Genomic DNA, 144,179 nt, shown 5'->3' on the forward strand with positions numbered 1-144,179 from the left:
TGCTGACTTTTAAAATAATGACACTTACCCGCCCAGCGTGCCCGCGATGTCGGCACCCAAAGCCGATCTCTCGATCGTCTCTCGGGTGCTGCCGCCGCCATCTTGGGTATGGGAATCAGGAAGTGGAGCCTTTCGGCTTAATTTCCCGGTTCCCTACTGCGCATGCGCGAGTCAAGCTGCACAATAAGGATGGTCCCCGCTGTCTCTGGGATCCGTGTGTTTCCCAGCAGGCAGCGGGGGACCTTCGGAAAGGGACGTAGATTCTGCGGAAAGGGGCGTACCTTCTGCAGAATCTACGCCGGAAGTGGGTGCAGATACCTGTACTGTACAGGTACCTGCACCCCCTTCTCCCCTGAAAAGTGCCAATTGTGGCGCCGGAGGGGGGGAGGGTTCCAATGAGCGGAAGGTCCACTTTAGGGTGGACCTCCGCTTTAACAATCATTCAAATACATAAAGTGCTTGCTGCAGAAAAGAGAGCACCAATTCATCAGTTCTGGGATTCAGCAAAATGGTTCTAATTTGGTTAAGGCAAAGATTTAGGAATAATGGCAGTCCATGAGGTTCAGCAAATATTCCAAGCCCAAAGCCCTTATGAGATGTTGTTAAAATGCTGAGAGATCCAATGCACATTGTGAGAAGCTCACTGTGTATGATACAATCAGAGTATGCACTTCAGTACAGGAGAGGAGCCTGTACAGCTGTGCAAAACTGAAAGTAAGGCCAAAGTTCAGCTGTAAAATGAGCAAGTATAGACTGGATATAAAGTGCCTTGAAACCATTCCATTGTAGCTCTGGCTGTATATTTAGGGTCATTGTTCTGCTGGAAGGTAAACCCTCTACACCAGTCAGTCTCAAGTATTTTGCAGACTCTAAAGGGTTTTCTTCTTAGATTGCATTGGCTGAAATACTCTGACTCTCTGTCTCCTAATTGGCCTTCCATTAATTAAGATGAGATTGTCTGTCTGAAATATGTACAATATTTTTATGATATCTCCACAACTATATGGTCTGATTTAATAACTCAAAGTTAAATCCGGCCACTTTGTCCCTCAAAATTAATGACCTCTCCAAAATGGGTATAAAAGCTTTGTTGGCAAGAACGTTCCTTTTTCTCAACTGAAAATAAATAAATATAAAGTGCAATCTACTTGCTCCTTTTAACAAACAAAATACAGTCTGAAAAGGTTTAAAAAGATGTGCATCAAGTATTTTAAAACTGTCCTTCATCACACTATTAAAAAGAAAGGCCCTTTTCTGTGCAAACTTCAGTCTGGTTACTCTCTCCCTCATAAATTACTAGATTCAAAGCTTCAAAGTTGTGTTGCAAAGAGATATGCTGTTCCAATTTTCAGTGTCCAAAATAAGGATATGCAATTTCCTTGTGTATACCTTACTGCTATGTGCTTCCAAAATTGGAGACTGTCCATACCAGCTTGTTAGTTTTGTTGACAAGCTTTTTCATTTTTCCCTACTTAATGTGCAAAAACATATATTAAATTGTTTATACCTAATTCTAAATGCCTGCTCAATTTCTCAGAAATTACAGCCTGTCCAAATGGGCTCTCTAGTTGTGATGTTAACCTGTATGCTATTTCCATCTTCAGTGTAAAAAAAATATGCTAAATGCCTATGCATTTTCTCATAAAGTGTCATATTAGCTCTAAAATTAAATTTCTTATATTTCAGTTTGTCTTTAACGAGAAGTTACAATACAAACAATGGTCAGTTGTCATGGTCAATTATAAGGCACATATGAAGGATAAAAATAGACATGGGTACCATTAATGTATGGATCATAAACATGCAGGGGGTTATTTACTAAAGGAAAATCCACTTTGCACTGAAAGTGCACTTGGAAGTAAAGTCACTGTAGATCCGAGGGGGACATGCAAGGAAAATAAAAAACAGCATTTTAGTTTGCACATGATTGGATGATAAAATCAGCAGAGCTTCCACTCATTTCAGATCTCGATTTTAGAGCGACTGCACTTCCAATTGCACTTTCAGTGCAAAGTGGATTTTCCTTTCGTAAATAACCCCAATAATCTGATGATACATAACTGAGTTTCATAATGTGCCAAACAAAATACTATATCTGCTTGGAGAATAACACATAAAAACAGCTCATGCACTGAGCACAAACAAAAGTAAACAGGAAAGTATGCATTAAAGTTGTGGAGTATCAGCTATCTGGTGGTGTAAGAGGTGAAGATATCACACTTTCCGACAAGCCCCCCAGGGGATGTGCGTTCTCAGGAGGATGTTCATGGACACCCTTCCAGAAGAGCCACGCTGTAACCATCTTTCAGTTATGTTTTAACAAATTGCTACAATTTTCTATAACATCAAAATGTTAGGGCCGGTTCACACTGCAGGCGAGGCGAGGCGACTCCGACTTGCCTCGCCGCGACCTGCAGCGGCCTCGGCGGCGACTTGCAAATGACTTCTGTATAGAAGTCAATGCAAGTCGCCCCGAGGTCGCCCGAAAGTAGTACAGGAACCTTTTTTCTGAGTCGGAGCGACTCGAGTCGCTCCTCTCAGAACGGTTCCATTGTACAGAACGGGGGCGACTTGCGGGAGCGAGGCGAGGCGAGTCGTGTCGCCTCGCATCGCCCGCTGTGAACCGGCCCTTACTATAAAAGCCCATGCTACAAATATTTTTGATTTCCAATTGATCTCTATGCTGAAATTAGGGTTAAGAAACTAGATATGGTAAATTGTCTGGGGAGTGGATTTTGAGATCCAAAAGACAAATTCATTATTTATATTGCCGTAAAGTATTATTTTCTTTCACCATTTTTCAAATTGTGTTCTAAAATTGGTGCCACTTACAAGGTGAGACAAATATATTAGCCATAGCTACAGAATTGCAAGAAGGGGCATATATATATTATATATACAGGTAAAAAAAAAAATGAAGTCAAAAGTTTCAAAAGAGTATCCTGTTTATGTAGCAAAATCCTGGAGAGCTTTTCATTAATCATTATCCAATTCAATTTCCTCTTAACAAGAGACATATTGATAGAGGGACTGCACAAGAAATGAGCAATAGCTGTTTTAGAGGCTTGTGAAATAAAAGAAGTCAGCAAATGCTAGTGATTTGAGAGATTAAGAAATTTCTTGTTCTGTAAGTCTTCCCATAGTGATCTGATAAATCTGACCTGGAGCTCCAAATCCATTACATAATACTTTCAGCTCAAAAATAGTCAAACTTCGGAGTAATGCTATCAAACATGCATTATGGTATTCAATTGATCCTGGAACATTTCCTCCAATTTATGTGGATGGCGATATAACATACATCCCCATTTTTCTCATCAGTGATCAGTGTCTATAAATCATGTAAAAATAAAAAAATATGCCACCAAAAAAAATACCCTGAACTGGAGGCATTGATGTGTGCGTTTAGGTGCTATCAACCATTTGAACATTGAAACTGCAGCAGTCTTCTATAGGACTGGGAACCAGCCTTTTGGGGTCCCTCGTTTTGAACCCACTTTTTTGAGTGAGTTTTTTGTCTTTCTCTTTTTTTACCTCTTGTTACTATTTAAATCTAGTTATTATGTTTTACATGTCCCCATGGTGACCTATATATACGCTGATGCCCTCCCCCTGGTTTTGACAGTGTGATCCCTATTCCTGTTATTAATCTGCAATACATCATATGTTGACTTATGTTGTTTAGTTCCTATTCTGTTAGGGATATGATGTTGTATAATCTAATATTTTTGTATGATTAATAATAATTTTTTGGTTTCTTTGTTAGTTTACTAGTCACACAAACCTCTCGCTCCAGAAGAAGTGTGTTAAAACACGCGAAACATGTAGAGCTTTCTCCTTCTCAAGCAGTACACTTAATACCGCGAGTAGAATAATCATATTTCTGAAGATTATGTATTAAATGTTTACTATCTATTTTTCAAAAGTGAAAATGTGAAATGGCGGTACAGTCTGTATATTATGGAGGATATGAGTCCTGTTGTGATTAGATGCTCTTTTAGCAATCTCTGTTGTCTAGTACAATGAAAAAATATGTTCTTAATAAAATGTTGATTTTTATCTTTATTCTATGATTGTTATTGTATACATGGTGCCTAAAAAGTCCAGAAGCCCCACCTTTTGTCTTTTTTGTAAAATATTAATTGGGACGTGGCACTTGTTGTACTTCTGTGTATCCACAGCACCACTCTGTGTGAGATGCATTTTTTTGATTAGCAAAAAAAATACCAGGTAAATATGGAAGCTAATAGTAATTAAATACAAAAATCTGCAAAATTCCTAACAAATATATAAAGAATCAATAAAACCACATAACAAAATATACTGTCATACTGCATTCAAAAAAGCAAGAACTGAAAAAGACAGACACAAATGTACCTTATACAAAAGATTAGCAAGGTCTCATATTGAATTTGTATGTCAGGAAGGGCATGCCATTATTTGTATGAACATCTATACTCAAGCATAGCTTGTGCATCACCGTGTAGTCAAAAACATTGTGTAACCATATGCTCAAACATGTTCTGCTTGCTTCTCTCACTTCGATGTTCTGCCTCTTCTTCCTGGAACCAGAGCTTAGGTCCTGCATCTCTTCTGCTCCCCTGCCTGCAGCTTTACCTACTATTCATCTGCTTACTCACCCGTCAGCTGATACTGTATTTAACTATTGCATCTGCTGCTCCAGTGACTGTTTTTCTCTCTGTCATCTTCCAGAGAGAGTCCACACATCACAGACCCAACCAGTGGCTCCCATCCACCTGTACCAGCAGACCAACAAGGAACTCATGTCAGTCCTTACCCTTGTGCTACCTGTCCATCCTATCAGGTCCCTCGCCCATCGGGTTCCCCTGCCAAAAGTGTTCTTAGCACCAGGTCACAAAAGGATTTGAATAAACTGGAGGGAGAACAAAGATGGTCACTTAAATTATTAGAGGCATAGAGGACTTTACAAGGAAGACTGACTCAATATGATTCATTCACTCTGGAGAAGAAGCAATTGTAATTAAAAGATAAACTGCATGGTGCGCTCACTACTAAAACCAACCATCCTCAGCTGACCACTGCCAAAGTACTGTAAATATTTAAAATCCTCTAGACAACTCTTGCAGCCTGTAACAGAATCCAGGAATACACAATACTAAAATCAACAACCAGAACAAAAGCACACTGAATTGCACAGATCATACAATTTATTATGTGAATAATTCTTACATTGCATCTACAAACAATCTGGACACACTGTCTCAAATATTGCAAGTGTAGCCTGTTTTTTCAAAGGTATGTATTCCTTTCGGAATGATCAGGTGACCCAAATAGGTTAAGATGGAGGCCACCTTGCTATCCTGGCAGCAACACATTCCTTGGTAAGGGCTATGCATGCAATATTTGAACATGTGTGTGCTAAGGATTTTATTGAAGTGCAAAGGAAGCATCATTTTAAATAAATAAATTCTATAATCTGTGCAATTTGGTGCACCTGTGTTCTGCTTGTTATTTTTAAATATATAAATGGCTCTTATAAAATTTGAAGTTTAAAGTGATTCTAAAGGCTTGTTTATTCAAACAACAAACATGTCATACTTACAGTACCTGCTCCGTGAAGTGGTTTTGCACAGAGCAGCCCCAATCTCCTGCTTTTCAGCCCCCCCCCGGTGCCCTCCCTGGCCAGTGCCCCCAATAGCAAGCTGCTTGCTATGGGGGCACTTGCATATGCTTGCTTCCGAGCACCCATAAGACACATAGAGCCAAGGCTTGGGCCTGCTACTGCTCTCTCCTCATTGGCTCACTTGCTGTGATTGACAGCAGTTGGAGCTAATGGCACCTGCAATGCTAGGGGACCCCAGGTCACCAGAACTAGAGTCTCCGTCTGAAGATTTCCCCTCTATTACTTTTATAGGGACAACACAAAATTTGGGATTTTCTTTTACTTTCACTTTCAATGATGATGGTAAACAATAAAAATAGAGAGGGTGAATCTCCTTAATGGGAGTACAGACAGAAATAAAAACTGACAACCTTTCTAATCTCTCTGCAGTCTATCCAACACTAAAAAAGTATTGCTTTTAGTTACACTTTAAAGATACTCACTTTAAAGAAAATCTGTGCTTTGTTTGTGAATGCCACATTCTTGCCTTCCTTTTGTTTCTCCTCTGCTCCATTTGGCTACTGGGAGCAAAGATATACATTCAGGTATAGGAGGGTGTCACATACCTGACTGTGAAGCCTGAGATGACGAGGGTGGTTTCTTGCACAATTCTTGTCCAAGCACCCCTGGTAGTGGAGATAGGGACTGATAGGGCAGTGGCAGGGCGAAGGTGCCAGAAAGCTGTAGTAGTGATCTGTAACATGGAGACACCGGAGTCCTTCCAGTGATGGTATGGATTCTGGTCACAAGGCTTGTTCAGCGGCAAACAGGCAGACAGGTGCAGGGTCAGGATCAGGTTCAAGGTCAGGAAAAGGCAAAAGTTTCATAATGTGTTGGTAGTGGGGTACAAAATCAGGAAGCAGGGATGTAGTCAGACATCCAAGCCGAACAGCAGACATACCAGGCAGGGGTGATCCAAGAGAGGTGTCAGACGTAGCTGGGTCAGGAACAGGGTTATCAGACTTTCTATAATCAGGAGCACAAGAACCAGAGCTGAAGACAATCCAGGACTGAGGCCAGGCAGCCTTTTAGTTTAATTAGATTGCTGGGTGCCAGAAACTGCAGATTTTGCGCACCCCTACGTCTACTTGCATGTGCTCGTATGTATGCGCCAAGTCTTTGCTCATCTTGGGCTATGCTCACGACTCTACACATGCATATATGAATAAGCACCTACAGCACAAGAATGAGCACCTGCTGCATGAGAACCCTGACAGGGGACCTGTAAATAACTCCCTTTCCTCCTACACGAGGACACCAAGCACTGTTAGATTGCTTTGGGATCAGAGGCGTATCTAGTGAAAATGGCGCCCATGGTAAGAACTAAAACTGTGCCCCGTCAAAACATTTGAAACCCATCTTTCAGATAACCTTAAAAAAAAACAGTTAACAAAATTACAATTCATGTTACGCCATAAATGTGGTAACATCAGCACCCATAAATGCAGTAACATCAGTACCCATAAATACGGTAACATCAGCCCCTATAAATGCGGTAACATCAGCACCCATAAATGCGGTAACATCAGCGCCCATAAATGCGGTAACATCAGCACCCATAAATGCGGTAACATCAGCGCCCATAAATGCGGTAACATCAGCACCCATAAATACAGTAACATTAGCATCCATAAATGCGGTAACATCAGCACCCATAAATACAGTAACATTAGCATCCATAAATGCGGTAACATCAGCGCCCATAAATGCGGTAACATCAGCACCCATAAATACAGTAACATCAGCATCCATAAATGCGGTAACATCAGCCCCCATAAATGCAGTAACATCAGCACCCATAAATGCAGTAACATTAGCCCCCATAAATGCAGTAACATCAGCACCCATAAATGCGGTAACATCAGCACACATAAACATGGTAACATCAGCCCCATAAATGTCGTAACATCAGCACCCGTAAATACAGTAACGGCCTTACCAGCCCCGATAAATACAGTAACATCAGCCCCCATAAATGCTGCCTTACCAGCCCCCATAAATACAGTGACATCAGCACCCATAAATACAGTAACATCAGCCCCCATAAATGCGGCCTTACCAGCCCTCATAAATACAGTAACATCAGCCCCCATAAATACGGCCTTACCAGCCCCCATAAATACAGTGACATCAGCACCCATAAATACAGTAACATCGGGGGGGGGGGGGGTTCCAATGCTTTCTCTTCTCCCTACTGATGCATGGTCTCCAGCCTCCATGTTTTCCTTCCCTCCAGGTCACAGCACCGGCGTCAGCATGTCACACATACCTGGAGGACCCCCAGAGAAGCTGAAGCAGCTACGCAGAGGAGGGTAGGTGGAGCATTAGGCTCCGCCTCCTCCAGTCACTCTAGGGGAACGTGAGAGGACTGTGGGGGTTGGTCAGTCAGACTAAATTTTTTGTGGGGGCCAGCTTTTTTGCCACCCCCCCATGGCACCCATGGCACCTGCCATGGCTGCCATACCCTAGGTACACCACTGTTTGGGATAATCCCTAGCATTGTGAAATGTTTACATAAGGCTTCTTCACTTCTGTGGGTAAATAGAGTGGTGAAGAAAAAGGTATGTAGCAGCTGGGGTCAGCATTAACATGGACTGGTTCTAGTAAATCTGGTAGATTGTTTCAAAAGCAAAAAAAAAAAGCCTCACTGACTATAAAAAGCAATGTACGTCCCCTGTATAGTGGTTTTGCACTTCAAAAATCTGTGTTGCTTGGTTATAATCGGTAAGTATTGATCACTTCCTTGTTCACTGATGCTGGTACCACTTTAAAGAGATTTCACACAGGTTTGCTTTAAAATTTCAAAGTAGCTGAAACTTATTCTTTAAGCACATCACACCATGGGGAGCTAACAGTGAAATTATGAGTGAAGCATTCCCCGCATCAGCTTGACTGGTTTCTGTTAAATGAAATCACTCCTGCAATGGAACAGAATAGTTTTTTTGCAGTTTTTCTTTGTTCTATTAGTGTACAGAAAATATATATCAGCTTTCAGTGAGAAATGGAAGTGAAGATATGATGTTTTCACTGTCAGATTCGGTCTAGCTTTTTGTAATGTCTTTTTCTTAACCCGTTTGTTAACCCCCCCCCCCAAAAATTTTTTATCCTTCTTCTTTAAAGCATGGTATACAGGCCAGTGCTTGTGCTGTGTCATTTGGCCCCCTGTATCACCTGTAATACATGGCTGATCCTGCCAGTTTCTGCCCTCCCCTTTGTAAACTGACCACGGTGTATAATGTCTGCTGAGCCCTGACACCGTGGTCAGTTTACCTGCCTCTGTTAGCCGCAGCTCTCCTCTCCTCCTATGTGGTCTTGTGTCCACCCCCCCCTCCCTGCCTGTCTGCCCGTGTGTCAGTGTCTACCCCCGCAACTCCTCATGCTCTCATAACAGTTTAAAGTTTATATAATCCTGCTGGTTCCCTAAGACCGCTGCTCCTGTCTCTGTGCTTTATTAAAAATGCCTCATTTACCAGGTTTCAGAGCGTCTCCCCGTGATCACGTGATCAGCCGGCTCTCTCTTTTCAATCCTCCTCGTGTCCTGGCTGACGTCAGCAGGGGAATCTCAGCCCCACCCACTGCATCTGTCAGCCAGGCAGAGAGGAGACACAGCCGGTGATGTGAGTGCAAGGAGCTGCTCTGAAATACGGTAAAGGAGTCATTTTAAAAAAAAAACACACTCACAGGAGCAGCTGTCATTAAATAACCAGCAGGATTATGTAAATTGGTATAAGTGGGTTAACAACCACTTTATCTTTTTTGAGTATATGCAGGATAAGTTACCTAAAGCTGTGAACATGTAACCTAATCACCTACACACATATCTCCACAGTAAAAGTCAGGATTGAAGGTTGCAAGATTCTCAGCATAACATTTGTTGTACAAATGTCTACTTCATTACTTAAGAGTGGAAAATCTAAAATAACCTGATTGCCAAACCAGATAAATTATAGTAAAAACGTGTACATTTCACGTATTGTTGACTAATTTAATTTGAACAAGGAGTTGTAATGGTGACACTGAACATATTTGATGGTCCCTGTGACATTAGGCAGGTGGGAGATCAGTTTCTGAAAGATGATAAAAGTAATGGCAGGGATAGATTTTTAAAACCTTTGGCTTGTACAGAACTTCTCTTGAAGAAACATCAGTCTGCCATTTCTTGTGGGATACAGTCTTGTACTCTCATCTATAACATAATAACCCTCCTGAATGTACTCTCATAAAGGATGCAGGAGGACAGTCAAGGTCCTCCTGTTAAACTTGGTTACAGATTCATTTTTCTTTACCCAACATTACAGGTTGACTAAATTTCTGGTGGCATGGGGCATCTTAGATAAATCATCACCATCACCAACTGTCCAGCAAATCAGACAGTTTATGTTAGCTGCTGATGGGGCAGTCCTTGGTTATATGGAAAGTGCTAAAACAAAGTGGTCATGCAGTAACATATTAGGAGTGGATATGGACCTAATCCTCTGAAAGAGGGATGGAGCCATTTGCTCTGTGAAATCTGTTGGAAGCTGAATGTAAAGTTCAGCTGATAATGCCAACATTTTGTTTCCCTTTCAGAAGTTTCTACATGCTTAGCTATGAAGTGTGTTGTCAGTTTGCAAGAAAGAAAACATGCAGCCTATAATGCTAACAAAAGCATTTGAGACCATAACCATAGTTTCCAATTTGGAATCTCTTTAATGTTGTCATTGTCCTGCTTCATCATCAGCAAAGCAGATGAGCCTGTGTGTATCTCCCTTGACATAGGCCAATAACATAGCTTCAGCATTGTCCTTATTGTCCTGTCAACTTACAGATGTTGAGAGGAAAAGCAGTGGCATGTTTTGAAGGTGGAAAGAAAACAACATCTCCATTACCATGTGGATTATTTGATTGGATCTATCAGTAGTAATAAATCATGGTGCACATAGTAAAGAAAGGACTATGATCAGCATAAAAAAAAAATAAAGTCTATGATCAGCAATTGACAGTGTTGCTGTAAAGGATGGGAAGATTTTTGCAGCAGGTTTTTGATGCAAGAAGGAAATAGAAAATTTAGACACTATTATGTAAATTCTGTATTGCCTAAAGATCCAGATAACTAACAGAATACAGGCTGAGCTGTAACTCTTGACCGGTTGTGCTTAATACAATGCGACTTTATGTAATATAAAGTGATTATTTGTTTTTATTGCCCAAAATCTTTCAGCTACAAAAAAAGTTTCCAGAACTTTTTTGCGCTTCAAGCGATTGGCTTGGAGTGGAGATGTGAACCAACTCCATAGAGAATAATTGAATTTTTTCTCCTCCAGCATTTTGGAGCTTGGAGCTTCAAGCTACAAAATGCTGAGGTGTGAATGGGGTCTCAGGGCTGACCATACAGCCACGGAGGTACTGCTAAACAAGTGGAAGTATTATAGTTCACAGCAACATGTAATGTAAACAAGAGTTAGAAGAAATCTTTCCAAAAATCCTCCTACATAAATAAAACACCTTATACTTCCCTGACCTAAACTTTCTTAATCTATCAAGCACTATACATTATAACACAATAAAAACAGAAATGATAGCTGCCAGAAATAAAATCAGACTTCTGCTGATTCCTGTAGTGCATGGACAGCAGCAGAATCCAGCCTTTCGCAGCTCTGATGGCCACTGGCCAGAAAAGCATTTTTCATCCTAATGATGCATTTCAGCATCAGTTAATTATGAAGTCCAACTGTGTGACTCTGTCTAAAGAGGTAATTGTAAATGTAAGCGCAGATACACAAGTGCATACAATACTTAAAGTGTTAGGTAGCTAGGCAATTAGTCCATAGCATTGAATATAGCAGTTCAAGGGTTAAGCAAGTATCTGGAAGTTCAGGGGTTAAACAGGTAAGTATTGTGGCTGGTTAAAAAGGCAGCTGCTGTCCTCAGAGAGCTGGCTCTGTAGTAAGCAATAGATAGTAGTACCATCGGACCTTGAACTGAGGACCACACCATGGACCACCTTGTTAATGCAGATGAGCCCCTTTAAACCTTTGTTTCCTGTAAGTGTGACCTTTTATTGTGTAAATAAAGTACCCTCTAATACTGTTCTTAGGTGGCGCTTCCTTTCTCTACCTTCCCTGGCCTTGTCTAAAAATGGTGGTCATTGTAGTCCCTTGGTTTTATATGGGTCATATGCCTAATAACATCACTTTATTGGAAGAAATTATGCAAGCATGGAACACATACATGACATTATGAAAATGTCTACTTACCCCAAGTACACAAAGCACATAGAAGAAAATTAGTTTGAATAATTTCATCTCTCTGAACCAAAATCCATAAAAATCTGTCTCTTAATAATGGAGACATGATTTATTGGATAGTTTAGTTCATCACTATACAGTATAGCAGCTTAATGTTTGATTTACCAGAAAATGATATGCAAGGTAAGGCCTCAACCTAACAACCTAACATTTTCAGGTAAATAAATCCATCTCAGACCACTTTTCATTGACCATGGTACTGAGATTAGCTAGAAATTTTCTACATGGAAGAAATGTTTAAAAAAAAAGTGTGAATTATTTTATATATTATATATAGCACATATATTTTCTACACCACTTTACAAAGAAAGATGAAATAGTCACATAGCTCCCCATACTAAAGCAATTATAGCACCTACAAATATGTTTTAACATAGTAGAAATGAACCAAAGGAACTCCAAGTAAATGTGGAGGGTTCATACACACTATATACCAGGGGTAAGGAACCTATGGCTCGTGAGCCAGATGTGGCTCTTTTGATGGCTGCATCTGGCTCTCACCTCTCAATCTGCGGATTGCGTGGTGTGCCAATCCATGGATTGAGCCCATAGGAAAAGGCCGCAGCTTCAGCCTAGCTCCGGAGCTGCAGCCATCTTGGTACACCCGGCGGCGGCCTAGCTGAGCGGCGCGCTGACGTCATCATCACCCGCCTCAACTGCTCGTGGATCTGCCTGCCTGTGTAGAGGTAAGCAAGCAGACAATCATAGGATAGATGTGGATATTACAGTTATAATTGAAGTTAGTTGATTAATCGATTAAAAAAAAAATAGTTTTAAACATATTGTATGGCTCTCGTGGAATTACATTTTAAAATATGTGGTGTTCATGGCTCTCTCAGCCAAAAAGGTTCCCTACCCCTGCTATATACAGATGGTGTCCTATTATTAACTGAATCCAAAACCATATTGTTGCTAGGGCTTTCTGCTAACAGCTAAGCCTCCATGTTTATTGAAAAGTCCATCCGACTTTGCCTGTACACCCAAGTAAGACATACAGTATCTTGTTTGAATTATTGTTCATCACGCCAATTTGAAAATGTGTTTAAATGATGTGAAAAATACGTGCACATGTCTGAGGAAACAAGCTATCTGGTGTGACGAATGCAGCATTTTTTATGAAGGTAAACATACTGTAATAAATGTAAGGCCTGTATTCATTTATAGGAACTACGGCACTAAAAAAAAAAAATGTGTCTGTAAGCCAATCTCACTGTCTGTGTTGAATTGACTCAAAATGTTATGGCCACAGGAAAAAGGTGATGTATATTTACTTGTGTATTTATGGCATGAATTAATGTACATCCAGTGTGTGTTCATGTGCCATATTTGTAAAGCTGTCAGCATAAGTATAATATATGAAGTGCAGAATTACAAGTAAACACACACCCTCATATTTCTCTGCCTACTCCCTGCTGTCTCTCTTATTTAATATCGTGCCGGCACAGAGAAGGTTGATGTAGTTTAAGGAATAATAACTGTGAAGTGATTACAGCTTCCTGCTGTGCCACATTGCAGAGAAAGAGTTCTGTGCTGTGCGTCTGAACGTCAGCCTTGTGGGACAGGAAAACTTGCTATAATGTGCCTGATCTCTGTACAACCTATGGAACAAGAGGGAATGACAGATCACACAAAGTTGACTGTTATATATGGTGACTTGTACAAGATGTGTACGATAGACAGATCAATGCTTATTTCAGTATCATCTACCTGACTGTTAAGTGCTTGTCTGTTGTGTGTTCTCTTTTATTTTAGGATACAACTGAGGGATCTCTCCATGGTATTGACAACAGAAACACGATCGCTTGACATGGATTTAAAGTTCCAGGATGTCAAGGCAAAAAAAACAAACAAACTTATTTTGCACATATCTACATTTAAACATGCTTAAACTATATAAAAACACCAAGCATAGTGACTTAGTGGTTAGCATTGCATTGCTAGGCTCGTTGGTTCAAATCACTGCCAAAACACTAGAAGCATGATGTTTGCATGTTCTTCTTGTGCTTGAGTTGGTTTCCTCCCACACTTCAAGCACATACTGGTAGGTTTATTGGCTCCTGTCTTCAATTGGCCCTAGCAGGTACATGTACTATAGGCAGATGACATGGGGGCCTTAGATTGTAAGCTCCTTGAGGGCAAGGGCTGATATGAATGTACAGAATGTAAAGTGCTGTTTAAAACATAGGCACTATGAATACCTGTAGAAATTTTTTTTATTTTTTGAGGTTTAAAATTCTAAGCATGATGACATAAAAAAAATGGATGGGAAGAAAACATTTTTATGTGAGATGTGCTCTACTTCGGGGGCGTCTATTGATGTATATTGCAATCAGTATTCCTAGTTTGTTTGTTTTTTCTTCTTTTGCTAATAAATGCGTTTATGAATGATTATTATAGAGTAATGTCTGCTATTTTGTAAAGTGACATGTATTGAACATTTACAGTTACATATCTGTTGTATGTTTTTTTATGCTATTTATTTAGTTGACTATAAAGCAGTAATTATTTATGTTCATTCTTTAACCACTTCAGCCCCAAGCCTCATTTTGAGATTTGTTGTTTACAAGTTAAAATGATTTTTTTTTGCTACAAAATGACTTAGAACCCCCAAACATATATTTTTTTTCAAATACCCTAGAGAATAAAATAACAGTCAATTGCAATAATTCATGTCACACCGTATCTGCGCAGTGGTCTTACAAACACATTTTTTGGGGGGAAAAAAATGTTTTGAGTTAAAAAAATAAAAATAAGACAATAGTAAATTAGCCCATTTTTTCTATATTGTGAATGATAATGTTATGCTGGGTAAAGTGATACCCAACATGTCGTGCTTCAAAATTGCTCCCCCTCGTGGCAACAACAACAAACTTTGGCAATTAAAGATCTTGATTGGCAACTTAAAAAAATTTCTACAGGTTACCAGTTTTGAGTTACAGAGGATGTCTAGAGCTAGAATTATTGCTCTCCTTTTAATGATCGCAGCGATATTTCACATGTGTGGTTTGAATATCATATGCTGGTGTGACTTATGTATGCATTCTCTTTTGCGAGCAAGCTTGGCAGGATGAGGCGCTTTAAAAAAAAAGTTTTCTTATTTATTTTACCTTTTTATCTTTAGGCTGTCCTTTTTAAAAAAATGCTATGGAGCCAAGTGGGGGCTATCTTCACCTCAGTCGGCATCCAAGCAGTGAGGGGAGAGGATGCGATCGCCTTCGCTGCTACCAGCGGCTTCGGTGAGCTGAGGAGATGACCAGAGCGCAGCAGGAGGGGGGCCCCTCTCCCGCCACCGATTAAAGTGATCTTGTGGTGAATCTGCCGCAGAGACCACTTTTATCTGAAAGAGAACGCCTGCTGTTCCTGAAAATACCAGGGTTATGGCAGCTAGCTGATGCTATAATCCTGGTATTTAACGTCAAAGTACCGACGTACAGGTATGTTAATTTACGTGGAGTGGTTAATTATATTACACTATCATGCAGGTCTCAGGGTACTTAGCACAATGGCTTGGTGGTATGCTCAGATGTCTCCAAAGTACTCAAGTTATTAGTTCAAATCCTACCTTAGCCTACTAGCCATCCTCCCACCCACCAGATGTGTTTGTTTATTTTAATTAAAATTTTTATTTTAATTTGCTTGTGCACTGGAAAAAATAAACAAAAAAATGTAAGCTGCCCATTAGCTTGTGTGTGATGTTTGGAATTCCACACCATAATATTATTGAATACTTACATACCATTGCATGGATTTGAAAAGTTAATATAATAGAATCAACTAAACTAAAGTACATTAGCTAATAGGCATTTGCCTATTTTCAGCATATGCTGCTGAGTCCAATGCAATTCAAGGTAGAAGCGCTTACCGCTAGCCTATTGGGCTGAGCATAGAAAGTACATTTACTAGTTTTTGATGTTTTTGATTCTATACAATAATGTTTTACAAATGAGCCATTAATATTATGGAAACAACCATGCTCATATTGATGTGACATTGGCTATTAGGAAAAACTGGCATGAGGTCCCATGCTCCAGTCCATACCAGGCCCTTTGGGTCTGGTATGGATTTTAAGGGGAACTCAGTCCCAAAATGTAAAAAAAAGGGCATGGGATCCTCCCAAAAATCCATACCAGGCCCTTATGGTCGGACATAGATTTTAAGGGGAACTCTACGCCAAAACCCATTTCAGATCCTTATCTGAGCATTCAGCCTGAAGGTCAGGATAAGGGGGGACGAGCGAGTGCCCCTCCTCCTGAACCATACCAGGTCGCATGCCCTCCAAAGCACCTTGTCCCCATGTTGATGGGGACAAGGGCCTCTTCCTGACAACCCTGGCCAGTGGTTGTTAGGGTCTGTCGGTGGGTGCCTTATCGGAATTTGAAAGCCCACTTTAACAAGGGGGCTCCCAAATCCCCCCCTGTGGGAATGGGTATCGGGTACATTGTACCCCTACTCATTCACCAAAAAAGTGTAAAAACCACTAGAGACAGTTTTTGACAAATCCTTTTTTAAAAAAAAGTATCCTGTGATGTACATCTATCATCAATCTCGGCACCCGACAGACCCAAAAAATAGAAAAAATTCAAAACGTTATGCCTCCATGGGAGGGCTCCCGCTGTATGCACACTGACAGTTCTTTTATAGGCAAGGACAGGACCATCCGGGTACACCATACGTGGCCCCACCCCCTCTGACATCACATGGCATCAGAAGGGAAGTGGTCATCTGGTTACATCACTGGGTGGCACCGCCCTTGCCAATATAACTCCTGTCAAAGAGACAGCAGTTGGCAGGAGCCCTCCCATCGAGGCAGAGCAGGATTTTTTTGCTATTTTTCAGGTCCGTCGGGCACCATGATTGACGATGGATGTAAATTAAGGGCCCCTTTTTTATTTTTACTTTTTTTTTAAAAGATTTGAAATTGTCGCTTGTGGTTTTTATTTTTTGACATATTTTGGGTGAATGAGTAGAGGTACAATGTACCAATTCACATAAGGGGGGTGGGATCTGGGGGCCCCCTTGCTAAAGGGACTTACAGATCCTGAAAAGTCCCCGCCCTCAGACCCTGAAACCACGGGCCAGGGTTGTTGGGAAGAGGCCCTTGTCCCCATCAACTTGGGGACAAGGTGCTTTGAGGGGAACCCCAATGCACCTTGTACCCATGTTGAGAGCATGTGGCCTGGTATGGTTCAGGAGGGGGGGGGCGCTCGCTCATCCCCTCCTATCCTAACCTCCAGGCTGGATCCTCAGATAAGGGTTTGGTATATATTTTGGGTGGACCCCACGCCAATTTTTGGCATGGAGTTCCCCTTAAAATCTTCGCCAGACCCAAATGGCCTGATATTGATTTGGGGGGACCCCCACGCATTTTTTTTTCAATCACTTTCAATGACTGTTCTCTGTATTACCGGGAGCCGACAATTCATTATAGCCGCGAGTGCTTTTAAATGAGTTTTTTTTCTTCAGCATTTTGTGCGGGGACAGTTCTAAGCACGGGAAACAAGCGCTACTTCACAGGCACACCCCCTAGGTATGAAATTTAAAGGAATATTTCACTTTTATTGTTTCACTTTAAACATTATTAAAATCACTGCTCCTGAAAAAACATCAGTTTTTAAAACTTTTTTTGCATTGATACATGTCCCCTGGGGCAGGACCCAGGTCCACAAACACTTTTTATGACAATAACTTGCATATAAGCCTTTAAAATTAGCACTTTAGATTTTTCATGTTCGAGTCCCATAGACGTTAACGATGTTCGGATGTTGGAACAAATTTATTGCCTGTTCGCATTTTCTAATGCAAACCGAACTGGGGGGTGTTCAGCTCATCCCTATTGGTGATCAGCGTAAATACTCCTGTTACATTGGTTGTCAGTGTGAATTCCCCCATACATTTGTCATAGGTGTAAATCTCCCCCTACATTGGTGGTCACTGTAAATTCCCTATTAACCTGGTGGTCAATGTAGAAATCAATCCTTACATAGATGGTCAGTGCAAAATCCCTCCTTACATTGGTGGTTAGTAGGGATGGGCGAACGGTTTGGCCTGAGCATAAGTTCAGGCCGAACTTTGGTTGTTCAGGGTTTCTGCAGAACACCAAACAATATGGGGCGTTAGGGGCATATTCGAAAGCAGCCGGGTCACCATTAAAGTCTATAGCACATTAACACGAAAAATCAAAAGTACTAATTTTAAGGGTTAATATGCAAGTTATTGTCATAAAAAGTGTTTGGGGACCCGGGCCCTGCCCCAGGGGACACATATCAATGCAAAAAAAAAGTTTTAAAAATGGCTGTTTTTTCGGGATCAGTGATTTTAATAATGCTCAAAGTGAAACATTTAAATTTCATACCTGGGGGGTGTCTATAGTATGCCTGTAAAGTGGCAATTTTTTCCCGTGTTTAGAACAGTCTCTGCACAAAATGACATTTCTAAAGGAAAAAAGTAATTTAAAAGTACTGGTGGCTATAATGAATTGTCGGTCCCGGCAATACAGATAAAAGTCATTGAAAAAATGGCATGGGATTCCCCCAGTCCATTACCAGGCCCTTCGGGTCTGGTATAAATATTAAGGGAAACTTCAAACCAAAATTAAAAAAAAAATTTAGTGGGGTTCCCCCCGAATTCCATACCAGGCCCTTCAGGTCTGGTATGGATATTAAGGAGAACCCCGTGCCAAAATAAAAAAAAAATGGTGTGGGGGTCCCCCTTTAAAATTCATATCAGACCCTTCAGGAAAATCCTTAAAAAATAAAAACCATATGACTAGGAGAGGAAAATAAAGACTAGAAACTAGACAGATGTGTAATTTAATTACTTTCTTTTATGCAACTTAAGGTGGCTATAGATTGATAGATGCCTCACTGAGGCTTACAGACAGTAATATATTTACTTGTCCCCATGTGTGTGACATCGGGGCCCACAGCAATGTTCTTTCTTTCTTTACCTGATAGCAACAGATTGTGCATACACCATGACAGTTTAACTTCCTTCTCTTCATTGTGGTGACCAACGAATAGTTCACTTTTCAAACACATTTTTTTATGTGTTAAGCCGCGTACACACGGGCGGACTGTCTGGCCAACTTAGTCCGTCAGACAATCCGACGGTCAGTCCGTCATACTTTCGAATGAACGGACTTGACCACACACACCACTTTTTGATCGGACTAATACGGCGTACTAAGTCCGCCATACTATCTGCCCTACTTTTGAAATGAACGGACTCGCCCACACACGCGGAGGAAAGTCCGCTCATTTTGAGCGCGTCTCCAGGTAGGCGGGGCCCGCGAAGGAGACGTCGCTGACCCCGTCGCCTGGTATGGACTTAAAGGGGAACCCCAACGCCGAAAAAAAACGGCGTGGGGGTCCCCCCCAAGTCCACAACAGACCCTTGTCCGAGCACGCTACCCGGCCGGCCAGGAAAGGGGGGCGAGCGAGCGCCCCCCCCCCCTCCTGAGCCGTACCAGGCCGCGTGCCCTCAACATGGGGGGGTGCCTTGGGGAAGGGGGGGCCGCGCGGCCCCCCCACCCCAAAGCACCTTGTCCCCATGTTGATGAGGACAAGGGCCTCTTCCGGACAACCCTGGCCGTTGGTTGTCGGGGTCTGCGGGTGGGGGGCTTATCGGAATCCGGGAGCCCCCTTTAATAAGGGGGCCCCTGGATACCGGCCCCCCACCCTATGTGAATGAGTATGGGGTACAATGTACCCCTACCCATTCACCTGTAAAATAAAAGTACCAAAAAAAACACAACACACGAAATAAAATACTTTATTGCACAGCTCCGGGGGTCTTCCGTCTTCGGGGGTCTTCTCGCCGGACTCCTCCGCTATCTTCTTGTAGCTCTTTTGCTAGCGGAGGAGTCCGGCTTTCTTCCTCGCCGCCGGCCTCTTCTCCCGACTTCGGGGGTCTTGTCCCCCTCTTCGGTTCTTCTGCTGGGCCACCGCGCCTTCTTATAGCTCTTTTACAGGCGGTGGCCCGGTCTTCTGTCGCCGCCGCCGCCGCCTTCCGTTCTTCTTCTTCTTCTTCTTCTTCTCCAGGAGATGTTGCCTCGACGATCTCTCCGGCCGGAATGCCAGGGACGCACTGCGCGGCCACTTATATAGGGACAAGGGGCGGTGTCACATGGCTTTATGTCACATGGGTTGGTCACATGGGTTGATGTCACATGGGGACTATGACATCGTAAGGGGGCGGGGTCACCATGTGACACCAACCCATGTGACATAAAGCCATGTGACACCGCCCCTTGTCCCTATATAAGTGGCCGCGCAGTGCGTCCCTGGCATTCCAGCCGGAGAGATCGTCGAGGCAACATCTCCTGGAGAAGAAGAAGAAGAAGAAGAAGAAGAACGGAAGGCGGCGGCGGCGACAGAAGACCGAGCCACCGCCTGTAAAAGAGCTATAAGAAGGCGCGGTGGCCCGGCAGAAGAACCGAAGAGGGGGACAAGACCCCCGAAGTCGGGAGAAGAGGCCGGCGGCGAGGAAGAAAGCCGGACTCCTCCGCTAGCAAAAGAGCTACAAGAAGATAGCGGAGGAGTCCGGCGAGAAGACCCCCGAAGACGGAAGACCCCCGGAGCTGTGCAATAAAGTATTTTATCTCGTGTGTTGTGTTTTTTTTTGGTACTTTTATTTTACAGGTGAATGGGTAGGGGTACATTGTACCCCATACTCATTCACATAGGGTGGGGGGCCGGTATCCGGGGGCCCCCTTATTAAAGGGGGCTCCCGGATTCCGATAAGCCCCCCGCCCGCAGACCCCGACAACCAACGGCCAGGGTTGTCGGGAAGAGGCCCTTGTCCTCATCAACATGGGGACAAGGTGCTTTGGGGTGGGGGGGCCGCGCGGCCCCCCCTTCCCCAAGGCACCCCCCCATGTTGAGGGCACGCGGCCTGGTACGGCTCAGGAGGGGGGGCGCTCGCTCGCCCCCCTTTCCTGGCCGGCCGGGTAGCGTGCTCGGACAAGGGTCTGTTGTGGACTTGGGGGGGACCCCACGCCAATTTTTTTCGGCGTTGGGGTTCCCCTTTAAGTCCATACCAGGCGGCGGGGCCAGCGACGTCTCCTTCGCGGGCCCCGCCTACCTGGATACCCGCTCGAAATGAGCGGACTTTTCTCCGGGCAGGAAAAGTCCGCTCATTTCAAAAGTACGGCGGACTGGCATACACACGGGCGGATTGTCCGCCGAAATGCGAGTCCGACGGACAGTATTACGGAAATTCCGAAATACTTAGTCCGCCAGACTGCACGCTGAAAAAGTCCGCTGAAGCCCACACACGAGCGGACTGTCCGCTGAAATGTGTTTCGGCGGACTAAGTTGGCCAGACAGTCTGCCCGTGTGTACGCGGCTTTAGAAAACCTCCTCATGTGATAACTATTGCCTCTTGAATACTTACATCACTTTCCTTTATCTGGCTATGTGTGGTATCCTTAAACTCACAAGTAATAGGCTAGCAAATAAGTCAGGAAAAGGTCAGGGGGACATCTGAGACAGTGGGAAAATGTAGGCAACTGACACCCAATGTTGAATGCTGAAGATTCCAGGGGTGTCTATAGCTCTCCAAGAAAGTAATCAATGGAGGCACTGTTCGTGAGTATTATAAATGTATTCTAACGTGCTGTATTACAACTGTGTTAATGACTGTGACTCTAATTCTAGTCAACTCTTTTAATTTCTTGTGGCTTTATTTTCCTTTGCAACTTACTGTAATTCTGTACTTATTTCTCAAGAACACAGCTGTTACAGACTAATGTTATTTAGGGGACAGCTTGTGTTCTTTTACTAAAGACAACCATGAACAGAGTTATTTAAGGCCAGAGTCACAGTTTGATTTGTGAAAATGTGTTGTTTCCTACACTTATAACCTGCATCTATAATTTTTTTATTGGTTTTCAAAAGAGGAGATAAAACAGTTACCCACACAGGGGCTACATAACACCAGTAGCCATCTTCATATGCCAGAAGCAAGTGAAAGAGCCGCCCTGGGAGGGCAGTGCAAAGGAAAACAGAAATCTATACAGTGTGATCCTTCTGTCCAGAGAAGGGTATACTCCTACAACAATATTCGGAGATGTAGGCACTCAATTGTTAGTGCTAGCTTTGGGATAATGAAGAACAAAAGGCTCCAAGGAAGGCAAACAGGAGAAGATAACTGAAAACAGGGACAGAGTTGGGGAGCAAAACGGGGAGGTAGTTTATGAAGGAAAGGGCTTGTTTACAAATAGTTGAGGGTAGATAGGTCAAGAATTGGGAGTGCATAACTAAACCAAAGTTCCCAAACTCTAAGAAATTTCAGCTGCAAGTTGGTGAAAGTTGCTTGGGAGTTTTTTCATTATCAAGTAACACTTTTATGAGTTTCTTAAATTCTGCACAGACAACTCTGATTTTGTTTCATGCTTTTGCTATCATTTGTTTTACTGAAATAAAAGCAAAGTTGGTGAGCTAATGTTGAGCAGCCATTCGACTCAGGACTGGGTATTGCAAAAGCACCCTTCTAGGGTTCTCTGGAACAGATATGTAAAACAGAGTGTGAACAAGGCCAAAATCCACCAAAATGTGAATGCCATTCCATTTCTAGCCATAGCCTATGAAGCATCTGACATCTTAGGCCGCGTACAGACGCGGGGACTGTTCGCCCAACTTTGTCCGCTGAACAGTGTTTCGGCGGACAGTCCGCCCGTGTGTGGGCTTTCAGCGGACAGTTTCAGCGAACAGTCTGCTGAACAAAGTTTTTCGGAAATTCCGAAAAACTGTCCGCTGAAACTTGGTTTCAGCGAACAGTCCCCTCGTGTGTAGGCTTGTTCGTCAAACTAAGTTCCGCGCATGCTCAGAAAGGATTTACACGCCGAAAGTTGTAATGCAGTGTATAGGACGTCGTATTTTCCGTCCCGTCGTACGTGCCGTTCACGTCATCGTGCACGGTTTCAGCAAACTGTTCGTTCGTCGTGTGTGGGCAAGTCCGTCCATGCTAATTTTGAGCGGACTGTTCGCTGAAACTGTTTGACGGACAAAGTTGAGCGAACAGTCCCCGCGTGTGTACGCGGCCTTAGTTATTCATAATGATATTCAGTACTATCAAATTATAAGTTTGTTAGCAGAATCAATAACATTACTACATAATCTACATTATTTTATTATTTATTGTTATTAAAATTACCTTTTAATTTCAATCTGCAGCTGTTGTCATTTTCAAATAGTGTAAAACAAAAACATTGAATGCAATATGGCAACCTTGAAGCATTTTGTAAAATATATATCTAGATAAAGCTCCCTACACTAAATTTGTGATACCATATGTAGGAACTGTTAAACAATTTAGTGTAGCGCTAAATAGCTTCCAGACAGACATAAAATCAAACAATTGCAAATTGTGAAATGAATATCAAATGATAAATCATACTTAAAGTATCAATAGTGCAGTTAAAAAATCATAAAAATAAGATAGTAAACCCTACTTAAAGTGCAAATAGTGCAATCAAAAATGCATACATACAGTATAACAAAAGTGTGCAGCAATATCCAAAAGCAGTCCAAAAATACCAATAAAATATGTGATTCTTCTACTCCATAAAGGCTGAAACACATTTAACTACCGTAAAAAGCAGGCTGAGGGTCACATAAGTTACCCTAAAGTGACAGAGCCCTTGAACATATGTATAGGTCGAAATCACACATTTGTGGCACACTAACATGTAAGGGAGCCCATTCATTTTGAATGGGCAACCAACACACCATAACAAAATACCTGAATCTTTAGGTTGTGGTGGGCTAAAATGTAGGGTCGTTGTGGCACCCTGAGGATGTGTGTTGAGATGACATTCAAAATTTTGCCTCCAGTTTGCCTCCAGTGTGCAAATTTGAATAAAATCTTTTTGACAGATCATTCCTGTAAAAAATATGAAATGAGCTTGCTAAAATAAAACAAAAAATGAAGGTGTGGTATTTTAAAGCCAGATGAGTGAAGATGTTTGATATTTCAATGGAAATGTTTATCATTTAGTAAAGATGTGTGGAGTCGTACTAAAGATAAGAGACTCATAAAATACTATTTACGAATATAAATTATAGTAAGTGTGTTCCTTTTTAGAAGTTATGCCTTTGAGTTTGAAACTAAGAAAGATTGATTGTATGATATGTTGAAAAATTCTAAAAATCTATTGTTATCACTTCAAAATACATATTTGCTGCAAGCGTAAACACTGCATTCAGCTGTGAAAGAAAAATGAACTGTAGTAAAAATACCCAAGTTTGGTCTAGGGCTTGTCCTACCTCTTCATTCTAGAGTAAGAATTAATTCCAGTTTCAGAGAGGTACTGAACTCAGTAAGGTGTGCCCAAAAAGGCAGTCAGAAGGCAAAGGACCAGTTAATAATATTGCTTGCAGTCTGCCGTCACTAATATTACTGACCTCATATGTCTTGTTCTGCAGTGAGTCTATATGTGGAAGAGATTATCTTGGTTCTTCATGTTAAAGCACCTAGCAAGAACAACAGTGAGCAGCATAGTAGCATTACCAAATATCACCCCAGATCTCTTACGACTAGTAGTCAGAGGCAGTATAGTCTTAAAGTGATATTACCTCTTGCCCCCTGGGCAACCACAGAAATATTCAGCTTTCAGCGCTCTCATACTTTTAATAACAAATACTTAGACATCTAACACTACCCATATGAAATTTATGGCCTTTATTCACACAAATAGAGCTTTCTTTTGGTGGTATTTTTTTTTGTTTATGTTATAAAATTTAGCAAATTATTATTTTTTCTTCATAAATTTTGACCAAAATGTATACTGCTACATTTCTTTGGAAAAATAATACAAGTCAGTGTATATTATTTTGTCTTTGTGAAGGTTATAGAGTCCACGACAGGACACTATACGTACCCCTCAAATGACCCCTTTTTGCAAAGTAGAAATTCCAAGGTATTTAGTAAGAGGTATTGTGACATTTTTGAAGTTGTCATTGTTTCCCAAAATGTTTTGCAAAATAAAGATTTTTTTCCCACAAAGTTGTCATATTAACAGGTCATTTCTTTCACATGGCATATACATACTTGCATACAAAACACATTCTGCTACTCCTCCCAAGTATGGTGATACCATATGTGTGAGACTTTTCACAGCCTAGTCACAAGCAGAGGCCTAACATGCAGGGAAAACTGTCAGGTGTTCTAGGTACATAAAGTACACATCTAATTTCCCGACAAGACAATGGAAACGCCCACAAAATGATCCAATTTTGGAAAGTAAACACCCAACATATATTCTATATATATATATATTTATATATATATATATATATTTTCCACAAGGTTTTGGAAAACGTGGAAAGAAAATTAAAACACATTTTATTTAATGCATTTTTTTACACATTCTTACCTCACTGACAGGCACTAATGGGGAACCACTGATAGGGTGGCACTGATGAACAATCACTGATGGGCACTGATGTGCAATATAGGCACTGATGAGCATGATGAGCACTATAGTGGCATTGATGAGCACTTACTGATGGCACTGTAGGTAACTAATGAGCACTGATAAGCACTCACTGATGTGCAATGTAGGGCACTGATGGCACTAATAAGCACTCACTGATGGGCGCTGATGTGCACTGTAGTGGCACTGATGAGCACTGTAGTGACACTGTAGGGCACTGACGAGCACTGTTATGGCACTGATGAGCAGGGTAGTGGCACCGATGAGCACTGTAGTGGTAACATAGGGCAATGATGAGCACTGTAATGGCACCGTAGGGCATTGATGAGCACTGTGGTGGCACTGTAGTGGCACTGATGGCACTGTAGGTACATTGATGGCACTGTAGTGACACTGATGGCACTGTAGGAGCACTAATGGCACTGTGATGCCACTAGGGATCATCGAACTCACGCTGCTGCTGTGTTTTTCTGTCCTGTCCTCTCCTTACACCGATACAGTGTGTGAGGAGAGGAGAGAGAGAAACACTGCAGCAGCGTGAGCTGAACTGGGCATGATCCTGGTTTGTTGACAAAGTGATCACTCCATTGGACAGATTGATTACATGGGTCCTGAGGACCCAGCCATCATGGACACTTCCAAATGCATGCCCCAGGGAGCATGCGAGAAACATGGGCACAGGAGGTCATCAAAAGATGGCCTCCCAGAACTAGCTGGCTTCGCTGTAGCCATCATTCGGTTATGGCGAGGTCTGCAAGTAGTTAAAGGCTTGTTTTTTTGTTTTGATTTAAATACCAAACATGTCCTAATTACCTGCTATGTGCAATGGTTTTTCTACCCAGATTCCCCTTTTCTCAGGTTCCCCTCAGATGCTCCTGGCCCCTCCTTCTTGCTGAGTGCCCCACTTGCTGTGGAGTCACCCAAGCAGGCTCACCCTTAAGTCACTGCTCTGTGTGTTTATTCACACACGGAGAAATGGCTCAGCCCCCCTCTCTCTCCTCATAGGCTCACTGGCTCGGATTGCCAATGGCCCCCGCTGCTGCCTCAGCAAATTAGGAATGAGAGCCCCCAGAGAGCCAATCCTCTCATCCATAGCAATGGGGCTCAGGTAAGCATTAGTAGGAGCTGCTACACAGAAAAGTTTTTTTTTTTTACCTTCACGCATAGAATGCATAAAGGTAAAAAACCTTGAGCCTTAAGAAACCACTTTAAAGGCTAAGTTCACCTTTCTGAACATTACATATTACACCTGTATCATGTTCAACATTCTCCCCTTGTGCACCTGACCCCCCCCTTTAAAAACAGTGCGTCCATGCAGGGATCCACCCACATGGTTGCATCTTTCTTCTTTTTTTATTGTATTTTTATTGAACGATATCATATTACAATATGAAAAGAAAATATCAAACATTTATCATAATGTGATACACACAACCAATTTTATGAAGTATATAACATAGGTCTGAGTCTTAAGGGTAAGGTTACCTCACATTTATAAAAATGAATGAGGCATGGATCTCGGAGGAATTCAACACATGTGACCAGTAGACCATGTATATGCATAACTCTATAAACAATTTATTTAATCGAGCACACAGACCTTTTTTCTACCTTTGGCCCACTTCCTTGTACAAAAAAAGCACACTGTACTATATGCCCATACCCTACTGTTTGAAGAGGTTGAGTGGTGTCATATTTTTGGGTCCCGCAGCGAGTTTCTGGTATAAGTGCGGCTGGTGTCAGTGCTCTCTCTCTATCTCGGTGCTGGTGTCAGTGCTCTCTATCATGGTGCTGGTGTCAGTGCTCTCTCTCTATCTCGGTGCTAGTGTCAGTGCTCTATTTCGGTGCTAGTGTGGTGTCAGTGCTTTCTATCTCGGTGCTGGTGTCAGTGCTCTCTATCTCGGTGCTGGTTTTAGTGCTCTCTATCTTGGTGCTGGTGTCAGTGCTCTCTCTCTATCTCCGTGCTGGTGTGGTGTCAGTGCTCTCTATCTCGGTGCTGGTGTCAGTGCTCTCTATCTCGGTGCTGGTGTCAGTGCTCTCTATCATGGTGCTGGTGTCAGTGCTCTCTATCTCGGTGCTGGTGTCAGTGCTCTCTATCACTGTGCTGGTGTCAGTGCTCTCTCTCTCTCTATCTCGGTGCTGGTGTGGTGTCAGTGTTCTCTATCATGGTGCTGGTGTGGTGTCAGGGCTCTCTATCTCGGTGGTGGTGTCAGTGCTCTCTATCATGGTGCTGGTGTCAGTGCTCTCTCTCTATCTCGGTGCTGGTGTGGTGTCAGTGCTCTTTATCATGGTGCTGGTGTGGTGTCAGTGCTCTCTATCTTGGTGCTGGTGTCAGTGCTCTCTATCGCGGTTCTGGTGTCAGTGCTCTCTCTCTATCTTGGTGCTGGTGTGGTGCCAGTGCTCTCTATCACGGTGCTGGTGTCAGTGCTCTCTATCACGGTGCTGGTGTCAATGCTCTCTATAATGGTGCTGGTGTGGTGTCAGTGCTCTCTATCTCGGTGCTGGTGTCAGTGCTCTCTATCTCGGTGCTGGTGTGGTCTCAGTGCTCTCTATCACGGTGCTGTTGTCAGTGCTCTCTATCTCAGTGCTGGTGTCAGTGCACATTCTCTATCACGGTGCTGGTGTCAGTGTTCTATCTCAGTGCTGGTGTCAGTGAGGGAGATAGCAGCGGAGAAGCCAATCAGCAGGCAGTGTCAGCACCATGGCTGAGGATGAGCACTGGACTGGCACCTCTGGACCACCGCAGTGGAGCCCTGCATAGGTGGGGGTAAGGGCCGGACAGAGGGAGGGGCTCAAACACAGGTTGGCACACTGGGACACTGGCACAGGACTGCGCTGCCCTGACTGTGTCACTGATCATCTCCTGCGCCCAATTTATAGCCTGCCCTGACCTTGCCTCTCCTCCATGGCCTTCATGCGCTCCTGAATTGTCAAAATTTCACACATAAAAAAAGAATGCTTGTCTTTGTCGATCCCAGATTCACTTAATACTTTTGTTATGTCAGTGTCCATGTTGTGGGACTATGTGTGCACAGCTAGTAAGTATTTTGTGGCTGAAAATATGACCTGGAGGTTTTTAAGGTTCGCCTGCCATTAAAGTCAATGGGGTCCACCACGAACTTTGCGGTTCGCAAACTTTTGGCCGCATTCGCGGTTCGCGTTTGCAAAACGTCCAGTCGGAAGTTTGTCTATCACTAACCAGGATTAAGCACTGAGTGGTCCTACAAATCCCAGACTTTTGAAAAATGAGGAAGTATGTTGTGGATATTTTCTGTAAGGTATTCCATTCTGCAGATCTGTTCCAATATTTGTAATGCCTGTGGAAGGGTGGGGAGGGAGACAACCATTTTAGAGGTATACCCCGTTTTGCAACCAGAAGAATAAAACTAGCTAGTTTTTTGAGTATGCTTGGAGATGGCGGGGAATGGGAGTTCCAATAAGATTTGTAAGAAAGTATGGATAGAGGATCAAAAAGGTTGCATAATGGGACATTCCCAAAATATATGAAAATGGGATCCAATGTCCTTTCGGCATCTCCAGCACACCTGGAGAACCTTGGGATCATATATGTGCAAAATCTCTTGGGTTATGTACCAAAACAGCGGTATTTTAAAGGTTTTCTCCCTTTGCTCCAAGCACTTTGAAGATTTGGAGGTAGTTTCCCATATCTTTTGCCATTGAGGGATAGATATAGATCTCTTGACGATTTTTCCATGTAGAAGTTTTATATGTCAGTGAGTGAGAAGGCTTCATGTAAGTAACAGTAGATGTCAGAAATAAGGTGGGTCTTAAACGGGCCTTGAGAGCAAAGGAGTTCAAAGGGTGTGGGCTTATATAGGGTGAGAGTGAGAGATTTGGAGTGGAAATAGTGTTTGATTTGAAGATAAGAGTAAAATATTTGTTTAGGAATCTGGTGCTTCCGCTGAAGCTCGTCAAAAGGCAGGAGTGTATGAGTAAGTGGATGTACAAGGTTTCGGAACCCGAAGATTCCAGCTTGTGTCCAGGGCAGCATTTGGGTATAGGATAAGCTATCCGGTATATCAGGATTGAATAGCACATTTAACAGAGGTGGACATGGGAATGAAAGGGAAAATCGTTGAGAGCATTTCCTCCATATTGAGAGAGTGAATAAAATAGAGTGTAAGCATAAGTTCCTAAGTTGGGTTGTAGAGGTCTTTAGATCTATCCATATCATAGAACATGGGTGAACCAGCCTAGAAATGCTCATTTCGATTTCCAACCAGATGCTGGATGTCATTCTGGACGACCAAACAATGATTGGTTTTAGATGGTTAGCGAAATAATATTTAATGAGGTCTGGGGCTCCCAATCCACCTCTGGACCTAGGGGACAAAATGACTGAGCTAGCTATATGAGGTGCCTTGTAGTGCCAAATAAAGTTAAGGAAAGACCTTTGGGTAGCTTTGCGCTGTGACATAGGGATGAGGATTGGTAAGGTTTTGAATAGATAAAGAAGTTTTGGCAGAATAGACATCTTCAGGACACTGATGCAGCCCAAAAGAGAGATGGGATATGTGTCCCACTGTTGCAAGAGTCAGTCAATGCCATGGAAAAGAGGGGGGAAGTTGGCTTGGTAAAGAGTTGAATATGAGGAGGTTAAATTGATTCCTAAATATTTAAGGGAATTTGGGCACCAGTGATAAGAGAAGTTCTGTTGAAGAACGGTAAGATCTGAGGGTGGAATGAGTATTGGTAGGGCTTCTGTTTTGCTTGTGTTGGTTTTATATCCTGAGAGGAGGCTAAATTCCTTAAGCAATGCGTGTAGGTTTGGGAGGGAAATGTTAGGCCTAGTTAAGGTTAGTAGTATATCTCCTGCGAACATATACTTTTTTTTGTCATAGGGAGACTCCACGGATATCAGGGTGGATGCAAATGGCCAGGGGTTCAAGACAGAGAATGAAAAGGAGAGGGGATAACGGACATCCCTGTCTTGTACCGTTGCTTAAGGGAAAGGATGGAGAAAGGTAAGAGGATAGTTGGACTTGGGAAGAGGGTCGAGAGTATAAGGAGTGCAATGCAGCTATGAAAGGGCCTTTAAAACCATAATAGGAGAGTTTGCAAACATAAAGGGCCAACTGTGCCTATCAAAGGCTTTTTGTGCATCAAGGCTTAATATCAAGGCTGGGCAGGATGTTTTAATTAACAGGTCTATGGTCCATCTGGTGTTATCGCCTGCATGTCTAGAGGTCACGAAGCCTACAGTACTTGGTCCTTGTGTATTAAGTGGGATAATCGGTTAGCTAGGATCTTTGTGCATATCTTATAGTCGGAGTTAAGAAGAGCAACAGGCCTATAGTTGTCTGGGATGGAGGGGTCCTTACCGGGTGCGGAGATCACGGATATATGGGCCTGGAGGATCTTAGGTTAGAGTTTATTACCTATAAATAGGAAGGCGTAAAGGGAGATCAGGTGTGAGCTCAAGATTGGTAGAAAGGTTTTATAGTAGGAATAGGGCAGGCCGTCTGGTCCAGGGGATTTTTGAGTTGGAAGGTTTTTAATCACGTCAGCTAGTTCTTCAGGAGAGACTTTAGCATTCAGGGATAGAAGATGGTCAGATGAGAGTTTGGGTAGATGTAGGGCTTCAATGAAGGAGTTAAATTTATCCTGTAAAAAGTTGTAGTTGGGATCTGTTTGTAGGCAATTACACAGTTTGTGATAGAATTCTCTGAAAACTTTAGACATAGTGGAAGGATAGTAAGTAGGAGCACTGTCAGGTTGTCTCAAAAAGTCTGGGGAGGAATGAAAGGGGCTGAGTTTCAGTTTATTTACCAACAATCTGTGGGGTTTGTTTGAGTATTCATAAAATGTCTGTTTGGACCAGAGAAGGGATTTATCAATTTTTTTTCATATCCAGTGATCTAATTTGATTTTGCAAAGAGATAACGGCCCAGAGACCAGCCACAGTGGGAGAGGAAGGTGAAAGCCTCCAAGCTTTAATGAGTTTGGACAGGATAGAAGAACATTGAAAAGCCATGCCCTTCTTCAAACGGGAACTAGTAGCTATACAATGTCCTCAAAAGACGGCCTTATGTGCCTCCCACGCGGTAAAGGGCTCCGAGACCGTGTTTATGTTAAGCTAAAAATATTCAGCAAGACTATTGGATAGGTGATCTCTGGTTTCAGGGATTCAGAGAAAGGTTTCATTAAGTCGCCAGTGGCAAGTCCTAGGGGAAGCGGGGGACAGAGCAAGATCTAGATGTACAGGAGAGTGGTCAGACCAGGTTATAGGATTGATTTCAGAAGAGACTGCAGCTGTCAGAAGGGGTAGGGTGATAAAGAAGTGATCTGGTCTGGAGTAAAGTTTGTGAGGGTGTAAATAGAATGTGTATTGTTTGTGTGTAGGGTGTTTGATTCTCCAAATATCTAAAAGGTTTTTAGCTCTGATGATTTTACGAAATGGTTTGGAGAGACAGTCAGACTTGGATAGTGTCGAGGACAGGAATAATACATGTTTGTCTTTACTGGGAGACATAATCATATTGAAGTCTCCGCCCATCACTATGAAGGGTTGGGAGAATTTGTCTAGGATGTCAAACATGGTGGTAAGGATGTGGATATGTCCAAAACTGGAAGCATACACATTAACTATTGTGAGAGATTGAGAAACAGGCAGTCCAGAATAATAAATCGGCCCTGGGGGTCCAAATGTGAGGATTCAACTCGCAGGGGTCAGGAGCAGTTGATTAAGACCGCTACACCTGCTTTCCCAGATGGGTCAGAAGCCAGGAAAGATGTTGGGAAATGTTTGCTAGCAAATTTAAGGGAGCCCCCAGGACTGAAGAGAGTCTCCTGGACCAGAATTAAATCAGCTCTGGAAGCTTTAAACTCCTTCAGAGCCAACCATCTCTTTTGAATAGAGTTTAAACCCAATCATGTTACAAGTAAAAAAACTTTTGCGCCATAACAACTGAATCTGGTGAGCAAGCTTATAAACATTAGAATAACATATATTAGTTGAGGGATTCCATGATGCAAGGGTTTCAAATCAGAGAATAAACAATATATCAACATGTAAAACAGTATTAGCATTGTGGTATGAACATAACCAGTCCATAAGGTGTAGCAACCTCAGGTCAAGAAAAAAGGCCAGAGAAAAAATGGTGAAAAAATAAAAATTTAATTGCAAATGGGATTGAGAACAGGAGCAAGAATAAAAATAAAAATAAAAAACAGCAAAAAGAAAAAGGTAAAAATAAATGAGAGTCCAACAGTCATCCATAGAGAAACCTGGAAGGCTGTATGCCTCCAGGAAGACTAGATCTAAGCCTCTGGCTAAGAAGGGGGGCAAGAGGGTCACCGGACATAGGGGGAGGCGACGGGGGTCTCCTACCGCCTTCGGGAGTGGAAGGCCTGAGTCACAAAGTTTGGAAACCATACTAAGAACATAACCAGTGAATCAGGGTACTTCAAAGAACAAGGGGTGCTGCACCCCATAGGAAAGTGGTAGATCGCTGAAAATCTCAATCCTGGCCCCTTTGAAGTCGAGCCTATATTGATTGTGGGTAGCAAAAGTTAAACCTTCTTTGCTGTTGTAGTAGTGAAATCTGACGTGACAATCACATCTCTCAGGTTGGCTCTGGCTGGTGGTTTGGGGGCTAAGGATCTGTGAGCCCTGTCCAACCGCCAGTCAATATCACAGATTTTAAGTTAAACAGGCTCAGGAGGTATGTGTGGAGGTCTCTGTCTTCTATTGCCTCAGGGATACCTCTAATTCACAGGTTCTGCCTGCATTCTATGTTTTCAAGATCTTGTTGTTGTGCCTGGGGCTGAGTGACAGAATGTTTAATGGCGTCATTGTCTTCCTCTAGGACTTGGACATATTGTACCAGTTCATCAAACTTAGATTCTAAGGTGTTAGTGCAGTCTCCTAATTGGCCTACCTCCGCTCACATCTCCTTAGCAAGTTTGCCCGCTTCCAAAGCAATGTTATGTGTGATGGCCTGGAGTAGGGAATGCAATTTAGTGTCCAAAATGTCTCCTGTTAGTGGGGGGAGGGGGGGAGTCCTCTGTACTGGAGTTTGAGTAAGGCCAGTGAGCATACCTGTTTCATGCTCAGAGCGCTCTGGAGGGTCCTGCGCACTGTCCTTCTCACTCGAGACCACGGATAAGGCCCTGGTAGGAAGCGATACCTGGCGGAGGAGGCCAGGGGGTTAAAATCTGCTGCGTAGTTCTTCTTCTGGTCTCCAATCTAACCCATGGGTTGCACGACAGTCTCAGGGATTGGTGGAGGTAACTCCTGTGGCTGGCATAGCTGTGGATCGGTCAGTGGGAGTCCCGAAGAGGTGGCAGGGGATGGAGCCCCAAGCCTACACGTCCGCCATGCACAGAAGCCACGCATGCGCCCCCCATGGTTGCATCTTTCAATTGCAGTTTCCTCTGAATGAATAGACCACAAGTGTCTTCAGACTGATGGCTTGTAGTACTCAATGAACTGTGAGGGCACTGGTGAGAGCCCTCGAAGTTAAATAATCTTCCTGATCCCAAGTAACTGCCTGCCTGTATCAGAGATATGGGCAGACAGCCATCATGAGAATCTTTTTTTTTAAGTGAACTCATCCTTTAAATCCTTTAAATTAGACAGTAAGCAGAGTGCCTAGGTACACTCACACACTGCTCCTTTTATTGAAGAATTCCAGGCAAAAAATACATATTTCTCAGTTAAAGTTAAAATTTCTAGATTTTCATTATAGTATAGCAAATCTTCACTTTTTGAGTTCAGGTCCACTTTAAATAATCTGAATAAAAGATTTTTAAAGTTTTATTTTTTATTTGCTAAAAAATCTGTCAAAATTCCAGCTTGTTTGGGGGAGTCATAACATGCTCTCTTCTTGAGGGATTATAGCTTTGACAACCTGCTCAGAACTACTCAACAGGCTGTACATTTTCCAGCAGAACATTTCCTTCTGGATTGGAGTTGATGGCTCACTATTTACCCTTTAATGTTTAGCAATAAAAAGTTGATAGGTGTCCACTCCCCCCGATTGTGTTAGCATAGACAGTTAAATCGTTTTTACTGCTGTCTGTGCTCTGCTTGCAGATTTCTCCTAATTTCCTATCCTATTAATTGTGACAGGAAGTGAGGTATAAATGTGTGCCAGATGTGTCCACAAAGAGTAACAAAGGGGGAGTCAACCCTTCTCCACTCTATCTGGTTGGAGATACATGTTTAACATTAACATATGATTCATGCTAAGATGTGGCTGAAATGTCTTTTAGGTGTCTAGTATTTTAGTTTTTATTTCACTTAATCCTTTGTTAATGTAATCCTATTATGCTTTAGAAATTTCTACTGGAAGGTCCCTACAATAGAAAATCTCTCATATTCATCACTTTAGAAGCCCATATCTTCTACCTTCCTTCCATTCCAGTACTGCAGTCTCAGTCAGATTTGTAAGCATCTGACATTTACAGAAGTGTCTAAAGTTTGCAGTGCCTGTTTCCTCCACTACGCTTATCCTTGATCACAGCACACAGAGCACACAGCAGGGGACACATTTTTCTGACACTCCAGGAAGTGTCAAGTGCTAAATTGTCTTAAAGTGTTCCACCATTGCAAAAGGTATATTAACTTGCCCCCCAATATGTTTTAGCTTTAGTCCCAACACTGGACAACCAAGCTTACAGTTTGTTGGACAGTCACAAGCACAGCTGCATCAGTGGTGTGCTTACCTTTTTTTTTTAAGAATGGCAAAACATTTTTAGCAGTTCATTGTGCCTTTTTGCTGGGAAAACAATAATGATTTCACCATAAAAATATGGATTGCATGTCAAAATGTATTTTTAATTGCTACTACTCTATTCTGAAGTAGGAAGAATTTATTTGGAACATCTTTGCAGATAAATCATTCATCCCTCTTCAAAACCTGATTAAATGTAATTATACTGATTTTTTTAAATGTATAATTTACCCTAGTAGTTAAGGATCAAGCAATAGAGAATGTATTTCTTACATGATCTATTACTTTTAATGCTATCATAAATAAAACAGCAATAAATGAAAACAATAAAACAATCATCTGTAACAGTACTCCCTCACACAATAGACACTATGGGTTTTTTTTTTTTTTTTTATACTCTTAACAGCATATCCACCACTAATACAGGCTGTTACAGTAATACAAATATTAAAATATTAGGTGATTTTTGCAGTCTGGTTCTTTACCAGATGCTAATCATTAATCCAAACACTTGCAATTTACGTGTGTGTGTATATATATATATATATATATATATATATATATATATATATTGTAATGTTCGGGGGACCAGGTAGACCGCAGGACACAGGCTTTTCATACAACAAAGGGTTTATTAACTTAAATAGCTTTACAGCAGCCAAAAACAAAAGGAAAAAGATTTGTAGTCTCACCGACTTGCAAAGTCCAGAACAGCTGTCCTTATCAGAAACAGAGCTTGGTCTTGATGGCAGGTAGCTTCTCCTACCAGGAGCCTTCCAAACAGGACACTGCTGTCCACTTCATTTGCTGCAACCCAAAACAAACGCCAAACACCATCCACCATGTGTTCTCCACTCCTCCACACCACTCTACAACTTCCTGTCTTGCCTTTTAAAGACACTTCCTCTAACAGGTGGGTTAATCAATTTTCATTCCCTAAAGAGAGCACAACCCAAACAGAGGGAAAATATAGCGTCCTTCCAGGACCCAGCCACGGCGTCCATTACATATCCCCCCCCTGTGCCCCAACGCCAAGGAGGTGGAGGCAACAGTGGAGCTCAAACAATGGACTCGGGAGAGGGCATCTGCGTTTTGATGCAGTCTCCCGGGCCTATGCTCCACTACAAACTTAAATTCCTGGAGTGCCAGGAACCACCGGGTAACCCTGGCATTAGTCCCTTTTCCCTGTCTCAGCCATGTTAAAGGGGCATGGTCAGAAATCAACCTAAACTTCCTCCCCAAAAGGTAATATCTGAGGGATTCCAGAGCCCACTTAATGGCCAGACACTCTCGTTCAATTATGGCATAGTTTTTCTCCGCTGGTGTTAACTTCCTGCTGAGGAAGACTATCGGGTGTTCCTCGCCATGAATAACCTGTGACAACACCGCTCCCAATCCTACATCGGAAGCATCAGTCTGGACAATAAATTCTTTTGAAAAATTGGGTGCTACAAGGACAGGGTGTTGGCACAGCGCCGACTTGAGCTCCAAAAAAGCCTTCTCAGCGTCTGCATTCCACTCCACCATGACCGATTTCCGACCCTTAGTCAGATCGGTCAACGGAGCCGCCAACGTGGCAAAGTTGGGTACAAACCTCCTGTAGTATCCCACCATGCCCAGGAATGCACGTACCTGCTTTTTTGTGAGGGGGCGGGGCCAATTCTGTATAGCCTCTATCTTGTTGACCTGAGGTTTCACTACCCCTCTACCCACGATATAACCCAGGTATTTCACCTCCTCCATTCCCAAAGCACATTTTTCAGGGTTTATTGTAAACCCCTCCTTCCAAAGAGAGTCCAGCACTGTCTGCACTTTGGGCAAATGTGATTCCCAGTCTTTGCTAAAAATGACTATATCGTCCAAGTATACTGAGGCATACTTCCGGTGAGGTCGTAAAATCCTATCCATTGCTCTCTGGAACGTGGCTGGAGCAGTTTGCAATCCAAAAGGCATCCTTTTGTACTGAAAACTCCCCTCTGGGGTAGAAAAAGCAGTTTTCTCTCTAGCAGCCTTAGTCAACGGTATTTGCCATTACCCCTTGGTAAGGTCTAACGTAGTGATATACCTGGCTGGACCTAGTCTCTCGATAAGCTCATCTACCCGGGGCATAGGGTAGGCATCAAACCGGGAAACTTCATTAAGTTTCCGGAAATCATTGCAGAATCGCAGAGTCCCGTTGGGCTTCGGTACCAACACAATCGGGCTCGACCACTCACTCTGCGATTCCTCAATAATCCCTAGGTCTAACATCTTTTTTACTTCCTCTGAAACGGCCTTCCTTTGAGCCTCTGGGATGCGGTAGGGCGGGACAAAAACTTTGACTCCTGTTTCTGTGACAATATCATGCTCTACGACACTAGTGAGCCTGGGCAAGTCTGAAAATTTTTCTTTATTTCTCTGCAAGAACTCCTTTGCCTGCTGACTTTGGGTTTTAGACAGGGTATTTGCTATTTGGACACTCTCCACCCCAACCCGAGGCTCAAGTTTTGTACTAGCCAGGGAGGTCGCTGGTTCCCTGTCTGTCCAGGGCTTTAACAAGTTTACATGATATATCTGGAAGGGTTTCCTCTTGCCTGGTTGGTGGACTCTATAATTTACCTCTCCTATTTTTTCCACAACCTCGAAAGGGCCTTGCCATCTGGCCAAGAATTTACTTTCCACAGTGGGAATCAACACTGCTACTCGATCCCCCACTTGAAAGTTCCTAATTTTGGCTGCCCTATTATAGACCTGTCGTTGAGCCTCCTGGGCTTTTTGTAAGTGTTCCTTAACTAGCGGCATCACAGTTCGGATCCTCTCCTGCATTTGAGAGACATATTCAAGAACACTTTTATGCTGGATTGGTTCACTTTCCCATTCTTCTTTAACAAAGTCCAGTAGTCCGCGAGGTCTCCGCCCATATACCAATTCAAAGGGCGAAAACCCAGTGGAGGCCTGGGGCACTTCTCGGATAGCGAACAGGAGAGCTGGTAACAAGCAGTCCCAGTCTTTCCCATCCCTTTGTACCACTCTCTTGAGCATAGACTTAAGGGTCTTATTAAAACGTTCTACCAATCCATCTGTTTGGGGATGGTAGACCGATGTGCGCAGCTGTTTAATCCGGAACAGTTTGCATACATCAGCCATAACCTTCGACATAAACGGGGTGCCCTGGTCTGTGAGTATTTCCTTGGGAAAACCTGTCCGTGTAAACAACTGGAATAACTCCCGTGCAATAGCCTTAGAGGAGGTATTCCGCAGGGGTAGCGCCTCAGGATATCGAGTGGCATAGTCAAGGATCACTAGTATGTAAGAATGACCTCGAGCCGACTTTACCAAGGGACCCACTATATCCATGGCTATCCTCTCGAATGGGACCTCAATTATGGGTAGAGGGACCAACGGGCTCCGGAAATGGGTTGCCGGAGCGGTCAACTGACAGGTGGGACAAGAGGTACAGTATCTCCTTACCTCTGCTTTCAAGCCTGGCCAGTAAAACCGGTCGGCGATCCGTGCCTCCGTCTTTTTAACTCCCAGGTGTCCCCCTAACACATCATCATGGGCCAGGTCCAGGACCTTGCGTCTATATTGTTGGGGTACCAATAATTGTTCTACCACATTTTCTCTCACTTTAGTAACCCGATAAAGCAATTCATTACGTATTGAAAAATGTGGCCACCGCTCATTAGCACCTGGCTCTTGGGGCTCCCCATTTATTACTACAACCTGTTCCCGTGCCCTGGCCAAAGTGGGGTCCTGCATCTGGGCAGTACCAAATGCCCCCTGGGGAACACCCAAATCTGGCAAGTCAGGGGTAGAGGCCATTTCCTCATCGTCTTCCCCCAGCATTACCTGAAGCGGGGAAGGTTCCCCCCCCTCAGTGTTCAGGTAGGTCTGAGTACCCCACATATTGACATCTTTAACAGTATCAGCACTATTTTCATCATTATTAACCAAAGTCTTGGCGTTTTTATCAACTGGGTCCATATTATGAACATGTGGCATCTCAGGGTTATTACCCTCTACAACAGGAACAGAGGGACTAGTTTCTTCCCAGTCTCTGGACCTTTCAGATAGTTCTCCTTGTCTCCAAAGTTTTGCAAATAATGGACAGTCTCGTCCTATGATAACGTCATGTACCAAGTTCTTTACCACCCCCACCTCTTGAGTACCAGTGCCACATGCTGTGGAGATGGACACCGAGATGAGAGGGTACTCTCTAGTGTCCCCATGAATGCACACAACCCGCAAAATTTTGCTTACCGGACCGATCTTCCCAATTACTCTAGGGTGAACCAGGGTTACCATGCTTCCAGAGTCCAGCAAGGCCCATGCAGGGTGGTGGTTCACTTGGACTTCACACTCAAAATTCCTCTCTCCAAGGTCAAGATGTGTTGTACACGATTTATGGGCATAAAAAGACCCCCTCCGAAGAACCCCGCATTCCATGGGTTCTTCCTGCAATGGGCAGTGGGCCCGGGTATGGCCTCAGGCATGACATCGCCAACATTGTACATCCCCTCCTCTCCGATCAGGAACAGGTCGCTGAGGGGGTAACGGGTGTGACTCTTGGCCTTCCGGGGTGTTGGTTCCAGGGCTCCTGGGGACATCCGTTCGAAGGGCGGCAGTTGGTCGGAAGGGCCGTGGCCGACTGGGCCCTTGACGCTTGGTGGGGCCAAGCAGATCCTCCACCACCGTATATCGTTCAACCATCTCAACAAGGCCGTTCGCGGTTTTGGGGTCTCCATGACTGACCCACCGTTGAAGGTCATCTGGCAGTGACCTTAAGTACCGGTCCAGCACGATCCGCTCCACAATTTGGGGGCCAGACAACACTTCGGGCTGCAGCCATTTTTTTACTAGTTGCACCAGGTCATGCATTTGAGATCGCGGTGGCCGGTTTGAATGATACTTCCATTGGTGCACTCGTTGGGCCCGAACGGCCGTAGTCACCCCCAACCGAGCCAGTATTTCTGCCTTTAGTTTTTGATAATTTTTAGCATCTTCTGGTGGTAGGTCAAAATAGGCTTTTTGAGAATCTCCGGTGAGGAAGGGAGCAATTAAGCCGGCCCACTGGTCCTGGGGCCACCCTTCTCTCTCTGCCGTCCTCTCAAATGTTGCCAGAAACGCCTCTACGTCATCACTCGGGGACAACTTCTGCAAGAAATGGCTTGCCCTTATGGTCACCTGGTTGCCAGGGGCAACGGCCACTTGTTCACGGACCTGAGAAAGCTGCTGCACTGCTTCTTTTAAGGCTGCCATCTGATCCTGCATAACCCCTTGTTGGGTCGCTTGCTGGGCTGCTAACTGGGCCACCAACAGGCGAGTATTTTCTTGCTGCAAAGCCAGTGCCTCGTTGTGCTGCGTTGCTAAGCGCTGATTAGCTTCCTCATGGCGGGTCTGCGCTTGTATATTTGCCAAGGACAGCTGTTTAATTAGCTCATCCATGGTTTCAGCTTTCCGCAGTTGTGCAGCTTTAACCCAGGACATAAATTCACTGTACTGTCCCTTTAAATGTCAGTTCAAATTCACAAAAAAAAAAAATAGCAAGAAAAAAATGCCTGTTACTTTGTCCTGCCCGCATTCGAGCACCACTTGTAATGTTCGGGGGACCAGGTAGACCGCAGGACACAGGCTTTTCATACAACAAAGGGTTTATTAACTTAAATAGCTTTACAGCAGCCAAAAACAAAAGGAAAAAGATTTGTAGTCTCACCGACTTGCAAAGTCCAGAACAGCTGTCCTTATCAGAAACAGAGCTTGGTCTTGATGGCAGGTAGCTTCTCCTACCAGGAGCCTTCCAAACAGGACACTGCTGTCCACTTCATTTGCTGCAACCCAAAACAAACGCCAAACACCATCCACCATGTGTTCTCCACTCCTCCACACCACTCTACAACTTCCTGTCTTGCCTTTTAAAGACACTTCCTCTAACAGGTGGGTTAATCAATTTTCATTCCCTAAAGAGAGCACAACCCAAACAGAGGGGAAATATAGCGTCCTTCCAGGACCCAGCCACGGCGTCCATTACAATATATATATATATATATATATATATTAGGGATGCACCGATACTGATACCGGTATCGGTACCGATACTTGCCGTTTTTGGTGGTATCGGTACTCGTGAAAATGCACCGCTACCAGAAACCGATACCGTAAGTGATGTCAGCTTGGGCGGAGCTCGGAAACCGGATAAGGTTGCGGCCTCTCCACACGGCGGTGAGTGCTGTTTACCTCATGACATGTGTTTTGCTGCTGCTGCTGCGTCTGCTACATGGCTGCCCCACAGCGTCCTCATTACACCATGTCCCCTCATGGCAGCCGGTGAGTGCCCTTCTCTATTTCTAACTGTTGATTGCTTACTTATGTGTCCCGCGGCCGGTGATTGCTGTACAGTACTACTAGCTTACATCACTTGCCTAACATGGCGGCCGGCCTGTGTTATACTTAAGTTAGTTTTGTCCCACATTGTTTCTCTCTTGCCTAACATGGTGGCCGGCCTGTGTTATACTTTAGTTTGGTCCCACATTGTCTCTCTCTCTCTCTCTCTCTCTCTTGCCTAACATGGTGGATGAGCTGTACTTAGTTAGTTTTGTCCCAAATTGTCTCTCTCTCTGTTGCCTAACATGGCAGCCGGCCTGTGTTATACTTTAGTTTTGTCCCACATTGCCTCTCTCTCTTGCCTAACATGGAGTCCGGCCTATGGTACACTTAGTTTGTCCCACATTGTCTCTCTCTCTTGCCTAACATAATGTCCACTGTCCAGCATGGCGGCCGGCCTGTGTTTGTGTGTGTTACATAACTTATTGTCCCACATTGTCTCTGTTGCCTAACATGTCCATCATGGCGGCAAATGACGGCTGCCGTTACATAAATCATCATTGTCTCTTGCCTAACATTTTCCTGCATGTGCCTTTCTGAGACCATCCTCTGCTTTTTGTATTATAGAGATACCGACTGTGACCGTTGTACCCAACAGATGGATTTCATCATCCCCACTTCAGCCTTGTACACACGATCGGAGAATCCGTCGGAATGTGTCCTATCGGACCGTGTTGTCGGATAATCCGACTGTGTGTGGTAAGCATCGGACTGATTCCGTCCGAATCTCTGTCTGACCCAATTTTCCAACATGTTGGAAATATTTCCCGACCAACTGGGCCGATCAGACAAACTCCGATCATGTGTAGAGAATTTTGATCGGACCAAGTGCCACGCATGCTCAGATCAAATTCCTACATCAAAGCTATTGGCTACTAGCCTGAACGTTGTCCCATCGTAACGAAATTACGTCATCACGTTCTGAAAGATCGGATTTTTCGCCAACTTTGTCCGACCGTGTGTAAGCAACAGTTTCGGACAAGATCCGACGGACAAAATCCAACGGGCAAAATCCGACGGATTTGGTTGTGGAAATCTCTGACCGTGTGTACAGGGGCTTCCACTGGTTTACTTGGCCATACCAAGATGTTGGATGCAGCAGGAACAAACAACAGGCACTGGTGAGAGCAGCTTCATTATTCTAAAAAATAGTAGGTGTCATCATGTGTGAAAAAAATCAGAAAACAAATCATTTGGGCTCAAAATTTGTTTCCTAATTTTTTTCCCCCCTTAAGATGGAGAGACTTAGTTATTTCTGGCTTTAAGTGCAATGCAAATGGATGCCACTGCCAGCAAAATGTCAGCTGTCTGGAAGTTTTTTTAAATTGATGAAACCAACAAACGCATTGCAGACTGCAAACTCTGTTCTGCCAAAATATCCAGAGGAGGTTCAAAAGTTAGTTCTTATAATACCAGTAATCTCATAAAACACCTCAAAATGAAACACAAGACTGAGCATGGTGAATTTACAGCTGTCACTAGCTCTTGCACTCAGCAGCTGACACTGCAGCAAACCCTTGCCAGATGTGAAAAATTTTCCTTGAGTAACCCAAGGGCTAAAAAAAATTCTGAAGTAGTTACCCAATTCATCGTTCTTGATGATCAGCCACTATCAATAGTTGACAATGTGCGACTTAGGAATCTTTTGGAGTCAGAGTACGAAATTCCCAACCGCCGTCATGTCACAGATGTTATTTTGCCACAACTACCCAACACAGTGAAAAAACACATTACCAACATGCTAAAGGAGGACATAAAGGCTATCGGTTTCACCGCAAACATTTGGAGCAGTACTGTGAGTCCCGTGTCTGTAATTAGCTTAACTGCACAGTGGATGATGCCAATTTCACTCTGCATCAAGTCATGCTGCACGCAAAGAAATTGCAAGGCTCTCAAACAGGCCAAGCTATAAGAAGCATACCAGAAGAAATGCTTGACACTTGGGCAATTCCCAAAAGCTTTGTCCATGTGGTAGTCCGTGATAATGGCAGAAATATGATAAACGTGTAGAAGATGCTGGTCTTCAGAGTCTTTCATGTGTGGCACATACACTGCAGCTGGCTGTCTTAGAGAGGCTTTTATCACAGCACAGCATTACGGAGGCTGTGGGAGTTGGGCGCAAAATAGTAGCACTTTAAACATTCAAACCTGGCATCTTCTCAGCTGCAAGATATTCAGAGCCAGCTTGGTCAACCCATTAAAAAACTTCAACAAGATGTTCCGGCTCGCTGAAACAGCACTTTTTACATGCTGCAGTCTCTGATGGAGCAAAAACGGGCCATTGGAGTATATGTGTAAGAACATGAGCTGCCTGCAACGATCATTGCAAATCAGTGGAATCTCATGGAGAAGATGATCAACATCTTGGCTCCCTTTGAAGAGTTGACTCTGCATGTGAGTTGTTCAGATTATTTTTTCTCAGATGTAATTCCTGCAGTGACTGTGCTACGGTGATTATTACCTAAAGAAGTGGATGAGGACCACGGTGTGAAAACGATGAAGAACACATTGCTTGGTGCTTTGCAGAAACGGTTCTCTGACATGGAGCAAAATCCATTTTACTGCATCGCTACCTTACTCGATCCAAGGTAATGAGTTATTTATTGCTGGCTGCTATTTTGACTTGTTTTTATGTGAATATTGATGCTATGATTTTGTTTTTTGTTTTTTAGATAAGGGTGATATTTTACAGTGTTATCAGTTGCTTCCATTTGTAATGCAAGTGATAACACTGTGTAAATCTCACCTTCATAAAATAAAACACAAAACAAAATTCATAATGACAAACACACTTACCTGCTCTGCCTCTGTGTAATGGTTGTGTACAGAGCAGGGCAGACAACTGTTTTTGCTGTGTCCCCCGCCATCACCTTTCCTTCTACAAGTGCCCCCACAGCAAGCTTCCACAGTTGTTGCTTTGCTTGCATGACGTTGTCTAATCTCTTGTATTTTTCTTCTTCTAGGTATAAAAATCAGTTCTTCTCAAAGGCAGATGCAGGCCAAAGAGATGTCCGTGCTTGAAATGCAACAAATATTCTGTACAGGTACTACAGGTACAGGCAGCTACACCTGAGGTGCTTGAGAAACCAGCTACCAAAAGGCCTCACACTGAGCAACAGCCAGGTACCAGTGTGACTGTGGACAGTGTTTTTCAAGAAATTGTTTATTCATCTACATTTGAGAACAGTGCTCCCACAGCTGTTACCATACAACTAGAAGCATATCTTTGAGAGGTCACTGTGCCTCCTTTGGACAAACCTCTTGAGTATTGGGCAGTCAATAAACTGCAATTTACCAGTCTAGCCCAAATTGCACAAAAATATCTTTCAGCTCCTTGCAGTAGTGTGGAAAGTGAAAGATTGTTCAGTGCAGCATCACACATTCTGACTGACACCAGAAACCGACTTCTAACTGAACATGCAGAGATTATTCTGTGTCTTAAAAAAAAATTGCCACTTGTGTTTGAATTGGGAAAGTAATCTACCGCCTGTTACTGTCCAACTGTAAGACATCATGCACAGTTGCACGCTTCAGATCAAAGCAACTGCTCCACCTAGCATTTGAGAATTTTTTACGTTTCTTCTGCCTGTTAACTCCCCTCCATGTTGGCCTTTAAAAAAAAAAAATTGCCTTTTTAACGCCATGCCACAAACTTTTTCCTGAAGTGAAAAAGTGAATCACCTATGGTGTGCACATTTCACACTATAGGTGATTCAACCTGCAATGTATGGGGGACACATAGCCTAATATGGAGCGGCATAGAGTTAACACTACAGGCAAACGAAAGGCTCAAAAACAGGGAGCTGAAATGCCTGTAGGAGCAACTACTTTGAGCTTTATTGTGCATGTGGCCTTACTGCTGCTAAGTCCTTGGCTCCTTGGGCTTGCCATCCTGGAATGAACCTAATTTTGGTCTGTGAAAAATGTTTTTTCACAAGTTTCATAAGAAGTTGAACTAGAAGCTAGCACTTTTTTTTTTATTTAAAAAAATGTTTACAAAATAATGTTAGATTTGAGGTACTGTTCAGTAGGGATGAGCCGAATACCCCCCGGTTCGGTTCGCACCAGAACTTTCGAACGGACCCCAAATTCGAACGAACTTTAGAACCCCATTGAAGTCTATGGGACTCGAACGTTCGAAATGAAAAGTGCTAATTTTAACGGCTAATATGCAAGATACTGTCCTAAAAAGGGTTTGGGGACCTGGCTCAATGGGTCAATGCCTAAAATGTTTTTAAAAATGGCTGTTTTGGCGGGAGCACTGATTTTAATGACGATTAAAGTGAAAAAAAAAGTGAAATATTCCTTTCAATATGGTGCCTGGGGGGTGTCTGTAGTATGCCTGTGAAGTGCCACGTGTTTCCCGTGTTTAGAACAGTCCCTGCAAAAAATGACATTAACCACTTTCAGACCGGACCATTTTGCTGGTAAATGACCAGAGGTCTTTTTACACTTTGGCACTGCGCTGCTTTAACTGGTAATTGCGCGGTCATGCAATGTTGTACCCAAACAAAATTTGCGTCCTTTTCTTCCCACAAATAGAGCTTTCTTTTGATGGTATTTGATTGCCTCTGCGATTTTTATTTTTTGCGATATAAACGTAAAAAGACCGCATATTTTGAAAAAAAATGATATTTTCTACTTTTTGTTATTAGAAAAATCCAATAAACTAAATTTTAGTCATACATTTAGGCCAAAATGTATTCAGCCACATGTCTTTGGTAAAAAAAAAGTCAATAATTGTATATTTATTGGTTTGCGCAAAAGTTGTCACATCTACAAACTAAGGTACGTTTTCTGGAATTTACGCAGCTTTTAGTTTACGACTGCCTATCTCATTTCTTGAGGTGCTAAAATGGCAGGGCAGTACAAAACCCCCCCAAATGACCCCATTTTGGAAAGTAGACCCCCTAAGGAAATTGATAAGAGGCATGTTGAGCCCATTGAATATTTTATTTTTTTGCCTCAAGCGATTGAATAATGACAAAAAAAAAATTTTTTTTTTTTTTTTACACAAAGTTGTCACTAAATGATATATTGCTCACACATGCTATGGGCGTATGTGAAATGACACCCCAAAATAAATTCTGCTGCTTCTCCTGAGTATGGGGATACCACATATGTGGGACTTTTTGGGAGCCTAGCCGCGTACGGGGCCCCGAAAACCAAGCACCGCCTTCAGGCTTTCTAAGGGCGTAAATTTTTGAGTTCACTTCTCACTACCTATTACAGTTTTGAAGGCCATAAAATGCCAAGATGGCACAAAACCCCCACAAATGACCCCATTTTAGAAAGTAGACACCCCAAGCTATTTGCTGAGAGGCATGTTGAGTTCATGGAATATTTTATATTTTGCCACAAGTTGCGGGAAAATTACAAACTTTTTTTTTTTTTTTTTTTTTTAACAAAGTTGTCACTAAATGATATATTGCTCATGCATGCCATGGGCATATGTGAAATGACACCCCAAAATAAATTCTGCTGCTTCTCCTGAGTACGGGGATACCACATATGTGGGACTTTTTGGGAGCCTAGCCGCGTACGGGGCCCCGAAAACCAAGCACCGCCTTCAGGCTTTCTAAGGGCGTAAATTTTTGAGTTCACTTCTCACTACCTATTACAGTTTTGAAGGCCATAAAATGCCAAGATGGCACAAAACCCCCACAAATGACCCCATTTTAGAAAGTAGACACCCCAAGATATTTGCTGAGAGGCATGTTGAGTCCATGGAATATTTTATATTTTGCCACAAGTTGCGGGAAAATTACAAACTTTTTTTTTTTTTTTCACAAAGTTGTCACTAAATGATATATTGCTCACGCATGCCATGGGCATATGTGAAATGACACCCCAAAATAAATTCTGCTGCTTCTCCTGAGTACGGGGATACCACATATGTGGGACTTTTTGGGAGCCTAGCCGCGTACGGGGCCCCGAAAACCAAGCACCGCCTTCAGGCTTTCTAAGGGCGTTACAGTTTTGAAGGCCATAAAATGCCAAGATGGCACAAACCCCCCCAAATGACCCCATTTTGGAAAGTAGACACCCCTAAATTTAGGGGCACACTAGTGAGACTAGGTAATAAATGGCGGGTGCCCTGAAACTATAAAAAAATAACTAACCAACCAGCGTCACCTGTAACAGTTATATGGTGATCACTGGTGAAAGGGTTAACTAGGGGGCAATCAGGGGGCTTTATGCGGTAGTATATGGGGGTCCCTGGCGCTATAAAAAGCTGCGGCGAACCTAAATACCTACCTGCCTAACTAGCGTCACCTGTGACACTAATACGGCGATCAGAAAAATGATCGCTTATTAGGCTGGGTTCACACTGGAGCGATGCGGAAACGCCGCGAATCCGCGGCGGGTTCCCGCATCGCATGCCTCCCGGCGGCAGTTCACACTGCCCTATGCGAACTGCTGGGAGTGTCAGTGAAATGTTACTGACACCCCCAGATCAGTTCGCATATCGCAGTGCGATCTGCAAACTCGGATCGCATGGTGTGAACACCCATGCGATCCGATTCTGCTGCGGGCCAAAAAAAGGGTCCCGTGCGAATTTGCGGCGGGTGCGGCGGGTGCGGCAAATGGCTGAACTCGAATCGCACAGAGATCGGATGTGATTTGCACTGCAGTGCGAATCACATCCGTTCTCATAAACCGCTGCAATGTGAACCCAGCCTTAGTGACACTGGCGACGGGGGGTGATCACGGGGTTAAACCTTTATTGGGGGGGTTAGGGGGGTACCTTAGAACTAAAGGGGGCTAACCCTAACTGCCCTAACAGTTATTAGTCACAAATGACACCCGCCGGGTGATCAGGGGGTTAAACCTTTATTAGGTAATAAATGGCGGGTGCCCTGAAACTATAAAAAAATAACTAACCAACCAGCGTCACCTGTAACAGTTATATGGTGATCACTGGTGAAAGGGTTAACTAGGGGGCAATCAGGGGGCTTTATGCGGTAGTATATGGGGGTCCCTGGCGCTATAAAAAGCTGCGGCGAACCTAAATACCTACCTGCCTAACTAGCGTCACCTGTGACACTAATACGGCGATCAGAAAAATGATCGCTTATTAGGCTGGGTTCACACTGGAGCGATGCGGAAACGCCGCGAATCCGCGGCGGGTTCCCGCATCGCATGCCTCCCGGCGGCAGTTCACACTGCCCTATGCGAACTGCTGGGAGTGTCAGTGAAATGTTACTGACACCCCCAGATCAGTTCGCATATCGCAGTGCGATCTGCAAACTCGGATCGCATGGTGTGAACACCCATGCGATCCGATTCTGCTGCGGGCCAAAAAAAGGGTCCCGTGCGAATTTGCGGCGGGTGCGGCGGGTGTGGCGGGTGCGGCGGGTGCGGCGAATGGCTGAACTCGAATCGCACAGAGATCGGATGTGATTTGCACTGCAGTGCGGTGCGAATCACATTCGTTCTCATAAACCGCTGCTCCTTAGTGACACTGGCGACGGGGGGTGATCACGGGGTTAAACCTTTATTGGGGGGGTTAGGGGGGTACATTTGAACTAAAGGGGGCTAACTCTAACTGCCCTAACAGTTATTACAGTCACAAATGACACCAATGCAAAAAAAAAAATGACATTGGTGTCACTGTGACTGGGGGGCAGGGGTAATTGGGGGGGGTGATCGGGGGGTAAAGGGGGGGTGTGAGTGTGCCTGGCATGTTCTACTGTGTGTGTAGAGTGTTGGTGCAACTCACCGATCCGCTCTCCTCCGTGTCGGAACGAAAAATACCGACACGGAGGAGAGAATATATCACTTCCTCTCCTGTGTTTACATTACAGGAGAGGAAGTGATGTCACCGGGGATTTCTATTCGTCGGGAGCGATCGCGAGGGGGTGGCCATGAATGAATGGCCGCCCCCTCGTCCCGGAACGCTCCCGGACGAAAACCGACCGCCGCAGGCACCGGGCGGGGGCCCGATCGGGCCCCCGACCCGCGGGAGGCAAGGGACGTACATGTATGTCCTTATGCCTGCCCGTGCCATTCTACCGACGTACATCGGCGTGCGGCGGTCGGCAACTGGTTAAACGGAAATAACACCATTTAAAACTGCTTGCGGTTTTAATGTTATATCTGGTTCCTGCAATATTGTTGAAAATCATTGAGAAAAATGGCATGGGTAGCCCTCCCTGCCCATTACCAGCCTATTTGGGTCTTGTACGCATATTAAGGGGAACCCTGTACCCATATTAAAAAAAGGAAATGCGTGTGGCCCCCAGGCCCTATATACTCAGAACAGCAGTATACAGGCGGTGCAAACAAGACAGGGACTGTGTAGGTTTGTTGTGTTAAGTTGAATCTGTTTGTAATTTTCAACTGGTACATTTTTAAAGTGTAGCTCCAGTCAAAAAAACTATTTTTAAGCTTTTTGGAAAACATAGGGAAGGGTTATCACCCCTGTATAATTTGTTTTGTCGTCCATCTTTTTTCATCTCACTTGCTGTTGTCTCCTTCCGTTTGTAAGTAGGAGATGTTTGTAAATTGGATGTTTGAAAGTAGTGGCCTGCCCTATATGCTCTGCAGAAATGGCGGAACAAGGTGTTGGTTTTGCCACAACATTGTAAGCCCTCAAAGTGACTCTTGGTGGGCACTGGAGCGCCCTGCTGTGAACGATTATATCAAGAATTGTAATTACATGCCATTGTTGAACAGTGGTAGAAAAATTCACCTTTGGTGGTTGTGGTGCTAGTGCCACAACACTATAAGTCCTCACCATTACTCTGGGTGGGCACAGGAAGGGGCCCTCCTGTGAAATATTATATCAAGAATTGTAATTACATGTCACTGTTAAACAGGGGCAGAAAAATTTGGCCTTAGGCACTGCTGCTGGTGCCACCACACTGCAACCTCTTCCATATACTCTAGTTTTATTGCAGGAATTAGCCCTGCTGCAAAGCATTGCATCAAAAATTGTACTTAAACGCCCCTGTTAAACAGGGGCAGAAAAATTGGGCCTTAGGCACTGGTGCTGGTGCCACCACACTGCAACCTCTGCCATATACTCTAGTTTTATTGCAGGAATTAGCCCTACTGCAAAGCATTGCATCAAAAATTGTAATTAAACGCCCCTGTTAAACAGGGGCAGAAAAATTGGGCCTTAGGCACTGGTGCTGGTGCCACCACACTGCAACCTCTGCCATATACTCTAGTTTTATTGCAGGAATTAGCCCTGCTGCAAAGCATTGCATCAAAAATTGTAATTAAACGCCCCTGTTAAACAGGGGCAGAAAAATTGGGCCTTAGGCACTGGTGCTGGTGCCACCACCCTGCAACCTCTGCCATATACTCTAGTTTTATTGCAGGAATTAGCCCTGCTGCAAAGCATTGCATCAAAAATTGTACTTAAGCGCCCATGTTAAACAGGGGCAGAAAAATTGGGCCTTAGGCACTGGTGCTGGTGCCACCACACTGCAACCTCTCCCATATACTCTTGTTTGATTGCAGGAATTAGCCCTGCTGCAAAGCATTGCATCAAAAATTGTACTTAAACGCCCCTGTTAAACAGGGGCAGAAAAATTGGGCTGATGGCATCAACCAGAACCAGAAATGTTCTTCCAACATATCAGCGGAGGAGGAAGAGGATAGACAATCAACATAACAGGACAGTCACTCAGCATCAGCATAGGCAGTCTTGAAGGGATGTGATATTTAAAAAAAAATTATTCTGTTACATCAGCTTCAGGTGCTTGGTAGCTGTGGGTGATCCAAGACTGATTCATCTTGATGAAGGTCAGTCGATCAACTGATTCGGTGGACAGGCGCACCCTGTGATCGGTAACAAAGCCACCAGCAGCACTGAAGGTGCGTTCCGAAAGAACGCTGGATGCAGGACAGGCCAGTAGCTCAATTGCATACTGTGCAAGCTCTGGCCAGTGATCCATCCTCAAGACCCAGTAAGCCAGAGGATTTTCAGTGGGAAAGGTGTCCAAGTCTGACCTTGCCCCTAGGTATTCCTGCACCATGTAAATCAGACGCTGGCGATGGGTGCTGGAACCGATCATACCTTGGGGCTGCAGACTAAAAAATTGTCTGAAAGCATCAGTCAGACGGCCACCTTCTCCACTGCTCCTTCTGACCGATGCCTCAGCAACACGTTGTCCAGGACCAGGAGTTTGTAACCTCCCAGTCTCTGGGAACGCGTTGCACAGACCTTTCTGCAAGGCCTCCCGGAGATGTCTCATCCTCTGCTCCCTCTGCGATGGCAAGATAAGGTCGGCAACCTTACCCTTGTACCATGGATCAAGGAGAGTGGCCAGCCAGTAATGGTCCCTCTCCTTGATCCGAAGAATACGAGGATCCTTCCGCAGGCTTTGCAGGATCAGGGAGGCCATGCAGCGTAGGTTAGCTGAGGCATTCGGTCCGGAGTCCTCTGGGTCACTAAGGACAACATAATCCGCAGCTACCTCCTCCCAGCCATGTACAAGTCCACGTGTTTCATGGGACTGTAAATCATCCCTACAAGACTGCTGCTGCTGCTGCTGCTGCTGATGCTGAGTGCCAGCCTCCACCTCCATGCTGACACAATCATCCTCCTCCTCCTCTTCCTCCTCCTCATCCTCTTCCTGTATGATGGGTGGCACAGCAGGAACACTGTCTGGATAAAGGGGGCCTTGAGAGGCAAGGAAGTCCTCCTCTTCCTGCCTCTGTTCTGCCTCAAGTGCCCTGTCCATTATTCCACGCAGCGTATGCTCCAAGAGGTGGACAAGAGGTACAGTGTCACTGATGCATGCACTGTCACTGCTCACCATCCTTGTGGCCTCCTCAAACGGTGACAGGACAGTGCATGCATCCCTGATCATGCCCCACTGGCGTGGTGAGAAAAAACCGAGCTCCCCTGACCCTGTCCTGGTGCCGTAGTCGCACAGGTACTCATTGATGGCCCTCTGCTGCATGTGCAGCCGCTGCAGCAAGGCCAATGTTGAGTTCCATCTGGTGGGCATGTCACATATAAGGCGGTTCTTGGGCAGGTTCAACTCCTTTTGGAGCTCAGCCAGCCGAGCACAGGCATTAAATGATCGGCGAAAATGCACACAGACTTTCCTGGCCTGCTTCAGGACATCCTGTAAGCCGGGGTACCTGCCCAAGAACCGCTGCACCACCAGGTTAAGGATGTGAGCTACACAGGGCACATGGGTCAGTTGTCCCTGTCGGAGGGCGGAGAGGAGGTTGGTGCCATTGTCGCAAACCACCATTCCTGGCTTAAGCTGGCGCGGCGTCAACCACCTCTAGGCCTGCCCCTGCAGAGCTGACAAAACATCCGCCCCAGTGTGGCTCCTGTCCCCCAAACAAACCAGCGCAAGCACGGCATGGCATCGTTTTGCCTGCGTACTTGTGTAGCCCCTGGAACGCCTACGGAGCACCGCTGGTTCTGAGGACAGAACACTGGAAGAAGAAGAGGAGGGGGTGGAGGAGAGAGGTGTGTCACAACCAATAGTAGCATTTTGGAGGCGTGGTGGCAGAACAACCTCCAACACTACTGCACCTTGTCCTGCATCCTTCCCAGCTGCCAGAAGAGTGACCCAATGGGCCGTGAAAGACAGGTAACGTCCCTGTCCATGCCTGCTGGACCATGAGTCAGCGGTAATATGCACCTTACCGCTGACCGCCCTGTCCAGCGAGGCAAGGACATTGCCTTCCACATGCCGGTAGAGAGCCGGAATCGCCTTCCGTGAGAAAAAGTGGCGTTTGGGGACCTGCCACTGAGGAACTGCACATTGTACAAACTCACGGAAGGGGGCCGAGTCTACCAACTGAAAAGGCAGCAGTTGAAGTGCTAGCAATTTAGCCAAGCTAGCATTCAACCGCTGGGCATGTGGATGGCTGGGAGTGAACTTCTTTCGCCGGTCCAGCAGCTGGGGCAGGGACATTTGCCTGCTATAATCGGACGTGGGTGTACCGCTAACAGAGTTCCCGGAAGCACTTGGCTGTGACACACCTAATTCTACACCTTCATTCCTCTCAGAGCAGGTTTCAGAGAGGACTGAAGGTCTAGTGGGGTTGGAGATGCCAGCTGATGAGGAGCAAGGAGAGGTCCGCTTTATTCTTTGGTGTGGGTCTTTGAGGTACGCTTGCCAACGAGCTGCATGGCAGGTCAACATATGTCTGGTCAAGCATGTGGTGCCCAAGCGGCTGATGTTTTGGCCACGTGAGGTACGCTTGAGACATATGTTGCAAATAGCAGCGGTGCGATCTGATGCACTCATCTCAAAAAAGGCCCACACCCAAGAACTTTTAGAATAACGCGCAGAGGCAGCGCCCTGCACAGGCGGAGCTCTGCGGTGTGATTCAGTCGGTGTGCTGCCCCTAAGCTGGCCCCCGGAGGGCATCCTGCCTCGTTGGACATGTGCCTCCTCCTCCTCCTCCTCTCTCCTTCCAGGCACCCACGTGGAGTCAGTGCCCTCATCATCCCCTCCCTCTTCATCGCTGTAGCAAACCTGGCAGTATGCTGCAGCTTGTGGAACATGACTGCCAGATTGCTGTCCTTCTTGAGCATCCCCTCTCTCTGCGCTCACGCTACTGCCTTCCTCTAGCTGAGTGTCATCATCAGAGCCCACAAAACACTGGGCATCCTCCTGGAGCATGTACCCAACACTGTGCTCAAAGAGTTCAGGAGACTCCTCAGGAGGACGTGGTGGGTCTAGGGAAGGAGTCACTGATGATGACATTGAGAGGAGGGAAGACGATGCGTTGGCAGCTGCTTTGCTAGTACCCTGAGACTGGGTGAGAGAGGATGAGGAGGATGAAGAGGGCTTGGTCATCCACTCTACCAAGTCGTTGGCATGTTGCGGTTCAACATGTCCAGCTGCCGAAAAGAAGGACAAGCGTGTCCCATGGCCACGTGCTGATGACAATGCACCGCGTCCACGACCAGCACTGTTGTCTCTAGACACAGAGCCTGCTTGCCCTCTTTTATCGGCTCGCGCCTGTCTGCCTCTCCTTGCTGGCCTTCCAGACATGGTAATGGCCTGAAGGGAGTTGGGTAAAAAAGCAGTTGGGTAGTATATATTGTGCTAGAGGCACACAACACCCACTAACTCCTGCAGATGCCTTTATTATAGAACACCAGAGATAAAGGGGTATATACAGATGTATACTGTGCTGTGCTGGAGGCACACACAACTTCCAATAACTCCTGCAGATGGCAAGTGGTCTCAAATAGAGAAGAGCTATGTAGGTGGATATAGCGGTATGTACTGGGTACAGAGCACGCAGACAGCACGCACTATCTCCTAACACTACTGACTGCAAGCTCTATTATAAAAGATAGATCACTAGCTATATAGGTGAGGTGAATATAGCGGTGTATACTGCGGTCAGGGCACGCAGACAACAACCACTACACAACAGCAAGATCAAAAATCGTCCGAAAACGATCGGTGTGTACTGTGTTGAAGGTACACAGAACACCCACTAACTCCTGCAGATGCCTTTATTATAGAACACCAGAGATAAAGGGGTATATACAGATGTATACTGTGCTGTGCTGGAAGCACACACAACTTCCAATAACTCCTGCAGATGGCAAGTGGGCTCAAATAGAGAACAGCTATGTAGGTGGATATAGCGGTATGTACTGGGTACAGAGCATGCAGACAGCACGCACTATCTCCTAACACTACTGATTGCAAGCTCTATTATAAAAGATAGATCACTAGCTATATAGGTGAGGTGAATATAGCGGTGTATACTGCGGTCAGGGCACGCAGACAATAACCACTACACAACAGCAAGATCAAAAATCGGCCGAAAACGATCGGTGTGTACTGTGTTGAAGGTATACAGAACACCCACTGCTTCAGACGCCAACACACTACACAAGGCCGCCGCGCTGGCGGCCTTATATAGTGTGGGGCGTGCACTACACAGCCTGAGCTATGATTGGCCACAGGCATCCTGCCTGTGGCCAATCATGGCTCTCCTCGCTGCTGGCGCTGCGATTGGCCAAGCATGCGGGGTCACAGTGCATGCTTGGCCAATCATGAGCCAGCAATGCACTGCGCCATCGCAGTGCATTGTGGGCCATGAGCGCCACACGAATTTGGCGTGAACGGACCAAAATGTTTGGACTTCGCCGAACGGACGAACAGCCAATGTTCGAGTCGAACGTATGTTCAACTCGAACACGAAGCTCATCCCTACTGTTCAGTTGCTCCTCCCCAGGCCTAACATTATTTAACTGTATTGCACTTGGGTTGGTTGATGCAATGACGTGAACTTGTGATGTTTGTTTTATAAATGGCGTCATCAACAATGATGATATTTCATGTTCTGTGTGACATTTCAGCTTTTCATTTTCAAGGCATAATGCCTGTACAATGCAGCTAAAAGCATCTGCTCCTCAAGGAGTTTGAGCTTTTTTCCTGCCTGTTAACACCTCCCTTCCATGTCAGCCCATTGCAAACTAGTTTCAGGAGTTTAGTGGCAGGAAAGTTTACAGGCACTACATTCTCTCCAGCAAGGCCACTGCGGCTGAAGACTATGTAGCCAACAAAAATTGGAATGACAATGCTCTCCTCTACCAATTCCATATGGGCCTGTCAGATTCCCTAAAGGATGAGCTAGCACGGGTAGGCATACCTCAAACTCTTGATGCTTTTATCAATCTCTCAATACAGATCAATTGACGTCCAAGATAGCATAGATCAGAGAGATTTATAGGACAATATCGTGCAACTTGGATGTTACCCAAAGTTTCCAGTTTCCCCAGTCAGGCTCCTCCAACTCCAGTAGTTCCTGCTCCTGATACATCTGTGCCCATGCAGCTGGGCTTGCGCCATCCATCTCTCACTACAGAAGGGCGCCAATGCCATCAACAGGACAATCTGTGTATGTATTGTAGAGAACTGGGGAATTACGTGAGATCCTGTCCAGCAAAATTACCTATTGCTTATCAATCTCATCTTCTCATACTTCTGTCTTATCCAACCAGTCTTCTCATCTCGCTCTTCCCATCCTGTTACAGCTTCTAGGAAGGAACATCCAGGTGTCTTCCATTATTGATTCTATAGCCTGCAGCTGCTTTATGGATCTGTCTTTTGCTGCTAAACACCTGATTCCACTCCAAAGACCCGAGGACTATCTGTACATTTGGCTGATGGGACCACCATTAAGTCTGGTCCAGTCACCCAGAAAACTGTTCCTCTACCGGTCATTATCTCCAACCACCACCAAGAGTTACTTTGCATGGATGCCATCTCATCACCTCTACTTCCTCTAATCTTAGGCATGCCTTGGCTACACAATCCTCATATCAACTAGGTCACTGGGAAAATCATGCTCCCTTCTACTTACTGTCAGCAACATTGTCTACAAGAGGTCACGGGTGACCATTCACCCTTGCTCTGTCTGGACTGAAATGCTCCAAGTAGTTCCAGTGGTGTATCATAATTTCTTGAATGTGTTCAGTAAGAAAGGGGTGGAGAACCTTCCTCCCCACAGGTCCTATGCCTGTTCGATCAAACTCCTGCCAGGGGCCGAAGTTACGTTTGAGATGATCTTTCCCTTAACTGAACTGTGCACACTGAGAAAATATATATTGACGATAATTTGAAGAAGGGATTTATTCATCCATCCATCTCTCCAGAAGGGGCAGGCATGTTCTTTGTTGAAAAAAAGGATCACACCTTATGCCACTGTTTAGACTATTGGGAGTTGAACAAGATTACTGTGAAAAATGGCCACCCGCTGCCTCTGGTACCCGAGTTATTTCAAAGGCTAGGAGCAGCGATTATCTTTACCAAGCTGGATCTCCGGGGGAACCTACAACTTGGTTTGCATAAGAGAGGGGGATGAGTGAAAGACAGCTTTTTGCACTCGGTTCAGGCATTTTGAATACCTGGTCATGACATTTGGTCTATGTAATTCCCCGGCTACTTTCCAACATGTTGTCAACGACATCTTCCAAGATTAATTAGACGTATCCATCATAGTATACCTGGATATCCTAAACTTTTCATCATTGGATCACCACCACAGGCATGTTAAGAGTGTGCTAACCTGGCTTCGGCAGCATGGCCTATACGCTAAAGCAGAAAAATGTCTCAGTTGAAGGCATCAAAATGGATCCTACAGACAAAAAAGGAATCCAATGTTTCATCGGATTTGCCAACAAAAAGATTAGGGGGTGTTCTGCCATAATCGCTCCCATCACAGAATTAACCAGGCAAGGCATACAATTCCACTGGTTCTCTGGAGCTCAGGCCACCTTTGAAACCCTGAAAAAGTTGTTCACGTCTGAATTCTTCTTGAAACATCCTGATCAGGTTCTGCCATTCATTTTTGAGGTTAATGCGTCTGAAATAGCGGTTGGAGCAGTAATGTCACAAGGGTCCGAAGCTCTCCTATACTTAGTTGCATTTTTCTCCCACAAATTGTCAACAGCTGAGAGGAACTATGATGTGGGAGATCAGGAGCTCCTGGCCATCAAAGGGACACTGGAAGAGTGGCACACCAAATTCTGGTCTACACAGATCATAAAAATGTGGAGTACCTGAGAACAGCACATAGATTAAAACCACATCAGGCCAGGTGGGCATTATTTTTCTCCAGATTTTAATTTCATGTAACCTATAGACCTGGGTCGAAGAACTCCAAGCCTGATGCATTATCCAGTATGTTCAGTGACTCTGAAGAAACCACATCCCCGGACACCATCCTGCCCTCAGGAAACTTTCTTATATTCCAGGAAGACTTACTGTCTCAGATCAAAAGAGCCTCCTCGGAAACTGCCTCCTCCCCTGAAACAACCTACAGGTGAAAGACGACCTGTTATGGCACAAGGACAGGATCTTTGTACCCAGGCACATAAGGGTCACAGTATTGGAACTTTGCCATGATCACAAGTTAGCTGGGCATTTTGGCACCTTGAAGACTGCAGAACTTGTACAACACACATTCTGGTGGTCCCAGGTGGCATGTGACTGTAGAAAGTATGTGATATCTTGCCCCATCTGCACCTGAAACAGCAACGTCAAGGCCTGGAGTTTGCTGAAACCATTTCTGTCCTGGAGAGAACATGGAGAATGATCTCAATGGATTTTATTGTAGAGCCCCCCCCCCCCCCCCCCCAGCAGAAGGCTTTACTACCATCTTTGTGGTGGTAGATAGATTGTCAAAAATGGCCCATTTTATACCAATGAAGGGGACACCCACAGCTGCGGAAAACAGTGCAAGTCTTCATTAAAGAAGTCATAAGGCATCATGGAGTCAAATCCAAATATCGTATCCAACCATGGGGTGCTGTTCCCCTCCAGGTTCTTGAAAGACTTAGCCCTTGTACACACGGTCGGATAATCCGTCGGAATGTGTCCTATCGGACCGTGTTGTCGGATAATCCGACTGTGTGTGGTATGCATCGGACTGTTTCCGTCAGAATATCCGTCGGACCAAATTTTCCAACTTGCTGGAAATATTTTCCGACAAACTGGTCCGATAGGACATACTCCGATCATGTGTAGCCTACTCCGACGGACAAAGTGCCACGCATGCTCACATTCAAATTCCGACACAGAAGCGCTTGTTCAGGTAAAACTACTGCTCGTAAGATATAGCACATTCGTCACGCTGCAATGTTAAAAATTCTTTCATGAAGCGCATTCTCTTGTTCTTTACAATGCTGCAAGAACGAACTTCTTTTGATGCTCATAGTCACACACACTTCTCCCGAACGTATTTAATTACTCTTTTTTAACGATTTCAGCAATACAATTTTAGTTTGCGTCACATCTACACAATTTTATATTTTGTTTATTCTTTTTTGGATGTTTTTTTTTTTTTTTGGATTCCCTAAAAATCTCCTTTAAAAACAGTTTGCTCATTTCTCCTTTTTTGAGTTTTTTTTTGGTGTGTAAACTTACCACAACAACATTATTCTATTTTTGATATTTTGTTTTTCTTTTTTAATCTACAGGAGGTTGTTTAGTGTTGGTACCCCTTGTTATTTATTTCACTTTGTATTTTTGAAATGTACCTGCCTGCTCACAAATAAACTGGCCTTTTGGAAGGAAAACACATACGCAAGTATTTCTTCAAGCAAAAAAATACCTTTATTTCGGTGTCAGTAACAGATAAAAAGGGAGGCAGAAATGTTGAAACTGGGGAGATTAGTGAAGCCTTTGGCCCCCAGGGCACACATCAACTATTTAAATGCAAAAATTGGTGGCCTGAGGAATACATGTCTGAGGGAGAGAAGTCTGGTCCTGAAGTCCAAGAAACCCGGAACAGCACCAGATGACATCTATGTTCCCAGGCTGTGGTACTACAACAGGCTGCATCTTCTGTCAGACCAGACTGAACCCAGGTCATCACTCTCCGGTCTTCCTTCCACGCTTCCTTCCAGGCTGTGGCTGTGGTGCTGGAGGTGTGGCAGAAGGAGGAGGAGCAGGGGCATGGGCCAAACCACACAAGTGTGTTTCTGGTGTCATTTGTCCCAACAGACCCTTGTTGAGGGTGTGTAGTATAACCTCCTCACACAAGAGCTGTTGCCCCTGCTTCATTTTATCAAGCTTGCACGCAACCAAGGCGGCGATGGACTCTTGGTAGGTGGGTTTTGCTTGGAGTGCTGCAGAAGCCTCACCAATCAGCCTCAGGGCCAACTCCTCAACATTCCCCCCCTTTCTCGCCCTTTTTCGTGGAAGGTGGAGGGGAGGGACCTGGCATTCAGTGAGGCTCCTTTGGCTGCCCACCGCCTGGCTGCCGCTTACCCCTGCTTCCTCCTGGCTGCCACTTTCCACAGCCACCTCCTGGCTGCTGCATTCCACACCCTCCTGTTCCTGGCTGAGTTCTTCCTGTGTATGAAAAAGGGACATAGTTTGAGTTTTTGGTTCATCAAACACACACAATTTTCACATCAACACTGTTGCAAATTGTTAACCAATAGAAAAGACTATCATTCTGAGCCCAGCATTTTTCTTTCTTGTCCCCAAGGTTTTGGCCACTACTGTCTATTGATATGTGAAACACTTTCAAAACTCAGCAATTAGTGAGCAAAAATCAAGTTTACATCATTCATTTTGACTCCACAAATATGTACAACAATACTATACCTGGCTCAAGCTGGGCTCCTCCAGTTCTTCCTGAGTGGAAGGCCCAGGCTTGGCGTCGGAAGACTCATCGGGTGTGGAATGGAGCATAGAAGGACGCCTGGAAGGAAGAGTAGAGAGGGATTCTCTGACCTCAGCCTGGTCTGCCAGAAAATGCATCCTGTCATAATACCACAGGGTGGGGACATAAACGTCATCTGCTGAAGCTCCAGATTGCATGGACTTCAGCACCTTGCTCCTCTCCCTCAGATATGTACTCCTGAGGCTACCAATTTTCTTTTTTAAATAGTTGACGTCTGCCTTGGGGACCACCGGCTTCACAAACTCAACCAGTTGCAACGTTGCTGCCTGCCTCTTTTGTTTGTTACTATATAGTGGGTGTGTTGCTTGCCACAGGAAGGGCATGTCTCTGTATTTATCGATGAACAGAGGGAGGAAGCTATGGTCGTTGAAGCCGTCCATAATGTCTGCAAGACACCACACAAGACAAACCCTAATGTCAGTCTAAACTCCACTAATGCAAGCCTCAATCTAGAAGCAGTGTAGCCTAGTGATGTACCAAGTTCAAAATGTTACCATCGTTTGCACGTTCGTCGCATAAGCTTCTCCCTCTGTTCACCGATCGTACGGACGACACACGCGTGTTGCGTTTTATATACAGTGCGCATGCGTGAAACTCCGCCTGCCCCTGACGTTCTTTCTAGACTATTCCCCGCCCCTTCGCTTCCGGCACAGTGGGGAGAGCACATGGCGGAGAGAACACAGGTGCGCACTAATAATAGTTCCACTAACGAGGAGGAGGGTGAGGAAAGCCCCGGAGCCTGAAACGTCCCGATCCAGGAAAAGAAGATTTAAGGTCTCAAATATGTCTTTTGGAGAGATGTTGGAGATGGTGGACATATTGAACAGGACCGACTATGATGGGAAGTATGGACCTTACCCAAACTCAAATATCAGAAAGGCCAAGATCATGAATAAAGTTGTGAAGAGTCTTCATAAGAATTGTGGGGTACACCGATCCAAGGATCAACTGAGAAAACACTGGTCAGACCTGAAACTGAGGGAGCGCGAGCAGCACATAAGGATCAATCGTGTTCTTGACAAAAGTAAGTAGTTGTCGTGTGTTCATAGGATTATTATTGTTTGCATCCTGCTAGATGTGCTTTGATTTCATGTTGTGCATTTTAAAATGGCCACTTTCAAGTTCATGGTTTCATTCGTTCGTAGGAAACATCGTTCTGCAGATAAGTATTCTAGCTGAACACAGTGTCCCCAATAATGTTATGACCTTGAAGCTCGGCCAAAATAAACAATTGGACAACACTTCCAAACAATGTTTCATATTGTTAATTCTGCCCTCTGTGTGCTAATTCTTTATTTTTTTCCATTCTCATAGGGGAGAGGAAGACTCGGCAAGTATGAAGACACCAGGGACCACACCCCTCCCAAAGAAGGCCAACTTCCAAAAGCAGAAACAGAGGAGCAGGAGGAGGAGGAGGAAGGAGAGATTGTGGAGGTTGGGCAAATTGTCACCACAACAGGTGAGTGTCGGAGAACACAGCTTCCAGTAAGCTCATCAATGTATGTCACCATATTTTTATTACACGGTGTGTTTTTTTGCTTTGTTTTGTAGGTGATGTGGAAGAAGATTCTCGTTTTACCAATGAAAGTGCCCAGATCCAGATTGGGGAGATAATGAGGAGCAATCGGGATTTGGAAAATATACAGCAAAACATCAATGATGTTAAAAATAAAATGAAGAACATCATTGATGTTTTGGGGAGAGTGTGAAACACACAAAACTAGATAGGGTTTTATTTTTGATATTTTAAAACAAAAATGTTGTATTTCTCGAAATTACAACTTTGGAAGATGCACAGAGTGTGTAAACATGCGCTATCTCCCATCATGGGGGATCAATGTACGTGTTTTGTGTAAAGTGTCTGAGATGAAGGGGTTGCAGCCCCAAGCATATACATTGATCCCCCATGATGGGAGATAGCACATGTTGACACACTGTGTGCATCTTCCAAATTTTGAATTTTCAGGGGTGACACCCCATGTGATGAAGGCAATATCAGCCCAGTTTGTACATACTCATGTCTGATATTGTCTTCACTTTTCAAAGTTGAACTTTGTAAGTTCCTGTGTTCTGTATTTTACGGTTTGATACATGCCTGTTTACACAAAAACACCAAGTAAACCAAATTTTGATTAAACTCTGTTTTTGAAACACACAATTTCTTGGTTTGTTGTAAAAACCTTTTCGAAATGCACATGTGAATGTGCTAGGATTAAAAAGTTTAATTATCAACAATATGTGGCTTCCTTTTTCATTGCACCAAAAATGTATTTGGAGTCAAATTTTAGTTTGTGCTGAGGAGTGTGATTTAATAAAGGCAACTCCACTTTGCACTCCAAGTGCAGTTTCATGTGTACTTTTGCAGTGCACTTGTAGTGCATAGTGGATGTGCCTTTAGTAAAAAACACCCACAGTGAGGTGTAAATTTGGACAATCATGCCATTTTCCTGCCATGGTGCAGAAAATGAGCACGATTTTGGTCAGTAATGCACTACATACATTAGTTACAAAAACAAGGTGTGTGTGTGGCAGACCCACAACATAATAACATTATCTGAGGAAGAGACTGTCCCCTCATCTCGCTCTGAACTTGGGTTTGCACTGTTGGTGAAAAAGGCACAACTTGAAAAAACCTAAATATACCTAGGAGACATCTAAAATCAAGCCAACCAGTAAATGAAGGAGTTTCAGATAAAAATGTATTCTTAAAATGCCGCTCAGACATTGTCTGGCATATCAATGGCCCCCCTACCCACAAAGTAGTTCATGTATTGTGTTCTAACCTCACGGGCGCTTTGGGGGGGCAAGCCAGGATGAGCATGTTCAAGGCCCGTGAGGTTATATTCATTTTTCAGCAAGTCTGCTTCTTGTTGGCCAACTGAGACCGCATAGTTCACAGAAACTTTTTCAGAAAATTGTGCAGAACACAGCACGCCAGCACTATGTGATTCAGTTTGTATTCCGTCATGTGAATAGGCATAAGAAAAAGGCGGAACCGGCTGGCCAGTATACCAAAAGTGTTCTCCACCACTTTTCGGGCTCTGGACAGGCAGAAATTAAAAATCCTGTGGTCTGGGGTGAGGGTCCTCATGGGGAAAGGCCGCATCAGATGGTTCGCCAGGGCAAACGCCTCATCCTCGACCAAAACGAACGGGAGTCCTTCCTGATTCTTCTCTGGGGGTGGCAAGCCCAGACTGCCACTCTGGAAACGCCAGTAGAACTCCGTCCGTGTGAAGACTCCACCATCCAACATCCGTCCATTTTGCCCCACGTCCACATACAAAAATTTATATGTCGCAGACACCACCGCCAAGATCACGATACTATGAAACCCCTTATAATTATAATAGTACAACCCCGAGTTGGGTGGTGGGACAATGCGGACGTGCTTCCCATCTATTGCTCCTCCACAATTGGGAAAGTCCCAACGACTGGCAAAGTGGGAGGCCACAGTCTGCCATTCCTGTGGCGTTGAAGGACACTGTGTAGTGAAACAAGAACAAAAATTTGTAATTTGACAAATCAACATTGCAAGCAGATTAGACGACAACATTTTTGGTCAAAATAAGTATAACATTTTAGGAACTCAGTATTTAAAGCCTAAAGTCTAATGTCCCCTTATGAGAGTCATCACCCCCCCATCCCTCCCCCACCCCCCATATCCCCCATCTGATGGGCCCTTGCTAAATAATGAGGGGGGGGATGTTTAGGACAGGTAACCCTCTCCACTTGATTGAGAGCTGAATGGCTAAATAATGTGTGCTGCTTTGGGAAGCCCCTCCTTAGTTACACTATTGTCAGCCCACCGGACAGATAAGAAGTGTCATAATACCAAAAAGAAACCAAAATGGAAGCACTTTTTGACATTCTGCTATTACATAGCAAGATAATTAATAGGTTAAAAAAAAAAAAATTGCATTTGAAAGTATTGAGGCAGGCCCTTGCACTACATGCTTTGGTGAATTCGTCCATAAATGTGAGCATCAAAAAGGTAGGTAGAGTGTGTATTGGGTTTGGTAAAGTCAGCAGATAGAGGATTGCTATCAGCTGAGCTAGCAGTTGGGGAGAGGGGGGTTCCTAATGAGTTTGGCACAACCCCCCAAAAAAAAAAAAATGTGTCTCTGCATGAATTGAAGCACACACATCATATTTGTCGACATTTTAGGGGGTGTTTAGGGGAAAGCAATACTATGGAGCTGACAAAAGACATTGGTAAGTGACTAGACTATAGTTTTATGGGCCAAGAAGAGCATGGTGGTGAAGTTAGTGAGGCAAATATGCCTGAGGACAAAGGGGCAGAGTATATGAATTAGAGCATATTGCAATGATGGTAATTAGGGAATGAGGAAAGAAATGCAAGACATTAGCAAGCATGAAATACATAGAATGTGATGTTAAAGGATAAAACTTACCTTCATATAGTCCTTCTGCAGGACCTGTATGATGACAGAACAGGAATAATGATCCCCGGAGCCTGGGGGTGATGCCTGTAGAGAACTTAAGGTCCTGAAGGCTTCTCCCAGTCAACAAGTAGCGCAACGTGGCGATGAGCCTCTGCTCCTGAGTGATGGCTTGCCGCATGCAGGTATCCTGCCTGGTGATATAAGGGGTCAGCAAAGCCAGCAAACAGTGAAAAACGGGGTCCGTCATCCAGAGATAATTCCTGAAATCATCAGGATTATTCTCGCGGATCTCACAGAGCAAAGGCATGTGCGAGAACTAGTCACGCTGGCGCAACCAATTCTTGGTCCACAAACGAGTCCCCTCCCTGTTCATGGATCGGGCTTGTGTCAAAGTAAGAACCCCAACACGAAGCCCCTGCACAGCACAAACTGTACAATGAGTACGTAGACGAAACATGGTTTGAAAACGGTCGGCTAGTCAGAACGGACACCAGAAATCACCGATAAACAGCAAGGCCTGAAAGAACGACCTGAATAGCAGAAGCAAGCAGACAATAAAAAATGCCTTTCAAAGCGTACTATACCAAGATATAGTCCACAATGATCAACAAATACTTACTGACTGCACGCACTGATTATCAGATAGGCAAAGACAAGCACAAACCGAAGAGCAGTAGCGATTTGAATCACAAATCTGAAAAGCGCGAATCGTCTCTCACCAAACTTCTACTAACACGAGATCAGCAGAAGGAGCCCAAAGGGTGCCAGACGTGGTGCTGAACTTCCCTTTTCTAGTCCCGCCGTACACGGCTTAAGTCACTGCGTTCTTGGCAACCGCAAAATCCGACAACTTGGTCCGACCGTGTGTATGCCACAGTTTCGGACTAAATCAGTAGGACAAAATCCGTCGGACAAAATCCAACGGACTTGGTTGGCAGAATGTCCGACCGTATGTATGGGGGCTTATGTGGATCCCTGAAAACTGAACTATCCTTCTCTTCTCACCTGGGCTTCATTCCCCCGCATCGCTGGACCCTGGGACACATACGTGTCCGATTATTAAAAGTCAGCAGCTGCAGTATTTGTAGCTGCTGATTTTTTTTTTTTTTTAAGTGGAACTCCACTTTAAACAAATATTCTGAATAGGTAAAAATATATGGTAAGTAAATTATAACATCTCATAAGCAATAGACTAGGTATAAAAAAAAGGGGGCAATAAGTGGCTATGGGGACACATGTTTGTACAACTGCCACCAGAGTGCAGTGAGGAAAGCCAATGAGTTCTCAGTGATACTGAAATAGACAGAGTACCTAAGCACTTAGTCACTTATCAAAACAAAAGCACCTCAATATTGCCTAGGAAAATATTGCTAGGATATCAAACCTAGATAGTTTAGAGAGAGAGGCTTACAATATTATGGCGGCAGACTGGAAGACTGCGATATTCTGTTAAAATTCACAAGAGATCATGCAGGGGTAAATAAGGTCAGAGAATTTCTGTGATTTCAATTTAAAGTTATTTAAATGTACCATTTAAATGTACATGTACCATGTCTAAGTTTTAGGCTTAGACATGGTACTGGGGGGGATGTAGATTGCATGATTTCAGAAGGAAGCATTGTGTCACCTGGGTCATAGTTTTCCTCCAGTAGGCGGTCTTGATCAAACATACATTTTTACGTCAGGTTCCCGGCTTATTGGCCAGGAACTTGATGAATACATTTATATTTGATCAAAGCTGCCTCAGATCCAAACAAGAAAGGGAACTCTCCAAAAGTATCAAGCACTTCACAATGGAGAGCTTCTGTGCCCTCCATGATCTAATGTTGCTACTGGAGGAAAACAATGACTCAGATCCTTCTGAAATTACACCCACTACATTCCCCCCTAGTACCATGTCCAAGCCTAAAAATAGCTTTAAATTGAAATCACAGAAATTCCCTGTCCTTGATGAATCCCAATAGTTTAGTTTTTTTGACAGCTATTGTGAGAGATGTTAAACAATGTTTATTGTCCTTCCTAAAAACTGTTTAACACACACACACAACATCAAGTCATTGTTAGAAAAGGCAAAATCACTCAGATCTGGTAATTAAGGCATCAGTAAAGGGGGCAACATCATTCTAATGACCAAGGCACAATACAAGAAGATATGTATGGACATTCTGTCAAACATAGATTGGCACACATTCACATCCCAGCATCCTGCATATCATCTTTTAAGGCTGATTACTAAATATTAATTAATGCGGCCTTTTAGGAAGATCAGGATACTTATAGATACCTTAACACTCAACTCCCCAGGAAGACAACATTATATGCGCTACCCAAAATACATAAAAATCCAGCTTTACCCCCTGGAAGACCGATAATATTGGGTATTGGGTCACTTACAGAAAACGCAAGCAGATTTATTCATTCTTTCTTGATACCCCACGTAGTTTGGTTACCGTCCTATATAAAAGACACATTAGATCTTTTGAAACAAATTGAAGGACTTGTATGTGGTCCCTCCTGACGCCTTGCTCATGACTTTGGATGTGGAGGCCTTGTATTTCCGTATCCCCCATGAGCAGGGCATAGGGATGGTATGCACATTCCTCAGTGAACAGGATCAGACTCAATGACTGTTTAGCCGATGGTGGAACTCAAGGAGTGGCATATTTCATGCCCTGCAAATACTGAGCATTTTATGTAGGAAAGATCTGTCAACCGAGACAAAGGCTGAAAGACCACATTTATTATTCAGCCAATGGCAAGATGTTAACTCCAGTGAGCAGACATTTATATCTGTACCAAAAATGTGACACCTCTTATGTCTTGTTTCTTGTCTGTGGGTCCCCTAAGGATTTTAAGGACCCTAATCCTTAAGGATCCTAGGGGTGGTAACTGGGACAAGAAAATTCTCCAAAGGGAAACTTTATGGATCAAGCGTCTTAATACCATACAACCCCCTGGCATTAATGTGGAGCAATCCTACAAGCCTTTTCCTTATTATAGGACTGTACGATGTGGAATCACATGCTACCCTGTTACCGCTGATATTATAGGGTGTGGGATGATGACCAGTTAGATTTACATAATGTGTATTGATTATGAATTATATCAGTGCTATCTAGGGATGAGCTTCGAGTTCGAGTCGAACTCATGTTCGACTCGAACATTGCCTGTTCGTCTGTTCAGCAAACAGTGAACAATTTTGGGTGTTCGCGGCAAATTCGAAAAACCGCGGAACACCCAGTATAAGTCTATGGGAGAAATCTAAAGTGCTAATTTTAAAGGCTAATATGCAAGTTACTGTCCTAAAAAAGTGTTTGGGGACCTGGGTCCTGCCCTAGGGGACACGGATCAATGCAAAAAAAAGTTTTAAAAATTGATGTTTTTTCGGGAGCAGTGATTTTAATAATGATTAAAGTGAAACATTAAAAGTGTAATATTCCTTTAAATTTCATACCTGGGGGGTGTCTATAGTATGCCTGTGAAGGGGCGCATGTTTCCCGTGCTTAGAATTGTCCCTGCACAAAGTGTAATTTCTGCAGAAAAAAAGTCATTTAAAATCACTTGCGGCTTTAATGAATTTTCGGCTCCCGTAATACAGAGAACACTCATTGAAAGTCATTGATAAAAAAAAAGATTCCCCCAAATTCAATTACCAGGCCCTTCAGGTCTGGTATGGATATTAAGGGGAACCTCGCGTCAAATTAAAAAAAAAAAAATTGACGTGGGGGCCCTCCTAAAAATACATACCAGACCCTTTATTTGAGCACGCAACCTGACTGGCCACAGGAAAAGAGGGGGGGACGAGAGAGCGCCCCCCCTCCTGAACCGTACCAGGCCACATGCCCTCAACATTGGGAGGATGCTTTGGAGGTTTGTGACCATGTTGATGGGGACAAGGGCCTCATCCCCACAACCCTGGCCGGTGGTTGTGGGGGTCTGCAGGCGGGAAGCTTATCAGAATCTGGAAGCCCCCTTTAACAAGGGGACCCCCAGAACCCACCTACCCCTACCATTTTACAAAGAAAGTGTAAAAAAAGAAAAAAAGATTCCAGCGGTGGTAATCCAGCGATGGATGATCATCTCTCTGGGGTCCAGCGATGGCTGATCTGATCCAGCGACGGGTGATTTCTCAGTCCAGCGCAGCGAATCCATCCATTCATCTTCTGTCTCCACTGTCGGAGACACTGCGGGGATCCCGGCGGCCTGACGTTTCTTATATGAGGAGGGCGGGGCCACCCGTCACCTGACCCTGCCCCCCTCTTACTCTAGTGGGGGAAGTCGGGCTTCCCCAATGATGTATGGTGACCCCGCCCCCTCTGATGTAATGGAAACCTGCGAGAGGTGCGGGGTCACCATACGTCATTGGGGAAGCCCGGCTTCCCTCACTAGCATCAGAGGGGGGCAGGGTCAGGTGGGTAACCTCTGAATAGGTTAATAGGTGAACGTGACATATATAAATTGGAGGACACTAAGGATGTGCAGGAAACCAGCTCTACAAATAGGGCCACTGTAAGGGGAGCCAAAGAACACCTGCATGAGCTACAGTGCCTTGAAAAAGTATTCATAACCCTTGAAATTTTCCACATTTTGTGATGTTACAACCAAAAACGTAAATGTATTTTATTGGAATTATATGTGATAGACCAACACAAAGTGACACATAATTGGGAGGTGGAAGGAAACTGATTAATGGATTTCAACATTTTTACTAATAAATATGTGAAAAGTGTGGCGTGCATTTGTTTTCAGCCCCCCTTAGGCCGCGTACACATGGGCGGACTGTCCGTCCAACTAGGTTCGTCAAACAGTTTGACAAACAGTCCGTTCAAAATTAGCATGAACGGACTTGACCACACACGACGAACGAACAGTCCACTGAAAACTTGCGCGATGACGTGAACGGCACGTACGACGGGACGAGAGATTCGAAGTCCTATACACTGCAATGCAACCTTCGGCGTGTAAATCCTTTCTGAGCATGCGCGGAACTTAGTTTGACGAACAAGCCTACACATGAGCGGACTGTCCGCTCAAACCAAGTTTCAGCGGACAGTCTTACGGAAATTCCGAAAAACTTTGTTCGTCAGACTGTCCGCTGAAACTGTCCGCTGAAGCCCACACACGAGCGGACTGTCCGCTGAAACACTGTTCAGCGGACAAAGTTGGACGAACAGTCCGCCCGTGTGTACGCGGCCTTAGTCCTTACTTTGTAGAACCACCTTTCTCTGCAGTTACAGCTGCAAGTCTTTTTGGGATGTCTCTACCAGCTTTGCACATCTAGAGAGCGAATTTTTGCCAATTCTTCTTTGAAGAATAGCTCAAGCTCTGTCAGATTGGATGGAGAGCTTCTGTGAACAGCAATTTTCAAGTCTTGATACAGATTCTCAATTGGATTTTAGTCTGGACTTTAACTGGGTTTTTCTAACACATGAATATGCCTTGATTTACACCAAGCTGTATGTTTAGTGTGGTTGTCCTGCTGGAATGTAAACCTTTGCCCTAGTCTCAAGTCTTTTTCAGACTCTAAGCCCTTGTACACACGGTCGGACATGCCGACGGAAAATGTCCGATTGGACCGTGTTGTCTGTGTTGATAATCCGTCCGTGTGGGCTCCATCGGACTGTTTCCGACGGACAAAGTTTTAGAGCTGGGCTATAAAACTTTCCGACAACATGATCCGATCCGACTTTGTCCCATTGTGTGTAGAGAATTCTGATCGGACTTTGTCCCATTGTGTGTAGAGAATTCTGATCGGACAAAGTGCCACGCATGCTCAGATCAAATTCCTAGACCAAAGCTATTGGCTACTAGCCTGAACATAGTCCCGTCGTAACGAAATAATGTTGTCACGTTGTGTACGATCGGATTTTCCGACAACTTTGTGCAACCGTGTGTATGCAACCCCAGTTTCGGACAAAATCCGTCGGCCAAAATCCGATGGATTTTGTTGTCGGAATGTCCGACCGTGTGTACAAGGCCTAACAAGTTTTCTTCTAAGCCCTTGTACACGCGGTCGGAGATTCCGACTGAATGTGTCCTATTGGACCATTTTGTCGGATAATCCGACTGTGTGTGGTCTCCATCGGACTGTTTCCATTGGAGTATCCGACGGACCAAGTTTTCCAACTAGTCCGTAAAATTTTCCAACAAAATGCTCTGATCAGACATACAGATCATGTGTAGCCTACTCTGACGGACAAAGTGCCACGTATGCTCAGATCAAATTCCTAGAGCAAAGCTATTGGCTACTAGCCTGAACGTAGTCCCGTCGTAACGAAATAACAGCATCTTGTTATGTACAATCAGATTTTCCAACAACTTTGTCCGACCGTGTGTATGCAACAGTTTCGGACAAAATCCGTCGGACAAAATCCAACGGATTTGGTTGTCAGAATGTCCGACCGTGTGTACAAGGGCTAAGATTGCCCTGTATTTGGCTCTATTCATCTTTCCATCAACTCTGATCAGCTTCCCTGTCCCTGCTGAAGAAAAGCATCACGGTGTGGATGGTGTGTTCAGGGTGATGTGCAGTGTTAGTTTTCCGCCGCACATAGCATTTTGCTTTTAGGCCAAAAAATTACATTTTTGTCTCATCTGACAAAGCACCTTCTTCCACATGTTTGCTGTGTCCCCCACATGGCTTCTTGCAAACTGAAAACAGGACTTCTTATGGCTTTCTTTCAACAATGCCTTTCTTCTTGCCACGCTTTCATAAAGGTAAGATTTGTGGAGTGCACGACTAATAATTGTCCTGTGGACAGGTTCTCCCACCTGAGCTGTGCATCTCTGTAGCTCCTCCAGAGTTACCATGGACCTTGCAGCTACTTCTCTGATTAATGCTCTACTTTCCCGGCCTGTCAGTTTAGGTGGATGGCCATGTCTTGGTAGGTTTGCAGTTGTGCCATACTCCATTTTGAGATGATGGATTGAACAGTGCTCCATGAGATGTTCAAAGCTTGGGATTTTTTCTTAAACCTAACCCTATTTTAAACTTCTCTACAACTTTATCCACAACCTGTCTGGTGTGTTCCTTGGCCTTCATGATGCTGTTTGTTCACTAAGGTTCTCTAACAAAACTTGGAGTGCTTCACAGAACAGCTGTATTTATACTGAGATTAAATTATACCCAGGTGACCTCGATGTACTAATTAGGTCACTTCTGAAGGCAATTGGTTCCACTAGATTTTAGTTAGGAATATCAGAGTAAAGGGGGCTGAATACAAATGCACACCACACTTTTCAGATATTTATTTGTAAAAATGTTGAAAACCATTTATCATTTTCATTCCACTTCACAATTATGTGCCACTTTATGTTTGTATATCACATAAAACCCCAACAAAATACATTTAGGTTGTTACAAGACAAAATGTGGAAAGTTTCAAGGGGTATTAATACTTTTTTAAAGCACTGTATCTAATTTGCCTGTTGGGGTTATTTCAGCAATTTGTGGTAATTTTTCACCATGTATCTGCATTTAGTCAAGCCAGTCAAACTGGTTGGACAACAATATCTCATTTAGAACACTTCTTACATATAAGGTCCATTATATCTATAATGCATAATTTCTGAATGTGTTACAAGATATTGCTTGCTGTCCAGGTAAATTATAAAAATGTGTCATTCGAATCTTTACATCAAAGGTAAAAGCTCCTTATTATGATATGAGTAGGAGGTGAAAAAACTCTGCTGTCTGAAGATTGAGGGCAGATGACTGATTGCTATGAGATTCCTATTTAGCAGATGCAATACACACCCACCTCTTCTCATTGACCCAAAGCCCAACACATGCCACAATGCTTCGTACAAATCGGCATTTCAGCACAAAAATAGTTAATGACACAATAATAATGATGTTTCTCAGTGCAATAGCAGAATAAACGTTAAGTAGAACATTGAATAGTTAATATATCAAATTCACATTTGTACAAATCCAACTATTAAATGAATGTTTGAGAGACACAGATATATTCCGGCAAACAGAGAAAGTATGAAATCAGTAAGATGAAGAAATCGAGACAGTGCAGAGATATGATCAGTCGCGCACATTACCTGCAATTTCATTTAAATGTAAAGATGGAACATACGCCTGCTGATCTGCGATACACAGACTCTTATCTAGATTGTAACCTTTATTGTAACCAGGAATGTGTTGTGGAGATTACAAATATTCTGTCCCGTTGGTGTAATGAGCGGAAGCAGATCCTGCACACAGCGTTCTTAGATCCATATTTCAAGCACTCACCTCCTAAACCAAAGGAAAATAGAAAATTTCCCTCCCAATTTCCTATTGTTAATCTAGAAATGGTTGAAATATTTAAAATCCTTATTAATATACAGTAGAAGTTACTATATTGTTTATAAATATACCTTATATTAAAAGCATGGTTTTGCAGCGTCTTGGTGATTTTACAATTAGTGCTGATGTAATTGAATGTATCAGCAATTTGCAAACATTTTATTCACTTGATTACTTTCATGCAGATTTATCTGGTCTGTGGAGAATAATCCAATTTTAAAATTTAGCAAACTGTAAATCCTGTTGTATTGCATTTATGATTCCCTGCAAAATGGACACAATGGAAAATCGTTACCAATACTTACCGTAATTTTCCTTTCCTGGTTCTGCCCCATGCCAAAATGACCTTGGGTCATTTCTGCCCCTTGGCTCTATTCAGGACATCCCTGGATAGACTAAATAAAATGCAGCTAGTACCTGGTGCAACCGTTCTGTAAATAGCACGCTACAGACTAGGGAAGATGTGAGCTGGTATGGGGCAATTGGTACCAATTTCCCATTTTCCTGGCTCAGCCTCATGCCAGCATGACCTCAGGATCTAACTAGACAAACACAGGGATGGAGAAAACCAAACACTAAGTGCTGCCAAAATAATATGTTTATTAACATCTGGACAAAGCAGAAGACAATACAGACATTCTCCTGATACTGGATTGGGAAGAAGCCACATCCAGCTTGTAATGTTTAATGAAGGTATTCAGGGAGCTGCAACTTGCTGCCTTATGCCGCGTACACACGGGCGGACTGTATGGCGTACTTAGTCCGTCTAGAAACACTTTTCAGCGGACAGTCCGCTCGTGTGTGGGCTTCAGCGGACTTTTTCAGCGTGCAGTCTGGCGTACTAAGTATTTCGGATTTTTCTAAATTCTGTCCGTCGTAGTTTGGTTTCAGCGGACAATGCACTCGTCAGTAGGCTAGTTCGACGGACTAAGAATGGCGCATGCCCAGAAAGGATTTACACGGCGGAAGGGTGCTTTGCTGTGTATTGGACTTCCTATTTCTAGTCCCGTCGTACGTGCTGTACACGTCATCGCGCAAGCTTTCGACGGACTGTTTGTGCATCCGTGTGTGGTCAAGTCCGTTCAGTATGACGGACTGTCCGTCGGATTGTATGACGGACTAAGTACGCCATACAGTCCGCTCGTGTGTACGCGGCATTACAGACGATGTCTGCCAACACCTTAGACCAGTCCGCCCAGTAAGAAGAATCTGCACTGATAAAGTGTGCACAGATCTCTTGAGGGGGGAGAGACCTTCTAGTGAATAAGATGCTTGAATCGCCTTCACCACCCATGCCGAGATGAGCCTTCGGATACACAATCTTCCAATCCCAGCGTTGAAGGTCGAAAATCTGGGAGGACTGACTGCCAGTTAACATGGAACCCTGAGGACACTTTAGGAAGGAACTTCAGAGGGACATAACACCCCCCCCATCTGAGAAAAACGTGCAGTATGGTTCCTTACAATAGAAACTCTCAATGTCTGAGGGCCTGCCTAGCCAAAACCACAGTTATAAGAAAAACGGATTTCAAGTTTACACAGTTACATAGGCTGAAAAAAGACACAAGTCCATCTAGGTCAACCATAAATGGACTAGATGACTGTAACATAATACAATGGACGGGATGCATCTGGAGAAGAAGGTGACTTTAACAATCCTCTCATGACCAATGGCAGATCCAACTTTGGAAATATTGGAGGAATTGGAGTCCGAATCTTAATTGTGCCTTGGGAAATCTAATCACCAGTGGCTTCTTGGCACACAATGTATCCGCCAATGTTGAAAGCACCAAAATCTGAACTTTAAGGGTGTTGTAACTCAGGCCAGAGTCCAGTCCAGACTGAAGAACAAAAGAAGATACCCCCTATATGGAACTTTGAAAGGCCACCAACACTAATATTGATGTAGAAAAGATTTTTATTACAATGATAACAGATCCGCCAAATGATCAAATATAAAAAGACATGTAACGTCTAAAAATGTATACATACAACATAACAAAAAACAAAACTCAAAATAATGACATTTGTTATAAAAAGACATTAATACTCTCCAATGGTTGATGTACCCCAATACCCAACGCGTTTCCAGTTGTTACACCTTCGTCAGGAGTAGTGAGTGAAGTATAGTCAATTATAATTTAGCTCAATTGAGATGATTCCATATCAAGAGCGCGAAGAGGCAACTATCCAGATGGAGATGAGACTAAACGCCAGCCCAAAGTACATTGGAAGCTTGAGAGGAAATAGGTTTCCAAATCTGTATATTAACAGGAGTATGACAGCAACTGGATTTCAGCTGTAAAATATATATTTACCAGTATGTGCTTGAAACGACAGTTGGGGCAAGGACTAATCAGAGTCTCCAATGAAGCTACTCAGTTAAGGGGTAAGTCCCTGACTTTGTGCACCCTGTAAATGTAGTGTCCGTGAGTGGAGCATCATCCCTTTGCATCGATGCCTGCATCCCAGACTGAAGAAACCTAGAACATTAGCCACTAAGGGCGCCCAGAAGGAAAATTCATGCTGAGTAGCGAAGGCTTTAAAATTCTGCCACACACGATGATAGGTAGTTTTGGTAGAAAGATTTCTTGTTGACAGCAGGGTCAACATAACAGATTCAAAAAATTAAGGCTTCTTAGCTTGTCTCTTTCAAAAGTAGGGATGAGCTTCGAGTTCGAGTCGAACTCATGTTCGACTCGAACATTGCCTGTTCGCCTGTTCGGCAAACAGTGAACAATGTGGGGTGTTCGCGGCAAATTCGAAAAGTCGCAGAACACCCTGTGCAAGTCTATGGGAGAAATCTAAAGTGCTAATTTTAAAGGCTAATATGCAAGTTATTGTCCTAAAAAGTGTTTGGGGACCTGGGTCCTGCCCCATGGGACATGTATCAATGCAAAAAAAGTTTTAAAAACTGCCATTTTTTTGGGAGCACTGATTTTAATAATGCTTAAAGTGAAACACCTGGGGGTGTGTATAGTATGCCTGTAAAGGGGCACATGTTTCCTGTGCTTAGAACTGTCCCTGCACAAAGTCATTTAAGGAATGAATTTTCATTTGCAGGAAAAAAAGTAATTTAAAAGCACTTGCGGCTATAATAAATTGTCGGCTCCCCATAATACAGAGAAGTCATTGAAAGTCATTGATAAAAAAAAAGTGTGGGGTTCCCCCAAATTCAATTACCAGGCCCTTCTGGTATGGATATTAAGGGGAACCCCACGTCAAATAAAAAAAAAATGACGTGGGGTTCCCCCTAAAATTCCATACCAGACCCTTTATCCGAGCACACAACCTGGCAGGCTGCAGGAAAAGAGGGGGGGTGAGAGAGTGCCCCCCCCTCCTGAACCGTACCAGGCCACATGCCCTCATCATTGGGAGGATGCTTTGGGGGTCTCTGACCCCTCAAAGCACCATGTTCCCATGTTGATGGGGACAAGGGCCTCATCCCCACAACCCTGGCCGGTGGTTGTGGGGGTCTGCGGGTGGGGGGCTTATCAGAATCTGGAAGCCCCCTTTAACAAGAGGACCCTTAGATCCCGCCCACCTTGTTTGAAATGGTAGGGGTACAAAAGTACCCCTACCATTTCACAAAGAAAGTGTAGAAGAATGTTAAAAAAGACAAACACACTTTTGAAAAAGTCCTTTTTTTTTAAATAAATTTTTTTTAAAAGAGATTCCAGCAGTGGTAATCCACTTTTGCTATCCAGCGACAGATGGTCATCTCTCCGGGGTCCAGCGATGGCTGATCTGATCTAGCGACGGGTGATCTCTCCCTCCAGTCCAGCGCAGCGCAGTCCATCCATCCTCTGTCTCCACTGGCGGAGACACTGCAGGGATCCCGGCAGCCTGACATTTCTTATAGGAGGAGGGCGAGGCCACCCGTCACCCCTGTGATGCAGGGGGAAAGCCTGGCTTCCCCAATGACGTGTGGGTGACCCGTTACATCAGAGGGGGACGGGGTCATCCACACATTATTAGGGAAGCCAGGCTTTCCCCCCTGCGTTAGAGGGGGTGGGGTAAGGTGACAGGTGGCCCCGCCCTCCTCATATAAGAAATGTCAGGCTGCCGGGATCCCCGCAGTGTCTCCGCCAATGGAGACAGAGGATGGATGGACTGCGCTGCACGGGACTGGAGGGAGAGATCACCCATTGTTGGATCAGATCAGCCATTGCTGGACCCCGGAGAGATGACCATCCGTCGCTGGATAGCAAGAGTAGATTACCACCGCTGGAATCTTTTTAAAAAAAAATTGGGGACACAGACCACCCAAAGCATCCTCCCAATGTTGAGGGCATGTGGCCTGGTATGGTTCTGGGGGGGGGGCGCTCTCTCATCCCCCTCTTTTCCTGCGGCCTGCCAGGTTGCATGCTCGGATAAAGGGTCTGGTATGAATTTTTAGGGGAAACTCCACGCCATTTTTTTTTATTTGGCGTGGAGTTCCCCTTAAAATCCATACTAGACCTGAAGGGCCTGGTAATTGAATTTGGGGGAACCCACGCTTTTTATTTTTTTATTTTTATCGATGACTTTCAATGACTTCTCTATATTACGGGGAGCCGACAATTCATTATAGCCGTGAGTGACTTTAAATTGCTTTTTTTCCTGCAGAAATGAAAATTTTGTGCAGGGACAGTTCTAAGCACGGGAATCATGCACCTCTTTACAGGCATACTATAGACACCCCCCAGGTACGAAATTAAAGGGATTTTACACTTTTATTGTTTCACTTTAATCATTATTAAAATCACTGCTCCCGAAAAAACAGGCATTTTAAAACTTTTTTTTGCATTGATACATGTCCCCTGGGGCAGGACCCAGGTCCCCAAACACTTTTTAGGACAATAACTTGCATATTAGCCTTTAAAATTAGCACTTTAGATTTTGAACGTTCGGGTCCCATAGACTTTAATAGGGTTCTAAAGTTCAAGTTTAGGTCTGTTCGCAGGTTCTGGTGCGAACCAAACCGGGGGGTGTTTGGCTCATCCTTATTCAAAAGTCTCGCAGTCAAGGCTAGACAGGCTGGATCAGGGTGGACTTGGCCATTCTGGAGAAGCAGTCCTGAGCTTGAGGGAATCTGATTGGTGGGCAAGATACCAGGCAGCAAGGAATGGAGCAATCATTATTGCCAAGACTTTCTCCCCCATAATCTTCACTAATGACCCGAGGATCAAGGCGGTCAGAGGGAATAATGTACACAGAACAGAAGATCCACTGAAAGAGGGCATCTTTGGCAAGAGCTTGTGGGCAGAAGAAGTGGGTGTAGAATCAAGAAACCTGACAATTGTCTGGGGTTACCATAAGGTCCACCTCGGGTGTCCACCTCCGTGCACAAAAATCTTTACAAGCTATTTTGGGTTCAGAATCCACTCAGTGTTGTTGGAGAAATTGCTCAATTGGTCCGCCAACTGAGAAACTCAGTTGGTCCACTAGGGTGTTCTGAGAACCTGGGAGATACTCATATCCTTGTGGACTTTGATCAAGGGTAAGGCCATCATTTCCAAAGCTTCTGAAGAAATCCGGTCTATTTTGTATTCGTGAAGGAATACTCTGTACTGGAGCGTGTCGAAAGACATGCCCAAATAAACGAGGGATTGGCATGGACCGAGTTGGCTCTACTCCGTATTTACCATACATCCAAATTCTGCTAAGGTGCTCAGGATTTGGCCCTGGTGCTGCACTAAAAGATCCTTGGACTGAGCGAAAAGGTCTTTGGGGCCAAACTGAGGCCAAACCGAAGTCTTCTAAATTGGACAAGGTTGCGCGCAAAGAAAAATCTCAGGCTGTGATTGTCTTGAGGAACTTTATTCGAAAGGACTGCAGTTTCATAGAGGAGTTTAAGTTCTTTAGATCCAAGACAGGCCAACATTTACCTGATACCCTTTGGATGAGAAAAAGAGGAGAGTATACTCCTTGTCCCTGCTCGAACACTGGCACTGGCACAAAAGTCTGAAGCGTAAGGAATTCTGCAATGTATGAACTTAGCGATGCTTGCTTCTCTGCTGAAGCAGGAATTTTGGTTAGTATAAAGAAGTTCTTTGGTGGAGAATCTCGAAACTGGAGATGAAGGCCGTAGTGAATCACATGCAAGACCCATGAATCCATTATCTTCTCTGCCCAGACATTGCTGAAGATAGCCAATATTATTCCTACCGGTGATTCCGAGGTGGGCTGATCTTCAGAACGATTTAGATGCAGATTTGGATGATGAGGCCCTTTGGACTTTGGTCTGCAAAGGAGCCACGAGATCGTCACAATAAGCAGGAGAACTCTATTCCAGGGCTATAGGATTGGACATCCTAGGACTGATCATGGAATTTCCTGTTAGACCGAAAGGACTGAAGACGGCTCTTCTGGGGAAGAAGGCCAGATTTTCCTCCACTCACCCAGCGAATTGCTTCTTATAAAGTCTTTCCAAAGAGAGTGCCTCCAGAAAACAAAATGGAACATAGAGCCTGCTTCGAGGCCAAATCTGCAGACCAGTGTTTAAGCCAAAAAGCCCATCTCCCCATGACTGAGTGAGCCATGATGCGGGAAATAAACCAAGTCCACTGCTGCTTCTGCAATAAATGCAGCTGGCAATTTTAGGCCCTAAAGACAATAACTCCTCTTCTGAACAAGAACCCAAGGCCGATTCCAAATTTAAAGACAAGACTTTAATACCTCTGGCAATAGAGGTTAGGGCTCTAGAAGAGGAAATTGCTCTCTTGCGGCCTCTGTGTAAAGAACCACTCCCCCTGCAATAAGGAGGATTCATTTGTATTTAGGCAGTTTAGGAAACAACAGACACACCACGAGTCCCCTACCTTTCAGAAGGTTTCAGTGCCTCCTGTACAGGAACCGGGGAGCTCATCCTGGGCTGAAAGAAAAGTGCTGCAAACAGGAAGACAGATAAGCAACAATCCTGATATCCCCTGATAGGAGGCATATACATGTATCCACTCACCAAAAACAGGGACCAGAAGAGAGGGGGGATTAGACACTCTAGGACAGGGATCTGCAATTAGCGGACCTCCAGCTGTTGCAAAACTACAAGTCCCATCATGCCTCTGCCTCTGGGTTTCATGCTTGTGCCTGTCAGAGTCTTGCTATGCCTCATGGGATTCGTAGTTCTGCAACAGCTGGAGGTCCGCTAATTACATATCCCTGCTCTAGGGAGACAGCCAGAAGACAGCTGCAGGGAAATAGAGAGCATGAAAAACAAAAAAATAATCCTGCCAGAAAAACAAAGAGCAGCACAAATGAAAATAAATATCACCAATACAGTCCATCAGATGAAAGATGAAAAGTTGCTTGAAGCCGACAAACTATGCACCCAAAGGATGTGATAGGAGAGAGATAACTTCCACCACTACACACACTGCCTCTTACCAACTTCCAATGATCTCCTATCACAGGAGATCACAAGTGCTTTTGGCTTAATACCCAGCCCGGGCCTTTGGCAAACACAGCAATGGTCTCAGCGTCTTCCTGGGTCACACCACTCAAAGGTACATATTGCCATCTGATCCCCATAAAGAAATAACGGCTTCCATAGTGTAAAATCTTTGTGGTAATTTAATAGGTAAAAAAGTATTGCACTTAGTTAGTTAGAATATATAACACATAAAAAACAAGCAGGCTGCTTGTCCAATGCAGCTCATTACTCCAAAACCTGCGTGAACGCAGTGACATCAGCGTCACTCCTCCCATGAATTCTAGTGGCTGCAGCATCACTGAGCAGCCTTAAAGCTTTAAAAGGCAGCACCTCCCCTCTCACCCAATCAGAGCCTGCATACTCCCACCAATCCTGTGCCACGGCTGAAAGCCATTCCGAATGGGTGTAAGGATGTCATCACCCTGTGCTGCCACCATTGAAACGCAGGAGGAGCACAGGGTGCCCAGGGAGAGCATGAGACCAGAGCATGTAGCCCGGCACTCAATGCACGCTGTGAGACCCAGGGTAGCTGCTACTGACATCACAGCTTACAGCATTTATGCCTGTACCCCATTCTGGTACCAGGAGCATCCGTTATCAGGGGGATTTTCCCCCAAAAAAGGACCTCCTACCATGGGACAACTGATAGGACTACTTAAAAAAAACAGGAATGTCCTGAGCAAGGACAGAATAAGGACAGTTGCTCCAGGTACTAGCTGGCTTTTATTCTATTCAGGGATGTCCTGAATGGGGTCAAGGGGCAGAGTTGACCCGAGGTCATGCTGGCATGGGGCTGAGCCAGGAAACATACATTGAGGTTGATTTACTAAAACTGGAGAGTGCAAAATCTGGTGCAGCTGTGGTATCCAATAGGCTTCTAATTTCAGCTTGCTCAATTAAGCTTTGACAAAAACAAAAAATGGAAGCTGATTGCAGAGCTGTACCAAATTTTTTGAAGTTTTAGTGAATCTACCCCATCGCGTTCAGGCAAATAAAATAAAAAATCCTAATTGGTGGAATCACCTGGTTTACAAATTGATTTGTACCTAACAAGTTTAAATAATTGTGATAGCAACTGTACGTTTTCACTTAGAAAGCAAGCAGCCAACACTTTGTATGACTAAGATTATGCTCTTAGCTATGTCAACTTGACCACGGGTCTTTGGGAAGAGATAATCGCTATATTTTTTGGATCTAGAACTCACCCATGAAAGGAACATTGGATTATTACCAAAAACCCATTTTAAACCAACTGGAGGTAACTCTTATATTCATTACAAGAGTTGCCATCATCCTCTATGGACCATAATAGTTCCAAAAGAACAGTTTTGAATGTTTTTACTGTAGTAAAAAAAACTGATTTCATTATTCAAAACAAAACCTTTAATAAAAATGATTCGGAGATAAATAGAGATAAACAAGCTGATCAATAAAGCTTTTTAAATAAAAACTCTCTAAATGCAACTCTGTCTGACAGAAGAGACACAGACAAAGCACGGAGAGAGATTACAATAAATTGATTCATTATACAATATAACCATAATTATAAAGCTATTAAAAGGGGTCATTCAAAGAAATTGGTTTATTTTGTTACGAGATCCAACACTTGGACCTGCAATACTGAAACAACCTAACATCATCTTCAAAAGAGAATAAAATACCAGTAATATAATAGCACAAAACAAGTTAGTGAGACGCCTCCTATGCAGGAAAGATTTATTTTTTTGGTCATAAAAAGGATATTTTCAGGTTCAAAAAGTGCCACATTTGTTACATAGTTAGTAAGGTTGAATAGAGACCATTCCATCCTGAGTGTCTACAATTGTCCCTATCACTGTACATTGTGTCTCATTAAGATGCTCATTTATTATATCATTATTTATTTAAGGTACCCATATAGCGCTGTCAATTTATGCAGTGTTCCACACATACATCACACACTGACATCGGTCCCTACCCTCAAGGAGCCCACTATCCAAGGTCCCCAACTCACATTCATATACTAGGGCCAATTTTGGACAGAACCCAATTAACCTACCAGCATATCTTTGGGTACACTGGTTTCCTCCAACACTCTAAAGAAAACCTATGCAGGCACAGGGAGAACATGCAAACACCAGGCAGGTAGTGTTGTGGTTAAGATTCCAAGCAGCGACTTTTTACTGCTAGGTGAGAGTGCTACCCACTACACCACTTGGCCACCCTGTTTGATACATACTGTATATATAGCACATTCAAACTCTTTTACTGACAGTGAAGAGTAGGAATGAGCTGAATGTTCAGGTCGAACATTATGGGGCATTCACGGAAAATTTGAGCGCTGGGGAACACCCCAAATGCACTGCGATATCGCAGTGCATTGCTGTATGATGATTGGCCAAAGCATGCACCTGACCTGCATGCTTTGGCCAACCGTAGCGCACTCTAAGCGAGCCATAATTGCCCAAAGACAGGGTTCCTTTGGCCAATCGTGGCTCAGGGGGACTAAGTCCACACCCCACACTATATAAGGCTGCTTACATGGCGGCCATGTGTAGTGTTGTTGGCGTGAACAGAGAGCTTGATTTGGATTAAGCAGGCAGGTTATTCAGTTAGTGGCAGTGTATATGATATATACTGTAATATATATATATATATATATATATATATATATATATATATATATACATATACAGAGGCGGCTCTAGGCTTTGTGAGGCCTTAGGCATAATCTAGACATGAGGCCCCACTCACATCTATAATGGGGGGGAAAAAATAATTAAAGCAAAAAAAATGAATTGCATATATTAAAAGTACTGGTGCCAATGTGCTCAATCATACCAGTACTGAGAGCACACTGACACCAGGGCTGAGACAGAGCACACTGACACCAGTGCTAAGTACATTGAAACCAACACTGAGAGCACACTGACACCAGCGCTGAGTACACTGACACCAGCGCTGAGAGAACACTGACACCAGCGCTGAGAGAACACTAACACCAGCGCTGAGAGAACACTGACACCAGCGCTGAGAGAACACTGACACCAGCGCTAAGAGCACACTGACACCAGAGTTGACACAGAGCACACTGACACCAGAGCTGACAGAGAGCACACTGACACCAGGGCTGAGGTAGAGCACACTGACACCAGAGCTGACACAGAGCACACTGACACCAGCGCTGACACAGAGCACACTGACACCAGGGCTGACACAGAGCACACTGACACCAGGGCTGACACAGAGCAAACTGACACCAGAGCTGACACAGAACACACTGACACCAGGGCTGAGGTAGAGCACACTGACACCAGAGCTGACGCAGAGCACACTGACACCAGGGCTGAGGTAGAGCACACTGACACCAGGAGGGTGAGGCCTTAGGCCACCGCCTACTTTGCCTAATTAGAGAGCCGCCTCTGTATATATATATATATATATATATATATATATATATATATATAGATAGATAGATAGTACAGTTGCTAATACAGTGCAGGCGGTGTATACAGTATCTAATACATTGTGTACAGTTTCTACTACAGTACACTTCTGGTGGTGTACACAGTACTCAATACAGTGCAGCCATAGTACAGTTTCCAATACAGGGGCCGGCGGTGTGCCTAACCTTAGCTCTATTAGTTCAAGATTATGCTACATAGAAAGAAAAGATTCGACATAGAGAAAAAAGATTCGACACAGAGAGAAAAGATTCAACATTATAGAGACAATAGCAAAAAAAGGTCGATTGTGCCTAACCTAACTGTATTAGTCTAAGATTATTCCACAAAGAGAGAAAAGATTTGACGTGAAGATTCGACAAAGCAGTCTCCGCGAGCGGACATTTATGGTCAGATGCTCTGCCCATAGGCTATAGAAGAATTCTAATGTTGGTTGACTAGTAATAATATTTAATAAATATAATTATTACTAGTGTCATACAACATTGGAATTCTACTATAGCTTGTAGGCAGAACATTTGACTGGAAATGTACAATTGCAGCATCCTACAGTTTAGCTGCTCCGTCGAATCTTCTTAGAACAATTGACAGACACCATAAGCCTTCAATGACAGATTTGACCTTAACTATTTCGGATTTTCGGAAGAATGCATTTTTAACCACTTGGCGACCGTCTCTCATGACAATATACATCGGCAGAAATGCATGGGCAGGCAAAGTAACATACTGATATGTTACTTGCCTCCTGCGGGCAGGGTGCACAACGCACACTGTAAATGAGGCGGTCAGCATCGTTGTGGGAGCGATCCGCGCTCAGGGGGAGGCCACTGATTCATGGCCACCCCCTTGCGATCGCTCCCGGCGAATGAAAAGCTTCCTCTGCTGCTGTAATGTAAACAGCGGCAGAGGAAGTGATGTCATCTCTCCTTGTGGAGCCTTTTCGTTCCAGCATCCTGTGGAGAGAAGACATCCAAAGTGAGTTGCACCAACACAACACGTACAGTAGAACACGCAGCCACACATTTCACACACACCCCCCCCCCCCCCGATCGCTCCCGATCACCCCCCTGCACCCCCTGTCACAGTGACACCAATAGCAGTTTTTTTTGTTTTTACTGATTACTGCATTGGTGCATTGTGACTGCAATAACTGTTAGGGCAGTTACCCCCCTTTAGGTCTAGGGTACCCCCCTAACCCCCCGTCGCCAGTGTCACTAGGCGATCATTTTTCTGATCGCTGTATTAGTGTCACAGGTGACGATAGTTAGGCAGGTAAGTATTTAGGTTCGCCCGTCAGCTTTTTATAGTGTCAGGTATACTACCTATAGAGGGTTTTAACCCCCTGATTACCCTTTCACCAGTGATCACCGTATAACTGTTATGGGTGACGCTGGTTAGTTAGTTTGTTTTTTTATAGTGTCAGGGCACCCGCTGTTTATTCCCTAATAAAGATTTAACCCCTTGATCACCCGGTGATATAAGTTAGGTTTTAGGGTCTGCGTTGCCCTAGGCAGCATCAGGTTAGTGCCAGTACCGCTGACATCCACGCACGCAGCATACACCTCCTTTAGTGGTATAGTATCTAAACGGATCGATATCTGATCTGATCAGATTTATAAAAGCATCCCCAGCAGTTTAGGGTTCCCAAAAATGCAGTGTTAGCGGGATCAGCCCAGATATCTGCTAGCACCTGCGTTTTGCCCCTCCACCCAGCCCAGCCCAGCCCACCCAAGTGCAGTATTGATCGATCACTGTCACTTACAAAACACTAAACACATAACTGCAGTGTTCGCAGAGTCAGGCTTGATCCCTGCGATTGTTAACAGTTTTTTTAGTAACGTTTTGATAGAGTCGCTGACAGTCTAGGAGCTTTTTTACCTGTGGGTCTCACTAGTGTACCACTAAATTTAGAGCCCAAAATAGCAAATTGAAGGTACACTAGTGAAGAGGCCTATACATCTCTGAGCATGACAGATAGTGAAGAGAAAGTCACTCCTCAGTTAGATTCAGCCTCAGAATAAGATCCTGTAGACGACAGCGGCTCCATGACAGATAGCTCTGGCGACGGAGTTGTGGGCCCTGCCAAGGTCAGGCGTACCAGACCCCAATCTTCTTCTGTCGTTGAGGTGCAAGATCCTCAGGTTCCTCGTATGGAGCAGAGCAGTACTAGTGCAGCTTATCCTTCTGGTGAACTGGCAAGCACCAGCGGGCTAGTACACCCTGGTCGTACATCCAGCATGGCAGTAACACTTTGTGACGTGGCGAGTCCCATAAGTGCAGTTCAAGAGGTGGCAAGCACAAATAGTTTCCCGCTGCCACCAAGAAGACACACACTGGCCCGTCGTGCCCATAGTGCCCTTCCTGCTGCATTCGCCAATCCTAATTGTGAACCAACCATTTCTGCAGCACCCGTACTTCCCCCATTCACTGGCAACCTGGCATTTAGGTGGAAACAGTTGATTTTACGTCACTATATTTTTATTCGCTGTTTTTCACCGAAGATCTCTACAGAGAGGACCGGAGCGGGACCGGACTGACAGGGAAGGATAGAGGAGGGCCGGACATGACCGTGTGTCTAGTGACACACAAAGGGGTGGGATTTTAGAGGGTAGAGGTGGGCTGAAGGAAGGGGAGCGGCCACATAAAAAGGGGGCGGAGCCGGAACGGGCAGTGCGGAAGGAGGAAGACACGAGGAGGCAGTTTTTCCCACCCACCCTCCCTCTATAGGTTGTTATTACTGTAGGATGTGTTAATGTTTGTTTGTTGTCATTGCAGGTTCGGAAGCAGGGGTCGTCATGACAGCTGGGGTTGGCGGTAGTTATTTATTGGTCAGTGACGGTAGCAGTTATAGAGGTGGAAAAAGTGGGTGGGGGGCTCGTCGGTAGATGGCCCCTCCGGTGTGTACATCAAAAGTTTTGATGAATACTGGTGTTGTTGCACTGCGGGAACGGTGGTTGTCTCCGAGCGGTACAGCTGGAGGCCTATGAGGTTATGGAAAAAGTCCCACAGTGCCCCCTGGTGTGTATATATATTATTATTTATAGGTATATGGTAAGAAGGAGTTTAGCTCCGTCACTGACCAATCCATCAGGTGAAACATGTTGTTTCTTGGTTATATGTGTTAATATGTTATTTAATATGTTATTTATTATTAAAGTAATTTGGAGTTTTATTTGGTTGGTTTAATAAAGGCTGTTGTGGCCAGTTTACTCCACGAGAACTGTGTGGTCTATTATTAAGGGAAAAGGGGTAGGAGTAAAGGGGCTATTTCAGCAGAGAGTGTATATCTGGGCTACACGGGTCAAGATCTATTGCGAACCAAAGCAATTTGTATGCTGCTCAACACATCACCATTATTCCACAGTCCTCCCTTGCCAGAGATTGGAAAACATTTACGATTTCCGAAATTAGGCTCTTTCTGGACCTTTCCCTCAACATGGGCATAACCAAAAAGAGTGAGTTGCGGTCATATTGGTCCACTGACCCAATTCACCATATACCCATGTTCTCTGCCTCCATGACCAGGGAACGATATGAGCAGATCTTGCGGTTCATGCATTTCAATGACAATGAACACCCCTGGACACTAGGGGTGAGCTTGGTGTTCGATTTGAACGCATGTTCGACTCGAACATGGGCTGTTCTCATGTTCGGTGAATACAGAATGTTATGGGCTGTTCACGCCAAATTCGTGTGGTGCTCACGGCCCACAATGCACTGCGCCATCGCAGTGCATTGCTGGCTCATGATTGGCCAAGCATGCACTGTGACCCGCATGCTTGGCCAATCACAGCGCCGGCAGCGAGGAGAGTCATAATTGCCCACAGGTAGGATGCCTGTGGCCAATTATAGCTCAGGGGGTTTAGTACACGCCCCACACTATATAATGCCGCCAGCACGGCGGACTCATGTAGTGTGTTACGGCATCTGCAGGAGTTAGTGGGTGTTGTGTGCCTCCAGCGCAGTATACACCTATATCTACCCTTTATTGCTGTTGTTCTCTAATACAGCCATCTACAGGAGCTAGTGGGTTGTGTGTGCCTCCAGCACAGCACAATATACACCTGTATCTACCCTTTATTGCTGATGTTCTCTAATACAGCCATCTGCAGGAGTTAGTGGGTGCTGTGTGCCTCCAGCACAGTATACACCTGTATCTACCCTTTATTGCTGTTGTTCTCTAGTACAGCCATCTGCAGGAGTTAGTGGGCATTGTGTGCCTCCAGCACAGCACAATATACACCTGTATCTACCCTTTATTGCTAGTGTTCTCTAATACAGCCATCTTCAGGAGTTAGTGGGTGTTGTGTGCCTCTAGCACAGCACAATATAAACCTGCATCTACCCTTTATTGCTGGTGTTCTATAATAAAGGCATCTGCAGGAGTTAGTGGGTGTTTTGTGCCTCCAGCACAGCACAATATACACCTGTATCTACCCTTTATTGCTGTGTTCTCTAATACAGCCATCTGCAGGAGTTAGTGGGTGGTGTGTGTCTCCAGCGCAGTATACACCTGTATCTACCCTTTATTGCTGGTGTTCTATAATAAAGGCATCTGCAGGAGTTAGTGGGTGTTTTGTGCCTCCAGCACAGCACAATATACACCTGTATTTACCCTTTATTGCTGGTGTTCTCTAATACAGCCATCTGCAGGAGTTAGTGGGTGGTGTGTGTCTCCAGCGCAGTATACACCTGTATCTACCCTTTATTGCTGTTGTTCTCTAATACAGCCATCTGCAGGAATTAGTGGGTGTTGTGTGCCTCCAGCACAGCACAATATACACCTGTATCTACCCGTTATTGCTGGTGTTCTCTAATACAGCCATCTGCAGTAGTTAGTGGGTGCTGTGTGCCTCCAGCACAGTATAAACCTGTATCTTCCCTTTATTGCTGGTGTTCTATCATACAGGCATCTGCAGGAGTTAGTGGGTGTTGTGTGCCTCCAGCACAATATACACTACCCAATTGCTAGTTTTCCCATCTCTCTGTCTAGAAGGTTAACAAGGAGAGGTAGGCAGACATGAGTCAATAAAAGAGGGCAAGCAGTCTCTGTGTCTAGAGACAACAGTGCTGGTCGTGGACGCGGTGCATCGTCATCAGCACGTGGCCATGAGACACGCTTGTCCTTATTTTCGGCAGCTGGACGTGTTGAGCCGCTTCATGCCGAAGACTTGGTAGAGTGGATGACCAAGCCCTCTTCATCCTCCTAATCCTCTCTCACCCAGGATCAGGGTATTAGCAAAGCAGCTGCCAAAGCATCCTCTTCCATCATCTCAATGTCATCACCAGTCACTCCTTCCCTAGACCCACCATGTCCTCCTGAGGAGTCCCCCGAACTGTTTGAGCACAGTGTTGGGTACATTCTCCAGGAGGATGCCCAGTGTTTTGAAGGCTCTGATGATGATACTCAGCTAGAGGAAGGCAGTAGCGTGAGCACAGAGAGAGGGGATGCTCAAGAAGGACAGCAATCTGGCAGTCATGTTCCACCAGCTGCAGCGTACTGCCAGGTTTGCTCCAGAGATGAAGAGGGAGGGGATGATGAGATCATTGACTCCACGTGGGTGCCTGATAGGAGAGAGGAGGAGGAGGCACATGTCCAACGAGGCAGGATGCCCTCCGGGGGCCAGCTTAGGGGCAGCACACCGACTGAATCACACCGCAGAGCTCCGCCTGTGCAGGGCACTGCATCTGCACATTATTGCAAAATTTCTTTGGTGTGGGCCTTTTTTGAGACGAGTGCATCAGATCACACCACTGCTATTTGCAACATATGTCTCAAGCTTATCTCGCATGGCCAAAACATTATCCGCTTGGGCACCACATGCTTGACCAGACATATGTTGACCTGCTATGCAGCTCATTGGCAAGGGTACCTTAAAGACCTATGCCAAAGAACAAAGCAGACCTCTCCTTGCTCATCATCAGCTGGGATCTCCAACCCCACTAGACCTTCAGTCCTCTCTGAAACCTGCACTGAGGGGAATGAAGGTGTAGAATTAGGTGTGTAACAGCCAAGTGCTTGTGGGCACTCTGCTAGCAGTGCACCCACGTCCAATTGTAGCAGGCAAATTTCCCTGCTCCAGCTGCTGGACCGTCGGAAGAAGTTCACTCTCAGCCATCCACCTGTCTAGTGGTTGAATGCTAGCTTGGGTAAATTGCTAGCACTTCAACTGCTGCCTTTTCAGTGGGTAGACTCGCCCTCTTCCGTGAGTTTGTGCAATGTGTGGTTCCTCAGTGGCAGGTCCCCAAATGCCACTTTTTCTCACGGAAGGTGATTCCGGCTCTCTACCAGCATGAGGAAGGCAATGTCCTTGCCTCACTAGACAGGGTGGTCAGTGGTAAGGTGCATATTACCACTGACTCATGGTCGAGCAGGCATGGACAGGGTCATTATCTATCTTTCACCGTCCATTGGGTCAGTCTTCTGGCAGCTAGGAAGGATGCAGGACAAGGTACAGTAGTGTTGGAGGTTGTTCTGCCACCACGCCTCCAAAATGCTACTACTGGTTGTGACACACCTCTCTCCTCCACCCCCTCCTCTTCTTCCATGGCCTCTTCCAGTGCTCTGTCTTTGGTACCAGCGGTGCTCCGTAGGCGTTCAAGAGGCTACGCAAATATGCAGGCAAAAAGATGCCATGCCGTGCTTGCGCTGGTTTGTTTGGGGGACAGGAGCCACACTGGGGAAGATATTTTGTCAGCTCTGCAGGAGCAGGCCGAGAGGTGGTTGACACCTTGCCAGCTTAAGCCAGGAATGGTGCTTTACGACAATGGCCAACCTCCTCTCCACTCTCCGACATGGACAACTGACCCATGTGCCCTGTGTGGCTCACATCCTTAACCTGGTGGTGCAGCGGTTCTTGGGCATGTACCCGGGCTTACAAGATGTCCTGAAGCAGGCCAGGAAAGTCTGTGTGCATTTCCGCCGATCATTTAATGCCAGTGCTCGGCTGGCTGAGCTCCAAAAGGAGTTGAACATTCCCAAGAACCGTCTTATATGTGACATGCCCACCAGGTGGAACTTAATGTTGGCCATGCTGCAGCGGCTGCAGACGCAGCAGAGGGCCATCAATGAGTACCTGTGGGACTACGGCACCAGGACAGGGTCAGGGGAGCTTGGTTTTTTCTCCCAACGCCAGTGGGGCATGATCAGGGATGCATGCACTGTCCTGTCACCGTTTGAGGAGGCCACAAGGATGGTGAGCAGTAACAGTGCATGCATCAGTGACACTGTACCTCTTGTCCACCTGTTGGAGCATACACTGCTTGGAATAATGGACAGGGCACTTGAGGCAGAACAGAGGCAGGAAGAGGAGGACTTCCTTGCCTCTCAAGGCCCCCTTTATCCAGACAGTGTTCCTGCTGTCCCACCCATCACACAGGAAGAGGGCGAGGGGAGGAGGAGGAGGAGGAGGAGGAGGAGGATTGAGTCAGCATGGATGTGGAGCCTGGTAGCATCAGAAGCAGCAGTCTTGTAGGGATGATTTACAGTCCCAAGAAACCCGTGGACTTGTACGTGGCTGGGAGGAGGTGGCTGAGGATCATGTAGTCCTTAGTGACCCAGAGGACTCCGGACCGAATGCCTCAGCTAATCTACGCTGCATGGCTTCCCTGATGCTGCAAAGCCTGCGGAAGGATCCTGGTATTCAGCGGATCAAGTAGAGGGACCATTACTGGCTGGCCACTCTCCAGGACAAGGTAAGGTTGCGAACCTTATCTTGCCATCGCAGAGGGAGCAGATGATGAGATATCTCCGGGAGGCCTTGCAGAAAGGTCTGTGCAATGTGTTCCCAGAGACTGGGAGATTACAAACTCCTGGTCCTGGACAATGTGTTGCTGAGGCTTCAGTCAGTCACAGAAGGAGCGGTGGAGAAGGTGGCCGATGCGTTCACACAATTTTTTAGTCTGCAGCCCCAAGGTATGATCGGTTCCAGCAACCATCGCCAGCGTCTGATTTACATGGTGCAGGAATACCTAGGGGTAAGGTCAGACTTGGACACCTTTACCACCAAAAATCCTCTGGTTTATTGGGTCTTGAGGATGGATCACTGGCCAGAGCTTGCACAGTATGCAATTAATGCAGGACAGGGTTCAGTGTTGTTGGAGCTTGTTTCCCCACCATGCCTCCAAAATGCTAGTGGTGATTCCGCCACAGCTCTTTCCTCCACTCCCTCCTCTTCTTCTTCCTCTATGGCCTCTTCTGCAGACTCTTCTGTACTCCTTGGTGGGTGGAATGGGATGAGTGGCAGTGCTGGCGGGGAGTTGGGATGAATGGCAGTGCTGGTGAGGGGTGGGATCAGTGGCAGTGCTGGGAGGAATTCTGATCAGTCAACTTAGGTGCTCTTGATCAAGGTCATCTACTGATCTAAGAACTGCAGTGGGAACTTTTAATGGCAACTCTAATCACAGGAAGTGCTACTCACTGTGTATCCAAAGTCACTGTGTCTTCAGCTCTGTGGTGTCTGGCAACAGTGACACCTATGCTGAAATCAGGAGATAGGGTCTCCTCCAGCCCCTCCCACTTCACATTCCTCACCAGTCAGCTGACCTCTAGTCTCTGCCCCCTCAGCTATGCCGTGAACTGAATGGATGGCTGCGAAGAGGCTTAGTGGGCAGCTGCGGGCTCCAGGAACAGCCACTGACTTTTTTCATTTTTATTTTTTATTTTTTTGAAGGGAAACTCCTCTTTAAGGTCTTCCTAAAGATGTCAATGCATATTCATTACTGGAATTAGTATCTCCTTTGTATATAGCCATCTCAGAGCAACCAAGAAGATTGGGTCCTCAAAGGTACCCCCAAACTGGTTTCTGATTGATCAACAGGATATGGGGAGGATGGGAAAATGAGCCGACTACTAGATCAGCTCTCTTCTCCATAACCTCCACCTGTTATGATAAGTAGAAAGGGGAAACAAAAGAAAAAGAAAAGAGGGGGTGAGTATAAGGGACCTGTAGGGAAAGGAGGTGGGTAGACCACCAGTTACCCTCTCCACTCGCTACCGGATGTGACACAAGGGACCCCCAGTTCATAACACTTTCAGGTTGTGTCATCAAGGAGTGTCAAGAGCAGTGGATCACAAGTCAAATGTTATCTTGTATCAGTTCCTGGTATTGCCGAGAGGTTTGATATTCAAATCAGCTAGCCCATGTAGCTGAAAAAATGTAAATTCTATCTTGGGTGGTGTATATCAGCTTCTCCATCGCTGCTATATGGTTAATTTGTGTTGCCCATTCTTTCATTGAAGGAGATGATTTAGACCTCCTAAGCCTGGCTGCATTGATCATGTGCATAGCTAATTACTTATAGCAGTGATGGCAATCCTTGCCACCCCAGATGTTTTGGAACTACATTTCCCATGATGCTCAACTACACTGCAGAGTGCATGAGCATTATGGGAAATGTAGTTCCAAAACATCTGGGGTGCCAAGGTTCGCCATCACTGATGTATAGTATCTTTTTGAGGTTAGTTTGGTGAGATGAAGGAGGTACTGTGCTGGTGAAAACTCGAATGGGAGAGAAGAGATCACAGTCGTTGCATTGTGCACCTTTCGCCAGTAAGGCTGGATCAGTGGACACTTCCACCATATATGGAGAAAAGTGCCCTAATCTTGCTTGCATCTCCAACACCTATCTGAGACTGCCTGAATAAATCTGTGGAGTAATTCTGGAGTCTTACACCATCTTATTTTAATTTTATACCTGTTTTCCTGAGTGTGTACATTCATAGAGCCTTTATGGATATATAGATAAACGCGGTCCCAGCTGGTATCCTCAGTCACTGTGTTCAGCTCAGTCTTCCAGAACATAATGCCCCGAGCACAAAGAAGCATATGGTTCCCTGAACATTGAAGCATAGAGATGAGATCACATGACCCTGGGGAGACAAGTTAGAACACAGAGATTCAAAGACAATAGGAGTCTTCATGAATCTTACTCTGCCTGCTGCAGTGTCCAAATAGTGCTTAAGTTGCATATAGGCCCAAAAAGGAAAAGACTTATGCCGCGTACACATGACCGGACTTTTCAACAAATCTGTCAGACAATTTGATCGTGTGTAAGAAGTCCTCTCAATCTTCAGTTTAAATGCAACAAGGGGAACAGGTCATGTAGAGGGAATGCCATGTGTAGCTGTGCAATTACCAGTTACCACCAATACCTTACCCATCACTTGCCATATGCTAGGGCTCCAGGGTGACATTACAATCCATACTTCAGTCAGTACAGTACATTAAGCGGGGGTTAAAAGATTTGTAAGGGTCAGCTCACCAAGCCTCTGCTTATGGGTTCAATGATCAGCCCTATGATGAACAGAGGACGGAGAGACTTGTGGGCTCTCGTCGGTTTCCATGTCTCCACTATGTCTTGGTGGAGAGTTGGCCGATAGTCTGCAGCATCTATGTCTGCTTCTTTGTGACCTTGGGTTGTCATCAGGATAGGTGAGGATCCACGGCTCTGTTCGTAAGAATGCTCCATACCATTCCGGAATATGGACCACCGGTCTCCAGAGGGTATCACAAAAGGGTTGTTCTGCCGGTGTTCTTAATTGTGCCATATGATTGCCAGTAGTCGCCTGAAGACAGAAGGGGAATTTCCATTGATAGGGGATAGGCCTTTGCTGCAAAACATGGAGGAGAGGACGCAGGTCTCTCCTGTGTTGAAGGGTGATGGCGGATAAATCTTGGAACAGTTGGATGCGTGCACCCTCACGTTCCAAGTGATTATGATTGTGAACTAGGCACTGTATTTCTTCCTTCTGAGTAAAACTGACCAGACAGCACACAGCATCTCTGATTGGGTCAGTGTCTCTGCTTCTAGACCTAAGAGCTCTATGGCACCTTTCCATATCAACTGGGGCATCTGGTGGCCTGCCTAATAGGGTGCCTAATAGGGTGTTGAAAATGGCCCACACAGCAGCTTATAACTGGGGCCCTTACACTGATTCAGGTATCCCCCTGATCCACAAATTACGTCTGCGGCCCCTATTGTCCAAATCCTCCATATACCTATGCATGTCCATCAAATGCTGTGTATGTACAGTTGTGGCTTGCTGTATCTGCTGGATTGTCACACCATGTGTCATGGCTACAGTTTCCACATGTTCCGGGCATGTGGAAACAGTTCTAATGTCTGATTTTAAGTCCGATGTGGCAGCAGACAAGGTCTTCTTAATGTCTAGTAGACATGTGTACACTGAAATATTTTGCTTCGGAATTTTCGTTTTCGTCCGAAAAATTAATTTATTTAGTTACTCCTGAAATTCGTTTTTATTTATTTAGTTTCGTTTAAAAAATGTATTCGTCCAAAAATCCAAAATAATTAAAGTTGAATCTATCATTGACGGCTTATAGTGTCTGTCAAATGTTCTAAGAAGATTCGATGGAGCAGCTAAACTGTACGACACCGCAATCGTACATTTCTGGTCGAATGTTCCACCTACAAGCTATATTAGAATTCTAATGTTGTATCACACTAGTAATAATTATATTTATTAATTATTATTACTAGTCAACCAACATTAGAATTCTTCTATAGTCAATGGGCAGAACATTTGACCATAAAATCACAGCAACTGCTTCGTCGAATCATCGCGTTGAATCTTTTCTCTCTGTCAAATAATCTTATACGGTACTAATAGAGTTAGGTTAGGCACATTCATTTTTGTGCTATTGTCTCTATAATGTTGAATCTTTTCTCTCTATGTCAAATCTTTTCTCTCTATGTCGAATAATCTTGAACTAATAGAGCTAAGGGTAGGCACATTCGATCACAGGTTTGATGGACACAGATCGCTATTGTTAGTGTCATGTTAAATCTCCTATCTATATCGAACTGTTGCAACAAAAATGAAAATACAGCATTTGTTTAAGTCGGATCTTTCGGTTTTCGGATTCTGCACGTTCGTTATCCTTTGTTAAAACGATAACGAAAATACCTGAAATTCAGACGAAAATGCATTCAGACTAAAACGAATGCACATGTCTAATGTCTAGAGCCACCTGCTGTAGATCGGCCAGGCACAGGAGAGGAGAAGGCTGAGAGGTACTTGCACCTGCCACCAGAGCTGCTGGAGAAGCGTCTGTGGCGATGTAGCTCACTGCACTACGGTCCACACCTTGAGATGCGGCCTGCAAGTCCGTTAGCTGGGTGAGGAACATCGCTGGTATGTTCCTGCTCAGCTGGGTAGACAGGTCTGGCTGAGACCAGGAGGCTGACTGGCTTCTCCCTGCCATTTGTGTGCCATTCGGTCAAGGTTTTCCCACTGATGAAGGGTCAGATAGAAACTCTGAATGGTGGAGGTCTGTGACTTTGCGACCATCTTGCTCCAGTGCCAGGCCATGCCCCCTAATTTAAGCTTTTAATATGGAAACGCAGAGTAGATTTTATCCTTAAAAGTCAAACAAGGGATCAAATCTGTAAGCAGTATATCTTATTTGTGAGCAAAGGATAATGACAATGTAACCTCTTTCTTTATATATCCAGAAAGCATGGGTTCTCTCAACTCTGCTTTTTTTTTTTTTTTGTGCTAAGGAAATGACATTTTGACTTGGCTACATTCACTGCACAGTAATCCCTTTTATGAAGTAAAATACTTAGTTTTTTTTTCCTCTGTTTTCCTATAGCCTGATTCATGAGACAAGCCTGCTTTCTCTCACCACACTTGTTCATGTTGGAATTAGAACTGTTCGGTATAATTCAAATATAACTGAAGTAGAAATAGCCAACACATATCAGAAATTGTCACTCTTTGCAGATTATATTCTTTTATTTGTCCCATCTATTTTGCCTAATTAACATAGAGTATTAACTTGATTTTAAGAAGCTTACTGTGAATACTGAAAAATCCTTGTGCATGAATATATCCTTACCATCCCATACTGTGGAATTATTGGAATTATTAACTAAGCATGCAGTATCATTACAGATAGTAATTTATCCAATACCTATACAAAAAAAGTGTGTCAAGAATTAACAGACCAGATATTAGCACACCAGTATTAACAGACTACATAAAACAAACAGAGTTACCCATAAAAACACAATCTTAAGCCGCGTACACACGGGCGGACTGTCTGTCCAACTTAGTCCGTCGAAACACATTTCAGCGGACAGTCCGCTCGTGTGTGGGCTTTAGCGGACTTTTTCAGCGTGCAGTCTGGCGGACTAAGTATTTCGGAATTTCCGTAATATTGTCCGTCCAACTTTGGTTTCAGCGGACAATCCACTCGTGAGTAGGCTAGTTCGACGGACTAAGTATGGCGCATGCTCAGAAAGGATTTACACGGCGAAAGGTTGCATTGCTGTGTATTGGACGTCCTATTTCTAGTCCCGTCTTACGTGCTGTAAACGTCATCGCGCAAGCTTTCGACGGACTGTTTGTTCATCGTGTGTGGTCAAGTCCGTTCATTCGAAAGTAGGACGGACTGTCTGTCGGATTGTCTGACGGACTTAGTTGGCCAGACAGTCCGCCCGTGTGTACGCGGCTTTAGATATATGCAATATATGAAGACCTGATATTAGAAAGTAATGATTAGGGATGAGCCGAACAACCCCCCCGGTTCGGTTCACAGCAGAACATGCGAACAGGCAAAAAATTTGTTCGAACACTGTTAAAGTCTATGGGACACATATATGAAAAAATCAAAAGTGCTAATTTTAAAGGCTTATATGCAAGTTACTGTCATAAAAAGTGTTTGGAGACCTGGGTGCTGTCACAGGGGACATGTATCAATGCAAAAAAAAGTTTTAAAATCTGCCATTTTTTTGGGAGCAGTGATTTTAATAATGCTTAAAGTGAAACAATAAAAGTACCTAAGGGGTGTCTATAGTATGCCTGTAATGTAGTGCATGTTTCCCGTGTTTACAACAGTCCCTGCACAAAATGAAATTTCTAAAGGAAAAACAGTCATTTAAAAGTACTCGTGGCTATAATGCATTGTCGGTCCCGGAAATATACATAAAAGTAATTGAAAAAAAAAAGCATCGGATTTCTCCACAGTCCATTACCAGGCCCTTTGGATCTGGTATTAATATTAAGGGGAACCCCCAACCAAAATTAAAAAAATAAAATTGTGTGGGGGTCCCCCTAAATTCCATACCAGGCCCTTCAGGTCTGGTATGGATATTAAGGGGAACCCCTGCACCAAAATAAAAAAAAAAATAGCATGGGGTCCCCCCAAAAATCCATACCAGACCCTTATCCGAGCACGCAGCCTGGCAGGCCACAGTAAAAGAGGGGGGAGAGAGAGTACCCCCCTCCTGAACCATACCAGGCAACATGCCCTCAACATGGGGAGGGTGCTTTTGGGTAGCCAAAGCATCGTGTCCCCATGTTGATGGGGACAAGGGCCTCATCCCCACAACCCTTGCCCGGTGCGTGTGGGGGTCTGCGGGGGGCTTATCGGAATCTGGAAGCCCCCTTTAAAAAAGGGACCCCCAGATCCTGGGCCCCCTGTATAAAATGGTAGCGGGGTACAAATGTACCCCTACCATTTCACAAAAAGTCTAAAAATGGTAAAAATGACATGATACGGCTTGGGGATAAATCCTTTATTAAAAAATAAAAAATAAAACTGTCCCACAAAGTCATCTTCTTCATCTTCTCTTGCTCCACCGACGGACCGAAAAAGAAAAAACAAAACCCGCACGCCATCACCAATCCGCCACCATGGGAGGCACTCGCCATAATGACTGTCCTCTCTGGTGACAGCTCTTTTATAACTGAGGACGGAGCCACACAGTGACGTCGCCGGTTGACCTCGTCCCCCTCTGATGCACAGGGACATCCCTATGGCTTCCCCATATTGTCAGGGGGGGGCGGGGCCACCTGTTTAACCACTACAATACAGGGCACTTTCGCCCCCTTCCTTCCCAGCCCAATTTTCAGCTTTCATCGCTCTAGCGCTTTCAGTGACAATTGCGCGGTCATGCTACACTGTACCAAAATGAAATTTTTATCATTTTGTTCGCACAAATAGAGATTTATTTTGGTGGTATTTATTCACGACTCCGTTTTTAATTTTTTGCGATATAAGCGCAAAAAAGCGGAAATTTGGAAAAAAAAACAATATTCTCTTTTTTCTATTTTAAAAGAAATCCAATAAAATCAAATTTTGTCATAAATTTACGCCAAAATGTATTCTGCTACATGTTTTTGGTAAAAAAAATTCCGTTAAGTGTATAATAATTGGTTTGTGTGATCACGGACATATGTACGCAAATGATCATGTACATATGTGTGCAGGTGATCACGTACATATGTGTGCACATAATCATTGGGACAAGTGATTTTAGTGGGACATATGTGGGGGACATGTTTTTATTATTAGGGACATGTGTTTTTATTTTTTGGGGACATGTATGTTTTGGGGACATGTGTGTTATGGGGACATATGTGGGGACTGTGTTTACACTGTGTGGTGTGTTGTGTGTTTACACTAGACTGAAGATCAGTGAGTAAAAAGCTGTAAAAAACAGCTCATACTCACTGATCATCAGCCGGCTGCAGCAATCTGCTCTCCTCTCCTCAGCGATGACTTCTGTGTGAGGAGAGGAGGAGCCGATTGCCTAGCAACCGGCTGTTTGTTTACATCACATGACGGCCGTGATTGGACACAGCCGTCATGTGATCAGGAGGGCCAATCACAGAGCCCTCCTGCCGATCTGAGATGCGCCGTGTCCCGGTGACACGGGCGCATCGGGATCGCGCCGCTGCGCGGGCACGCGTGCGCGCGATCCCGTTCCTCCTGATGGACGTTCCTGAACGTTCCATCAGGAGTAGACGGCTCCCACCCGGCCGTATATGTGCATTGGCCGGGTGGGAAGTGGTTAAGAGAGCACGGTTATTACACCGGTTGCCTCCCATGGATGCGGATTGGTAGCAGCGTGCGTTTTTTTTTTCTTGTTCAGTCCTTTGGGGGAGCAAGAGAAGAAGAAGACTTATTGGGACAGTTTTATTTTTTTATTTTTTAATAAAGGACTTGTCCTCAAGCCGTGTCATCTCATTTTTACACTTTGTTTGTGAAATGGTAGGGGTATATTTGTACTCCGTTACCATTTCACGCAGGGGGAAGGCCAAGATCTGGGGGTCCCCTTGTTAAAGAGGGCTTCCAGATTCCAATAAGCCCCCCACCCACAGGCCCCCACAACCACCGAGCAAGGGTTGTGGGGATGAGGCCTTTGTCCCCATCAACATGGGGACACGGTGCATTGGCTACCTCAAAGTACCCTCCCTATGTTGAGTTAATATGGCCTGGTATAGTTCAGGGGGGGGCGTTCTCTCATCTCCCCCTCTTTTTCTGTGGCCTGCCAGGTTGTGTGCTCGGATGAGGGGCTGGTATGGATTTCTGGGGGGACCCCCACGCCATTTTTTTTAATTTTGGCGCAGGGTTCCACTTAAAATCCATGCCAGACCTGAAGGGTCTTGTATGGATTTTGAGGGGGACCCCTACACCATTTTTTTTATTTTGCAGTGGGGTTCCCCTTAATACACATACCAGACCAGAAGGGCCTGCTATGGAATTTGGGGGAACCACCACACAATTTTTTTTTTTTTTAATTTTGGGGTTCCCCTTAATATTCATACCAGACCCATAGGTTTTTTTCAATTACTTTTATGTGTATTGCCAGGACCGACAATTCATTCTAGCCACGAGTATTTCTAAATTACTGTTTTTCCTTTAGAAATGTCAGGTATGAAATTTAAAGGAATATTACACATTTATTGTTTCACTTTAAGCATTATTAAAATCACTGCTCCCGAAAAAACTGCAGTTTTTAAAACTGTTTTTGCATTGATACATGTCCCCTGGGACAGGACCCAGTTCCCCAAACACTTGTTATGACAATACCATGCATATAAGCCTTTAAAATTAGCACTTTTGATTTCTCCCATAGACTTTTAAAGGGTGTTCGGCGGGTTTCGAATTTGCCCCAAACACACCAAATTGTTGACTATTTGGCAAACAGGCGAACACCTCATCGGGCTCATCCCTAGTGATATCTTATAATTACCACAGACAGCAATTAGTGTCTATAGACCCACATCAACGTATTTATAGAGGAAGTAAACCCTGATGGGTTTTATTTCCTCTTTGTTTCCCTGCAAAGGTAAAGCATAATGGGCTACTATGCATCGCATAGTAACCCATTATGTGTCACTTACCTGAAACCGAAGCCTGCAATGTCCCCAATTTCCTCACCTCCATGAAGCATCCATCTTTCACCCTCTACCTTCCGGGTATCATGGCTCTAAGGCTGTGATTGGCCGGAGCCGTGATGACGGCACTCTCGCGCATGTGCGCGGGAGCCGTCAGTCACAGCACCATTAGTAATAGCACGATCACCATTTCTAAAGGTTTCTAGAGTGCTTGCGCCGTAGACATCGGTGCCTGTCTCTTTTGCAAATATCTCCTAAACCGTTGAGGTTTAGGAGATATTTCGAGCACCTACAGGTAAGCCTTAATCTAGGCTTACCTGTAGCTAAAAGTGGTTGTAAAGGGTCTCATCAAAGTAGAATACATTTAACCTTATTTTTGATTGAAAATGTATGCTTTATTTTGCAAGAAAATATACAAACAACAAATACTTTAAGCAGGGTACATTCCACTCTGTAATGTGACGCAGCGCATAAATACACTACATAAAAATACAGTTCCAAGCATACAAATAAATTACATTCATCCTGCGGTATTATGCCTGATGTGTTCCGCAGAGTAATGTTACCCTGAAACATCACATTGTGCATGACGCAACTTTACTTCAAAACATGTCAAAAAGTGAAGTTAATACTGTCAAATCAAATGGCATTTCAATGAGCAACAGTTATGGTGGGGGGGGGGGGGGAGTAGGTGGGGTAGGGAGGGGAAAAAAGAGTTCACAGGCCCGAAGCTTTATTGAACTGCCAAAGGATACATAGCGGGGGGAGAGGGTGGGGGGAGGGGAAATCTTCAGACCCCCTCTTCCTCCTTAAAGTCCATCAAGTGATAGTCTCTGAGCAGACTGTGGACTAGTCTGCGACAGTCCCCGATGGACATCCTCTCCCGCTGGTGGATGAGGCGCTTTCTGGCGCACCAAATAGCGTTGTTAAAGCAACACAGCATCTGCAAGGCACTGTCAATGTCCTCCTGTGAATGAGTTCCACAGAAGAGTCTGTTCAACACACCAAAGTGTATGATAGCAGTCTGTGGTACAAAGCCTTTGAGATCAGGTTCCGGGGCCCTCAACAGGCCCTGTGCAAAGGGACACTCCCAGAAAACATGGAAAGCAGTTTCCTCCTGGATGGTGCAAAAGGGGCAATGTCTGTGTCTGCACAGGTTTCTGGCATGCATGAATGTCCTGAGTGGCAACCCCCCTTGGATTGCCATCCATGCCAGATCGTTATGCCTGTTGGTGAGTCTCTTTGAAGAAACATTCCTCCAGACCACTTCGGAAGTGGCTGAAGGGAGGCCTGGATCAGTCTCAACAATGTCCGATGCTCTAATCAACTTGTGGATAGTTTTTAGCTTCCACAAGTCGGGCTTCACTCCATGTAGCCCCAGCTCCTTAATAAACTTGAAAGTGTCCAAGTAGTACCAAGGAGTGTCCCATTTGTAGGGGATGGAGCTGTCCCATTTGTCCCATCCCAGGCACCTCCAAAGAGGCAGGAGGAAAAAACGGGACATGGAGCTACCACCAGAGTCTACAGTTCTGTCAACCAAAGTTCTGCGGATGCAGTTACAGGCAAAGAACACCTTCAGTAGAGTAGCGATGTCAGGCACGCCCTTACCGCCCTTGAGAGGTTCCTTGAACATAACCACCCGCTTTACTGTGTCCATTTTGGAGCTCCAGACAAAGTGAAACACCGCCCTGGTGATGGCCTTGCAGGTGTTAACCAGGGGGAGCCAGGCCTGAGTGAGGTACTGCAACACAGGGATCATCTCGCTGCAGACTACAAGTGTTTTACCTTAGATGGTGAGTTCTCTGAGGCTCCAAAGTCAAAACTTTTGTCGCATCTTAGCCAGTCTTTTTTCCCAGGACTTCAGGGCTGCCCCTCAGCCCCAAACCAAACAATATATTTGGGGGGCACGCCCTAAAAAATGCATAAAGATGGTGCTGTCGTAAGACCATACAACAGAACAAAAATATTACAGCGCACACACGCATTTCAAAAAAACATTATCAAAACATTATCAATTATCAAAAAAATATGGGGATTTGGTCACACCATATTGCTATATGGTGTTTAGGCCCACTTACTGCGACAAAGTACCCCATGATTAGTGGATCCTACACTATCCATAGATTGGGAGATCCTATACTCCTCTAAATGGGAGAACATGAGGTCTCCACCATGACACAGATGGTCACTAATGAGAGCTCCAAACCAGACCCCGAGAATTTTGATGAAGTCTGCTTTAATGCTGAAGGGCATGGGTGCAGAAGAAGACAGGAACCACTTTCCGAAAAGCATGATTTCCAACTTCCCGATTTGACCTTTGCCCCTGAAGCTTGCCAAAGTCCTCACAGGTCTCGGCGCGTGTGTCGATGGAGGGCCAGTCAGCACAGAACACCATCACATCATCCATGTAGAGTGAGCACTTGACCTCCTGTCTGTCTGGTCCTGGTGCGGTGATCACTCTGATCACTGGGTTCCGTCTGATGCTTCAGGTGAAGAGCTCTATACAACAGACAAAAAGCAGAGGTGAGAGAGGGCAGCCTTGTCTGACCCCAGACAACACTGGAAAGGGGTCAGTTTTCCAACCATTCACCAACACCACACTACAGATGTCATACATTACATTCACATACGAACAAAACATTTCCCCAAGACCAAACCTGCGCAGAGCACTGCATATAAACTCATGGGAGACATGGTCAAAGGCCTTCTCCTGGTCAAAAAAAACAAGTTGTACCGGCTTTCAACCTCCCCCCTTCTGTGCTTAAGGGTCCGCTGCAATCCCAGTCCTAGTCCTCCCCGCAGAAAAACCAGGGTAAGTGAATGATATATATATATATCTTTAGGGGATTGCGCCTCCCATTCCCTATTTATACTACCCCCTTCTCAATAGAGTATGCTTAATAATACTTATATTCACTAAATAATCACTGTGCCCCCATATTATCCAAAATATATACACAAGACATTAATTTATAATTGGAAAAAATAAAAATAAAACGTCCTTATTGTGCGATATTTTAATTCGATTGCTCCAACTGTGCCGTCTTAATCACCGTTAGGGATGAGCCGAACACCCCCCGGTTCGGTTCGCACCAGAACTTTCAAACGGACCCCAAATTCGTACGAACGTTAGAACCCCATTGAAGTCTATGGGACTCGAACGTTCGAAATTAAAAGTGCTAATTTTAACGGCTAATATGCAAGATACTGTCCTAAAAAGGGTTTGGGGACCTGGCTCCTGCCCCAGGGGACATGGGTCAATGCCAAAAATGTTTTTAAAAATGGCCGTTTTGGCGGGAGCACTGATTTTAATGACGATTAAAGTGAAAAAAAAAGTGCAATATTCCTTTAAATATGGTGCCTGGGGGGTGTCTGTAGGATGCCTGTGAAGTGCCACGTGTTTCCCGTGTTTAGAACAGTCCCTGCACAAAATGACATTAAACGGAAATATCACCATTTAAAACTGCTTGTGGTTTTAATGTTATATCTGGTTCCTGCAATATGATTGAAAATCATTGAGAAAAATGGCATGGGTAGCCCTCCCTGCCCATTACCAGCCTATTTGGGTCTTGTACGCATATTAAGGGGAACCCTGTACCCATATTTAAAAAAATGAAATGCGTGTGGCCCCCAGGCCCTATATACTCAGAACAGCAGTATACAGGCGGTGCAAACAAGACAGGGACTGTGTAGGTTTGTTGTGTTAAGTTGAATCTATTTGTAATTTTCAACTGGTACATTTTTAAAGTGTAGCTCCAGTCAAAAAAACATTTTTTAAGCTTTTTGGAAAACATAGGGAAGGGTTATCACCCCTGTATAATTTGTTTTGTCGTCCATCTTTTTTCATCTCACTTGCTGTTGTCTCCTTCCGTTTGCAAGTAGGAGATGTTTGTAAGTTGGATGTTTGAAAGTAGGGGCCTGCCCTATATGCTCTGCAGAAATGGCGGAACAAGGTGTTGGTTTTGCCACAACATTGTAAGCCCTCAAAGTGACTCTTGGTGGGCGCTGGAGTGCCCTGCTGTGAACGATTATATCAAGAATTGTAATTACATGCCATTGTTGAACAGTGGTAGAAAAATTGACCTTTGGTGGTTGTGGTGCTGGTGCCACAACACTATAAGTCCTCACCGTTACTCTGGGTGGGCACAGGAAGGGGCCCTCCTGTGAAATATTATATCAAGAATTGTAATTACATGTCCCTGTTAAACAGGGGCAGAAAAATTTGGCCTTAGGCACTGCTGCTGGTGCCACCACACTGCAACCTCTTCCATATACTCTAGTTTTATTGCAGGAATTAGCCCTGCTGCAAAGCATTGCATCAAAAATTGTACTTAAACGCCCCTGTTAAACAGGGGCAGAAAAATTGGGCCTTAGGCACTGGTGCTGGTGCCACCACACTGCAACCTCTCCCATATACTCTTGTTTGATTGCAGGAATAAGCCCTGCTGCAAAGCATTGCATCAAAAATTGTAATTAAACGCCCCTGTTAAACAGGGGCAGAAAAATTGGGCCTTAGGCACTGGTGCTGGTGCCACCACACTGCAACCTCTGCCATATACTCTTGTTTGATTGCAGGAATTAGCCCTGCTGCAAAGCATTGCATCAAAAATTGTACTTAAACGCCCCTGTTAAACAGGGGCAGAAAAATTGGGCTGATGGCATCAACCAGAACCAGAAATGTTCTTCCAACATATCAGCGGAGGTCACAGTCACTCAGCATCAGCATAGGCAGTCTTGAAGGGATGTGATATTTCAAAAAAAATTATTCTGTTACATCAGCTTCAGGTGCTTGGTAGCTGTGGGTGATCCAAGACTGATTCATCTTGATGAAGGTCAGTTGATCAACTGATTCGGTGGACAGGCGCACCCTGTGATCGGTAACAAAGCCACTAGCAGCACTGAAGGTGCGTTCCGAAAGAACGCTGGATGCAGGACAGGCCAGTAGCTCAATTGCATACTGTGCAAGCTCTGGCCAGTGATCCATCCTCAAGACCCTGTAAGCCAGAGGATTTTCGGTGGGAAAGGTGTCCAAGTCTGACCTTGCCCCTAGGTATTCCTGCACCATGTAAATCAGACGCTGGCGATGGGTGCTGGAACCGATCATACCTTGGGGCTGCGGACTAAAAAATTGTCTAAAAGCATCAGTCAGACGGCCACCTTCTCCACCGCTCCTTCTGACCGATGCCTCAGCAACACGTTCTCCAGGACCAGGAGTTTGTAACCTCCCAGTCTCTGGGAACGCGTTGCACAGACCTTTCTGCAAGGCCTCCCGGAGATGTCTCATCCTCTGCTCCCTCTGCGATGGCAAGATAAGGTCGGCAACCTTACCCTTGTACCGTGGATCAAGGAGAGTGGGCAGCCAGTAATGGTCCCTCTCCTTGATCCGAAGAATACGAGGATCCTTCCGCAGGCTTTGCAGGATCAGGGAGGCCATGCAGCGTAGGTTAGCTGAGGCATTCGGTTCGGAGTCCTCTGGGTCACTAAGGACAACATGATCCGCAGCTACCTCCTCCCAGCCACGTACAAGTCCACGTGTTTCTTGGGACTGTAAATCATCCCTACAAGACTGCTGCTGCTGCTGCTGCTGATGCTGAGTGCCAGCCTCCACCTCCATGCTGACACAATCATCCTCCTCCTCCTCTTCCTCCTCCTCATCCTCTTCCTGTGTGATGGGTGGCACAGCAGGAACACTGTCTGGATAAAGGGGGCCTTGAGAGGCAAGGAAGTCCTCCTCTTCCTGCCTCTGTTCTGCCTCAAGTGCCCTGTCCATTATTCCACGCAGCGTATGCTCCAAGAGGTGGACAAGAGGTACAGTGTCACTGATGCATGCACTGTCACTGCTCACCATCCTTGTGGCCTCCTCAAACGGTGACAGGACAGTGCATGCATCCCTGATCATGCCCCACTGGCGTGGTGAGAAAAAACCGAGCTCCCCTGACCCTGTCCTGGTGCCGTAGTCGCACAGGTACTCATTGATGGCCCTCTGCTGCGTGTGCAGCCGCTGCAGCATGGCCAATGTTGAGTTCCATCTGGTGGGCATGTCACATATAAGGCGGTTCTTGGGCAGGTTCAACTCCTTTTGGAGCTCAGCCAGCCGAGCACAGGCATTAAATGATCGGCGGAAATGCACACAGACTTTCCTGGCCTGCTTCAGGACATCCTGTAAGCCGGGGTACCTGCCCAAGAACCGCTGCACCACCAGGTTAAGGACGTGAGCTACACAGGGCACATGGGTCAGTTGTCCCTGTCGGAGGGCAGAGAGGAGGTTGGTGCCATTGTCGCAAACCACCATTCCTGGCTTAAGCTGGCGTGGCGTCAACCACCTCTCGGCCTGCCCCTGCAGAGCTGACAAAACATCCGCCCCAGTGTGGCTCCTGTCCCCCAAACAAACCAGCGTAAGCACGGCATGGCATAGTTTTGCCTGCGTACTTGCGTAGCCCCTGGAACGCCCACGGAGCACCGCTGGTTCTGAGGACAGAGCACTGGAAGAGGCCATGGAGGAAGAAGAAGAGGAGGGGGTGGAGGAGAGAGGTGTGTCACAACCAATAGTAGCATTTTGGAGGCGTGGTGGCGGAACAACCTCCAACACTACTGCACCTTGTCCTGCATCCTTCCCAGCTGCCAGAAGAGTGACCCAATGGGCCGTGAAAGACAGGTAACGTCCCTGTCCATGCCTGCTGGACCATGAGTCAGCGGTATGCACCTTACCGCTGACCGCCTTGTCCAGCGAGGCAAGGACATTGCCTTCCACATGCTGATAGAGAGCCGGAATCGCCTTCCGTGAGAAAAAGTGGTGTTTGGGGACCTGCCACTGAGGAACCGCACATTGTACAAACTCACGGAAGGGGGCCGAGTCTACCAACTGAAAAGGCAGCAGTTGAAGTGCTAGCAATTTAGCCAAGCTAGCATTCAACCGCTGGGCATGTGGATGGCTGGGAGTGAACTTCTTTCGCCGGTCCAGCAGCTGGGGCAGGGACATTTGCCTGCTATAATCGGACGTGGGTGTACTGCTAGCAGAGTGCCCGGAAGCACTTGGCTGTGACACACCTAATTCTACACCTTCATTCCTCTCAGAGCAGGTTTCAGAGAGGACTGAAGGTCTAGTGGGGTTGGAGATGCCAGCTGATGAGGAGCAAGGAGAGGTCCGCTTTGTTCTTTGGTGTGGGTCTTTGAGGTACGCTTGCCAACGAGCTGCATGGCAGGTCAACATATGTCTGGTCAAGCATGTGGTGCCCAAGTGGCTGATGTTTTGGCCACGCGAGATACGCTTGAGACATATGTTGCAAATAGCAGCGGTGCGATCTGATGCACTCGTCTCAAAAAAGGCCCACACCAAAGAACTTTTAGAATAATGCGCAGAGGTAGCGCCCTGCACAGGCGGAGCTCTGCGGTGTGATTCAGTCGGTGTGCTGCCCCTAAGCTGGCCCCCGGAGGGCACCCTGCCTCGTTGGACATATGCCTCCTCCTTCTCCTCCTCTCTCCTACCAGGCACCCACGTGGAGTCAGTGCCCTCATCATCCCCTCCCTCTTTATCACTGTAGCAAACCTGGCAGTATGCTGCAGCTTGTCGAACATGACTGCCAGATTGCTGTCCTTCTTGAGCATCCCCTCTCTCTGCATTCACGCTACTGCCTTCCTCTAGCTGAGTTTCATCATCAGAGCCTACAAAACACTGGGCATCCTCCTGGAGCATGTACCCAACACTGTGCTCAAAGAGTTCAGGAGACTCCTCAGGAGGATGTGTTGGGTCTAGGGAAGGAGTCACTGATGATGACATTGAGACGAGGGAAGACGATGCGTTGGCAGCTGCTTTGCTAGTACCCTGAGACTGGGTGAGAGAGGATGAGGAGGATGAAGAGGGCTTGGTCATCCACTCTACCAAGTCATTGGCATGTTGCGGCTCAACATGTCCAGCTGCCGAAAAGAAGGACAAGGGTGTCCCATGGCCACGTGCTGATGATGACGATGCACCACGTCCACGACCAGCACTGTTGTCTCTAGACACAGAGCCTGCTTGCCCTCTTTTATCGGCTCGCGCCTGTCTGCCTCTCCTTGCTGGCCTTCCAGACATGGTAATGGCCTGAAGGGAGTTGGGTAAAACAGCAATTGGGTAGTGTATATTGTGCTGGAGGCACACAACACCCACTAACTCCTGCAGATGCCTTTATTATAGAACACCAGCAATAAAGGGTAGATAAAGGGGTATACTGTACTGGAGGCACACAACACCCACTAAGCCCTGCAGATGGCTCTATTAGAGAACAGCAATAAAAGGTAGATACAGGTGTATATTGTGCTGGAGGCACACAACACCCACTAACTCCTGCAGATGCCTTTATTATAGAACACCAGCAAAAAAGGGTAGATAAAGGGGTATACTGTACTGGAGGCACACAACACCCACTAAGCCCTGCAGATGGCTCTATTAGAGAACAGCAATAAAGGGTAGATGCAGGTGTATATTGTGCTGGAGGCACACAACACCCACTAACTCCTGCAGATGCCTTTATTATAGAACACCAGCAAAAAAGGGTAGATAAAGGGGTATACTGTACTGTAGGCACACAACACCCACTAAGCCCTGCAGATGGCTCTATTAGAGAACAGCAATAAAGGGTAGATACAGGTGTATATTGTGCTGGAGGCACACAACACCCACTAACTCCTGCAGATGCCTTTATTATAGAACACCAGCAATAAAGGGTAGACAAAGGGGTATACTGTACTGGAGGCACACAACACCCACTAAGCCCTGCAGATGGCTCTATTATAGAACAGCAATAAAGGGTAGATACAGGTGTATATTGTGCTGGAGGCACACAACACCCACTAACTCCTGCAGATGCCTTTATTATAGAACACCAGCAAAAAAGGGTAGATAAAGGGGTATACTGTACTGGAGGCACACAACACCCACTAAGCCCTGCAGATGGCTCTATTAGAGAACAGCAATAAAGGGTAGATACAGGTGTATATTGTGCTGGAGGCACACAACACCCACTAACTCCTGCAGATGCCTTTATTATAGAACACCAGCAATAAAGGGTAAATACAGATGTATACTGTGCTGTGCTGGAGGCACACACAACTTCCAATAACTCCTGCAGATGGCAGATGGCTCAAATAGAGAAGAGCTATGTAGGTGGATATAGCGGTGTGTACTGGGTACAGAGCACGCAGACAGCACTCACAAGCTCCTAACGCTGACTGCAAGCTCTATTATAAAAGATAGATATATCGCTAGCTATATAGGTGAGGTGAATATAGCGGTGTATACTGCGGTCAGGGCACGCAGACAACAACCACTACAGAAGAGCAAGATCGAAAAATCGGCCGATAATGATCGGTGTATACGGTGTTGAAGGTACACAGAACACCCACTAACTGCTTCAGATGCCAACACACTACACAAGGCCGCCGCGATGGCGGCCTTATATAGTGTGGGGCATGTACTACACAGCCTGAGCTATGATTGGCCACAGGCATCCTGCCTGTGGCCAATCATGGCTCTCCTCGCTGCCGGCGCTGTGATTGGCTAAGCATGCGGGGTCATAGTGCATGCTTGGCCAATCATGAGCCAGCAATGCACTGCGCCATCGCAGTGCATTGTGGGCCGTGAGCGCCACACGAATTTGGCGCTAACGGCCCATAACGTTCGGAATTCGCCGAACGGGCGAACAGCCGATGTTCGAGTCGAACGCGAAGCTCATCCCTACAGACAGGCAGCGAGTGCCAGCAAGCGTGCACTGACACAGAGATGACTTTGTAGGCTCCTGCATTGTTTCTGGAGCCTGAAGATTATCTCTTCACAGACACCCATTGCATCTTCTGCCCGGATGCCTCTCTGAACACCTAGACTTCAGGACTGCAGGACTTACTTACTCTCTTAAACCATGAGCTCAAGGAGATGGTCACCACTTTTTGCTTTGACTTAAATTGTTGCTAAACCCAGGACCCTGCATTCACTATATCTGGTCTCCCATAGTACATCAAACATGGAAATGTAAATATGTTACTAAATATAAACTGCTAAATACCTTTTCTCATCAGCAGTATATAGTAGTCTTGTGACTTCTATCGGTGTCTGGTTAAAAGCTTGTAGGAGGAGTTTTCATTCTCCTCTGATTGTCCAGGACCCCTGACCCTCTGTCTGAACAATTTTGAATGACCCTGTGCTGATCACACTTAACCTTCCAAGGAAAAATCTCTAGCCATACACACCAAACTGAGCATGTGCAGAGTGCCCCCAAGGCTTTGCTCTATCAGGAGTTGGATTGGGGACAGTTGAAGAAAGGGAGGATCAGAGAAGACATGATCAAACAGCCTTTTTACACAATGCAGAGGATTAACTCCTTAGTTTCCACAGTATAACAAGTATAACAAGTATGCTTTACTGCATATACAAACTGATTTTACTGTTGTGGGTTTAGTAACACTTTACACTTCCTGGCACTGAGAATCGAAACTTGCTGAGGTGAAACAACAAGTTTCCAAGTCCTCATTTTTGCTATATCCCATGCTGAAGTGAGTCACAGCTAAGTGCGCTGGAGTGGGCACATGTTGCTCATGTTCAAACACTGATACAGCTCCGGCTTAAAGCCCATGATGGTGAGAATCACAGCAGACTGAACAATGTCCATATTCATGGGATTCCTGAAGCAACTAGGGGTCTGATTCTAAGGGACACTGTTGAAATGATCCTAAACACTCTACTGGATAGGGAGCTAGCTACGACTATAGACTAAGGCCGCGTACACACGGGAGGATTGTCTGTCCAACTTAGTCCGCTGAACCGTGTTTCAGCGGACAATCCGCTCGTGTGTGGGCTTCAGCGGACTTTTTCAGCGGACAGTCTAACGGACTTTGTCTTTCGGAATTTCCGTAATTTTGTCCGTCCAAACTTGGTTTTGTCCGTCCAAACTTGGTTTCAGCGGACAGTCCGCTCGTGTGTAGGCAAGTTGGACGGACTAAGTATGGAGCATGCTCAGAAAGGATTTACACGGCCGAAGGTTGCATTGCAGTGTATTGGACGTCATTTTTCTAGTCCCGTCGTACGTGCTGTACACGTCATCGCGCAAGTTTTCAGCGGACTGTCTGTTCATCGTGTGTGGTCAAGTCCGTTCATTCAAAAGTTGAACGGACTGTCTGTCGGATTGTCTGACGAACTTAGTTGGGCAGACAATCCGCCCGTGTGTACGCGGCCTAAGAGTTCATCGAGTAGCAGGCCCCAGAGATTTGAAGAACCCCACCACAGGATGTCTTTTGCCATAGTCACCTCTTCTTCCGTACTCAAGGAAGAGGTTCTCCGAGTGTGGGCTAAGAAATCTATTGAGCTTGACAGGGCCACCATCATCTTAGATTTGAAGTCCAAAGGAGTGAGCATTTTGCTATTGCGTATGGCTAATTTGACCAGAACTTGGATGGAGCAGGCTGCTTCGTATTCTTGAAGGGTAGTCTGGGGAGAACTGGTGATGCTGGTGAGCATATATGCTCCGAATGCAGTTCAAATTTCCTTTCTAGAACAATGCCTGACAGAGCTGTCCACATTCAGAGAGGGTGTTCTCCTAGTGGGGGGAGACTTCTATATCACTCCGGATCCCTTAATGGACATTTCCCATAACACATTGCACCTCTCCTTTACGTTTCTTTTTCTCTTTTTCTTTTTTTTAAACTTTATCTCTTTATTAGATTTTCTTTATCATTTAAAACGTGCAATACAATACAGAATTAACGTACCGAATATATAAAACAGGAAAATTCCATATATATTTCATATAGCCCTTTTCCATCCCTCCCTTTCCACATCCCTCTCATTCACTCCCTCACACCACAACTTCCATATCCTGTCAAATTTTTTGATACCACCCTGTCTTATATATGCAACCCTTTCTCTGAGGATAACCCTATTCATATTCTGTAGCCATTCTCCACTTGTAGGGGGTGTTGACGACTGCCATTTCTGGGGTATAAGTTTCCTGGCCTGGAAAAGGCACCTTACTTTGGCTAGTTCCTTATTTTTGGGGTCCCCACCCCCCTTTATCCATCCCAGTACACACCCCATAGGTTCCACTTCTACTGCCATCTCAAAAACTTGATTAATTATACTCACTACCTCACTCCAGTACCTGTGTAACTTGGGGCATCTCCAGAACATGTGGATCGTATCTCCTTCTAACCTTCCGCACCTAGGGCACGCCGCATCCCGCCTTCTACCGAACTGAAAAAGCCTTTTGGGAGTAGGGATGAGCTTCGTGTTCGAGTCGAACGTACGTTCGACTCGAACATTGGCTGTTCGGGCGTTCGGCGAATTCCGAACGTTTGGGCCGTTTGCGTCAAAATTCGAGTGACGCGCACGCGGACCACAATGCACTGCGGTGGCGCAGTGCATTGCTGCCCCATGATTGGCCAAGCATGCACTGTGACCCCGCATGCTTGGCCAATCGCAGCGCCGGCAGCGAGGAGAGCCATGATTGGCCACAGGCATCCTGCCTGTGGCCAATCATAGCTCAGGCTGTGTAGTGCACGCCCCACACTATATAAGGCCGCCTTTGAGGCGGCCTCGTGTAGTGTGTTACTTAGCATCTGAAGCAGTGGGTGTTCTGTGTACCTTCAACACAGTACACACCAATCGTTTTTGGCTGATTTCCTATCTTGCTGCTGTGTAGTGGTTGTTGTCTGTGCCCTGACTGCAGTATACACCACTATATTCACCTCACCTATATAGCTAGTGATCTAGCTTTAACCACTTAACAACTGCCCATTGCCGATTAACGGCTTCAGGGGGGTTGTTTAACTCTGAGAGGCCGTTAATTAACGGCCTCCCAGAATTCTGCTCTCGCGTGCCCCGAGGTGTGCGCACTCGAGAGCATCCGTGACCGCCGGGTCGCATCACGGATCACGGTAAACGGCCGCTCATAGCGGCCGTTTACCACGTGATTGCTCCGTCAAATGACGGAGTGATCACTTGGAAACAAACCGGCGTCATGTTATGACGCCTGTTCCTCCCTCCCCTCTCTGTACCGATCGGTACAGCGGAGGGGAAAGAGATCGGTGTCAGCAGCGATGTGGGCTGCATCTGCAGTGCCCACATCGCTGCTCACCGAATTTAACCCCTCAATTCCCTGCCAATACTCTGCAATACCAGTGCATACTCTGCAGTACCCTGCCATTACTCTGCAGTACCCCGCCATTACTCTGCAGTGCAGTACCCTGCCATTACTCTGCAGTGCAGTACCCTGCCATTACTCTGCAGTACCCCCATTACTCTGCAGTAACCCCCATTACTCTGCAGTACCCCCCAATACTCTGCAGTACCCGCCATTACTCTGCAGTACCCGCCATTACTCTGCAGTACCCCCAATACTCTGCAGTACCCTGCCATTACTCTGCAGTGCAGTACCCTGCCATTACTCTGCAGTACCCCCCATTACTCTGCAGTAACCCCCATTACTCTGCAGTACCCCCCAATACTCTGCATTACCCGCCATTACTCTGCAGTACCTGCCATTACTCTGCAGTACCCCCAATACTCTGCAGTACCCTGCCATTACTCTGTAGTACCCCCCAATACTCTGCAGTACCCTGCTATTACTCTGTAGTACCCCGCCAATACCCCGCCAATACTCTGTAATACCCTGCCATAAATTGCCATACCCAGCCATACTCAGAGATACCCAGCCATACTCGGTGATACCCTGAAATACCCAGCCATAGACGCCCCCCACCCCTCACCGCCCTCCGGTGCTTCTACCAACTCGCCAGTACGATCAAAGCCAGAATCTTTTTTTTTATTTCAGGCTTCCCAGCCTAGAGGTGAGATGTGGGGTCATATTGACCCCCCAGATTTCACTGTAAAGAGGACCTGTCACCCCATATTCCTATTACAAGGGATGTTTACATTTCTTGTAATAGGAATAAAAGTGATCAAAAATATATTTTTGGGGAAAAAAATGTCAAACTAAAATAAATAAAGTAAAATAAACAATAAAAAATAAAAATAAAAATTAAAGCGCCCATGTCCCCATGTGCTCGCATGTGCCACACATGTGAGGTATCGCCGAGAATGTTAGAGCGAGAGCAATAATTCTAGTCCTAGACCTCCTCTGCAACTCAAAACATGTAACCAGTAAAAAAAAAATTAAAGCGTCGCCTATGGGGATTTTTTAAGTAGCGACGTTTGGCGCCATTCCACGGGCATGTGCAATTTTGAAGAGTGACATGTTTGATATCTATTTACTCAGCATAACTTCATCTTTCACTTTATGCAAACATTGGGCTAACAAGTGGTTAATAATAGAGCTTGCAGTCAGTAGTGTTAGGAGATAGTGCGTGCTGTCTGCGTGCTCTGTACCCAGTACATACCGCTATAATATAGGGCAGGCCCCTACTTTCAAACATCCAACTTACAAACATCTCCTACTTGCAAACGCAAGGAGACAGCAGCAAGTGAGATGAAAAAAGATGGACGACAAAACAAATTATACAGGGGTGATAACCCTTCCCTATGTTTTCCAAAAAGCTTAAAGATAGTTTTTTTGACTGGAGCTACACTTTAACAATGTACCGGTTGAAAATGACAAACAGATTCAACTTAACACAACAAACCTACACAGTCCCTGTCTTGTTTGCACCGCCTGTATACTGCTGTTCTGAGTATTTAGGGCCTGGGGGCCACACGCATTTCCTTTTTTTAATATGGGTACGGGGTTCCCCTTAATATGCGTACAAGACCCAAATAGGCTGGTAATGGGCAGGGAGGGCTACCCATGCCATGTTTCTCAATGATTTTCAACCATATTGCAGGAACCAGATATAACATTAAAACCGCAAGCAGTTTTAAATGGTGTTATTTCCGTTTAATGTAATTTTGTGCAGGGACTGTTCTAAACATGGGAAACACGTGGCACTTCACAGGCATACTACAGACACCCCCCAGGCACCATATTTAAAGGAATATTTCCCTTTTTTTTTCACTTTAATCGTCATTAAAATCAGTGCTCCCGCCAAAACGGCAGTTTTTAAAACTTTTTTTTGCAGTGACCCATGTCCCCTGAGGCAGGAGGCAGGTCCCCAAACCCTTTTTAGGACACTATCTTGCATATTAGCCTTTAAAATTAGCACTTTCCAATTCGAACGTTCGAGTCCCATAGACTTCAATGGGGTTCTAACGTTCGTACCGAACGCGGGGGTCGTTCGCAAGTTCTGGTGCGAACCGAACCGGGGGGTGTTCGGCTCATCCCTATTTGGGAGTATAGTATGCTCTATACAGCAAATAAAGGTGGGAAAACTTTTGAGGAGGCGAGATGGAAACCCACTGTGCCAGCTCAAGGATCCTCCCCCATTGAACTTCTGAAATATTCCCCACATCTACCTCCCATTTATTTCTAATCCTTTGCTCTTGTATTCTTACTTGAGTCTTTTTACACAGATTTTGGTAGGTTTTAGATATTAGCCCTTTCCCCGATTTTACACGTAATATATCCTTCATTACTGGAATCTCGCACCATTCTATTGCCTCCAGCCCAAACTGTTTTTCCAAAGCGTGTCTAACTTGCAGATATCTAAAGAAAGACTTCTTCGGGATTGCAAACTGGTCTCTCAACTCGTGAAACTGCTTCAGAATACCATTATGATAAAGCTGATGGATAAACTTCATACCACATCTTTCCCATTCCCTTATTTGTCCTATCTTTTGTATCTCATTCAACTTATTATTGTTCCAAAGGGGGGAGTACTCCGTAAAGCCACTATATCCCAGTATATTTTTAGTTATTTCCCACACCTTTGTCATCAACCCCAGAGTAGGGATATCTTGCTCAGAGGTCCCTGACTCCAGTGTCTCTGCCAATGTTCTACCAAGCCATTGTTCAACAAGAGATTTCTTTTTTTGACCTTCCTCCTCTAAACCCTCTCCCGCCAGGTGTTGCAGCTGGGCCGCCAAGAAATAATTGAACGGGTGTGGGAGTGCCACTCCCCCTCCATTGCTTGGCAGTTGTAATGTTTTTAAGCTAATGCATGCGTGACCCCCTTTCCAAATCAATTCTCTGAACATAACGTCCACCTTATAGAACCATTTTTTGTATATCCATATTGGGGAGTTATGAAGGACATATAAAAGTTGTGGTAGAACTATCATTTTAATTAGATTACATCTGCCTGCTGTTGACAAGGGCAGTTTCCTCCAGATATTAATTTTTTGTTTGAGTTTAGATAACAGTGGGGCCAGGTTGTTTGCTATATACTGTTTAGGGTCTTTGGTGATACAAATACCTAAGTATTTCATCTGCGTCACCATCTGGATGTGCGCTGCTTCACAGGGTAGGGGGCTGTCTATGGGATCAACAGGCAGTATACAGGATTTCTCCCAATTTATCTTCAACCCCGCCATATGCCCAAAATCTTCAATTCTAAGCATTACTTCCCTTATGGAATGCTGCACATCTCCAAGAAGTAGGAGCAGATCGTCTGCAAATAATACTACCTTCTCCTCCTCACTTCCTCTCCTAAACCCCTTTATCCCCGTATTTGATCTAATGGACACTGCCAAGGGTTCGATTGTGATGGCAAACAAAAGGGGAGACAAGGGGCACCCCTGCCTTGTTCCTCTCTTCAATCGGATCCCGGCCGAGCTATCGTTATTGATTCTTATCCTCGCTTCCGGAGTACTATATAGCATTTTCACCCATTTTATAAAAACCGGGCCCACATGGAATTCCCTCAAGACCCTCCACAAATAGCTCCACTCTACAGTATTAAATGCCTTGGCGGCATCCAGGGATAGGACAGCTCTCTGGCCATCCCCATCCACTGGTATTTGAAGGTTTAAAAAAACCCGCCTTATATTTATGCTCGTAGATCTACCAGGAATAAAACCTGATTGATCAGGATGAATGAGCTTCTCTATTACTCTGTTTAACCTAGCCGCCAGAACCTTTGCTAGAATCTTTATGTCTAGATTCAGTAGAGAAATGGGTCTATATGACGAGGGGTCGAGGGGATCCTTATTCTCTTTCGGTATCACTATTATTGTTGATTCCATCATCGAAGACGGGAGCTTTCCCGTGTTCAATGACCAGTTCAAGACTTTTAACAATTCAGGCATTAGCACCTCACCAAAATATCAGTAAACCTCCACCGGGAGGCCGTCAGGCCCCGGGGCTTTTTGTCCTGCCATTTCCTGCACTATACACCGGATCTCTTCTATTGTTATAGGGCCATCCAGCGTATCTCTATCTTCCATAGAAAGATGAGGCAATGTCAAATCCTTAAAAAATATATCTAATTCTTCTTCCTTCTCGACCTGGTTTGAGTCGTACAGATTCTCATAATAAGCTCTAAATCTCTCTAGTATATCTAGCCCGTTCGTGGAAATACCTCCTCCTTCCGTACTAATCCTTGTTACCATTGAAGGTGCTGAGTTTGTTTTCAAAAGGTGAGCTAACATTCGGCCAACCCTTTCACCTTCCCCGAATGCTTGTTGTTTCTGGAATATATATTTATTTTCCGCTTTCTCTAACATTATCTGACGGCATTCCTGTTGCGCTTTCAACCATTGTCCCTGATTATCAGAGGTTGGGGCGTTTATATACTGTATTTCTAATTCTTCCACTCTCCTTAGGGCCACTTCCTCCCTTTCTCCCGCTTGTTTCTTTATTTTAGAGATTTGTTGTATCAAAAGACCCCGAAGATAGGCTTTCAATGTATCCCAGACAATCCCCGGCGAAGCCGTGCCGGTGTTCAGGTCAACATATTCTCTTAATGCTTCAAGTAGTTTTTTGGGTTCTCCTATAAGCTCTAGCCATGGGGGACTAAATCTCCACCCTCGTTGCTGGTTTCCCTTCCCTATCACCAAAGTGGCCATTATTGCCGAATGGTCAGATAAGTTCCTTGGCATATAATTTATTTTTCTTACTAAACCTACTGCCTCGTCATTCCCCAACATCATGTCTATCCTTGACAAGGTTGAGTGAGTAGCGGACAGACATGAGAAAACCCGGGATTTTGGATTCTGGATTCTCCAAATATCTTTCAATCCCATTTCTCCCATAAACTGCAAAAAACGGTCATCTGTCATACCTCCTTGTCGTAGCCTCCCTTTAGGGAACCTATCTATTGTTTTGTCAATAAGCATGTTGAAGTCTCCCACGATTATCAGTGGGGTTCCCGGCCTGTCCAACACAAACCCAACCAGTGCGTAAAGGACCTCCATGGAAGAGGGTGTCGGTATATAAATATTAGCCAGAATCAAGGTTTTCCCCTCTATCATACCATGTAAAAAGACATACCTCCCTTGATCATCAATCTTAACCTGAAGGCAACTAAAGGGTATCCCTGTTTTAATCAAGATGCTAACTCCCCTGGAAAATGAGGTGTTTACAGAATATTGAGTAGGGTATTCCCCCCACCTTAATTGTGAACTAGTAGAGTTTGTAAAATGTGTCTCCTGCAAACAAAAAAATGTTACATCATGTGACCTAGCTATTGACCTAACCGCCATCCTCTTCCTCGGATCTCCCAAACCTCTAACATTCCAAGAATATAAAGTGACATTTTTTTCTTTTAACCTTGTGAATTCACTCATTAATAATTATAGTGTCCATCCTTATTAAAAAATTTGTGTAAACTCCCTTTATCATTTAATTTTTTGTGGTCATCACTTGACCATTGTTCCATTGTGGTGAAATACTTTTTATACTGTGCTCTTCCATTTAATGTGTATTTCTCACCTCTTTTTCTACAACTTATATACCAATCATTCCTTACATCCCCTCCCTCCCCCTCTCTCCAGTCACACCTATCTCCCACCTCACACACTTCTCCTATTGCCTCCCTGGGCACCTTCTGGGGCCTTCTAATGTGACCTTCCCATACATACCCCTCCCACCCCCTTTTCTCGTACCCTAATCCCTCCCCTCTCCCTCTCCCCTCCTTTCCCTCCTCCCCAAAAACCCACCAATCACCAGGTGTGTCCCATACATCAAACAAAGGCAGAGAACAGCACGCTAGCACCCCTACATATAAGGGTGTCATACGTGTCGGTCCCCTCCTTCTCTATCTCTCCCTTCCCTCTCCTCTCTACCAATGGTGAAAACAATTTTTTTTTTACCAGTTATTCCCCTCCTCCCCCTCCCACTCCCCACCTCCACACGAATATACCCGCATTTCCCCCTCCCCCCCAAAACAGAAAGAAATGGGGGAGGGGGGAACATCCACAAAAAACAAAAAACAAAAGGAATGACAAAACACGGCATTTCTTTCTACAGTCTCTGGGATTGGGACTCCAACCACTCCTCAACACTTCTGGGGTTATCGAATATTCTTGCTCCTTCAGGGGCGTTTAGCCGTAGTCTTGCTGGGTATAATAAAGCATAAGTCACGTTTATCTGACGTAGTTTACGTTTTACTTCTCCAAATTTAGCTCTCCTTCTTTGGAGATCTGGTGAAAAATCCAGGAAAATCGATACTCTGGAGCCATTATATACAATCCTACCAATCTCTCTAGCTCTCCGTGTAATAGTCTCCTTGTCTTTATAAAATAATAATTTAGCCAGGAGTGGTCTCGGGGGAGCCCCAGTTCATGGAGGCCCCGCGGGGACCCTATGTGCTCTCTCGATAGCAAAAAACGGTGAAAAAAAATCTTGACCAAACATTTCTCCAAGCCATTTAACCAAAAAAGCTATAGGGTCTGTTCCTTCACAGTGTTCTGGCAAGCCTACTATCCGGATGTTCTTTCTCCTCATCTTATTCTCCATTTCATCTAATTTACTTTCCTGCTTGGACAACTGATCTCGCATAGCCCTAACTTCCTGTAACAGAGGAGCTAGGTCATCCTCCACCTGGCCAACTCGACCCTCTAAGGCTGTAGTCCTTTCCTGGATTTTTTGAATGTCCTGTCTAACATAGGAAAGATCTTTCTGGATGGTAATTAACTGAGCACTCATTCCTCCCAGGGATTCTCTGCATAGATTTACTGCTGCTAGGACCTCTTTTAACGTTGGTTCAGGTTCTGGTTCCGGTACCATTCGACGCCCATCCTCAGATGGGCCAGGTACCCCTTCCACGTCCGCAGCCATAGCCTGGCCCCGAATGACCTCCACGTCCTCACCTTCCTCCAATGCCATCTCAGGGTGATTTAGCCCATGACTTTTCCTAGTACCCCTGGCTCCTGATAGCCTGTTACTTTGATTTTGTTGACCCTGTTGGGTACCTTTCAGAGGGGTCTGACTAGGCCCCTGGCCGGGGTTGTGGGCAAATTTTTCTAATTTCGCAGCAACCGCTGACTGGCTTGTCTTTGTCGTACGATGTGACGGCATAATGGCTTTTTACCAAGTGTGTAAGGCTTTATCTTCTCTAAAAGCAATTGATGGTTTGGTGGTTTATCTATATAGACTCAAGGAGGTGTAAAGACTCAACAACGCAACAAGCAAATGTACAAAACAGGATTGCAAAAGAAATGGAAATTTTCATAACATGGAGTATTCCCAAAGAATTAATCACCCCTTAGGGAGGGATGGTGACTCATTAAGACAGCACAAGTCCACTTAGCGCCTTTCCACTTGATATTTAGCCAGAATGGCAGACATTTCGAAAGTAAATTAATAACTCCTCCAAATAAAACAGTTCCGTAAATTATCACTTCAACGGGATGCTTAAGTATCAAAGCCAGGGCAGAGGGAACTCCAAACAGATCAATGTATGGGGTGGGAGTTTAAAAGTCTATTGAGCGTCCTTTTAGGTCATATATAATCTTCATCACAGTTCACAAATCAAAAGAGAAAAAGAAAAAAAAGGAAGACTCACTGGATAATGCACACTCACCACCCCCTTTTCTTTTTTTGCTGGTGTTTCTCTCCCCTCTCTCCTGGGGTAGCCTGTCAGCTTGAAGTGACCTGTTTTCGTTGGAAGTAGGGGTATAAAAAGAACCCGTTCATCTCCCTCAACACCTCTCCAATCCCCTTCCAATCATGAGCCGATCGATGAACTCGGTCGTCAGAGCCGGTCGTTTCTACGCCCGGGATAGAGCCGGAGAGCCCGGGAGAGAGCCGATCCGTTCGGTGTTCCACTACACCGTAGCCTCCGTCATACGGCAAGATAACAAACGGAGGAAGACGAGGGTGTCTGTTCTGCGCGGGTTGCATTCGGACTACTATCCGACTACGTGCGGGAGAGGGTGGCGGGGAGGGACGCCGCTCATCCTGGAGGCATAGAGGGGAGAGCGAGACGCCGGCTCACTCACACGTGTACGGCTTCCTCCCACATCCGGTCACGCCCCATCTTCTCTTTTTCTTTTAATTTTCTTTTTTTTTCTGCCACATCAGCGTATTTGTTCGAGAGACTTAGGTCACCTTAATGTTCCTCATGTCTCTTCTTAACTCCACATCATCCAGGAAAAGACCCAGGAATAAGAGGAATAAAGATAGGGCTGAGGAACACAAACTCGCAGCGTTTGCAGACGATGTTCTTTTTTATATTAGTAACCCATGGTATACAATGCCCAATTTATTAAAGTCTTTGGAAAAGTATGGGGAGATTTAAAACTTTAAAATAAATCTAACAAAATCGGAGATACTAAATATCAACTTGAATAAAAATGAAGTCAGGAGGTTGCAGGAGAATTTTAGGTTCCCGTGGAGGAAAGAACTAAAATACCTAGGAATCAAGTTAGCGAATTCCATGAATAAGATATATAAAATAAATTATATCCGCTTATTAGAGGAAATAAAAAAAGTTAGTAAAGAGTTAGTAAATAGGCCTCTCTCGTGGATAGGATGCACGTTTAAAATTACTATTTTGCCCAAGATAACATATAAGTTTCAAATGCTCCCAGTACCTCTCCCTCAACTATACTTCAGAAAATTAAAATCGTTGATGATGAACTTCGTATGGAAAAATAGAAAACCCAGAGTTTCTTTTTCAATATTAATACAGGAAAAAAGACACGGAGGACTAGCAGTCCCCGACATTCAGAAATACTATAATGCGGTTGTATTATCAAGAATCCCGGAATAGGTTAGGGAAAAAAACGAAAAGAGGTGGGTTCATATAGAAAATACACTAAGCAAGGTAAGGTTGAACACTATAATATGAAATCCCCCAAAAGTTAGAGCACTGGATGATAATGTTCACATTTTGACACAAAATACACTGAATATCTGGGACAAGGTATATAAAAAATTTATTGGGAAATATAATTCACCACTAATATCATTAAATGAAAAAAATTATTTTGCACCGGGGAAAAAGTCAATAGGAGGGAGTTGGATAAAGGGAGAGAGGGTCCAACTGAGGGATGTTATGAAGGAGGGAAGTATTTTGTCACTGCATAAAATGAAAAAGGAACTAATGGAAATTGATGACTGGCGGTATCTACAGTTGTGTCACTTTATAAAAAATGTATCTCAGCCTATAAGAGCAAGTGACGACTTGACGCCATTAGAAAAGCTATGTACACTAGACAATACAAAGAATATGATATCAAAAATGTAAAATCTATTGCTGAAGATGGATGAACTGGAGATCCCGCCATATATTAACAAATGGGAGAGGGAACTAGGTACACAAATTGATAGGGACACTACAGGAAAAGTCTTGCTATTAACCCACAGTTTGGCGGTGGATAGCCAAACTACCGAGATGAACTATAAAATGTTTATCTAGGTGGTGCCACTCCCGATAAAACCAGTAAATACCAAATGGGCAAATCAGCTGAATGCTGGAGAGGCTGTAATATGTTAGGAACTATGGGTTACTTATGGTGGGATTGTCCTATTATTAAAAATTACTGAGAAAACATCCTTAGAGATATTAGAGAAATCACTAAAAAGGAAATAGCGAATGACCCATGGGTCATCTTGCTGCATGGAGTGAAAGGGGGTATTGAACAATACAAAGATTCATTAGTACCACACCTCTTAAATGCAGCAAAAAGACTCATCCCTAAAAAATGGAGAGTGGCGGAAAGTCCAACTGACTGGGAGTGGATAGATGCAGTAGAAGAAACATATAATATGGAATGTTTAAAGCATAATCTTGAGGAAAGAAATGAGGGGACAAGGGGAAAATGGAAGTGTTGGAGGGAATTTAAAAAAAAACTTTGTGTTATGCCGAAGCTTTGAGGTCCCAGGAAATGAATAAGTAGAGCAATAACAGCTCAAGGAAGAGAAATTAAAAGGCCGCACGGAGGTAGGGGTGAGTATTAGGGAGGATTGAGGAAGGGGGAGATGGGTTTAGTGGGGGGGGGGGGGTTAGTTATGCTGAATTGATGAGAATATGTTTTCCTTTACGTTTCTATGCTGATTCAAGCAGATTCTGCATATTGCTCAACTTGTTGATGTGTAGCACTTGTTACATAGTAAGGAGTGGGATTATTTGCACTTTTTAATGACACTTGGATCATATTCTAAAATTGATCATTTTCCTATCCGTTACTCCAACCTGCCTAAAGTGCGAGCCATCTTGATTACTACTATAATTTTCCTGTTTTCATAGAAATTCACCTCCAGATGGACTCGCACAAGGTTCCGCAGTGGAAAATAAATGAGTCTCTGCTGCAGGACACAGCCACAAAAACGTTTTAGAGTATTTTTTGTGCTCTTACACGGTTAATAAACCACAACAAAATCTTTGGTGACAGCGAAACTCAGGATCTTTTTTCAAACTTGCCGACACCCGCTCTCCATGGTTGCCATGTTGGCAGATGCATAAATGCGTCATTTAGGGCATACTTATTTCACAGGGAGTCTGGTTTAAACAAGAATGTGCAAGTCATATAGACTCTCTCCTGGATAAAATTAGATGGTTAGAAACCTTACATAAAATATTCTTAGCCCCCGCTGCCCTCACGGAACTTCACGTATTAAATAAACTCTTTCTACACAAAGCTAAGCTAATTCTTTTCAAAGTACTGAAAAAAAATTATGAATGGGGGAATAAACCAGAAAGGCTCTTGGCAAAGAGATCCCTCTCCTTCATTCCAAGTAATAAATCATATAGTGGAGGCCTTGTGCATACTACAGATCAAATAGCTTAGCGGTTCCATGCCTTCTACAGGGATATATATAATTCAGTTCCCACAGCTATTATTAAAGACTTACCAGAGCGACAAGCCCAGATTGCCCAGTATTTGAGGGATGTGGGGCACCCAAGCTTCTCGGAGGACAATAGTTTAGCTTTAGGTGAGCCAATTACAGTTGAGGAATGGCAATTGGCCATCATACTAAACCCCACAAGGCTCCTGGCCCCAAATGATTTTACCCTCATATATTATGAAGAATTTTTGCACATTCTCACCAAACTATTTACAGATGGATTTAACTCCATCTTAGAGGGGGGATCACTGCCAGTAGATACCCTCCAGGCTAATATTACTGTCATTCCCAAAAGGGAAAAGACCTTATTCAATATAGTAACTACCATCCGATCTCTATACTAAATATAGACCTAAAGTTGTTTTGATTAATCTTGTCGCCAAGATTTTAGCATAATATATTCATCAGGAACAAGTGGGCTTTGTCAAAGGTAAGAGAAATAAAACACTACAAGGGCCATCAATGCTATTCATTGGGCATATCAGAAGCCTATATCGACTATGGTACTTTTGACCAACACCAAAAAGTTGCTCGACCATGTAGACTGGACCTTTATGATGCCAGTTCTTTCACACTTTGGAGTGGGCGAGAGCTTCCTCAAATGGATAGCTGCAATCTTGTCAGATAAGGGTACAAACCGAGTCCGAAATGCTGAGAGCGGTAACCTCTTGCAACTAAGTGCACTCCACTCCTGAAGATGGTACAGGGGGTGAAGGGCACTAAGAGGCACTAGTCACCAGCAGGCAGGGCAGGTCTTGCATGAAGGTCACTGGGAAGTAGACAAATTTCAGGTATTTTCGTTTTGATAAACGATAACGAAAGCGCAGATTCCGAAAAACTAAAGATCCAACATAAATAAATGCTTTATTTTCATTTTCGTTGTTACAACAGTTCAATATAGAATAGGAGATTCGACGTGATTCTGACAATAACAATCTATGTCTATTGAACCTGTGGTCGAATGTGCCTAACCTTACCTCTATTAGTCCAAGATTATATAGAAAAAAGATTAGGCAGAGAGAAAATATTTGACATAGAGAGAAAAGATTCTGGAATTGGGTGGGGGAAGTAAAATAAAAATAATGATGATGATGAATTTTATTGGCTGATTGTAACCAAAGAAGAGGAGCAGTAAAATAGCTAGAACTAAGTACACATGTACAGCCAACTTACTTTCACTTACGATTGCTAACAGAGAGAGACACACACACTGAATCATTTCAGAAGTCAGTCAATCTTATGCCGCGTACACACGTAGCAGACTATCCGGCGGACTTAGTCTGGCGGACTGTCTGCCGGACTATCCGCCGGACTTTCCAAATGAGCTACCTGCCCACACACGGTACTTTTGAGGCAGACTAAGTACGGCGTACTAAGTCCGCCAGACTATCTGCCGTACTTTTAAAATGAACGGACTCGCCCACACACACGGAGGAAAGTCCACTCATTTTGAGCGCGGCTCCAGGTAGCCGGGACCAGCGAAGTAAGCGTCGCTGGCACATCACCTGGTATGGACTTAAAGGGGAATCCCTACGCCGAAAAATCGGCGTGGGGGTCTCCCCCTAAGTCCATATCAGACCCTTATCTGAGCATGCTACCTGGCCGGCCTGGAAAGGGGGTGGGAATGAGCGAGCACCCCCCCTCCTGAGCCATACCAGGCCACATGCCCTCAACATGGGGGTTGCCTTGGGGAAGGGGGGGCCGCGCGGCCCCCCCCACCCCAAAGAACCTTGTCCCCATGTTGATGAGGACAAGGGCCATTTCCCGACAACCCTGGCTGTTGGTTGTTGGGGTCTGCGGGTGGGGGGCTTATAGGAATCCATGAGCCCCCTTTAATAAGGGGGCCCCCGGATCCCGGCCCCCCACCCTATGTGAATGAGTATGGGGTATAATGTACCCCTACCCATTCACCTGTGAAAAAAAGTAAAAAAAAACACAACACACAAGGGTTAAAATAGTTTATTGCACAGCTCCGGGGGTCTTCTTCCGTCTTCGGGGGTCGGGCCACCGCGCCTTCTTCTAGCTCTTTTACAAGTGGTGGTCCGGTCTTCTGTCACCGCTGCCGCTGTCTTCTGTTCTTCTTTTCTGGAGATGTTGCCTCATGGACTTTCCTCTTTGTGTGTGGGCGAGACCCCCGAAGTCGGGAGAAGAGGGCGGCGGCGAAGAAGAAAGCCAGGCTCCTCCGCTAGTAAAAGAGCTAGCAGAAGATAGCAGAGGAGTCCAGCGAGAAGACCCCTGCCACTATGCCCAAACTCTGCCACTGTGCCAATAAAATGCTGTCAGTGTGCCTATCAAATGCTGCCAGTGTACCCAAACGCTGCCAGTGTTCCCATTCAAACGCTGCCACTGTGTCCAAATGCTGCCACTGTGCCCAAAACGCTGCCACTGTGCCCAAACACAGCCACTGTGCCCATCAAACGCCGCCACTGTGCCCATCAAACGCCGCCACTGTGCCCATCAAATGCCGCCACTGTGCACATCAAATGCTGCTGGTGTGCCCATTAAATGCTGGTAGTGTGCCATGAAATGCTGTCATGTGCCATGAAATGCTGTCGTGTGCCATGAAATGCTGTCACCTTGAATCCCCACTGCCCGCTCGCCGTCTGCCCGGCACTTACCCTGTCTTGGTGGGGCAGCGGGTGATGGCCACAAGCGGGGCCCTCCATGCGTCTCCTGCCATCCTCATCTCCCGTCCTCTCCTCCTGATAGGCGTCCAATAGCTGCACCTATAGTTTCAGCCAATCAGGTGATGGGTAATAGACCCGCACACCTGATTGGTGGAGAGGCGGTTCAGTGTTAAGAAAGTGAATATTAATTCACTTTTCTAACACACCTGGCACCTGTGTGCCTTTTTGGACGCACCGCCACTGATAAACGCATGCACATTCACATTCATACATATGCATACATGCCCACGCACATACATGCACACACACATGCATACATACACATATGAACACACACACACACACATACATGCATGCACACACACATACACACACACACACACACACACACACATGCATACACACACACACACACACATGCCTGCACACCCACACACACACATGCCTGCACACCCACACACACACACATGCATGCACATACATGAACACACACACATACATGCGCACACACACACATACATGCACACACATACATGCATGCGCACACACACGCACACACATACATGCACATACACACACACGCACAAACACACACACATACACGCACACACATACATTCACACCCACACGCACATGCATTCACACACATATAAACACAAATACAGTAGATAGTCTTATAAAAAAACGGCAGCCCTTTACCTTGGATCCTCCTGCCACTGTGCTTTCACTTAGGCTAATTTGAGGAGCTCCCTGCACAGTGACGATTAGGCCGCGTACACACGAGCGGACTGTCCGCTGAAACACTGTTCAGCGGACAAAGTTGGACGAACAGTCCGCCCGTGTGTACGCGGCCCTAGAGTTCGGAATCGGCTGACGATTGTGGAGCTCCTCTAAGCCTCCCCTCCTATCAAAGAGTAAAGGGGTCGCCATGCCGATCTCGGCGACCCCTATAATTCCGCCACTGCTTGTGGAGTTGAAGGAAACTGTGGAGTCAAACAAGAAAAAAAAATAAGCAGATTAGACACAAACATTTTTAGCCAACATAAGTATAACAGTTATTGAAATTAGTATTTAAAGACAAACGTATAAGGTTCACTTATCAGATTCCTTACCCCACCTGATGGCCCATTGCAAAAATTTAGCGGGGGATGTTTTTGACAAGTAACCCTCTCCACTTCATTGAGAGCTGAATGCATAAACAATGTGTGTTAACTTTGGCCAGCCCCTCCTTACTTACACTATTGGCAGCCCACTGGACACGTAAGAATAATAAAAAAATAAAAATAAAATACACACTGAACAAATGGGAGCACATTTTTACATTCTGCTATTACCTATCAAGATAATAAAATGAGAAACAAACTTCAAACAGTACCTGTTGAAAGTATTCAGGCAGGCCCTTGCACTACATGCTTTGGTGAATTCATCCATAAATCTGACCACAAAAGAGGTAGGTATAGTGTATGTGTTGCCAAAGTCAGCAGATAGAGTATTGGTATCAGCTGACTTAGCAGTTGGGGGGGGGGGGGGTTCCAAATGAGTTTGGGCCGTCAAAAAAAAGCCTCTGGCACTCTCCATGAATTTAAGGACACAAATAACATGACACATTTTAGGGGGTATGTTGGGGAAAGCACTACTATGGAGCTGACAAAATACATTGCTAAGTGACTAGGTTAGCAGGACTCTAGTGGGCCCAGTAGAGCATGCTGGGGAGGTTAGTGAAGGCAAATATGCATGAAGGACAAAAAAGAACTTTAAAAGCTTCCAGCATGCATGAGGACAAAGGGCAGAGCATATTACAGCATATTACAATCATGGTAATTATGGAATGAGGAAAGAAATACAATATATTAGCAAACATTAAATACATAGAATGTGATGTTATAGGATAAAACTTACCTTAATATAGTCCTTCTGCAGGACCTAAATAATGGCAGAAGAGGTCTCCAGGATAATGATCCCCAGAGACTCGGGGGGAGATGCCTGTTGAGAACTTGAGGTCCTGCAGGCTTCTCCCAGTTGCCAAGTACCACAATGTGGTGATGAGCCTCTGCTCCGGAGTGATGGCTTGCCGCATGCAAGTATCCTGCCTGCGGATATAAGGGGACAGCAAAGCCAACAGATGGCGAAAAATGGGGTCCGTCATCCTGAGATAATTTCTGAAATCATCAGGATTATTCTCCTGGATCTCACGAAGCAAAGGCATGTGCGAGAACTGGTCATGCTGGAGCAACCCATTCTTCGTCCATGAACTCCTCCCCTCCCTGTACATGGACCGGGCTTGTGTCAAAGCAAGAACTTCAACACCAAGCCCCTGCACAGCACGAATTCTAAGATGAGTACATACACGCAACATGGCTTCAAAACGGTCGGCTGGTCAGAACGAACTAACAGAAAGCATTGAAAAACAGCAAGGCCTGAAAGAACGAGCTTAAAATCAGTAACAAGCGGAAAAGAACGCACTGAGAATCAAATACGGTACTATAAATAGCACGCACTGACAAACAAATGTGAACTGACTACACACACTAAAAAGCAGATATGAACCCACAAGCACAGACTGAAGAACAGTAACGATCTAAAGTACACATCTGAAAAGCGTGAATCGTCTCTAAACAAACTTCTACTAACACGCGATAAACACAAGATCAGCAGAAGGAGCCCAAAGGGTGGCGCATGTGTTACTGAACTTCCCTTTTATAGTCCCGTCCTACGTGTTGTATGTCACCGCGTTCTTGACGATTGGAAATTCCAACAACTTTGTGCGACCGTGTGTATGCAAGACAAGTTTTGAGCCAACATCCGTCGGAAATAAATCTGATGGATTTTGTTGTCGGAATGTCTGATTGTGTGTACAGGGCATATCAGATCCCCATGTAACAGTACATACCTGACATGAGTTCCCATCTTTCCCCAGTCTATCCAAAATAAAAAAAATATATAAAAATTAAGTTTTATCTTGATGTAAATTTTCCTAAAAATCTGACTCTGATTTTACTATGACTAAACCACACTAGTTTAACATTTCCCCCATCCTATTTGAATTTCCATAGACATATCTCTATCTATCTCAGCTACAGAAGAGTGGGGTGGCACACTTTGACATCTTCATCTTGGGTGCCAGATTACCTTGTTCCAACACTGTTTGCAAAGCATATCTTTGTGTGGGAGAAAAGGCAATGTTTATTAAATTATAATAAAGTGTCAGGGAATAATGCCCTGTACACACGAGCAGACTTTTCGACATCAAAGGTCCGACAGAACAATTCCAGCAGACCATTCGATCATGTGTGGGCTGCAGCGGACTTTAGATTTGTAAAAATCCGACAGACTTTAGAAATGGAAACATGTTTCAAATTTTTCCGCCGGAACTCCGCCGGACCCAGTTCCTACTGAGAAATCTGCTCGTGTGTATGCTAGTCCGACGGACAAAAACCGACACTAGGGCAGCTATTGGCTACTGGCTATGAACTTCCTTATTCTAGTCCGGTCGTACTTCATCACGTTCAAATCCGTCGGACTTTGGTGTGATTGTGTGTGGCCAAGTCCGTTCATTCGGAAAGTCCATCAGAACTCTGTCAGAACTCCGTCGAAAGTCTGTCGGACCTAGTCCCTCGAAAAGTCCGGTCGTGTGTACGCGGCATTATTATTATTATTATTTGCCAGTGCTAATGAGTCAAGTCCATCTTGCTTCGTAAAGGTTATATATTTCAACCCCTGCTTTATTTTACAGTGTATTTAGTTGCTTCATGCCATTCACATTATGTGCAATCTACCTCACTATGTCTGTCAAGCAAGACAACATGACTGGCATTAGATTATTAGAATCCAATAATGCTGGGTTATTAATATTTTTGTCTCCCTGGCCAACTAATAAGAGATTTATTACCAATGGGGAAAATTGGAAGAGGAAAATGTGACCTTGAGAAGCTCTATTTCCCCCACACTTCTGCCTTAAACTGTGTTTTTGAATGTTTCATCCTCCTTGGGAAGGCACCCTTGTGCTTTTGAGACAAGACCTGAGTCTGGGGTAATGGAGTGGATTGATATTGTAATGTTGTTGGAAAAGATCCTTTATACCTTTCAAGATAAACTACACTTGTTTTCTTTTAAATGGGATATTACTCATCGCCAATCGTTTATACCTTGATTTTGGTTTATCTCCTGTACATGTACCTTATATTCTGGATTGCTAGTTGTGAGTCTATGTGGCTTTTTAAATTTTTTTTTTTGATCCTCTGATACCACCACTTATTATATTGCAATTTTGGCAGTCTCATTGTGCTTCTTGGTTGTTCTTTTTTGGTTTATGCATACATTATAATTTCATATTTTTCTGTATATGCATTGTCATGATGGCTTTGTATTGGATCTTTACATTTTTCCAATAAACGCTCTCGCTCTGATTGTTTGTGCAATATCTACTGTACAGTCACGTGCTCCAGAATCACAGGATGCCAGTCTGGTTTAAAGGTCCTTTGCCTGTGAATAATGTATGTCTTGAAGAATTTCTAAAGGGCACCTGCGCCGATCACATTGGCGCATGCACTGTAGTCATCAGCACTCATCTTTTCAGTAAATATCTCCTAAACCGTGGAGGTTTAGGAGACGTTTCAAGCACCTACAGGTAAACCTTAATATAGGCTTTCCTGTACGTAAAAGTGGTTGTACAGGGTGTACAACCACTTTAAGGACTCTATCTTGATGTGAAATGTCAGCCCCCTCAACTCAGTCCCTATCTGCTCGTAGGGGGGTAAGGGTGCTACATATTAATGAACTAGAGTTTGCACAACAGCATACATTTTTCATTGATGTATATTTGAGTTAAAACATTGAAATGTAAGCCATTTAACGTTTTCTACGTTTTTTTTAAATCATAATGCAACACAAATGTTGGTTGTCCTCAAAATTTCTGACTCCTTTATTCTCATTAATTGTATCTGGAGCACTGAAGGTGTCAATAACTTTATTCTTGCCTAGTTATTAGGAATTGCCAAAGGCACCAGCTAGCAGTAGAAAGTCAATGTTACTTGATTTCTTGAAATGTGTCTACAACATTCTTAACAGTGCAGAGTCAGCAGACCCTCCAAGAGTATGTTTAGCTACCATTGTATATTGATAAAAGCTATACATCACTCTGTAAATTAGAACTGTGTACTTAATTAAAACTTTCTGAATGGTGGCAAATATCCATTAATTTCCTTTTTTTTAAAGTACCTGCATGTGGGTATTTACTTAGATGGAAAAAATGTTTAATCTTACATCTGTCTTGAGCAGTATACATAGGCCATGACAAGCTTGCATGGACTGACAATTCAGCTATAGGGACAATGAATATACTGTAAAATAGTAGATGGTCTATATCAGGGGTGCTCAACCCATGGATCGCAGAGTCCTCTGATGAGGCCCATGACCTTAAAGCATGTGGCCATGCTCTGGGATGGTGGGTGGCAAGCCCGGATTGTGATCAATTGGTTGCTGACCCACCATTCCCGAGCATCAGAGTGCATCAAGCCAGAGCTGACAGCAGAGGAAGTAGGTGGCTGTGGAGGGAACAGAAGCCATTTAACAAATGCTTTCTCTGTAGAGCCGGTTCCTGTCCTGGGTGGAGTGATACCTAGACCACTTTACCTGGGACCTTTCTAGCTGCTTTGAGAGTGATGTCAGCAGAAGTTGGAAGAGGAAAAGAAGAGTGCATTAAACAACACATACACTGCAATGGGCATATTAGCACCTATAAAATGGTTAACAATGATTAGGCTGCTTTCACACTGATCCGCGTGTGTAGCACAGTGCACCTGCTGCTTTCCTGTGGGTTAGCTGCACTGAGCCATAGACTTCTATTATATCCTGAGGGTTTAATGCGCTTTTTGTGAGCACACTTAAGCCCCTGAATGCAGGTGTTTTTGTGTGCTTTCAGAATATCCACCACACCCACAAGATGTAATAGAAAGTCTATGGCAAAGCACAGATAGCCTGCAGGAAAACTGCAGGTGCACTGCAACTGTGGTGTAGGTAAACTACAGAAGTGTGGAAGCAACCATATAGAGGGTTCCAGACAGTAAGGGCTCATTTAAATTTATGGCTTGGGGGTTGAGTTGCAATGGTGACCCCCCCCCCCCCCCCCCCACATGCTCCAGAGGGCCTGGGCGGCCTCCCTGTCACATTCTGTTTTACACTTGGACAGGAGGGGCAGTGGTGGTGGCATACACAGGAAACAATCCTTTCAATTTCTCACCTGCAATCACTGTGTTAGGTACCTGGTGTTGAAGCCCAACTTGTAGAAGGAGACCTCTCTTACAACGCTGGTTCAGGAGCCACTGGAATGGGAACAGCGGTCTCGAGAGCACAGTGGGTAGGAGTGTCTGCTGGAATAGGGCCACTGGGACTGATAGCGGAGAAGAGATCCCTCTGGATGGCTGGATGGCTGGAAGTTGATAGAAGAGCTGAGAAATGCAAGCAGCAGCTACAGGAGCCGATGAGAGGAACCACAGGCACAGCAGAACACTGAACAGGCAGCAGGTTGGAGCAGGGTCGGACGGTCCGGGTCAGTAGGCGAGCAGACAGGTGATAGCAGCAGGCAAGGAAGCGTCGGTAAAACTGGCAGAGGTCGGCAACAGAATCACAGGCAGAAGTGGTAGCAAGGTCAGGTGGGCCGGGTCGGGTTTGGAGAAGGCAGAGAAGTCAGACGAAGCCGGGTCGGTAACAATAGCAGATGATCAGATTCAGGTTCAGGTAGTCAGATACACAGGAGCTAAGACGAAACAGCGCCGCACCAGCGCACTAGGAGAACCTTTAAGCGTTCAGTGGCGGCAAACAGCGCTATCGCGCACACGCCTGTGCACCACTCGCGAACGCGCACGCTGAAGCTGATAAGTCTGACAAAGAGAAACATTAGACATCAGCACAAGTAAATACTATGAAATAAACAAGTAAGCTATGAACAGGGAAGCAGGGTTGCCATAGAACCGTTGGATTGAGAAGGAGGTTTGGTTAACAGTACAGGAAGTGTTCAATGTAAGGGCGGAAATACACTCCACTGTGGACTCAGAAAACAATACTTAAGATGGTGCTTTCCGATCTCCTATCACTCTACAAATCCACAGGCAAAAACAAAAGGAGTCTCCATTCTGTTTTCTAAAAATGTTCAATGGGAACATCTGGATTCCCTTATAGATACAGATGGACGATACATTTTCCTGAAAGGGAAACTCAATGGCCGACCGATGACTTTAGCTAACATTTATAGCCCAAATTCCGCGCAAGCGACCTTCTTTAGACGAGTCTCCCAACTCCTGATGGAATTCTCTACTGGGATAATCATTCTTGGTGGAGATTTCAATGTAGCTCTTTACCCTTTGCTGGACACCTCGTCGGGTACTACATCACTGCCCTACAGAACCCTCCGACATATTAAAATTCAACTTCAAAATTTGCTTCTACATGATACCTGGCGTACCCTACACCCGACTGACAAAGATTATTCGTTCTTCTCAGCCCCACATAACAAACATTCAAGAATTGATTATTTCTTTCTTTCTCAGAAGGATCTCCCCCTCCTTTCCCATGCTACCATTGAACCTATGCTCCTTTCGGATCACAGCCCCATTACCATGACACTTACGTTTCCAGACCTTACTACCTGTTCTAAAACTTGGCGCCTTGACTTGACTTTGCTGACAGCAGAAGCAGACATATTAGCCCTCAAACAGGTCATCCACAACTATTTCTTAGAAAATGACAACGGAGAGACCTCCCCAGTGACACAGTGGGAGGTGCATAAATGCGTATTGAGGGGTGAATTTATTGCTCTAAAATCGGCCCGCAAAAAAATACGTAAAGCCAAAATTGCATCACTAATTCAAAACATTAAAACTCTGGAATTAGCACACAAACAGACCCAAGCCCAACAAACATACCTGGAACTGACACACCACCGTGAACTTCTCCTGACGGAACTCGCCCAAAAAACGAAACAAAACTTTATCCTCCAACAGAAATTGTTCTATGAGTTTGGCAACAAAAGTGAGAAATATTTAGCTAGAGCTATTCAGAAAAATAGAGCCCTGACCAATATCCATACCATTAATGATCCCCAGGGGAGGCCCAAAGTCACAACCCCAGACATAGCCGACCAGTTTGAATCATATTACTCAGACCTGTATAATCTCAACACGAAGGTAGACAACCCCTTACTGCAGAGCGATCGACGCACCCTTATGGAGAATTTTCTAAATGAACACTGCCCTACGCCCATTGACCAAGCAGCTGCTGTGCAATTGGAAAATCCCATCTCTGAAGAAGAGCTCAAATTGGCAATCAAACAACTAAAATCAGGGAAAAGCCCAGGCCCAGATGGGCTTACAGCCTCTTACTACAAGACCTTTACAGATACTCTTTCCAACCCCTTTCTCAAAGCTTTCAACTCCTTCTCATCTTCGACACGCCCTTTTCACAGACTTCTGGAAGCCCATGTAACCGTGATACCAAAAGACGGTAAAGACCCAGCGATAGTCACCAATTACAGGCCGATTTCCCTACTAAACGTAGACATAAAGCTTTTTGCCAAAATTATTGCCAATCGCTTGCTTCCCTTCCTACCGTCCCTGATAAAGAATGACCAAGTAGGCTTTGTCCCAGGAAGGGAGGCAAGGGATAACACAATTAAGGCCATTAATATTCAGCATTGGATGTCCACAAACAAATTTAAAGGTTTTTTCTTATCCTTGGACGCGGAGAAGGCATTCGACAGATTGGCCTGGGACTACATGGCAGCAGTCTTGAGACATATAGGTATTCAAGAACGCCTATATAACCTGATAATGTCCCTCTATACTACCCCGACTGCTAGGGTTCGGGTTAATGGCTATCTGTCGGACGCCTTCTCCTTAACCAATGGAACCAGACAAGGATGCCCTCTTTCCCCCATTCTTTTTATTTTAACCCTAGAACCCTTCCTTAATTGTATTAGAACCAATTCAAATATCAAAGGAATTCCCATTGCAAACCGGACCTATAAGCTTGCTGCATTTGCCGACGATATTTTACTTTTCCTTGCTGAACCCCATATTTCGATTCCTAACCTTTTAAAAGACTTCGAATGCTTCCAACTCCTTTCCAATTTCAAAATAAATTTTTCCAAATCCCAAGCCCTTAATATCACCTTATCTCCAGACTTAGTTAAACAATGTGAAAATAACTTTCCATTTCAATGGCGCCACGACATGATCAAGTACCTGGGAATAAATCTCACTACGAACCTCTCTGACCTTTATAGTAAAAACTTCCTACCCATTCTTAAAAACGTTTCTGATGACTTGAATAGGTGGAATAAACCACAATTTTCGTGGTTTGGCCGCGCGGCGATACTCAAAATGAATATCCTCCCACGCATTCTTTATGTTCTACAAACCGTCCCTATAAGACTCCCCCCATCCTACTTTCTATCCTATAAAAGAATGGCTACGAAATTCCTGTGGGGCCATAAACGTCAGAGAATTGCCTATGGGGTCCTAACTCGCCCGAAGTCAAAAGGAGGCATTGGTCTCCCAGACCTTAGAAAATATTACTGGGCCTGCCAGCTTTCTAGAATTGTAGACTGGGCCGTACACGGCCGATACAAGGATTGGGTTGCTCTGGAAAATTCGATCTCCCCAGTTCCACTACATTTATCTCCATGGATAGAATCAGCTTTCATTTCTCCCCTATGGAAAAACCACCCTTTTATTGACGCGACCCTCCGATCTTTTAGAGAAATCTGCAAATCGGCACAGATATCATCTATCCCAGGCCCTCTCACCCCTATTAGAATGAACCCTGCCTTCCCCCCCGGCATGTCTACACAATTCCTAGCACAGCAATGGCAACACCCCGACATGCTAGCGCATCATTTTTTCCACAATGATCTAATACTAGACCGTCTCGCTCTAATCTCCAACCACACTGAAGCTCCTATCCCATATTGGTCCTATTTTCAAATTCGTCATTTCCTACAAACATTAAATCGAACCGCCAAGGTTTCCAGAGGCTTATCCCCATTTGAAAGCCTATGCTCTCAGTCAACACCCCAACAACACTTGATTTCCAACACATATGCCATGTTATTTGCAAATATATCTGCCAAAGATGGGAAGGCCTCTAAAGCATGGGAAAGAGAAATGCAGTTAGAAATAACGGCGGATCAATGGGAACATATATACACGATTGCACATAAGGGCTCCCTGAATGTCTCCATACAAGAAAACAATTACAAATCCCTGACGCGTTGGTACAGAACCCCGATAATTTTACACAAATATAACCCTTCCTACCCTATCACATGTTGGAGATGTACGGATGCACCAGGCACTCTACTTCACATACTATGGGACTGCCCCGTTTTACAACCATTTTGGGCACAGGTCAGACAACTCACAGAAATAATATCGACATATACAATTAACTTCACCCCAGCTCACTGTCTGTTTCATCTTTCTGATATGCCAACCCTTCACTACCGAAGGACCCTGGTCCTGCCCCTGCTTAATGCAGCCAAAATGTGCATTCCCAGGCACTGGGCTTCACCTCACCCCCCAACAATCTCAGAATGGCTCAAGCAAGTTAATAGAATAGCAGAAATGGAGGAGCTCATTGCTATAGCTCGAGACTCCACAGTTAAATTTTCCAAGACTTGGGCCTGCTGGAAACATTTCCTTACCACTGATAGGTATCGGAACTTGATGCGCGAATATGCGACTCCACGTAATGCGGTATGAATGCCCGTCAGGAGAACGGACCCGGTTTTTACCCCTGTTCTCTGGGTGACGGGGTGCTCCCATTCCTTCTCGAGGGATGGGCCTGAGAGATCGTATCTGGCTTCCTATCTTCCACCAATGGATTTCACAAAGAGCTCTTTTTCCACCCTAGCCTTTCAGAAGCAATAATAGGCAGATCTCGCGTAGTGCAGAGCGGAGATCGAAGAGACATTACTCACCCCCTTTACCTTTTCTTAGCTTCCCCCCTCCTTATTTGCACTCCCATGACCCCTCCCCCCCCTCCCCCCCAATCTACTAACCCGACTCTTCCCCCCCTACACCCCCTCCTGTCCTTTATATCTACCACAACCCACTGGTTATTTTTTGGATGCCCAAATTGAGGTATCCAAGCCTACCCCTTTACATGTTTAAGCAGATTTATTATGGAACATAAGTACCCAGCGGCTTGGCTAGGTAGGAACTTCCACCGAAACATGCTCCACGAGTTGACCCCAGTTACATTACTATTGGGATACATCTACCTTAGGTCCATCCTGATATGGTTGATTCAAAATGTTTAACACTTCTTCCCTGACTGCACTTCCTACCTTTTGTTTGGAGAATTTTTGTTTTCTTTTTGTATCTTAACTGACGACAAATGGATGTGACTTGCCTACAATATGTACTGGCTTGGATCTTTCATTATGTACATTTTATGTTACTTGGAGAAATATATGACATCTTTATTATTGTAACTGATTTATATTCTTTTTTTTGAATAAAAATATTATTGGAAAAAAAAAAAAAAAGATGGTGCTGCCTAACCCCTGGAAATAATTTTTTTAAAGTTTCTTTAAACAGTAAGTAATATGCGATTTGGGCTGGATTACAGTGGCTATAGTCTGATAATGACTTATTATAATGGACAAAATGAAAAGAAACATCAGAGTGGGAGAGTTTACTTCCTCTTTAAAAGTTTTTAGTTGCCGCAAACAGTGCTATATAGCATCTCCCATAAATAAAGTATGTCACTACTTCTTCTATCATATTTCATTTACCCAAGGGGAACTCAAGGGGAACTATATGAAGAACTCCCATGGTGGGCATAGCTGTCTCACAATTTGAGAGAATGTTGGTTCTTTCTCTAACTGCTTTTGCAAAGCTCACTTCTCCTTCAGAGTCACTTCTCTTAACTGGCAGACTATTTCCTTTAATCCCTTACTTAAATGGAAATTAGTGATCTACTACAGTGCAAGAAAAGGGGACAACATGCTGTAAGTACCACTTATAGGTATAATTGGAAACTGTTTTGTAAATTGTTTAGTAGCTCCAAGAAAAACCTCTGAATTGTAATTTTGGAGTCACCTGTCAATTACAAAAAAAAAAAGAACAGAAAGTTCTCAATCATATTATAGCCTAATTTATGTACAATAGAAAGAGGCAATTACTTTATACCAGTGGTTGTCAACATATGAGGGGGCCTGCAATGCAGCCCCTGACATCACCAAAGGGTTGCACATAATGTTCAATAAATGTAAGTCTTAAGAGACCTGTCAGAAACTGCAGACTTAATAAATGAAATGAGGGTCAAAGAATGTGAGCATGCTAAATTTTTGCCTGGGGATATGTTACAGAAGACAATATGAAATGAAGAACATGTTGCTGAGGCTATTTTATTACCCTAATCAATGTTCCCACTGCAGACTACCGAGGTCCAAGGGCCGCACATCATATACCAAAAGGGCCACAGGTAGGGCATCAGAGCTCTATATGGTACAAATTTGTTCTCCTGCAATAGGCCCTCGTGGTAAGCAAAATACATGTTTAAAATGTATTTAAATGACTTAAATAAACACATAAACATCAGTTTGCATACAGTTGCAAATACAGTATATGGAAAAGCTACACAGCAGTGGCAACTCTCCTTTGCTCAAAATTATTAGATGTGAGGACGGCCATACATGAAGGATTATCTATGTTTTTTTTTGTTTTATATTCTTTATAGTATTTTTTTTGTTTTTGTTTTTTTATGTCAGCATTTCTGCTTCCTTGTAAATAAATGAGACCTTTGCTTATTTGAGAGATGTGTTTATTTTTATAGCTAACATTATTATTATATCATCACCATTAACATTATCATAGCTTTGATAGAATAGCCAACTATAAGATTAGACAAGATAAAACCTATTTATAATAAATGGGGGAATCCAAAACCACCCCATATTTATTTCAGGCCCTTGTAGTAAGCAAAATACATTTTAACTACTTGAAGTGGTTGTATATCCCCAGTGTAGAAGTTGTACCTATAGATAAGCCTATAATAAGGCTTACCTATAGGTACTGTAAATATCTCCTAAACATGCACCGTTTAGGAGATATTTACCTTGTAGTGCGCCAATGATCTCATTGGTGCATGAACTGTGGAGAACCGGCCCTCCATGCCGTTTCTTCACTAGCAAGTGCCGTGACTGATGGCTCCAGCATGCATATGAGGAAGTGACATCACACAACTCCGGCCAGTCACAGAGCCAGAGTCTGCGGCCCCAAAAGGAAGAGGGTTGAAGATGGATGCGGCCACCAGTGGGGACAGTGTGGGCTTTGATTGCAGGTAAGTGGCACATAGTGGACTAATATGTGATGCATACTAGCCCATTATGCTTATACTTTGCAGGGGAAAAAAGAGGAAGTAAAGGCCCTCAGGGTTTACTTCCTCTTTAAATAAACACATAAGCATAAGTTTGCATACAGTTGCAAATATATGGAAAAGATACACAGCAGTGTAAAAAAAGCTCCTTTACTCAAAATTTTTAGATGTGATGGCTTCACCAGTTTATTTTGTAGGCTTTGGTTAAGGGGAACCCCGCCTGCGAACCGAACCAGGGGGTTACAGAATTGAGCCAAACCATTCACTACTGACAAGGGTGCTTATAATGATCAGTTTTAATTTTTGTAAAACCTTTATCCCAAAAAGGGAAAAAAAAAAATGTTCTAACTGCTTGTAAAGTGTTAGCTGGAGTTCAACTTTCTTAGTGTATCTTAATCTACTAGTACATCTAACACTCCCCTACCCCCAGCTTAACAATGTTGCTGTCCAAAGCTGCTTCTGTGTGCCTTCATTCAGTGTGGAGGCACTGTAATACAGATGGAGTATTACTGGCCAGATAACCAGGTGAAAACAGAAGGGGAGAGACTAAAAAAGCTAAAGAATTCAGATACCACATCTAATGATTGGTAAGCTGCAATATATTACATTTTTGGCCTTGGGTTTAAAACAGCATTATTAAAGCACTCATGGCAGGACATGTATTGCAGTGAATACAATGAGAGAATGCTTAGCTTTATTAAAAGTGGTTGTAAACCCTCATGTTTTTTCAACTTAATGCATTCTATGCATTAAGGTGAAAAACTTTCTGTGGTGCTGCAGCCCCTCTGCGCCACTATTTTACCTACCCGACCCTGATCCTTCCACAACCGGAAAAACGAGCACACCAGCTCTAGCTGGTGTCTCGTGTCCTGATTGGATAGATTGATAGCAGCACAGCCATTAACTCCCGCTGCTGTCAATCAAATCCAATGAGGCGGCGCCGGGGGGTGGGGCCGAGTCCTGCATTCTGTGTGATTGGACATATATGTGGGACTCGGGAGCATTCCTGCACGGGTGTCCACCAAGGAGAGTGCTTCTTCAACGTGGACACCCAATGTGGTGAGGAGCCAGGAGCGCTGCTGAGGGATGAGGATGTTCAGGGCCACTCTGTGCAAAACGAACTGCACAGTGGAGATAAGTATGACATTTTTCTTTTCCTTTTGTTTTTTATATCAAGGGTTTACAACCCCTTTAATGCAATGACCAGAATCTCTAAAGGCTGCATGAAGACCTTGCATTGGGCAACATATATAATATGTAATTTCTGTTTAAGTTTGCAACTGCAAAATTATATTACTAAAGAAAAAGTTTTCTTACTGACAAGGTCTAAGAATTGGCAACCAACCGTTTACGGTGAATTTGTGGTGGAAAAATTAGGGCTTCCATTGCTGACTAAGAAATGCCATTTCTGGACCTATCGTCGTAATCCTAGCAGCACTATTTGGTGAGTCACTGACCTGCAGCAATTATAGAAAAATAACTGTCTGCATAGTTTTTATTCCCAGTGCTATAGCATCTCATTTTTTCTTCTGCATTATGCACATTCATTATTACTGACAATTTTGTACACTTTAATGATGATTTTTTCTTGTGAATCTGTTTCTTCTTGTTGTCCCCAATTACTGAGTAAGAAACAAACCTAGATCTGTCTAACGATAATCTACTTTATATCTACCACTTAGCGTAGTAAAAATGATTTTTTTTCCCTTAAGTGCTTGTTTTTGTATTTAAGTTTGTTTTGATGTATTTTTGTCATGAAATTTTGATAAACAAGATCACGTTTATTTATCCATCTTATTTCCAGATTATTTTGTTTCATTTATATTATTGTTGTACAGTGTACTGTATATTTTAGGTAGGAAACATTTTTCTTTTTTGTCCAGGTCTCCTTTGCTAGTACAAAAGCTGCCTGCTACAGACACAGTTCCATACACACTGACAATACAGGCTCAGTCTAGAGCAGTGATTCTCAACCAGGGTTCCTCTAGAGGTTGCTAGGGGTTCCTTCAGCATTAGGCAATTTCTGCCTCTCAAATAAGTTCCCACTGACACCATTGATCGTTTTAACTATCTGTAAGGAGGTAATTTTTCCCATTGACCATCACACTAATGTATCATGAGTTGCAGATTTTTTTAGCAGGGGTTCCTCGAGACCGCAGAACTATTTCAAGGGTTCCTCTGTCTTGAAAAGGTTGAGAAAGGCTGGTCTAGAGGATTGGACAGCATCTTCCAAGGATTGGCTGAGGCATGGTAAATATTCATACTGGTTATTTGACTCTCCCTGTGTTTTCAGTAGCTATGGATCAGAACACACTCACATTGATCATATATCTTCAGAGAGCTCCTTTTTGTGAGACATGGTTTACATCAGCTGCTGCTTCTTATAAACAGAAATCCTAAAATGTTTGAGTGTCTTTTATTAATAAAAGTACCTCTAAACCACACCTCCAAACTCATTTCATTAACTGGACTCCAGGTGTGCAAACTACCAACTCCAATTAGTTTTGGTTAACCGGTTCCCGCTCAGCCTATGGTCAGATGACACCGGCTCTCATCCATCCTGGTGAACGTCATATGATTGCAATCCCGGATTGCACCCAGTGTGATCTGATACCGACTACACAGCTGATAACTGATCACTGTACCGGCCTGCTGCTGGTTCCAGGTGACCGCTGTAACCAATCAAAGCAGGTCACATGACAGTTGTAAACAATGTATGGCTTCCTTTCAAGCCATGCATTGTGTATAATTGTGTTGCTAGCTGTAATTGGTTATAGTGATCACATGGTACAGACTGGACCA

The sequence above is a fragment of the Lithobates pipiens genome, unplaced genomic scaffold, assembly GCF_037356315.1.
Source record: "Lithobates pipiens isolate NorthernLeopardFrog02 unplaced genomic scaffold, aLitPip1_a1.2 Scaffold_27, whole genome shotgun sequence".
Lineage (NCBI taxonomy): Eukaryota > Metazoa > Chordata > Amphibia > Anura > Ranidae > Lithobates > Lithobates pipiens.